The sequence below is a fragment of the Quercus lobata genome, chromosome 4 (assembly GCF_001633185.2).
Source record: "Quercus lobata isolate SW786 chromosome 4, ValleyOak3.0 Primary Assembly, whole genome shotgun sequence".
Classification (NCBI taxonomy): domain Eukaryota; kingdom Viridiplantae; phylum Streptophyta; class Magnoliopsida; order Fagales; family Fagaceae; genus Quercus; species Quercus lobata.
The window spans coordinates 45,997,558-46,141,736 of record NC_044907.1 but is presented as its reverse complement, the minus strand read 5'-3'; the positions used below and the strand labels follow the sequence as shown (position 1 = coordinate 46,141,736).

At 34.3% G+C, this 144,179-nt stretch overlaps 10 protein-coding genes, 1 long non-coding RNA gene and 3 pseudogenes across 11 annotated transcripts; 7 read left to right on the top strand and 7 right to left on the bottom strand.

The window, feature by feature from the left end:
• The first annotated feature begins 12,464 nt into the window (after nucleotides 1-12,464).
• LOC115985329 lies at nucleotides 12,465-13,310 on the top strand. Its single transcript, XM_031108283.1, has one exon. It carries the CDS (start codon nucleotides 12,465-12,467, stop codon nucleotides 13,308-13,310), a length of 846 nt encoding a protein of 281 aa, XP_030964143.1.
• Nucleotides 13,311-22,159: 8,849 nt separating this feature from the next.
• On the bottom strand, nucleotides 22,160-24,591 carry LOC115987643 (protein FAR1-RELATED SEQUENCE 11-like). Its single transcript, XM_031111237.1, has 3 exons — nucleotides 23,587-24,591; nucleotides 23,014-23,454; nucleotides 22,160-22,899 (listed from the first exon to the last, which is right to left on the bottom strand). The coding sequence occupies exons 1-3, from the start codon at nucleotides 23,590-23,592 to the stop codon at nucleotides 22,354-22,356; spliced, it is 993 nt and encodes a 330-aa protein (XP_030967097.1). The 5' UTR covers nucleotides 23,593-24,591; the 3' UTR covers nucleotides 22,160-22,353.
• Nucleotides 23,588-24,926, bottom strand: LOC115985328 (annotated as a pseudogene).
• Nucleotides 24,927-24,977: 51 nt separating this feature from the next.
• Nucleotides 24,978-27,872, top strand: LOC115987644. Its single transcript, XR_004091163.1, has 3 exons — nucleotides 24,978-25,188; nucleotides 26,314-26,375; nucleotides 27,589-27,872. It is a non-coding gene; the product is annotated as an uncharacterized LOC115987644 (long non-coding RNA).
• Nucleotides 27,873-31,137: 3,265 nt separating this feature from the next.
• LOC115985327 lies at nucleotides 31,138-37,488 on the top strand (annotated as a pseudogene).
• Nucleotides 37,489-40,454: 2,966 nt separating this feature from the next.
• On the top strand, nucleotides 40,455-41,757 carry LOC115988024 (secoisolariciresinol dehydrogenase-like). The gene is made up of 2 exons (XM_031111651.1): nucleotides 40,455-40,617; nucleotides 40,852-41,757. The coding sequence occupies exons 1-2, from the start codon at nucleotides 40,580-40,582 to the stop codon at nucleotides 41,627-41,629; spliced, it is 816 nt and encodes a 271-aa protein (XP_030967511.1). The 5' UTR covers nucleotides 40,455-40,579; the 3' UTR covers nucleotides 41,630-41,757.
• Nucleotides 41,758-50,719: 8,962 nt separating this feature from the next.
• Nucleotides 50,720-53,199, top strand: LOC115987437. Its single transcript, XM_031110974.1, has 3 exons — nucleotides 50,720-50,820; nucleotides 51,504-52,407; nucleotides 52,488-53,199. Exon 3 carries the CDS (start codon nucleotides 52,593-52,595, stop codon nucleotides 53,088-53,090), a length of 498 nt encoding a protein of 165 aa, XP_030966834.1. The 5' UTR covers nucleotides 50,720-50,820; nucleotides 51,504-52,407; nucleotides 52,488-52,592; the 3' UTR covers nucleotides 53,091-53,199.
• Nucleotides 53,200-61,385: 8,186 nt separating this feature from the next.
• On the bottom strand, nucleotides 61,386-67,251 carry LOC115987325 (diphosphomevalonate decarboxylase 2-like). Its single transcript, XM_031110857.1, has 10 exons — nucleotides 66,942-67,251; nucleotides 66,172-66,370; nucleotides 64,599-64,662; nucleotides 64,190-64,253; nucleotides 64,006-64,086; nucleotides 63,388-63,474; nucleotides 62,648-62,805; nucleotides 62,493-62,541; nucleotides 62,123-62,247; nucleotides 61,386-61,957 (listed from the first exon to the last, which is right to left on the bottom strand). Exons 1-10 carry the CDS (start codon nucleotides 67,146-67,148, stop codon nucleotides 61,735-61,737), a joined length of 1,257 nt encoding a protein of 418 aa, XP_030966717.1. The 5' UTR covers nucleotides 67,149-67,251; the 3' UTR covers nucleotides 61,386-61,734.
• A 7,866-nt stretch (nucleotides 67,252-75,117) lies between these two features.
• On the bottom strand, nucleotides 75,118-92,634 carry LOC115987139. Its single transcript, XM_031110612.1, has 13 exons — nucleotides 92,261-92,634; nucleotides 89,434-89,550; nucleotides 88,732-88,796; nucleotides 86,836-86,941; nucleotides 86,100-86,171; nucleotides 84,375-84,434; nucleotides 84,144-84,273; nucleotides 83,875-84,068; nucleotides 83,538-83,722; nucleotides 82,697-82,824; nucleotides 79,300-79,586; nucleotides 77,528-77,771; nucleotides 75,118-76,176 (listed from the first exon to the last, which is right to left on the bottom strand). Exons 1-13 carry the CDS (start codon nucleotides 92,525-92,527, stop codon nucleotides 75,479-75,481), a joined length of 2,553 nt encoding a protein of 850 aa, XP_030966472.1. The 5' UTR covers nucleotides 92,528-92,634; the 3' UTR covers nucleotides 75,118-75,478.
• Nucleotides 92,635-99,459: 6,825 nt separating this feature from the next.
• Nucleotides 99,460-102,827, top strand: LOC115983515 (protein trichome birefringence-like 36). Its single transcript, XM_031106224.1, has 5 exons — nucleotides 99,460-99,968; nucleotides 100,278-100,449; nucleotides 100,546-100,727; nucleotides 101,863-102,021; nucleotides 102,318-102,827. The coding sequence occupies exons 1-5, from the start codon at nucleotides 99,640-99,642 to the stop codon at nucleotides 102,619-102,621; spliced, it is 1,146 nt and encodes a 381-aa protein (XP_030962084.1). The 5' UTR covers nucleotides 99,460-99,639; the 3' UTR covers nucleotides 102,622-102,827.
• Nucleotides 102,828-103,574: 747 nt separating this feature from the next.
• LOC115985326 lies at nucleotides 103,575-107,684 on the bottom strand (annotated as a pseudogene).
• Nucleotides 107,685-113,463: 5,779 nt separating this feature from the next.
• Nucleotides 113,464-114,550, bottom strand: LOC115987327 (germin-like protein subfamily 3 member 2). The gene has a single exon (XM_031110860.1). The coding sequence runs from the start codon at nucleotides 114,277-114,279 to the stop codon at nucleotides 113,632-113,634; it is 648 nt and encodes a 215-aa protein (XP_030966720.1). The 5' UTR covers nucleotides 114,280-114,550; the 3' UTR covers nucleotides 113,464-113,631.
• Nucleotides 114,551-117,498: 2,948 nt separating this feature from the next.
• On the bottom strand, nucleotides 117,499-128,362 carry LOC115986472 (ACT domain-containing protein ACR12). Its single transcript, XM_031109504.1, has 10 exons — nucleotides 128,117-128,362; nucleotides 125,922-125,976; nucleotides 123,452-123,574; nucleotides 122,675-122,769; nucleotides 120,370-120,454; nucleotides 120,151-120,210; nucleotides 118,556-118,611; nucleotides 118,263-118,368; nucleotides 118,122-118,190; nucleotides 117,499-117,941 (listed from the first exon to the last, which is right to left on the bottom strand). The coding sequence occupies exons 1-10, from the start codon at nucleotides 128,269-128,271 to the stop codon at nucleotides 117,879-117,881; spliced, it is 867 nt and encodes a 288-aa protein (XP_030965364.1). The 5' UTR covers nucleotides 128,272-128,362; the 3' UTR covers nucleotides 117,499-117,878.
• Nucleotides 128,363-134,394: 6,032 nt separating this feature from the next.
• On the top strand, nucleotides 134,395-135,070 carry LOC115985325. The gene is made up of 2 exons (XM_031108281.1): nucleotides 134,395-134,739; nucleotides 134,822-135,070. The coding sequence occupies exons 1-2, from the start codon at nucleotides 134,395-134,397 to the stop codon at nucleotides 135,068-135,070; spliced, it is 594 nt and encodes a 197-aa protein (XP_030964141.1).
• Nucleotides 135,071-144,179: the final 9,109 nt, after the last annotated feature.

Here is a 144,179-nt window from a genome sequence, read left to right as displayed (position 1 = left end):
AATGAATTTAAAAGGAAAAAAAAAAAAGAATAAAAGAAATCGCCATGTTTTCTTGGCGGCAACCAAACACAAGATTAGAGAGAAAACTTTACCTTGCTCATTGATATGAACTATGAAGGAACAAAAGCAAAAGGTCTCGTCTCCTCTGTTCTCGGCATTGCAAGGGAAGGCCCTATTAGAAATTGTATTGTACAATAGTCTTCGTATTTTCTGTACATTTATTGTGGAATCTCCTTCACTCGAGTCTCTACTAGACCGTTATCATATTCTCCATCTTCAACCAATGGTTGATATTCGATCTAGGGCTTGGAGGAGTTCTTCAATCGTTGGACTGATTGTGGAAGATTTATGGTCTGTGAGATTTCTGACTATTCAAAGAACAGGTTTTGCTTCGTCTTCCTCTTATTTTACTTTAACCTTCCTTGGAGATTGGATGTTAGCCATTTTGAAGATCATTCTTTTGATAAATTGCCAAAGAGAATGCTTGGTGCTGTTTCTCCACTCAGCAAACTATGACCTGAACTTATGTGATTTTGGGCCAGCATGTTATTGATGCTTGAAGGTCTCAGTGTGGAGAAAAGCATGTGAGTTTGTTTTTCCTGAGATTTGAAGCATGCCCCTTTGGTTTTTAACTCATTTCTAATCTATAACGGGTCTTGATCACAACATTGTTCTGAGCTTCAATTCTTTTGGCTTGGCTCTTGTGGTCAGTTTTATGAGTGACATCAAGCTGCCCTCCACATTGGTATGGTGCTACAGATTTAGAACGCTCAACTGTGGATGTTGCACTTTGTTTTTGCTATGGTGCATGGTTTACTCAGTTTGCAGTTGGGTTTCATTGGTTTCTGTTGCCATTGGTATTGGCATGTCTTCTAAGAATTTGATGCCAGATTTTAGACTTATGGTTTGCTACCTCACTGCATTTGAAAGGTTCTGTCAATCCATTTCTAGTACTCTAGGCACTCTACTCTGTTTTGGAGCTATAGTGCTTGTCTATTTTAGAGCCCTGTTGCTCATCATATTTTTGGAGTGCATCATTTCTGGTCTTGGTAGAAAGTTCTGCGTTGTTTCCAGTTTCTGCAGCAAGTTCTGCGTTGCTTACGGATTTGTTTCCGGTTTTGTTGTTCTCCATTGATGTGTTGGTGTTTGCCGGCAATACTTTGTTGGGTCTATTGTTCTCCAGCCAGTGTTGGTGTCTTTGCAGCTGTCATTCCGGTTTCCATCATTGCCCTTTTTTGGCATCTTTTGCCTGCGATCAGTGGCGCCTCACTGGCACCTTCCCGTTGCACTTGATCATGGCATCTTGGAGCTCACATTGAGCCTTTTACTCTGCTATGCAGGATTTCTTCTTCTTCATCTAGGTTCATGTGTGTACACTCGATCTTGACTCTTGAGGAGGCCTATTAGAATTTGTATTGTGGATTTGTCTTTGTATTTTGTACATTCTATTTTAGTCTACACATTTTTCATATTTTCCACATGTGATTTTTTTAATTAGTTAGGAATTACCGAATTAGTTAGTTTGTTAGTGATATTTTCTTAGGCTATATAAGAGTGCTTTGATGTAATTTACACACATTGATAATATAAGCTAGGCTGCACGGACAACAACATGGATACGATATATGGCAATTTTTTAAAAACAAGGGTACGACACGTCTAGGGTACGACGATTACTTAATTAATTAATATTTATATTTAGGTATTTTTTTTAGATGTAATTTATATTTATTTTAGAATTTAAATTAACTAAGAACAGCAAAGAAGTACAATATCACTCATAAAATAGCAAATACAAAACAACAAAACAATTAGTCATTTACTAAACCCATATAGAAAAATCCATAAAATTAGAAATAGTCAATTACTAAACAACAATGTCAACAAAACAAATAGTTAAATTACTAAACCTATAATAGAAAATGTAGAAGGCTAAAGCAGTAAAACCAATAAAAGAAAATGTGTAAGGAATTGTACTTGATTTGTTGACCCCTTGTACACTTCCTTAGTACTTGAACCTTTTTGATATCAATAAAACTTATTACTTATCAACAAAAAAAAAAAAAAAAGTTTAAGGCAAAATTGCGAAAATGATAAAACCCAACCATAAAAAGAAGAGAAATAAACTGAGAAAGATGGTCAAAATGGGAAATTAACCCTGTTTGCAAAACAATATAATTAGTAGACACTGTTTTCAAACTATATTTTTTACTAGCATCTCGAGTCTAAGAGACTCGATTTAGGGCCTATAAATCGAGTCTCAAAGAATCGATTTTCATGGGTTGATCACGTTTGATGTAGCATTTTTTCCACATGGCGATCACCTGGAAATCGAGTCTCTAAAACTTGATTTATAGGCACCCTTTAAAAAACAAGTATAATGTTTTATAAGCACACACCTTCTCTTCCTCTCTTTTTCTCTATTTTCCAATTCCCAAATTCTTAGGTCCAACAAACAAACACAAAGTCAACAACCATGTCCTCCACCACATCTCACCCAATTCTCCCAATCTCAAACACTACCGCCACCACCACCAATCACCGCCCCAGCTTTTCGCAACTTCCTCAGCAAAATAACCGAATTGGTCCGCAACAACCTCGCCCAGCGCCGCCCGTGGTCCGAGCTCGTCGACCTAGGCTACGCGACCTGGGTCACGAGGCCAGGTTTTGCGGCCTGGGTCGCATTGGCTTGGTCGCGCTGGCCTGGGTCAGTTTGATTTGATTTTGTTCTTGGGTTTTTTGGGACTTTGGAAGTTTGAGAAAAGAGAGTGGGAGAAGAACTGGGTCTGGGTCTCCAAACACTTGAAAATATTTGTACTATAAATGTTATAGATGTAAATCGAGTTTTAAAGACTCAATTTATAGGTGAATGTCACGTGGAAAAAGTGCCAACTCAAACCCGATCAGAACATGAAAACTGACCCTTAAAGACTCGATTTATAGTCCAAAATCGAGCCTCTTAGTCTCGAGATGCTAGTAAAAAATATAGTTTGAAAACGTGGCTTACTAATTATAATGTTTGAAAATCAGGGTTAATTTCCTATTTTGGCTGAGAAAGAATGACTGAAAGAGAGAGAGAAATCGAAACCTGGAATTTTTTTTCCATTTGGCCTTAAATTTTTAACAATTTTGTTAGTGGTGATGTTTGCAAAACAATATGGAAAAATAGCATCTCAAGTTTTTAAAACTCGAGTTTTCCAGATCCTTCTTCTTCTTCCTTCAGATCTGGTTCTTCGGTTCTTCAAATTGTCTTCATCTTCATGCATTTTCTAGATCGGTTCTTCAGATCTTCTTTAGATCGTTCTTCTTCTTCCTTCGGATCTGGTTCTTCAATTCTTCAAATCGTCTTCATCTTCATGCTTTTTCCAGATCGATTCTTTAGATCATCTTCGAATCTTCATGTGTTTTCCAGATCAGTTCTTCAGATCGTCTTCATCTTCATCTTCGTTCTTCAGATACTTCTATAGAACTCGAGTTTGAGAAACTTGAGTTCCACGTGGATGAATTATTCCACCTTAGCACCAGAACTTGAGTCCTTGAGGCTCGATTTTGTCACCGAACTCGAGCTTCACAGATTCGAGATACTAGTTTCCTAAATAGTTTCAAAACCTTACTAACTAACGATATTCTCTCCCAAAATTATGCTAGCTTGCAAATTACCTCTTGAAACCTGAAGGCAGGAGAAACTTTGGCGAGGGTTCTTTTGTCGCCGATCTATGGTGGAGTGACTCGCTTAACATCAACAAGGCAAGAACAAAGCAAAGAGAGGCGCTGAGGGGCTTTGGTGCAAGAGAAGGAAGAACTGAGAGGCAGATGTCTTTTAGGGCTTTTAGTTGATTGTTATGCTTAGACCAGGATCAACGGTGAGTGGTTTGTCCAGTTGTCAAACTCTTGATTTTTTTTTTTTTTTAAAGATTTGCCATGTTTGGGACGTACCGGCATGTTGCAATCATGTCGCAACCATGTCCAGGTTGTACCCAGATTTTTAAAATAAAAAAAAATTATGGTTCGCGTTGGGTACGGATTTGGGAAGTGTCTTACCAGTACCGTGTCGGACAAGGGTACTTGGCCAAAATAGGCCTGTCCATGCAACATAGAATACAAGAAGTTATTTATTTTACTCTCTATATTTTGACAAGCCCTGAGCTCAAATTTTAGCTTCACTAAACCAAAGCATGTATTAATTATTATGGTTGATGATTAGGCATTCAAGGTTCTAATTACATCTAATTGCAATTTTTTTTCTTTTTCTTTTTTGAGAAAAACTAAAAAACCCTAATAAAAATTATGTCTTTTTGTTTCTCATTTTTCTTTTTCTTTTTCTTTTTTAATTTTTTGTTGTCTATTCTTTGTATGTGTGTGTTTCTCTTTTTAGAACTTAAAAATGGATGAGACTATGAAGCAATTCCAAGAGGGCTTGATTGAGCTTGAAACTGAAGTGGAGCATCTTCTTTTAGCTCACCATCAGGTATTTTTCTCAAACTCACTGCTTTGTTTTGGAACATTTTGTTATGTTGCTAAGAAAGTGTGGGAAAATACAAAGACATTTGACATTTAAAGCTTGAGGACAATTTCTATTCACTATTTTAAGACAAGTCTGTAATTTAGAACTCAAAATTGAAACATTACATTTCAATTAGTATTTACTTGGTTATTAGTGCTTTCTCAAATAATAATAATAAAGTTATTAGTGGAAAGCCTCTCCTTCTATATTTATTTGTTGACACTTGAGATTTTTTTTGGATTGAGTAGTCAAGCTGGTTAAGTATTGTGCAATGTTATATAAACTTAAATTCTTATTTTACCATTCTTCCCCTTTCTAATAAACTTATTAAGTTGTTAAGAGCTAATGGGTAGGATGAGGGAATGGTCAGATGAGTGAAGGTCTGGAATAGAGCCTTTCATGAGCTTATTATGTGCTTTGATGGTCCTATCTATAAATGAATTCTTTTTTCCTTGTAATTGTAATTTCTCATACACGGAACACTTGGTTCATGCTTCATTATTTTAGGTTTGTAGTCTTGGGAGAGTTAATTCATCAAATATTTTTCACCCCCAATTTTATAATCTACTAAATATATTACCCCCTCAAAATCTTACTGCTCCATATCTTGTAGACCTGAAAATCTTGGCTTTTTAGCACCTTAGTTTTTGAACTATTATGTTAATTGGCGTATTATTGATTTCTAATACATTATCTACACTTGTAAATGGACAGTGAAGCCAGTCATCTGCCAAAGTTGGAACGTTCAAGGAAAAGGTGGATGCCATCCATCGGCAAGATATTTGTGGACTGTTGTTAAGCATATACAACTTGTGAAAGAGCAAATTACTTTTAGTTGTTATAAAGTATTAGTTGTTGGAAAAATGTAGCAACAATGGTATAGATTCTAATGTGATAATATAGAGTTTTAGCCAAAAAAAAATTATTGGCGAAACTTAATTCATTTATGCATAGACTTCATCTGTGTGTTAAAAGTTAAAACAATGGTCTTTCCATTGAAACTATTAATTTTTTGTCTATATTATATCTTAAAATGTTGCTATAGGAGATTTACTAAGATGTTGGTTGTTTAAAGAAAAACTTAAAAAAAAAATAATAATAATAAAAAAGAAGAAGAACTTGACTCTATAAATTCCAATTTCACTAGGATAAAAATAAAAATATATAAATCAGTAGAACTTGAGCCTATAAAACTAGAGTTCAACAAGGTGTTTTTAAGGGTATTTCAGTCATTTTTTAGGTTTAGAGGGTATTTCAGACATTTTTTAGGCTTTAAGGATGATGGGTAATTAAAAAGTACAAATATTGTCCATAGGAGTCAGTCCTAAATATCCACATCTAGAAAGGAAAGAGGAAAGAAGTAACACCAAAAAGGAGGAATGTCATCTAGGATAACAGACAAGTGATCGACGGACAAAAGATCATGGATGATCAACACTTAGTAAGTTCTAAGATATTTTCTGCAAACCAAGAACGGTTGCACCATCCATTACTCCGAGATATGGGGTGAATTCCTCGAAATTCACTCCATTCTCCCCACTAAGTCCACCCATCTCCCACTATATTAGTGGCACCTAACAAGTAAACCCACTCCAAACTTTATATAAAAAGGACCAAGCTTCACCAAGCTAAGGAAGGTATTCATCCACTTTTCATACTCGAGTCATTGGAAGAAATACTGGTTTAACCGTCAAAAGGTCCTTGACTGGTTAACCTCGATCACCTTCGATAGACTTCAATGGTATTTTGGTCATTCTTAGGTTTTAGGGGCATTACAATCATTTTATAGGTTCTAAGGGTATTTTGATAATTTTAGAGGGAATTGGGGGAATTTTGGTCATTTTTTAGGTTTTGAGGGAATTTCAGTCATTTCTAAGGTTTTCGGGGTCATTTCGGTCATTTTTTAGGTACTAAGGGTATTTCAGTCTTTTTTAAGTTTCTAAGGGTATTTTTAGATATTCTCTAGGTATAGGGGGCATTACAGTCATTTTCTTTTCTAAGGGTATTTTGGTCATGTTTTAGGTTTCGTGGTTATTTTAGTCATTTTTTAGGTTTTCTGGTAATTTCGCTCATTTTTTTAAGTTTCAAGGTCATGTGGTCATTTTTTTGGTCTTAAGGGTATTTTGGTCATTTTTTAGATTTCATCGCTAATTTGGTCATTTTTTAGGTTTTATGGTAACTTTGGTCTTTTTTTAAGTTTCAAGGTCATTCAGTCAATTTTTTTTGGTTCTAAGGGTATATTGGTCATTTTTTAGGTTTCGCGGTTATTTCGGTTATTTTTTAGGTTCTTAGGGTATTATGGTCATTTCCTTTAGGTTTCAAGGGTATAATGGTAATTGGTGAGGAAAAAAAGGAACCATCAATTTTGACATATACTTGTCATCATCCCTATATGTATCTTAACCCATTCCAATGTAGGATTGCCATCTTCATCCTCATTTTTTGCTACAAACATATATATAAATAAATAAGTAAGTAAAAAAGTGACTTCAGGAGTGAGCCCAAAGGTAAAAGTACAGTTAGATATAATATTGGTACTACCCAATGTGATGATAGAACTATCAAATGTGAGAAGAAAAAAAAAGAGAACTACAAAATGTGACAAAGTACTGTCAAATGATATGTTGGTATTGTCGAATGTGATAATGGAATCATTAAATGTGAGAAAAAAAAAAAAAGGGAAGCACCAAATGTGACAAAAGAAAAGTTACATTTGATATTGGAACTACACAACGTGAGGATGGAACCATTTAATGTAAAAAAAAAATAAAGGAACCACCGAATGTGACAAAAGTACAGTCACATGTGATGTTGGTACTGCACAATGTAAGAATGGAACAATCAAATGTTAAAAAAAAGAAAAGAAAAAGGGAACCACCAAATGTGACAAAAGTACTGTCAAATGTGATGTTGAAATTGCACAATGTGAAGATAGAATTGTCAAATGTAAGAAGAAATAAGAGAACCACCAAATATGACAAAATAAATGTCACATGTGATGTTGAAACTACATAATGTGAGGATGAAACCATCAAATATGAGAAAAAATAAGAGAACTGCCAATTGTGACAAAAGAATTGTCACGTGTTGTTGGAAGTGCATAATGTGAAGATGAAACCATCAAATATGAGGAAAAAAATAAGGGAACTGCCAAATGTGACAAAAGAACTGTCACATGTGATGTTAAAACTGCACAATGTGAGTATGAAACCATCAAATGTGAGAAAAGAGTAAGGGAACCACCGAATGTGACAAAAGAATTATCACATGTGATGTTGAAACTACACAATGTGATAATGGAACCGTCAAATGTGAGGAAAAAGTAAGGGAACCGCCAAATATGACAAAAGAACTGTCACATGTGACATTGAAACTATACAATGTGAGGATGAAATCATCAAATGTAAGAAAAAAGTAAGGGAACCACCAAATGTGACAAAAGAGCTGTTAAATGTGACGTTAAAACAACGCAATGTGACAAAAATATAGTCATTTTTTTTTAGAAGAAAATAATAGTACTATTGAATATAACAAAAGTATGATCATATGTGATTTGATACTACCCAATGTAACGTTAGAACTATCAAATGTCAAAAAAGAATAATGGTACCACCAAATGTGACAAAAGTACAATCAGATGTGATGTTGGTACTATCCAATGTGACGATGAAACTGTCAAATGTGAGAAAAAAATTAGAGTACCATCGAATGTAACAAAAATATAGTCATTTTTTTACGTTCTAAGCGTATTTAAGTAATTTTTTAAGTTACAGGGTCATTTTAGTCATTTTTTAGGTTTCAGTGTCATTAAGTTATTTTTTAGGTTCAAAGGGACTTTTGGTAGTTTTAAAGGGTTTCGAAGGTATTTTGGTCATTTTCAAGTGTTATGGGGTATTTTTGGTCATTGTTTTAGGTTTTTTGGTTATTTCGATCATTTTTTTTTAATGTTTTAGGGTAATTTCAGAAATTTTTTTAGGTTTTAGGGTCATTCGGTCATTTTTTAGGTTCTAAAGGTATTTTGATAATTTTTTAGGTTCTAAGGGTATTTTGGTAATGGTTGAGGGTTTTGAGGGTATTTTGGTCATTTTATAAGTATCAATGGTATTTCAAAATTTTTTAAGGTTTCAGGGCCATTTCGGTAATTTTTAAGGTTCTATGGGTATTTTGGTAATTTTTTATATTTAAGTTGCATTACGGTTAGTTTTAGGTTATAAGGGCATTATTGTCACTTTTTAAGTTACAATGTCATTTTAGTCATTTTTTAGATTTCATTGTCATTTAGGTTTTTTTTTTTTTTTTTTTTTTTAGTATCTAAGGGTATTTCGATTATTTTTTAGGTTTAGAGGGTATTTCAATCACTTTTTAGATTTTAGGGTAATTTTGGTATTTTTTAGGTTTTAAGGATATCCCAATAATTTTTTAGAGTTTCGAGGTCATTTTGGTAATTTTCAATTGTTAGAATGCATTTTGGTAATTTTAGTATATTTAAGGGTATTTCGGAATTTTAAAGACTTTAGGAGTATTTTTGTTATATATATATTTGTTGATTATTAGGTAATTCAGTGGGGTTGGGTTGGGTTGGCTACATCTATATGTAATGTTGGTACGGCTTAATGTGACGATAAAACTGTCAAATGTGAGTAAAAAGAAAAGAACCATTGAATGTGACAAAAATACAGTCATATGTGATATTAGTACTGTCCAATGTGACGATGGAACAATCAAATATGAGAAAAAAAATTAGGGTACTACCAAATGTGACAAAAATATGGTTAGAAGTGATGTTGGTACTACACAATATGTGGATGGAACCGTTAAATATGAGAAAAAAATAAAAGAACCACCGAATGTGATGAGAGAACTGTCACATGTGATGTTGGAACTACACAATGTGAGAATGAAATAGTCAAATGTAAGAAAAAAGTAAGAGAACCACCAAATATGACAAAAGAATTGTCACATATGATATTAGAACTGCACAATGTGAGAATGAAACAGTTAAATATGATAAAAAAAAGTAAAGGAACCACCAAATGTGACAAAAGAACTGTCACATGTGATGTTAGAACTGCACAATGTAAGTATGAAACCATTAAATGTGAGAAAAAAGTAAGGGAATCACCGAATGTGACAAAAGAACTGTCACATGTGATATTGGAACTGCACAATGTGAGAATGAAACCGTCAAATGTGAGGAAAAAGTAAAGGAACCGTCAAATGTGACAAAAGAACTGTCACATGTGATATTGGAACTACACAATGTGAGGATGAAATCATAAAATGTAAGAAAAAAGTAAGGGAACTGCCAAATGTGACAAAAGAACTGTCACATGTGATGTTAAAACTGCACAATGTGAGTATGAAACCATCAAATGTGAGAAAAGAGTAAGGGAACCACCGAATGTGACAAAAGAATTATCACATGTGATGTTGAAACTACACAATGTGATAATGGAACCGTCAAATGTGAGGAAAAAGTAAGGGAACCGCCAAATATGACAAAAGAACTGTCACATGTGACATTGAAACTACACAATGTGAGGATGAAATCATCAAATGTAAGAAAAAAGTAAGGGAACCACCAAATGTGACAAAAGAGCTGTCAAATGTGACGTTAAAACTACGCAATGTGAGGATGAAACTATCAAATATAAGAAAAAAGGTAACCTAGTATAGCAGATTATTTACTAGTGGGTACCATATCCCCTTTTTTTTAGGGGGGTATGGTAGAATTACTCCTTTAATATTTTTCAATCTATAAATAAAGGGTCTGGTTAACGTGTACCTAAGGGCACACACTAACTGTACATATAAGGGAATAGTTTATTAATTTTGTTTTGCTTTTCCACAAGACATCAATGACTTTTATGGGAACAAGAGAAAGCATCTGACAAATTATATTTTTCTAAAAAGACTAAACTACCCTTCACTCATTTCTCCTCCTCCTCGAAAGTTGAAACACAAGTTACACAACTCAAACAAGTTGACAGAAAAAACCTCTCTACCATCAAACAACCTCCTACAAAAATTCTCATTAAAAAAAAATCCTCTTACAAAAATTACAACTCATACAAATTTCAAATGTTACTAGAACAAAACCAGAACATATAATCAATAAAAAAAAATTATGACTTAAATATTTTTTAAAAAGAAATCGATATGGGTTTTAAATAAATGTGAATCTCGGTGCTGGAACTGTTCAAAACTGAACAACTATTTGTTGCCGATGACAGGAGGGGCCTTGAAATGGGTGCGTCGGCCAGGCGTGGTTCGTGATCGGGTGTTCCTTGAAGCCATCCCCATTTTGTGCTTGAGTTCTCTTTGATTTTTGTGGTCTCTGTCTATTGAGGAAATGAAAGAAAGAAAGAAAAATACAGAGAAAGAGATGGAATCTGAGAGAAAATGAAGGAAAGAAAGAAAAAAAAATGTAGTGAAACTGAAAGAGAAGAAACACTACCATTGAAGACCAAGACTTTCCTCCCTTAAAGCGGTGTAGTAGTTGAAAGGAAGACAAAATTTCTAAAACAAAGTTCTACCTGTTGTCCTCATGTGGATAGGATACATGGTAAAAAAAGAGCCACACAACAAATTTTTTATTTTTATTTTTTGTAAAGGCCTACACAGTGAATAACTTTTTGACTATGGATCCTTGGCTCCTTGCTACAAACAATTATCTAAGTTTAATGATTAAATAATGCTACCAATGCAACTTTTTATAAGTATTTGTGAAATTTATTATAAGTATCTGATACGCCCGACCAAAATGGTAATCGTCCATACAATGCAAGATAGGGACGACCTTACTAAAATCGTCCAGAGAGAGACGGTCGTCGCTCAAAGACCTGAACACTCGTTCCCACTCTTCGCGGAACGGTTACGAGACATTAATCAACCTTCAAACCGTTGGGAATGGCAGCTCATCATTAACACCCAGCAAAGGCGTTACAAGGCAAGATTAAAGCCTCCATCAAGACTCCACCAACGGCTAGAAGAAATGACCTACAAGCACACATATATAAAGACTGAACCCCAAAAGGGGTGGGGTAAGAAAACACTTTAGCACACTACTCTCATTGCTCTCCTTTGTCAATCTTTCTGACTTTGGCATCGGAGACCTTTTTGCAGGCACAACGCCGGCGAACTGCTTCCTTTCGTTGGTCCACGGATTGCAGAAGATTGATTTGGTGAGGAACGGCTTCCATCTGGACGATCATAATCAACTGACGATCAGTTCATCATCAGTTTGGCGCCGTCTGTGGGAAACGACGATTCAAAACGTGATCTGTCCCCAGTCCAAATGGAATCCAGTACAAATCCAGATCCTGCTGCGCTGGCCCTACAAATCCAGTGGCTGTCAGCAACCGTGAAAGAACTCACAAGACAGAACCAAGAGATGAAACAACGACTACTGCAGGAAAGCAATCGTGCAGATAGGGGAGACGACGAAGACAGCAACAGAAGGCAAACCAGCACTCCGGAGGAAACAAGCTCGGATCTTTTGAGAGAAATAAGGAAAGAGATGGACGAACTAAGAAACGCCATAAAAGGAAAGACGGACCAAAGCTTGGAGAGAATCGTTCGGAAGACGGATTCGCCCTTTACCATAGCCGTCTAGGAGTGCCCTGTACCCTCCAAGTTTCGTCTACCCCAGCTGGAACCTTTCGACGGGCTGAAAGACCCCTTGGATCACCTGAATACCTTCAGGACGACCCTAGGCCTCCAACAGCCGCCTGACGAGATCTTATGTTGCTCATTCCCTACAACCCTCAAAGGAGCAACCAGGGAATGGTTCAACAAGTTGCCAACATCGTCCATTGACAATTTCGAGCAGTTGAGCAGCTCTTTCGTCCGTCACTTCATAAGGGGACAGTGACCAAAGAGAACTGCCGACCACTTGCTTACCATCAAACAAGGAGAGAAGGAACCACTAAGGTCTTACGTGACACGCTTCACCCGAGGAATGTTGGAAATAGACGAGACAGATGACAAGGTACATCTCACGACCTTCGAAGCAGGATTGAAGTCCAGGGATTTTGTGGCATCCTTGGCAAAGAACCCCCCTAAGACGATGACCGAGGCACTGTTAAAAGCTCAGAAGTACATGAACGCGGAAGAAGCCCTGGCAGCTATTGACGGAGCAGATAAGAGTAGGGAAAAGAAGAAAGAAAAGGAGGACGATCGAAGAGGGCTAAAACGGGATCGGGCTGACAGACGGAATGACGATGGAAATCGAAGGAGAGAGGACAAAAACCCTCGTCCATCAAAGTTCACCCCGCTGGTGATGCCAGTAGATCAAATTCTAACAGAAATAAGGGACGAACCGTCCCTAAAGTGGCCAAAACCACTCCATTCAACACCTAGATTGCGCGACAAGAGGAAATACTGCCGTTTCCATAAAGATCATGGGCATTACACGGAGGACTGTAGCGACCTAAAAGAGCAGATTGAAGAGCTCATCCGTAATAGAAAGCTACAACAGTATGTAAAAAGGGGGGATTTTGGCAGGTACGGACAGAAAAGCCAGCCAGTTAATGCACGAAGAGACGAAGATCACCCACAACCTCATCTACAGAACGCACTAGGGAAAATAAAGACCATCGCCGGGGGACCAACCACTGGAGGATCATTCAAGTCTCTCAGAAAGTCATACCAAAGACAGGTAAACAGCGTCCACAACATACCACCGTCAAAGCAAAGACGCACCAGTGAGGACTTGCATTTCTCTGAGGAAGATGCCAGAAGTGTAAAGCAGCCCCATGATGACCCGCTCGTCATTATGATCATGATCGAGGGGTTCAACACGTGAAGAGTCCTGGTCGACAGCGAAAGTTCAGCAGACATAATCTATCTTCCTGCTTTCCAACAACTAAAGCTGGACCCAAAAAGGCTCCGTCCTTTTGAGTCTCCCCTCGTCAGTTTCAGCGGAGACAAAGTATACCCCAGAGGAATCGCGACGTTAACAGTAACGGCCGGGTCATACCCCCTTCAGGTAACCAACCAGCACAATTTTCTGATAGTAAACTCACCCTCGTCCTACAATGTGATCATTGGCAGACCAATGCTTAATCGCTGGAAGGCTGCTATCTCCACCTACTGCTCAAAGGTGAAGTTCCCAACAGAACATGGAATTGGGGAGATTAAGGGAGATCAAGTACTAGCCAGGGAATGCTACCATGCTGTCCTGGCCTTAAAAGAAAACCATACGTGGACAATTGAGGAGAAGACGCTAGAGATTATGGAGAAACTTGAAACGGTAGATCTGGCTGAAGGGAATCCTCCAAGGACGACCCAAATAGGGACGAGCATGAGTCAAAAGACGAAAGGCGAAATCGTCAGCTTTCTGAAGAGCAACCTCGATATTTTCGCCTGGAGCCACAAGGATATGCCAGGAATCCCAGAAAGCCTCATCCAGCATCACTTGAATGTTGATCTAGGAAAGAAACCTGTCCAGCAGAAAAGGAGAATCTTTGCTCCCGAGCGAAATAAGGCAGTGATGGACGAGGTAAATAAGTTGCTTGCAGCAAAATTTATCCGAGAAGTCCCTACCCAGAGTGGTTGGCCAACGTAGCCATGGTCAAAAAAGCAAATGGGAAGTGGAGAATGTGTGTCGACTTCACAGATCTGAACCAAGCATGCCCAAAAGATAGCTTCCCGCTGCCCAGAATCGACCAGCTAGTAGACTCCACAGCAGGACACAAACTTCTCACATTTATGGACGCGTTTTCAGGATATAACCAGATACAAATCGCTGAAGAAGACCAAGAAAAGACCGCTTTTATCACCAGCCAGGGACTTTACTGCTATCGGGTCATGCCTTTTGGGCTAAAAAACGCAAAGGCCACTTATCAAAGATTGGTAAACCAGATGTTCGAGAAGCAAATCGGGAGAAATGTGGAGGTCTATGTTGACGATATGCTCGTCAAGATCAAGGAAGAAGAGAACCATCTGGACGACCTCAGAGAGACGTTCAATACTCTCAGATGATATAGCATGAAGCTAAATCCGTCCAAATGTGCCTTTGGGGTTTCCTCGGGAAAGTTTCTCGGGTTTGTAGTATTGCAGAGAGGGATTGAAGCCAACCCCGAAAAGGTCAGGGCCATCCTGGAAATGTCTTCACCCAGGACAGTCAAAGAAGTGCAGTCCCTAACAGGGAGAATTGCAGCCCTCAATAGGTTCGTCTCGAAGGCGACGGACAAATGCCTTTCATTCTTCAAGACTTTGAAGAAGGCGTTTTCATGGACGAAGGAATGCGAAACGGCGTTCCAAGAGCTGAAAAGTTATCTTAGCAACCCGCCCCTCCTGAGCCCGTCCAAAGAAGGTGAAGATCTATTCCTGTATTTAGCCGTCTCAATCACGGCTGTCAGCGCGGCATTGATTAGAGAAGATGGTGGTTTGCAACTTCCTGTGTATTACGTTAGCCAGGCCTTCCAGGGGGCCGAGGCATGGTACCCACGTATAGAGAAGATCACCTTCGCCCTGATTATGGTTTCGAGGAAACTTTGTCCATATTTTCAAGCCAATCCCATCGTCGTGATGACGGATCAGCCCATAAAAAAAGCAATGAACAAGCCCGAAGCAGCAGGAAGAATGGTGCAGTGGGCAATCGAGCTCAGCCAGTTCGACATAAAATACCGTCCAAGGGTGGCGATAAAAGCACAAGCACTGGCCGATTTTATAGCGGAGTTCACCGTCCCTGAAAACGTAGAGAACATTTGGACGGTTAATACTGACGGATTGTCCACTCAACGCGGAGGCGGAGCTAGCATCGTCCTCACTTCTCCCGAAAAGAATGTCATCAAGTATGGAGTCCAACTTAAATTCCCTATGACCAATAATGAAGCAGAATATGAGGCATTATTGGCAGGATTGAGAGTAGCCCGGGCACTAGGAGCTAAAAATGTTGTATTCAGGAGCGATTCGCAACTTGTTATTGGACCAGTAAGGGGGGAGTACGAAGCAAAGGAGGCAAGGATGCAGAAATACCTCAAGCTGATGAACCAATTGATCAGCTCCTTCAATTACATAGAGTTCGTCCAGATCCCCAGGGATCAGAACACAGAAGCTGATGAGGTGGCCCGAAATGCCTCAACGGACAGCGGAGGTAAGAGGTTCGATTGGAAGACGGAAGAACAAAACCACCCCAGCATACTGGAACTTCAAATTTCCTTCGTCCACACAGACCATGGATGGACGAGCCCGATAGTCACATTCCTTCAAGAAGGATGACTATCGGATGATCCAAAGGAAGCTAAAAAGGTAAGGAGACGAGCAGCCAGGTTTACGATACTTAATGACGAACTCTACGAAAGAGGCTACTCCCAACCGTATTTGAGGTGTGTTGAAAAGGAGGAAGCCAGGTACATCCTTGAAGAAGTGCATGGTGGAATCTGCGGAGATCACACGGGGGCAAAGTCCCTCGCCAGAAATATCATGAGAGCTGGCTACTTTTGGCCAACAATGCAACGAGACGCAGCTGATTTCGTGAGGACGTGTGACAGTTGCCAAAGATATGGGAATGTTCAAAGAATCCCAGGGGAGAAAATGACCACAATATCGTCTCCCTGGCCATTCGCACAATGGGGGATCGACATCATGGGTCCCTTACCTCAGGGAAAGAGACAGGTGAAGTTCTTGCTCGTCGCCATCGACTACTTCACAAAATGGGTGGAGGCAGAAGTTCTGGCAACAATCACCGAAGCGAAGGTACAAAATTTTGTTTGGAAAAATATTGTTTGCAGGTTCGGGATACCAAGGACGATCATATCAGACAACGGTCGTCAATTTGACAGCCAAAGCTTCAGGTCATTTTGCTCGAGCTTGGGCATCAAAAATAAGTACTCATCACCAGGTCATCCCCAGGCCAATGGACAGACGGAAGTAACCAACCGGACCCTACTCAAGATCATCAAGTCCCGGTTGGTGGGGGCAAAAGGAATGTGGCCTGAAGAACTGCCAAGCGCCTTGTGGGCATATAGGACGACAGCGCGGACACCAACTGGAGAAACACCGTTCAGTCTGACATATGGCACAGAAGCAGTTATACCAGTCGAAGTTGGTCTTACAAGCTTAAGGAGAGAATTTTTTGACGAACAAACCAATGAGAACCAATTGAAGGAAAACTTAGACAGCCTGGACAAGATTAGAGATCAGGCAGTTGAAAGAATGGCAAAGTACCAGCAGAAGATAGCAGAATACTATAATCAAAGAGTGAAGCTAAGAAGATTCAACATTGGTGACCTCGTCCTTAGAAAAGTCACCCTTGCGACAAAGGATTCAGCACATGGAAAATTGGGACCGTCCTGGGAAGGACCCTACAGAGTCGTCCATTATTCATGTCAAGGCAGTTACCACCTGGAGGATTCTTAAGGAAAAAGACTACCTCGTCCGTGGAACGTCGAACATCTAAAGAGGTATTACGAAAAGGAACCATAAACTTCATTGTAAAACCAATTTGATACTTCTATCTTATGTAAGCAATTATTCGAATTATAAGTATTGTCCAGCATCCCTTAAGTGTTATTGAGCAAATCATGCGCCACTATTTTCAAAGATAAGCCCAAACGATCATCCCTTAAAAGGCTTAACGGCGATAAAATTCCTTCAATGGATGTACATCGTCCCTAAAAGGCTTAGTGACGATAAAATTCCTTAAATGGATGTACATCGTCCCTAAAAAGCTTAATGACGATAAAATTCCTTAAATGGATGTACATCGTCCCTAAAAAGCTTAACGACGATAAAATTCCTTAAATAGATGTACATCGTCCCTAAAAAGTTTAACGACGATAAAATTTCTTAAATGGATGTACATCGTCCCTAAAAAGCTTAACGATGATAAAATTCCTTAAATGGAGATACCTCGTCCCTAAAAAGCTTAATGACGATAAAAATCGTTAACGGAATTACGTCGTCTCTAAAAAAGATTAATGACGACAAAATTCTTTAAACGAATTACATCATTTCTAAAAAAAAAAAAAGCATAACGACGACAAAAAGTTCCTTAAGGGGATGCACATCGTCTCAAAAGCTAAAATTCCTTGATATCCATGTGCATCACATAACATGATTTTGTCTGTACAGAAAAGCAAGAGGATCAAACCCCTCAAGTTGATCAATGTAATCTCGTCCATACAGGACAACCAAAAAGTCAGATTATGGGGAAACATTTCCAAAACCCCCAGGAAGGTACAAAAATCCTCACACAACTCATGTAATCATGAAGAGCAAAAACAAACACAGACATTTATAAAATCAAACATAGAGTTAAATTGTTCTAGAAGCAAAAATGGGGGGCCCCAAAAACAGGAGGGGCATCCAAACAACAGCAGTTCTTAACTTAGTGCATAAAAAAAAAAGAAAAAAAAAGAAAAAAAAAAGAAATTTTCCTTAAGGCAGAATTAAGCTGGAGGGGCAATATCATCGTCCTGGGTGGCCTGAGATGGTTCAACACGGGTAGACGCCCCTGCTTGAGCCGCCTCATCCTTTTCAATCTCCTTATCGACGGCCTCAAAGTCTAAATCGTCAAGGTTCACGCCAGGACCATGCTTGACCAAATACCTTCGCAGCAGCTCGAACCCTTTGAAGTACCACTGGAAAAGAATGGTGTTATATTCTTCAGTGGTTTGGAAAGCAGTGACGGCCTTGGTCACTGCAACCTTCATCTTCTGAGCGGCCGCCGCTAGGAGTTCGTCCTTCTACTTCACAGATTGTCTCTCAACGTCCAGCTGCTCCGTCAATACACGAACCTGCTCCTTGGAAATGTTGAGAGAATCCATTGTCGTGATCAAATCCTTCCGCAAACCAGCGGCCTCAGCCTCCAAAGCTTCTACCTTCGAGTTGGCCACGACGGCCTTCTCTTCATTCGCTAAATACTGAGTAGTGATGTGCATGGTCTCCCCTAACACCTATGGACGAGTACAAAGTTAATAAAAATTAGTTCAATCAAAAGCAACAAAAATGGTCAAGCAGATAAAAACGAAGAAAGGGACAAGATGTATGATGATTCACCTGCACAAGCTTATGAACGGGGCGGCTCACCATCTCGTGTGAAGGAATGCTCGTGACTTCCCTCATCTCACCAGGGGTAAAAAGCTCGTTGGCACGGTCCATGGCCGTCCCATCGTCCGACCAAACGTTGGCACCAACCTTCCCTTTCCCTTTATTAACAGCTTTCTGCTTCTTCGAAGGACGAGCCACCTTCTCAATTGAAATACCAGGAGATGCAGCCAGACCCTCCTCTAGATCAAGGGTAGGTGTGGACGACCCTCTCTCCACCACCTCTTTCTCCTTCTCCTTTTCTTTATCTGTGATTCTCAGCCTCTTCTGGCCTATGCTGGAAAGGGGCTCATTCTGTTTGCCCTTAATTTTGTCATACATCTCTTTGTTAAATTTCGATGTCATTTCTACACAAAAGAGATCAAGGACGAATAAAAGAGGCGTAAGGACGAATAAAAAGAATGCAGATAAACACGAAGAAAAGACGTGAAATGCAACTTACGTTTTCTCTCTTCACGGTCGAGGGTACTGAGTACGTAGAGGGAAGGTTCTGGTCCCAGACAGTGACGAGCTAAGGTACGCGGATCAATCAGCTCACTAAAATCTTCTATCGTCCTTGCGTACTTGATTGCAGCCTGCACTCGCTCTACAAATTTGGCCTCTAGCTCTGGACGATCTTTCACTGCAAAGGACGAAAAAAAAAAAAAAAAAAAAAAAAAAAAAAAAAAAAAAGGGGGCCAACAACATTGGGGTACACGCACCAATCAAAGGGGTCTCCCATCGTCGCAGCAACCTAGGTATGTTCCCCCACAGATCATCAGGCAACGTTTCCCAACCGTCCCCAGATACAAAGAAGTATCTTGATTTCCAGTAGCGAAAGGACGACGGAAGGTCAGCTACCAGACGAGCCTTCCTATTCCAGGGTACAAACTCATAGTACCCAAATTCTCTGGACTCTTTCAAACGATACAAGTGGACGAACTCGTTAACTGAGATCATATCCCCGTCAGCAATGGTCGTCCAAATCACCATACAACTAATCACTATTCTCCAGGAGTTAGGCATAAGTTGCCCCGGTGCAAGGTTAAAATGGTAAAGAAGCTCCATTATGAACGGATGGACGGGAAATCGGAGGCCACACAAAAAAGCAGCCTCGTAAAAGCAAACTTCTCCGTGGGCAAAGGCGCAAGCTTTTTCGCCCTTCCTAGGTAGACGAGCCTTAGTTCTCTCTGAAAATTGGAATCTGTCCTTAAATTTACTAAAAACCTCAACTTTCAAGGAGCAATTTTCCTTCAGGGCATGAAATCGACGGACCGTCGCTGGAGCAGGGGAATGGGAGGACGAGGGAGCACGGGAAAGAGTAGTGGTCGTAGCACCGATCCCAGCCTCTTCCTCGACCACGTTTGAGGACGAACCCCTCTCTAAATCACCTAACCCTTCTTCTAAACCCATATTTTCCTCTCTTGGGTGCCCTCTAATAGACCGAAACCAAGCTTGAGACTCTAACAGAAGAGGGTATAAAACACCCAACGCCGAACCTAACCCGGTACCCCTATTAACAAATTCCTCAACTACTGGGTATGAACCGGCAAGGGAAGGCGCACCCAATAGGTCACCGGGAAGCTCTACCAAGGAACCTAGACGGGCAAGGAGAAAAGCTACAGAAGGGAAGTTACGCCTAGCTTCGAAAGTGTCCACCATTAAAGAAAAAAAAGGGAAAACTAACACCACCAAGTAAGAAGAGAAAATAGTACAGAAAGAAAAAGGAACTTAAGTGACACAAATGCAAGGAAAAACCAGAAAGGAAAGAAAAGTGTAAATGGGGGTGGGCGTACCTGGAAGTTAGGGAGAAAACTGAGGAGGTGAGGAGCAAAATACGCGTAGGAGAGATCAACCGCACAGAGAATGGGGAAATGGAAAAAGGAAAAGCCAAAAGAAATCAAAGGTCTCTGCCTTGGAAAGTGCGGGAAAACTGAAAAGGCACTCACCCGAAACGAGGCACTCCCACCAATAGAAATCAACCACGTGGCACTGAGAGGAGCCACAGCTGCCACTACACAATCAATGCGGAGCAGAACTCCAAGCCCCATTACTGAAAAAAAAAAAAATAAAAAATAATGATAATAACAATCTTTTCATATTCCTATAATCGTCCAAGAAATGGACGACAATGGAATAGGGGGGTAGCTGATACGCCCGACCAAAATGGTAATCGTCCATACAATGCAAGATAGGGACGACCTTACTAAAATCGTCCAGAGAGAGAAGGTCGTCGCTCAAAGACCTGAACACTCGTTCCCACTCTTCGCGGAACGGTTACGAGACATTAATCAACCTTCAGACCGTTGGGAATGGCAGCTCATCATTAACACCCAGCAAAGGCATTACAAGGCAAGATTAAAGTCTCCATCAAGACTCCACCAACGGCTAGAAGAAATGACCTGCAAGCACACATATATAAAGACTGAACCCCAAAAGGGGTGGGGTAAGAAAACACTCTAGCACACTACTCTCATTGCTCTCCTTTGTCAATCTTTCTGACTTTGGCATCGGAGACCTTTTTGCAGGCACAACGCCGGTGAACTGCTTCCTTTCGTTGGTCCACAGATTACAGAAGATTGATTTGGTGAGGAACGGCTTCCATCTGGACGATCATAATCAACTGACGATCAGTTCATCATCAGTATCAATTGTGTCTATTATTCACGTCATTTTTATTCTGTCACGTGACATTATTTTATTGGACAAACCAAACACGTGTAACATTATTTTGTGACACTTTGTGGAAAAGTATAAATGAAGAGGCTACTAATGTAAACAATATACATCTTTAAGAGGTAAAATCAAAATTTTAAAACTCTAGGAAAAATAAAGATAACATCAATAAAATCTTTAAATTTCATATTTTTATTGAGTGTGAATTTTGACAAATACACATTCGCACTACATTTTCTTCTTATAACCTTTATGCTTGTAACATTTCAAGATGATATGAGGTCAATAAATATCATGACAATAAAATCTTGTTTCTTGCAACAATGACCAATTCCTTTTGAGTCCACAATTTCTATTTGTATATTTGATGGTGCGAGTTTGAGTCATTGCATTTTTTTTTTCCTGGTCTTGTACCACTAGTCTTATCAGAGTAAGTATGTGAGAGGCCCCACCCTCAGTCCACCAACTTTTTGTTGGGAGAAACCCATGTGAATTGGTGGGGTTGTGTTGGTGTCCCGCTATATTTCTCCATAGATTTAGGGTTTTACATGGAGTTGACATTTATTTTATTTAAATAGTAAAAATAATAAAATCCAAAATGAAAGAAATAAAAATATTTTATTGGTTAGTAGTGGGTTAGACATTTATTTTAAATAGTAATTTTTAAAATTATTTTAAGTTTAAAAATAGTACCTCGCTATTTTGTGTTTCAAATGTCGTGAAAAGACCGATTTGCTTTGGATTGAAAAAGTGTCATGATACATGATATGATATGGGACATTAGATTTCAATTTTAGTGAAACACTACTATTTTTATGGAAATTTTTTCTATTTTTTCAAAAATGCATGATATTCATTGGCATAATATTTTCAAAATGATAATATAACACCGACAAAAATAAAAAGTTGACAAACATCATATTGGTGATTTTTTAAGCAAAAGACCTAACATTTCAAATAAAATATTGGGTTCAATCCTATATCTATTGAAGTACAATTTTTCATTTTCTTTGCACCATTTGAGGAAGTCGAGTTTTCCTTCTCCTTCTTCAGACATGTAGAGATGTTATAGCCAACATGCTTACAAAACCCACAAGTTCTCTTTTGCTTTCCCAATTCTTTCCACCTTTCATCCTGTTTTACTTTGGGTGACCTTTCATATTTGAGAGTAGAGGACAACGAACAAAACAATCTCCATCAATAGCATCATTAGCATTAGCATCAACCATATTTTCATTGTCCACTAAATTTTCATCACTCAACACTATCAATTCTTTTCCACCTAATGATGTTTCACGACACCAACGTGGTGGAAGATACAAAGATAGAATTTGGTAACAATCTTTGTGAATGAATACACTAAGTGTGTGACGACAAAGTATACCCCAAAATTCAAAATTCTTACAACTACAACTAGTCATCTCACCATCCCATAAGACCAAGTGCTTTTGACTGGTTTTTTCTTCATAATATTGCAACACAAATTCAATACCGTTTTCTTGAAGCACCGAATATTGTGTGGCTCTTCCAAACTCCTCTTGAAAATTTTTGAAAGCATAGGGTGTCAAGACACTATGTGCTTGTTCTTCTATCGGTGACAATGTCCTTAAAGAAGAACCTCTATATTTTTCCAACATTGTATCATGTGATTGTGTTTGCTCAATATCTTCAATGGCAAGGTCAACCTAAAATTACAAATTGTAAATAATTTAAAGACACCTAAAGACTACAAATATTAACAAATAAAAAAATAAATCAAATTCTACAATAAAAGAAAGCAACGATAAATAATGACTTACTTGTTCAATAAATTGCATCAAGTTTATGTAGGAACTAACAAACCATTTGATAAATGCTTTTATACTTTCGGATCTTCTGGTTATTGTCATTCCTCCAAAAAAATAGCCACAAAGGTAACATGGTACCCAAAAATGCTTGATTTGATATAAACCACTTACATGCTTGTTAGTAAGCATGTCATATTTTGCCATAACTTGAGACCATTGATGCTCAAATTCTTCACATGAGTTTAACTTATATAGATTGTAGAAATCCATGCACCAATTTGAATATTGACTATGAAGAATTTCCGTAAACCAACCACTAAATTTAGCAGTAATGTGCCATATACAAAAAACATGTTTTGTGGATAGCAATTCTTTTGATACTGCTTCTGTGATCCATAGATCTTGGTCTATTAAAATTGCCTTAGGTGACTTCTTCATTAAATTTGCAAAATTCTATTAATCAAATACAAAGTTATTAGCACTTGAAAAAATATAGTAGGATATATACTATTAAACTACTAATTAATCAAATAAAATCAAAAAATAATTGCACAACCTTACAAGATAATTAAATAATTTACGTACCTTCATTAACTATTGAAATGCACTAGTTGTTTCATTTCGAAGAAGTGCACAACCAAAGAGAATATTCTTTCCATGATTATTGATACCAACAAAAATACCAAAAGGCATGCCATATGTATTTACTTTGTAAGTAGTATAAAAAACAACTACATCTCCATATTTTTGGTACCAATCAAAACAAGGAGTAGGTGCCCAAAAAATATGCTCCAACCTACTCTCTTCATCAGTTGTATATGCATATTGAAATTTAGAATTCTTTTAACTTTGCACAATTGTAAGAGACCCATAGCATCATTCATTGTATGCATCCTTCTCATTTTCACATAAAGGTTATGGATATCTCTTTTAAAAAATGGAAGATCTCCATGCTTCACACCTTTCTCAAGCTCCATAACATGTATTATTTGCCTAACTGAAAGTCCACAATTTTGCAATAAGAGAATGCGATATTTATCTTCATAGTGATAACTCGATTGGCTGGAAGAAATCTCACTTCCGAAAGGGACAACAATTCATGATTGTGATCTATAACAAACTTAGTGACATGCCATTCTCGTGGAAAAATGTCAAATGACTTTCGCAATGTGATTCTTAGATGAGCTTTGCATCCACATCTTGTAGATATCCTATTTCATTGCTTCTTAGATGAATCCACTATTTTTAATTGTTGTCTACCTTCTCGATGACAAAAGAAATCATGTCTTACATTTTCTCCATTTTTTGTGACAAAACGACATTTTCGAATTATAAAACCATATCGATTTGCATAATTTTTATAGAAAATGAAAACCTCTTCTTCACTAAGAAAATATTGACCAACAAAAAGTTTAAACTCATTTTCTATTGAGTTAATATCTTCATTTTCTTCAATAACTCATATTTCTTCTATTGGATATTTATTCCAAACCACTAATTCCTCCCCCACAAATGCCATTATTTTTGTAACACCCCGACCCAACTTTATAATTAAACTATGTGTTTAAGTGGTTAAGTATTATTAGTATTTTTAAGCCACTTACTTACAAAAAAATAATAGAAGAGTATTTAATAAGCATATTATTTTATAATGCCATTGAATGAGAATTGTAAAGATTATACATAATTGAATTGCTATCGGTATTTTAAATATATACTAAATATGTGCAAAATTATATTAAGTGGTTTAAGTTATTAGATATATAATTGTTGGTGTGTAATTAGTATATAAGGGTAAGGATATATATATACATATATATGTGTGTGTATGTTTAAAATAATATTATTATTGTAGATGAGTGTGAATGCAAGAAAGTTGTGTGAATGCAAGAGAAATGAAAAGTGGGTGGGATTTTTCTAGCCATACACGTATCCACCCCAATTTCCACTTCCCTTATCTGATTTTGCTGCCCCAAAAGTCATCACACTTTCCTTATTTTCTTGGCTGCATCAGATCAGAAGTCCAGCCCCTCTCTCTCTACTCCTTTTCCTCTTTCTTTGTTCTTCTTTCTCTCTTCTTCTGTTGCTTCTACACGGCAGCCCTCCCTTTCTCACCAACACAATATATTCCTCTCTAAAGAAGAAATTAAAGGGTTAACACTAAAATTTCAGCTTCCAAGTTTGTGGGTAAGTAATCAAACCTTCATTTGTTTATTTCTATTTCTTTATCTTCTATCCTGATTTTATAGGCTGAATTATGATTCTGTTTTAGTGATTGAAGGTTTGATGATATTTTGATCAATTGAATGCTTATTAGGGTATTTTAATATGTATACTATAGGTATAAAAATACCCAAATTAAATTAAGACCTATTGCTATTTGTTGATGATTTTATAAGAATATGTACTGAAGCTGTCACTGTGACAGATTCTGTGCTCATGCATGTTAAATTATGTATTAAACTGTATATAGGGAATTTGGATGCTAGGGATAATTCATATGAAACTTAAGACACTTTTGGTTGTTATTGAATTGGTCTCACAGCATTTGGATGAACATAAAAATAATGGTTTAATTTATAAATTGCATGAATTTCTGACAAGACAGATTTGAGTATGCTGTCTTGCGTGATTTTTAGTAAATCATGGGTTTATGCTTTGACTCCGAAATTTTTATGGTATATACTGGACATACAGAGGAGTAGTTATGTAAAATTTCATGACAATTGGATGTGTTTGAGTAGCCCGTTTGTATTTTACAAATGGAGCCTATGCTGCTGGAATAGAACAGTGAATAGTAAGGGACATGCCTAACTTTGTGGATTTAATTATCAAGTTAGGGTGAATGTTTTGAGCTATAATTTGATACGCTTATCTTTTGGTATGTTTCGATCATAGATTAATTTTGTGTAACTTGTTTTGAGGTTTAGTACCCAAAGGAAGGGGTTCTAAACCATGAGACAGTTGTATGTATGAAGCTGTTTTGTCTGACGTGTTATATGTTACCATATGAATGTATATAGTTACATGACCGTGCTTAAAAGATTTTGTATTTATGCATGCATTATTACCCTAACCTTAAAGCACCTTTTGAAATAAAGTTAGCTTTTTTAGAGATATGGGATTAATATAAGAATGTTGGTTTCTCTAGGACTTTGTACTTGTTGTCTGATGACTGTATTTCGTATTTGTGGGAACCTCGTTGAGGTGGGATTAGGATTTCCTTAATTCTAAGAAATAGGCTTTGAGTTGATTGTGTAAGTCTATGACAAGGAAATTATGGATAGTAATAAGCTTCGATTTATGGTTTAGGTGTTACCAGTATCCAAGTCAAAGCTCCTTCGACTTTAGGCTCTCGGTTCCTCTACTTCCAGGTAAGGGGTAAGTTATATGAGCATTTGGTAAGTCATGAGGTTATTTTAAAGTATATTATGCATTAAAATATTTTTGATTAGAGATATGGCATGTAATCATTATTCTGACAAAGTTATGTTCGTGAGTTTTCGAAAAACTTATGTATATGATTTAAGCATATTGATGCTATTATTGATTCCACGAACATGATGTTTAATGAAAAGAATGAAAATGCTATTATTATGAAATGTTATGCAAAATAAGAAATTGCAGTATGATGGAAAGTATAAAATGTTTTCGGGTTATGTCCTCTGGTGATCTGAACTCTGCTAGTAGGGGTTAATTACTAGCTTTCCATGGAAAATGTTATATGATTTGGCCATTAAGTGGGACTGGCTCTGCTGTACCCGCCCCTTGTTGGTTACAACCAACTTGTGGGGGAAGCCAACCTACCCCCATGGTTGGAAGATATGTATTATGATGATGTGATCCCGGGAATACCTGGCATTGTGGGGAATGCTGGATGCCTAGCACCGTGGTGCTAGAAGCCTCCCAAATAAGTACAGACTTATCAGATACGGGCTAACCAATAAGTTATTTATGAACAGCTATGTTATGTTATTAATCATGAGAGAATTATTTTGTTTAAATGCATTGTGAAAAGTGAAAACTCTCATGGCAAGAAGAAGTTTCTAATGAAAAGAAAAGCTGTTCATTGAAGATAAAAGTTTCTGAAAATTCTGATATGCTATAAAGGTAAAGTTTCTGATGAAAGTACAAGTTATGTTTAAAAGTTATCAGATAAATGTTTTTATGAAACGTTAAGTTTTATGATCATGAAAGTTATAGTATTCTATGAGAAGAAGTTTATAAAGAAAAGTTCTCTTACTAGTCAAGATGTTTCTAGCTTAATACAGAGTTGCCAATTATCTGATTTAAGTTAAAATAATTATATTGTAATGAGAATATATGTATGGCAACTTTGTAGGAAGTGAAAGAAGTTTAATCCGAAAGGTTTTAGTAATATTAAACCGATAAGAAAAGGAGAACAATTATTTTCTATGATGAGCGTATAAGCTATTATTATAAATAGTATAAAATACTATGCATGAAAAGATGTTCTCCTGTTCGAATATTCATAGAATGAAATGATTTGGTTACATGCATCCTTATTGAATTCTCATATATCTTACCTTTACTGAGCTGTGTAGCTCACCCCTTCCACTCTTTCAGTTAGCAGGTGTTATTTTGGAGCAGAGGGAGCCTTAGTCGAGTTTTGAAAGGAGCTGGTTTTAGTTTGATATGTATAGATCCTAAATTAGCATTCTGACATTTAGCTTTATAGTTATTGTGTATTTTAGGATCAAATGAAAGTTGTGTATACCTTAAAGTATCAAGCTATGTATTATGTAAAAGTGTGGAAACTAAATGATTGGTGGATTATGTTATTCTTTGGAGTACAATGTAGATGCTCTGAATGTCAAGTCAAAGGTTATATCATTTAAGTAAAGAAACAAAATTTAAAAGAATGAGGAAAGCTTTTGTAAAAGTTTTCAAAAAGTTAAGTTGGTTCTTGTTAATATCAGGTTTAAACTTGATATTAGCATGCCGGTCATGGTCACAAATCCGGGTACCGGGTTTGGGGTGTGACAATTTTCTCCATCATTTTGAAGCTCATTTAAGTCAATACAATTCCTTGAAACACTTTGATAAATCTCATTTGCAATTACAATATCATTCATTTGTTCTATATTGTAATAAGGATTAAAAAAAAATCAACATTATATTCAATTATAAATGAAATATAAATTATAAATAAAATAAAATAGTATACTTTCTTGAAGTAATTCATTTAAGTCAAATAAATATTAACATCATATTTCAATATATTTGAAAAATAAATTAAGAACAAAAGAAATATATGTACCTTATTTATAATTTCTTGAACACTATATTCTTGTAGACATTCTTTGATCATTCATTGAACTCTTCTTTCTTTCTTGTCTTTTTGTTGAATATTGAACTCTTCTTTTAGTTTTTTTATTTATTTATGATATCGGTATAGTGGAGGAGAAGAAAAGGTAAATATTAATAAAGTAAGTATTGGTGGGAGATGAAATAGAAAATTGAGAGAAATTGCAAGAAGAGCATTTTTACCTCGTAAAAAAATTAAAGGACAAAATTGTTACATCCGGCCATATCAAAATATCGTTGGCAAGGCAAGATCCAAAAAGTCCTCCTTGTTCAACTTATTTCAAGCTCTCACTAGCATTGAAAAATGATATGCTATACTATTATACCATCTCAAAAAATCACTTTATTACTTATACCATCTCATTTTACAATACTTTTCACATCCTAAAACTCTATTCTTATTAAAATATTATTCTTTAATCTTTTTTTATTATTTCTTTTTAACCAATATTTTTTTTCAGTTCTACTTTCCTAGGCTTTCCAACCGTTTTTTTTTTTTTTCCTCAGCCTCCCTCAACCTCTAGCACCGGTTCATCTCACAGAACCACACACATAGACCCATCAACAGAGCCACACACAACCACACACAAACCATCAAACCAGAGCCAACAACAGCCACCACACCCACCACCAATCAAAAACCACACCGCCGATTTGAAACCCAGCCTATTTCAAACCCACCAGAGCAAACCCATTCAAAAAATATCATCAACGCACCACCGATCAACCCACAACCCAACCACTACCCAAACACGACCCAAACCCCGGACCCAACCACGACCCACAACCCCTTTAAGCACCGGTCACAGCCAGAAAAAAAAAAAAAAAAAAAAAAAAAAAAAAAAAAAAAATCACAACCACCACAGTGACCCACACACAGAGCCACACACAGCCACACACAAACCATCAAACCAGAGCCAACAACGGCCACCACACCCACCACCGATCAGAAACCACACCGCCGATTTGAAACCCACTGGAGCAAACCCATTCAAAAAATATCATCAACCCACCACCAATCAACCACAACCCAAACACCGGACCCAACAGAGAAGGAAGAGAGAGCAGAGGTGGCGTTTGGGTCCATAGAGAGGAAAGAGCAGAGATGGAGCAACAGAGAAGAGAAGGAAGAGAGAGAAAAGATTTCTGGGTGGAGAGAAAAACACGGAGGGAATAAAATATATATATATATATATATATATGTTTTAACATTCTGCTATAGTACAATTCTAAGTTTAGAATTGTACTGTAGTACTATTGCAAAATTTTTTGCAATAGTGCGGTTTAGCATTCTTTGATGTAAGAGCATTAGCATTGGAAAATGCTAATGCTATATCTAAAGGAAATATAGCATTTATAAGCTTAAAACCATCTACATCAGAAAATGGTAAAGGCAAGTATTGTAAATTTTTTACAATACTTGCTACAGTGCAATTCTATCTTTAGAATTGCACTGTAGCAGAATTGTATAAAAAAAAATAGTATTTTATCTCTACTCTCTCTCCTCTGTCTCTCATTTCTTTCATTTTGTCTGTGCCCCTCTCTCTCTCGTCTCTGCTCTCCGTCTTCTCTCTCATTTCTGCGCTCTCATCTCTCTCATTTTTTTTTAATGGATTTGGTCCGATGGCTCAAGTGATTTTTTTTTGGAATGGGTTTGCTCCGGTGGCTCCGGTGATGATGTTTTTTGAATGGGTTTGCTCTCTCATCTCTGCTCTCCATCTTCTCTCTCATCTCTGCTCTCTCATCTCTCTCATTTTTTTGAATGGATTTTCTCCGATGGCTTTGGTGATGATTTTATTGGATGGGTTTGCTCCGGTGGCTCCGGTGATGATGTTTTTTTGAATGGGTTTGCTCCGGTAATGATTTTATTTGAATGGGTTTGCTCCGGTGATGATGTTTTTTGAATGGGTTTGAATGGGTTTGCTCCGGTGATGATTTTTTTTTTAATGGGTTTGCTTCGGTTTTTGATCGGTAGCTTGGGTTTCAAATCAGCGGTGTGGATTGGTTGATCGGCGGCGTGGATCGGTGGCCTGGCCTGGGTTTTTGATCGGTGGCCCGATTTTTGAATGGGTTTGTGTTTGTTTGTGCGTGGCTTGGCTTTGTTGCTGGTTTGTGTTTGTGCGTGGCTTTGTTGCTGGTTTGATGTTTGTGCGTGGCTTTGTTGCTGGTTTGATGTTTGTGTTTGTGTGTGTGTGGGTGTGATGATGGGTTTGGATAGGTTGATCGTTGTATAATGGGTGTGCGTTGTGTGTTGAATCGGTGCTGGGAGAGAGGAATAAAAATGGCTGTTGAAAAGCCCAGGAAAATAAGCTGAACGGTTGGGAAGAAATAATAAAAAATTGGTTAAAAAATAATATTTTAATAAAAATAGAGTTTTGGGATGCAGAGGAATTGTAAAATGGTATGGTATATTGATAAAGTGGTGTTTTAGAATGGTAAAATAGAATAGCATTGGAATTTTCCAATGCTAATGCTCTAAGTGTTTTTGTCCTCTAAAATGTCAAAAATGCCTTAAATATGGCTTTAGCATCTTTCAATGCTAGTGCTTAAGCAAAGGGCCCCCACTATTAGGGCAAATAGGAAAAGGAAAATGCCAGCTACTAGAGATTTAGGGCAAATAGGAAAAGGAAAATGCCAGCTACTAGAGATTTCCATGATTGCAATTATTTGTGGCTGGAGTTATTCTCAATTACCTTCACCACAACCCACCCACACCCCCCCCCCCCCCCCCCCCCCCAAACACACACACACAGAGATATATATATATATCCTTACTTATTTTCAGGGTAAGTCTTCCCTTCCCAACTTCAAAGACCAGAGATATCCATGTTTGCTGTGGTCTTATTGATGCGATTGCCAGCAATAGGATGGGCTTATCGAGCCATCCGCCCACCACCTCCCAAAATTTGTGGCTCACCTGGCGGACCACCCATCACAGCACCTAGAATAAAGCTTAGGGATGGAAGGAATTTGGCTTACAAGGAGCATGGTGTGCCAGCACAAGTGGCCAAATATAAGATTATCTTTGTTCACGGCTTAAGTGCTTGTAGACATAGTCCTGTACTGTACTGTGTTCATTCAGCCAAAAAAAAGTACTGTAATGTGTTCTTTTATTTACATTGAATTTCTAAATTATTCTGTACTAAAGGAAATACTTTTCAGGAATTTATTGAAGAACTTGGACTACACATTTTGTCTTTTGACAAACCCGGTTATGGAGCAAGTGATCCACATCCAAAACGAACATTGAAAAGTTTGGCTTTAGATATCGAAGCTTGTGGATGAGTTGGAACTCGGTTCCAAATTTTATGTAATTGGTTATTCTATTGGGAGCCATCTGGTTTGGGGCTGCCTCAAGTACATTCCTCATAGGTATGAACCAGCTTTTATATATATATATCAAAGATCTTTTTTTTCCTTTAACAATAAATCTGTTCTTTTATGAGCGCATTTTGGCAGTGTACTATTGCTAACCTTGATCCTTATGAAGAAAAGAAAAAAACTACAAAAGAAAAAGAGGCCTGAAAAAAAAAAAAAAAAAAACTATTATGTCAAATTTTCTATTCTAAAATATATTTCATTTAAATATCATTTTTTTTCATTCATTTTTTTTATTATTATTTTCTAAACTTTTCAAAACATTTATAACTAATCACTCAAATCAAATATCATCACTCCTCATTTATCACCTCATCACTCGTTACTCATTTCGCATAGCTCAGAATATCTCAAAAATCACATATTCTTGTTTGGAGAAAGTATATCATGTTTAGATAATACCAACTCAGCATCTGTTTTGGTATTTTCTACTTAATAAATAAGTGTTACTTATTTCAAAAATCATATCAGATTATTCTAATAAATGATTAATTTATCTTTCCGATAAAAGATTGTAATTAATTTATTGAAATAGTCTGACTCGATTTTTTAAAATAAATGTTACTAATTTATTAAGTAAAAAATACCAAAATAAATACTAAAATGATATTAATAAAACATATTATACTTTATTCCTCGTTTGGCACCTTAACCCGGTCATGGTTTTCAATTACAAAAGCCCCAAAACGCGGCCCCACTGTTTGACTGTGAAAGTGATCTGTGTGATAACTGTGGTAGGTCAGTACTCGGTGTTTTGTTTAACTGGGTCACTAGAGCCATTGGTAGCAGTGTTGGCACATGGAGTCTGAAAACTGAGGTGACATTTTTCGACCGTGGGCCCCAATACTTACTAAAAATTACACAAAATGCTTACTCATGTGTCTATTTTCAGAAACTCCAAAAACTTGTTTCCGAATTCGCTCTCTCATCAATCAAAATCTAGAGAATTGTGTGATGGGTATATTGGGGTCCACTGATTTTCTAAAGACTCACACAGTCACACTTAAGGAGACCATTGTGAATACTCTAAATAGCCACATTTCAAATACTAGTACTAGAGTAGTATCTTGCTATGCCTACGTAACTATTGTGAATATATTTCGAATGTGCATATAATCTTATAATGGTGAAATCTATGGTACTCTCTTCTTCTTTTTTTTTTTTTTTTCTTCTTATAACATACCTACTTAATCTTAAACATTAACATATGGTATTATCTTGTTTAATATATATTTTATGATAATAGATAAATGACTAAGACCACATAGGTATAATGCATACAAAAAAAGTGTGTACTACTAAAAGCCTTATAATTTTAACTGACACTTCATAATATTTCCAACTAAGATATTCATATTTAAAACTGTTCTGCTCCGTTATCTCTCTCTCTCTCTCTCTCTCTCACACATATATATATATATATATAAAGTGTGTACTATTTTTAATAAAATATTGGAGAGAGAGAGAGAGAGAGAAATAATGATAACTTTTATTCAATTGTGTGTATAAAGTAAGTGAATAATAATAAAATTTATTCAATTGTGTGTATGAAGTAAAAATTGGTATTAAAACACTAATTGGAATGACCCTTGGTTTTGGCAAACTTGATATGAAAATTAATGATAATATTCATTCAATTGTGTGTATATAGTAAAATTGTTATTAAAACACAATAATTAAAATGACCCTTTGGTTTTGGGAAACTTGATATGAAATTGATTAATACAATGAATAAGATTGGTGAAAATACTATTCCATTTTTCTCTAGAAAATTAAAACATAGTAAAATTGTCATGTGAAGAAAAAAATGGTCATTTAAAAAAAATTAATTAAATAAAGGTTTCTAAAGAACCATATTTCATATTAAATTACATCTCAATTAGAAGTAGTTATGATGTACTATTGTTTCAATTTGAGAAAGTTGTCCTGTTATTCTGAACTCTACAGAAAACAAATTTAAATACAAATTTGTGTAATCTGATTTTGTCATACGTCTACAGGTTAGCAGGAGTAGCACTACTTGCACCAATTATCAACTACTGGTGGCATGGTCTGCCTCCCAAATTGTCTACAGAGGCTTATTACAAACAACTACCTCTGGACCAGTGGACAGTTCGAGTTGTTCATTACATACCATGGCTAACCTATTTATGGAACACACAAAAGTGGTTTCCTGCATTAAGTGCTGTACCCGGAAACCCTGATATTTTCTCTCCACACGATTTAGAAATAATGTCTGAAAAGATTGGGACACAAATCAACAAGGTACGTACGTAGTTGAACGTTCTCTTTTATTCGTTAAGAGTAAATATTTTCAGCCCAAAAAATTGCTTTAGGAAACTTCTATGAGTAACAACGTTGTTAACTACCTAGTTTTCTACAAATATTTCTATTGTGATCTTGCAGTTGGCACTCTCAACTTGAAGAGGAAACCGTTGTGATTTCGTAGATAACATAAAAAAATTAAGTACTACTATAGTACTATAGTTTTAAATTTCGTCTGCTCACTGATCTAAATGTTGGTTGTAAAATCATTTAACAGTACTTCCATAGTTGTACAACTTTTAACCATAAAAGAGTAATGAATAAAAAGTATTCATATTTCATAAACAACATGAGGCTATCAATAATATTAATGTTGGTTGTAACTTGTAGTGTAGTGGTAATGTGGCATGCATTTAGTGGGCCATGTGTCTTTATTAGATAGCAATGAGATTACAAATGGGAGTTGTTGGACATTGGTGACCCTAACAAAAGAAACTATAGTTAATAGTAGGCCATTTGGGGATGGTCAACCGTGATGAAATTAATTAGAAAATATTTTTATTCAGCTATTAATTTATATATGAGTTGTCATGTACATGTGGAAAGGCAGAAAATGGAAGGATATCTTCATATTTAATGCAGTAGATTTATATCTATCGTTTGGTTTCAAAAAAAAATGCAGTAGATTTATAGCTTTTCAAAAAGAAACCGTACATTCAATGCAGTAGATTTATAGCTTTTCAAAAAGAAACCGTACATTCAATGCAGTAGATTTATAGCTTTTCAAAAAGAAACCGTACATTCAGCACTACCACCACCCAACCAACACCAACAAAAACTATTTGAATAGTTGATAATCCACCGCAAAGTTGACCCAAAATCCATAGAAAATTAAGCTAAAATCAGTGCAAGCAATTAAAAAATTCAACTCAAAATCAAGCCAAACTCACTTAGAAACCCAACTCAAAAACAATCAAAACCCACCGGAAAACCCAACTCAAAATCAATTCAAACCCAACGAAAAATCATCCCAAACCAAAATCAAAACCAAAGCCAACAGAAAACCCATATGAAAAACCCAACGGAGCCAATCTGTTGCCGCTAGATCTATCGTCGTGTGTGAGTGTTTGAGAGAGGAAGATAGTTGAGGAAGGATTGAGAGAGAGACTTTTGGAATTGATATTTGAGAGATACGGTTCAAATGAAAGAGAGAAAAATATATAAATGAAATAGAGATATTAATAATTACTAATAAAAAAGAATAAATAATATTATTTAAATAGAGTAGATGGTAAAATAGATAAACTGATGTGTGTGTTTTAAAAAATGGTAGTGTAAAATAGAAAAAGTAGGTTCTTAGTATAAAATAAACAGAAAAATTTAACCGGATTGATGCAAATGCTCTAAAAGTTTATAGGTAAAAAAGTTTAAAAGGTTAAAAAGAATTTACGTAAGGGAAATGTTAACCAATACCCTAAAAATATTAGTTTATGAGCTATTTTTAGAAATATTTTATTGAGAGAATGATTAAAAAAAAAAAAAATGTTGTTGACAGTTTTTTATATTTTTCATGAAAATCATGTCAAAACTTTTTTATTATAGTTTATTGACAATTGCCTTAAGGACATCCGTTAACATAATCCTTTATGCAATCAATCTTTACATCTCACATGATGTGGTAATTGTATGGTACATATCTAAATCTACAATTTTTAGAGCATTCTTATTTGGGAGCCAAAATGTAAAATACAACCTTTTATAGTAAGAACTATATTTAGATATTACTATATAGTATGTTTAATTTCTTTTTAATTTTTTTTTTTAATAATGTGTCTGGTATTGTGCTTTTTGTTTTGGGTGAGTTGAGCGTGGCCTTATTATAAAATTAGAATATTTTAAAATTATTTTAATATGATGTGTCGTAAAATAGAGTTGTATTATTAAAATGAGAATGCAAACTAGATAGATAACTTTGAGTATGCACAATGCTTTTTTTTTTTTTTTTTTTTTTTTTTTTTGCATTACCGGATGGGAATGCTCGTATGTTACACTTTGAGATTTGGAATAGCTTTTTGGTTCTGCTAGCTCGATCACATTTGGAGAGAGAGAGAGAGAGAGAGAGAGAGAGAGAGAGAGAGAGAGAGAGAGAGAGTATTCCAATGGGTTATTGTGTATCTTAAGACCAAAAACAATTTCTTACCCTGCGACATTGAGTTTGTCAAAATGAGAACAATTTTTCATGTTAGAATTATGGTTAGATTAATGATTAAATTTAGAATTTTCTAACAACTAAGTTTTTGAGATGATCGGTAATTTAACATAGGGAAATGTAAAGAATTCGCTTAGAGCATTTATTAGTGAACCATTTTAGAAAAATTTTTATGGAAAAAAAAATTAATGTTTTAACAGCTTTTTCTATTTTCTATAAAAATGAAGTCAAAACTTTCTTGAAAATAGTTTATTAATAATTGCCCTAAGGATACTCATTAACATAACCCTTTTTTTTTTTTTTTTTGATACAAGATAGAATTCTACTCTAGCATAATCTAAGTGTATATGTGTGAGAAGCTTCCTTCTGGAGACTTGAACTCTGGCCCTTACCCCCCACATCCCATAAGCATTTATACTTGTGGAGTGACCACCGCACCAAGGGTGTGCGGGGGTAACATAACCCATTTAACAATTCTAATTATTTTTTGGACAAAATATAGTTACAAAATTGGTTATAGTAGCTTAAGACAACAACCTTGCTCAATTTTTTTTTTTATTGGAAGTGAATTTTGATAAATCCACCATTGAATTGTATTTTCTTCTTATATCCTCCATGTTTGTAAAATTTCTAGAAAATTAAAGATCAATGGCTATGTCAACAATAAATTGTTTAAATTACTAGTTTTTGTAGTTTAAAATTATGTATAAAATATAAGCTTGTAGATTATATAGTAAATAATGTCCGATTGGTACAAAATTTGACATGTGGATTAAGAGAGTAAGAACATGCAATCCAACTGTTAGATTTTCAAAATATGTTGTAATATTAATTTTTAAAAAAAGAAAATTGTAACCTTAAACTATATCCAATTTTATAACTAAATTTTATCCATATTTTTTTTACCCTAGGTATGCGTCAAAATAAACATTTATAGAACAAGCATTTATTATGCACTCTTAAATGGGTCTTTGCAGGCACATGTATTTCAGCAAGAAGAATTTGAATCAGTACATCGTACCTTGCTGGTTGGATTTGGGAATTGGGAATTCAGTCCTATCGATCTTGAGAATCCCTTCCCTAACAATGAAGTCTCAGTTCATTTGTGGCAAGGTGATGAAGATAAGCTTGTAGATGTTGAATTGCAGCGCTTTATTGCCAAAAAACTTCCATGGATTCAATACCATGAGTTACCAGGTGCTGGACACTTTTTTCCTTATGCTGTTGGAATGACCCAAGTTATCATAAAGACAATTTTATTTGGCACGAAGCAACAGAATTTTGATGCAGAATTAACAGAATGTTGATCTTATATGTTGTCCAAAAATTCTTTTGCCATTTTTATTTTTAAAGAGAACCTTTTGCTTTATTAAGAATTTAAGAGTGTCCTAATTTATTCTCCGAATTTAAGGTGAGTGGATCTGAGTTGGCCCTTTGGTTCTAATTTGGCCATGAGATGTCAAATCTTGGCCATTGAGTGGCTGATCTAGGCTAAGGGTGGCCTATCTTACTTTCGGGGCCTTGGATCATGCAATAGAAAAGGTTTAAAACTAAATAAATAAATTCTAGTCCGATTTGCTTAGTTAGTGGGTTTTTTTTTTGTTTTTTTTTAATTAATTTAATTTTTTTTTATGACTATTGGTGTATGCTGTTTTGTTTATTTCAGTAAACTCATGGCTTAACTACCTTTTTTTTTTTAATCCCTACATTTTGGGATACTTACTACCAATTAAATCCTCAAGTTTTATAAGTTCATTTTTTGTCCTTAAAATTTTAATTTGCCATCAATTTGGTCCCAAATGAGGATATGATATAAACCAAAAAATGACAGTAAATTTATAAATACTAATCACAAACTCACGCGAAGTATGAAAATATATAATTATTTTGAGATATAGTACTTCTAGATTAGGGCTCTATTTTTCTGAACCTTCCTTGGGCCACATTCTTAGGATATGACAATGTCTTATCTTTTCTTTTCATGTACCTTGCTAGGGCCATACCCCTTTGGCTGTTGGTTGATTTATTTTTCTGCACCTTGCTTAGGTGAGATTTAACAATGCAAAATTGCGTTGAAATTCAGCATGTTATACGTGAGATAAAATATCATTTTCAACCAATGTATTGACGAAGAAAAATAAGTGAAAGTGTAGATAAAATATCATTTTCAACCAATGTATTGACAAAATATCATTTTCAACCAATGTATTGACGAAGAAAAATAAGTGAAAGTGTCCAATTTTACTAGTATTGGACACTTTCACTTATTGGTTAGAATTGGAGTTTTGTATAATTTATATTGATGTACTAGTATCTAAATTAAAAGAGAATTTTTCATGTGTTTGTTGAAATTGATGAAGATACAAATTTTGATAGAACTAGTTGAGATACGTGTCCAGTTTTGAATATGTATGCATATCTTAGCGTGTCCAATGAAATTGGCCACTAGATACAAGTTTAACTCTTCTTTTTATACAGACAAAACCAAAGCCTTTTTCTAAACTCCTTTTATACGGATAAAAACAAATCTTTTACCCAGTTCATATGGACAAAATACATAGTAATGAAATGAAATTTATAGTATCTTTAGCATTTTTTTTTTTATAGTTTTTAGTTTTTTTTTTTCCTATTAGCTAAAAAAAAAAAATGTGGGGTATTCTTCCATTCAGGGCCTCCTAGACAATTGCCTAACTCGGATAATAGTAAATGAAAAAAATGTGGGGCATTTTTTTTATTTACTATTCACGAAATTGCTGTCCCCCGACTATCAAATTCAAGCCACAATTTGAACACCTTGCCCACCAATAATTGATAATAGGTGCGAGTAATGCTGCAACTGCTAGCCTATATAATATATATAGACATATGTATGAAAAAATCATATAAGTTTAAAACAAAAAACCTGTTTAATACAAACTAGAAATGATAATGTTGCAAGCAAGCAAACAAATTGCGCATTGCGTAGTCCCAAATTATTCCCAAAATTTAAATATGTACACTAGCTGCCTCGCAGGATATAATCATATTTAAACTTTAAAGTTCTTTCTTCCAATCACATATTCATTCTTGAAATCTTTTATTATAAGCAGTATGCGGCTATATGCGCAACATATATTCTGACTTCATGATTTATTGTAATGGCAAAAAACCCATAGATGATGAAATTAATATAACAAATTAATATAGATGATATTATTAAGAGAAGTCTCATCGAACCAGAGAGTGTGGCATATGCTTCTCGCAGTTTGTGCAAACATGCAGTTGAAGCTAATGATCGCTATCTAGATAAATAAAATAAAATAAAATTAAAAAAAAAAAAACAAAAAAATAAATAAAAAAAAACTAGAGAGAGAGAGAACAAAAACAAAAATAATTTAAATAAATTTTCCTAGCTTCCTCAGTTAGGAAAACATTGGTGAGTCTTGTGTTCTTTTTACTCCATATCAAACATGTAGAGATATGGAGAGATGAGATCTCCTTGCCTCAGTTCCTTCCTTGAGATTAGACCACCATTACTTTCAAAAAATGGTAGAAATTACATGCACAAATAAACTCATATGATAAAAATAAAAAATGTAACAGAGTGAAAATAGACGAATAAAAAAAAAAATGTAAGAACTGTGTTCCCTAATCTATATATATTAACGGTCAAGTTTAGTAAAAAATCAATTAAATTTTATAATTGAATTCCAATTTTGCGCCAAGTATCCTAAATTATTTATTTTTAAAGAGATTGTTATTTCTTAATTTTATAATCAAATGTGGGATCACATCATAAATATCCATCTAAATAAATTATTGCGTATAAAAACTAAAAAGTTTAGAATTAATAAACATAAAAAAATTAATTTTTTTTTAAAATGTACAATTTGCATTTTCTACTTAATAATATTCTTACAAGACTTTTTAAAGGGTTAAAATATATATATATATATATATAAATAACTACTACTATTATTTAAATTATATAAAAAAGAATTATATAATATATCTTAGTACATATTTTTTAAATATACCTATGCATAACATTAAGATAGTACAAGCGTACCACATGTTTTTGTTGAAATTGACTATGATAGAACGGCAAACTATTCTACCTAAATGATAGAACGGCAAACTATTCTACCTAAATGATAGAACAGCAAACTATTCTACCTAACATGATGTGGGTCCAGTTCTTGTGGGTCTTATATACTGTTCACGTGGGTCTTATATACTGTTCACGGGTCCCCTCCAGCTAGAACACGTTTCTTCAAAAAAAAAAACACATGTTGTGGGAATGCAGGGGTGGGACATTGCCTCTAGCTATATAAGTTGGTTACATTCAAGGAGAGATCACAAAGCAGTCTTCGGGTTTCATTTTTCGTTTTTGCAACACATATTCTAACTTCGTCGACCATGGGAAGTTTCTCTTTAGTTTCGGCTGCAGCAAGAAGGTATGAAAATTTTTAGCAATCTAGCTTGCCTCTATGCGTTTAATTTATTAAAGAACAAAAATATTTTATGAAAATAAATCCTAAATTTCCCTCTCTCCGAGTAAATAATTTTTCTATTTTTTTGTTAGACACTGCATGCATAACCTTGTGGCTGTAACAAATATCTTATGCAGATGTGCCATCTAATTAATATTGACTAAATTTGAAAGATAATATCATGCAAATATGTCACAGGCTAGAAGGAAAAGTGGCACTAATCACTGGTGGGGCTAGCGGCATTGGTGAGTCCACTGCAAGAATCTTCTCCAAACATGGAGCTAAAGTTGTAATCGCAGACATCCAAGACGAGTTGGGTCACTCTATATGCAAAGAACTAAGTCCTCAATCCTCATCCTTTGTCCATTGTGATGTTACTAAGGAAACGGAAGTAGAAAATGCTGTTAACCATGCTGTTTCCAAGTACGGTAAGCTAGACATTATGTTCAATAATGCTGGTATAGCTGGAGCAGCCAAACTCAACATCCTTGACACCACCAAGGCTGAATTTGAGCAAGTGGTTAGTGTCAACCTAGTTGGTGCTTTCCTTGGCACAAAACATGCAGCCCGTGTGATGATCCCGGCTCGAAAAGGCAGTATAATCACAACTGCTAGCACATCCTCAATCATAGGAGGAGGTGCAACGAATGGCTACACAAGCTCAAAACATGGTGTGGTTGGATTAATGAGAAATACAGCAGTGGAGCTTGGACAGTTTGGCATTCGTGTGAATTGTGTGTCACCGTATGCGATTGCTACGCCGTTATTAAAGGATTTCTTAACGCAGCTGGATACTAATAAAATTTCCAATATTTTTTCAAGCTTAAAGGGTGAGGTTCTCAAGCCAGAGGATGTGGCAGAGGCTGCTCTCTATTTGGGAAGTGATGAGTCAAAATATGTGAGTGGACATAATCTTGTGATAGACGGAGGTTTCACCATTCTAAATACGGGCTTTTGTTTAGTTCCACAATCTTAAGATATGAGTGAACATTCCAATCCAAGGAACAGCCTTTTGTTTGTTTGAACAATTCTTGACATGAATAATGGATGAGGAGCAAGTTTGTGGTCCATGAAAAATGAGTTTTATATGAATTTTTGAAATGATTTAATTTTCCCAATTTGACAATGAATCTAAAATTTTGCTTATGGCCTTCCGGCCAAGTGACACCTTAACTATGGTCCATAGTTGTCAATATCGTCCATACATGATACATATCGTATTGTATTCAAAAAGTTGTGTATCGTATAGACATATTGTAAATGTAGTGGCGGTGCCGGTGCCACTTACAACTGGAACACCCTGACCTGAAAAAAATTCTGAATTTATTATTATTATTTTTTCCTTTATACTAGGAACACCCTCGATCACAGAATTAGGAACACCCTCAAATTTAAAAAAAAAAAAAAAAAAAAAATGTAACAGGGCCCACGGCAAGCCCAACGTACCAAACCCACGGATTCTCCCCCCAAAAAAAAAAAAAACACAGAGCAATGCCTCAGTCCTAAAGGTCTAAATCAAAAAACACTAAAGTATTTCATTTCAACGCCGTATTTCAGAAATCACTAAAGTATCAATAATAAAAAAAAAAAAATCACTAAAATCCAATCCAAACCTAAAGACAGAGCAACGGGTTCTTTTCAATGCCATCGCCGCTTGAGATCGGATCGCTCGCTCGCTCGCTCCGAGCAACAGACGGAGATCTCAAGGTTCATCGGATTGCTCGCTCGCCCCTCCGCCAGTCATCGCTCGCCCCTCTACGTCATTGTCGTCAACGCCGCTTGAGATCGGGTCGCTCGCTCCCTGCTCGGCTGCTCCGGTGCTCCCTCCCTCCAGGTATTTCATTTTTCTCTCTGACTCTCTCTCAGTCTCTCACTCTCTCTCTCTCTGAACTGAAATGAATGCAAATTATGAAACTCTCTCTCTTAGGAAATAAATGAACTTTAGCTTTATTAATTTTTTTTTATTTTTTTTTTGTCTGTGAATGGCCGAACCGAACTTTAGCTTTATTAATTTTTTTTTTTTTTTTTGTCTGTTTTTTACTTTTTGAATTTGGCTTTTCAGTTTGTCTTTATCTGTTGGTGTTGGTGTGTGTGTGTTTTAGTGTAACATGTGATTGTGAAATTTTCTAATTGATAGGGGCATTAGGATGAGGCATAATTAATTGTCTTTATACATTATAAAAAAATTAAATTATGGGGGTGTGTGCTAGCTAGACTGCTAGTAGTTAGTAAAAAAATATTAATGAAGCAATTAAACACTAATAATTAATAATTTAATTAACTAATATATTATAAAAGATAAACAAATTAAATTATATTAGGTTAAAAAATAATTAATAATTTAATAATTAATGAAACAACAATATAACAAATTATAGTTTATAAAAGACAAACAAATTTATAAAATAACTAAATAATAATAACTAATAATTTTATTAATATTTCAAATGAACTTATAGTTTATTGTACAAGTTCCTTTGTTTATTTATTTTCTTTTCATTTTTTTTTCCTTTTGAGGTTTTTGGGTGTACAGAATGCAAATTTGTTTTGGTTTTAAGAAATTTTTTTTTTTTTTTAAGGCCAAATCTTGAATTTTGGCCGGTATTTACCGAAACGTCTCGAAACATCCGAAATTTTTTCAAAGTGGAATAGAAACACCCTAAACAAAATTCCTGGAGTCGCCACTGTATAAATGGTCATAAATTGTACGATATAATAGTGTCATACGAATTGTATCATATCCAATTAATATAGATTTTTGGGCCAATCTAGATTTATCTTCCATTTCAGTGTTATGGCTACTAATACTGTAAACACACATGGCCAAGGGTTGCCACGTGGTTCAATGTATGTGTAATGCAAACTCCCCATATATAAGAAGGATAATGCCAAAATTGTGGTGAACTACGTACAGAGCACTTGCATTAGTAAGTGCAAAATAGTGCAAAATAGAAAAAGTGTTGAGATATGCATATTTTGACCAACAAAAATACCCATATCAGTGGGTGTAAAATTGTGTATAAATATACAAGTGCTATAATAACCGTACATATATACATGGTTATTATCGCTCATGCATTTAATATTTTAGTATTTTTTTTTGGTAGTGTTGGGTCTGTGAGATAGAGGAGTAGTGAGTGAGGAAATAATAAAAAATTGTAAAAAAATAAATATTTTATTGAATAAATGTATAGAATAGATAGACCGATGTGGATATTTTGTAAAAATAGGTGTGTAAAATATAAAAAGTAAGTTTTTAGTGTAACATAAAAGGAAAATTTTATACTAACTGATGCGGTTTAAATGCAGTTGGCCATTTCTCATCTTCCTCTAAGTGGGCTACAAAAGTATTTTCCAACGCAAAATGCAATTTATGAGAGTTTGGGATTAAAAAAAAAGTAATTTTGTGAAAGTTTGAGGGCCAAAATGTAAATTTGAAAAAGTTTGGTGGCATTCTTGCAATTTTGAAAAGTTTTGGGGTCAAAATTGAAATTTGTGAAAAGTTTGTGTGAATGTGCTGGCTGTTTGCTTTTGTTTTGATTTTGGATTGGGCTGTGATTGGGTTTTTTTTTTTTTTTTTTGGGCTGTGAATGGTTTAATTTGGATTAAGTTTAGGTTTAATTTTAGTTAAAAATCGGATCAAACCGGCCGATTCAACAGGAATCAGCATCAACCCGATTCGGTTATGCTTAAAAATCGAAAAATAATCTAAAAAGTAGAAATAATAAAAAACCAGCTATTTAATCAAAAAAACCAAAAACTAGTACGGTTGGACCAGTTCTGGAACGGTTTAGTTAAATGTAAAGAAAACAAAGTGTTTTCTCAAAAAAAAAAAAAAATCAAATATATTTTCAAAAAAACACACGCACATATGTTTGCAGAGAGGTAGAAGTAAAGATTAAAGGGTTATCTTGATAATTTTTTTACGGTGGATTACCTTTACCTGGTCGTTTTCAACTTCACTAATTCTTGAAATTTTTAGGACAGAGAGTGTCTAAGAGATGGAGAAGAAGAAGCATAATCGGAATTTAAGGGAAAATAAATAGAAAGCTTAAAGAAGTGGGGCTAGTATTCAGCAAAAATAAATAAATAAAAGAAGTGGGGCTAGACTCGCTGGATCATTAGGGAAAAGAAAAAGAAAGAAGTAGTGTAGGCGGGGTGGGTGAAGGATTTAATGAGTGGTGACTTTCAACGTGAGGGCTTCGATTAATACTTTTTTTTTTTTTTTTTTTTTGAGAAGAGGCTTAGACTAATACTTTTCTTTCTTTTTCTTTTTCTTTTTTTCCATTTCTTTTTCGTCCGTCTCTTTCTATTCCTATAAGGCTATATAGTAATATAAAACAGACATTTGGCTTAAATATAATAGTTGCTTAATTTTTTTAATATATAATATTACCTATATAATTATAAATAACCAAACAATTATGGATTATATATTATTTTTAAATAATAATATATTGTTATATATGTGATAAATATACTATAATTGCTAATATATAAATAAATAATAAATGAACTTTAGTATAACTTTGATCTTATGTGTTGTGAATTATTTTAAAATTTTTAAAACTAAATATTACTAGTTATAAAATTATTATTATTATTATTATTATTATTATTATTATATGCACGTGTGTGTGGTAGGAGGGGCGGTCAAAAACATTGAAAATGAAGAATAAATTCAATGTATTCGATCGACACAACTAATTTGTAAGGAACAAAAGAGTAATCCACAATGGGAAGACTAAACAGAAAAACTAAAAAACAAGATGAATTGATTGGCTATATTTCACTAAAAATGGCTTTTGCTGAGCTGTACAATAGTTGTTAGACTAATACAAAGCTCTCTATTTTTCTCTCGATCTCTCTCTTTTCTCTAAAATACCAAGTCCATTTCCCTCATGGAAAGGTCCACCTTTTTATCTCCTTGGCTCATTCCTTTCCAACTGTGCATTATCTTGCTAGATGTCAAGGGATGTTTGTCCCATCAGACACCTTTCCCCTTACTTTTTAATCAAGAATGAAGACTTTTGAGGTGTTTTTACTGTTCAAACCAATCATTTATCTTTTAATGCGACTAACATTAGGTAGGAACATCTAATTAATGCAGAGGTGACTATTACTTTCGACTCTGTGCTGTCTCTTCTGAGTCCTTAACGAGAATTTCGGAAGGAGCTCTAATCCTCCACTCTATTGATAACACTTTCCTCAGTAAAGGATTCTTTGCTAACCTTGATAGGCAGCCTGAGTCACTCTGCAACCCTCCTTGATCCTCAGGTCTATGATGTTAGGATCTAGGCCAGGCCAGGCCTAGACCTTCTTTGTTGCTGCTTTGATAGGCCTTCTTCATAATTTAAAATTATTAATGGGATAAAACTCTTTTTCGTCCCTACATTTTCACACGATTCTCACTTTGATCCCTAAATTTTTTTTTCACCGATTTTAGTCCCTATCCTGAAAAACGCATCTCGTTTTAGTCCCTGACGTTACATCAGAGATGGAAATTGCACAGTTGGCAAACGAAAAAAATTAAAAATATTAAAATAATGCATCCTGTCCACGTGGCTTTCCACATCAGCCTCTAAATTAAAAATAATAATTTATTAATTTTAACTAAATAAAAAAATTAAAAACAGAAATAAAAACCAAACCTAGTAAGAACAACAAATTTAAACCCACCAGGAACAAGATCAACAAAACACAAACCCAGGAAATTTAAAACCCAACAAGAACAAGATCAACAAAACACAAATCCAGCAAATTTAAAACCCAAAAAATTAAATTCAAACCCATATTCCAAAAATCTGGATTTGATTTTTGTGTTTGATGTTTTGTGAAATTTTAACTAAATGAAAAAAAAAAAGAAAAAAAGAAGAAGGAAAAACTGAAATAAAAATAAAAACCCAGAAAAGCCAGAAAATTCAAAACCCAGAAGGAGAAGGAGAACAAGAACAAACCCAGAAAATTCATACCACTATCACTACCAAACCTCCATACCCAAACCACTGACTTGATTCATTACTTTAGACCCAGTACTCAATTAAGCTTAAACCTACCCAAAAAGACTCAAAAATCTTTCCTTTTTTCTCATATCATTGCTTTCACTTTCCTCCATTTTCTCAGCAACCAAACAAAGATAGCATGACTCAACATAACAAAACAAAAAAGCAAGAAAAACGAATGCGAGAGACAAACCAACAACCACTAAACAACCAACATCCTCGGAGCTCATTTCTTTTCTCTTCTTCCTACCACCTCCACCACCGCCACTCTACTCCATCACCGTCAATTCCTCGGCCAACCCATCATGGTTCCCGAAGCTCTCAGCAAACCCATTTGGTTTTTAGAGACCCACGCAAGTCGCAAGATCCATACCCTTTAGTTCTACCAAGCCACAAACCCACCAGCTAAACCAACCCAACCTAGCCACCATCAAATCCAACCTAGCCAACCCATCAAATCCAACAGACCCACATCGAGCCAAGACCACCCATGGCAAATCACAACCACCCCACCCACAGCGACCCACGACGAGCCACGACCACCTCACCCATGGCGACCCACGACTACCCATGAGCAGATACCGGACCATGGCGATTTGAATCCCACCGGACCAAAGCCTCCATGACGATTTGTGCCATGTTGATCTGAGGCCCAAAAGCCAATATTGAAAGAGAGGAGAAGCTTTCAAGGTGAGAGGAAGAGAGGAGAGAGCGTGGGAGAAAGAAAGAAACTCTGAAAGTGAGAGAAAGAGAGAGAGTGAGATTAAAAAGTAATTTTCTGGGTTTGTTCTTGTTCTCTTTCTGGGTTTTGAATTTTCTGGGTTTTCGAATTTTCTTACTTTTCTAGGTTTCTATTTTTATTTTAGTTTATTTTTTTTTCATTTAGTTAAAATTTACAAATTAATTTTTTGTTTTTAAAAAATGATGTGGCATTTGTGGGTATTATTTTAATATTCTTAATTTTTTCTGTTTTCCAACTGTGCAATTTCCATCTCTGATGTAATGTCAAGAACTAAAACGAGACGTGTTTTTCAGGATAGGGACTAAAAGCGGTGGAAAAAAAAAATTATGAACCAAAGTGAGAATCGTGTGAAAATGTAGGGACGAAAAAGGGTTTTATCTCATCATTAATTAATTAGTTATAATGTCATCAGTTCGACCATCGGTCCAACCCTAATTGAACTAGAAAACCAATAACAAATCCCTTTTTTGCTCTTTGATTGGTCTGATTTTTAAAACCATGAAGAAAAGTAACTACTTTGGAGATGTAACTAACCTTGTGAGAGATAAATAATGAACAAGTGTTGTTTTTAGAGTTGTTTGTAGAATTTATTACACGTATGAATATATATATATATATATATGTATATATATTCATAATTTAAAATTATTAATTAATTAGTTATAACGTCATCAGTTCAACCATCGGTCCGACCCTAATTGAACTAGAAAACCAATAACAAATACCTTTTTTGTTCTTTAATTGGTCTAATTTTTAAAACCATGAAGAAAAGTAACCACTTTAGAGATGTAACTAACCTTGTGAGAGATAAATAACAAACAAGTGTTGTTTTTAAAGTTATTTGTAGAATGCATAACATGTATGAATTGAAAATGGTTGATAAAATTTTGAGGGGAATAAAAGTGAAGAATAAGAAGTAAGGAGACTTTGGTCAACATTAATATTGTTTAAATAGAATGCAAGTTCTTCCACATATAAGTTAAATTCTAATAGTTTGAACCGTACAACTAGATATGCCAATTGACTAAATACAACACAACAAATATTGAGATGGGACAATACTCTGAAACAAACAAGTTAGTAAAATATACACGGAGATTCACTTCTACTTTCCTTTTTCTTTTTTTTTAGTGCAAGCAAATCCACATGCAAAGAACCTATGTTTTTTCACATTGTGCGGACAAATCATACACATGCAGAATCTTTTTTTTTTTTTTTTTACAATGTGCAAGCAAATCAATCACCTTTTTCATCCTGGTGTTGGCCAGAATCACCATTTTCTCTCTCTTCTATCCACCTCCTATTTCGGCAACTCAATTGACACACTTATAATATTTTTTTCCCTCTCCTATTTCGGAAATTCAATTGCCACACAATACCCTTATTTCTCTCTCCTATTTTGGTAACTTTACACGATTACCTCTCTCTCTTATTTTGGCTACCAAATTGCCACAATTACTAATTTTTTTTATCATTTTTTCTCATACCTTTTTTTTTTTTTTAATCTCTCCTCTCTCCTATTTTCAACACCTTTGCCCTTTTAATTTTTTCTCTCTCTTTCACTCTCTCCTATTTCAGCAACACAATTTCCACAAATACTTTTTTTGTCTTCCCACCTCCTATTTTGGCAACTCAATTGACACTATAGAAAATTATTAGGTACTCCCAAAGTACCATAAATGCGTACTCCCTCATCTCACATAAATGGTGGGTCCCACCATGAATGTAATTAGTGGGACCCACCATTCATGTGAGAGAAGGGAGTATGCATTTATGGTACTCCAGGAGTACATAATAATTTCCCATAATAATATTTTTTCTCTCTCCTATTTCGGCAACTCAATGCCCACAATACCACTTTTCTCTCTTCTATTTTGGCAACTTTACAATTACGTTTTTTTTTTTTCTCTCTCTCTCCTATTTTGGCAACTAAATTGCCATAATTACTAATTTTTTTTCTCTTACTTTTTTTTCCTACGTGGCTATATTTTAAGGGTCATGTGTATGTGTATTATAAGGGACATCCCAATGAAACGTATTCAAGTTTTTTTTAAAATAAATTTTTATTATATTATACCTTTTAATATGTTCAATGTTTATATTGACAGTAGGAAACACTTATTTAATAATAGAACATTTCTAATATACACAATTTTATTGTTGCCTAGAAATCCTCCAAAAACTCCTATTTCCTTCTCAGCTTATTCTTTGCCTTTAAATCCCATACTACCCATGCACTAATCACTAATGTTGAATTTTTTTTTTTCCTTTTAAATTGACAGCACCAATGCCGATATTTTCATCTTTCTTCCAACACTAAATTTGATTTCACAATTATTTTCCTCTCTACTCATTTTTATTTTATTTTTAACTTTTCTTAGTAAAATAATGTATATGTGAGAAGCCAACTTTACTCTTTCTCTAGTCTTCACACTAATCTTGTATTTCAACTCTATAACTTAATAACCAAAATAATCAAATTTATATTTGGTACTCAAAATAATTACAACATTATGTTGTGCTAAAAGCCAACTAACCGATTCTCAAAAAAAAAAAAAAAAAAAAAAAAAAGCCAACTAACCAATTTTAGATTTAAGAGGATTTATAAATGCATTGTATTCATTAATTATAAAATAAAATTATTAACTTAGACACACCACTTTATAAATAAATAAATAAAAAGTTTTACATTCATAGGTGTGGGGACACTAAAGTGCGCCTTTGGGAAGATCTCCACAGATCACTACTACTATTTACATAGCTTTAGTAAAAATAAACAATAAGGGTTAAACACTCTACAATTGGAAACTAGTGTCATTTGGAGGTCATACATTGATTATCTGTGATGCATGCCTCGGATAAGCTAGTGCTTTCTCTTTCTTTACGGGGATGAGTTTATCGTGGTATTCAACTTTGTCCTCAATACTTAGGATGATCCAGCTTTTAGCTCTTTCGTGGTTTATCACTCTTTGAACCTTCCCCTCAGCACACAGGTCAGGCCCAACGAATTTCCCATGGCCCAGTTACTTCTTGGGCTTAAAGCCCAAGTGAAGACTGTTCCACTCCCCACAATAGCACCCCAAGATCTCGAAGTCATCATTACTGACGTGGGCATCGTGGTTTAATAAAATTGTGGCAATCATTAACTGCCCAAGCCTCCCCACAATGTGTCTTTAATGAACGGGTATAGATGGGCCTTTTGGAAAACAGAAAAAGGGATGGGAAAAGGGTCTCTTTTGTCCCTTCCTCTCCCCCATTTTTCCTTATATAAAGGAGGCTTCAGCCCCTTTTTTCTAGTTCCTCCTTTGTTTTCTCTCTAAAACTCTAAAAATTTTCTCTCTCTTTTCTCTTTGCTACTTCCTTTTCTGACAACCTTCAGGTGACTTCCAGCGACCTTCCCTTTCTCTGCCTTTCTCCCACATCGTAAGTCTGTCTTCTCTTTCACTCTTTAGATTTAGTATTTGTCATTTCCTTCTTCTCAATTCTTACTTTGCCTATAATGGCGAAGTTTAAACCTATGGTAGATACTCCTGAAAGATTAGCTAAGTTTAGGAGGAAGTATAAATTCCTTGAGGATGTAGACGTGAGCTATTGTTCAGAATCTAAGGCAATACTCTCTAGAGGGGAAGGCAAAGTGGTGACCCACTCTTTGCCGTGGTAGAGGGGGGGAGTTAGGATTCCCATAAGTGATCTTCTCACCAATTTTAAGGTCTGTCTTAACCAATGTACTCCCAACATTTTTAAGATAGTTAGTAGTGTAGACACTCTTAACAAAAAGCTCGGATTAAAACTTATCGAGCACGATATCAACTACATCTATAGTTTTCAAGATAGTAAAATCTTTGGGTTTTACTTTAAAATTCTTCACGGAGAGGTGAGGCTCATTTCTAGTCTTCTAGATTTCGACAAGGAAACAAAAGGAGACTATTTGATTGTCTTGGGGAACTGGTACCCCCACGGGATCCATTGCGCCACAAGTGCGGGTAAAGCAAGTGGGCATATTTTGTAGGATTTTTCTTTCTATTATCTCATTGCCTTTAATTTGTTTTATTTCCGAGCTACTTTTAACATTCTATGTGACTAACGTTTGCCTATTTCTTTCTTAGAGGATCACGCATTTAAGAAGAAGAGGCAGCTAATCAACTCCATAAATTTGAATAGACTGCTGAGATTCATACCGATGGTCAGCTTCGTGTAGCTTACCTAATTCTCGGATATTCCCCTGTGTATCAGAGCTTCTAAACTACAGGAAAGGCTATCACTATAAGGCACCCTTTACTCCCTTACATAGACGTTTGCTACAAGGGATACATCCTCTCCCCTTCTGAACGTGCACCTCAAGAAGAAGGGTGATACTGGAGCAATTCTCCTCCTCCTTTCACTCCTGAGGACTTAGGAGTCATTGTTGTTGTTTCCACCTCGGTTGATCGTCCCCAGCGTAAAAGAAAGAAGAAAACGGGCAACATTGAAACCCACAGCCCTTCACCATCCCGAAAGGTGCCAAACATCCCAGTAGCTATCCCTTTAAAAGACTCTCTTGTCAAGATGCCGCTTCAAAGAGGTAGGGTCACCCTTGCTCAAATTTTGGGTACACTCATTAGGCCTCAAGGTCAAACACCTCCCCAGGTTGCAACTACTTCTACACCTCCTCCGGCTCCTCCAGTTGTCACGGCAACTACTACCCCAACCCATGAAATTAGAGCTGGGCATAAGCGTCCAAGGGGGTTAAGCTCCGAGCAACCCTTAACCATCCCTGATTCTGAGAATTCTCCTCTGGACTTGGGTGACTCCCAGGTTGATGCCATAGGTGCACCAGCCTATATAAAGACATTTATGGTGGACGGGGAAGCTCTTCCTGTCACAGACAAAGTAAGGCCCTAAAGGGATGGTCGTGAAGGGAAAGTGTCCGAGTGCGTAGGGAAAGCTCTCCTTCTTCCTGAGGACATGAAACATTGGGCGAAGTGTGATGATGAATCCTTGCTACTCAATATGAAGAGGGAAGCTATCATGGTAATAAGCAATCCTTATCTCATTTCCTCCCTTCTCTTTTTGTTTTTAGTCTAATCTTGTTTTTGCACAACTCTTGGCAGGGATATCAATGCTTCGTGGTAATGGAGGAAAGATAATTAGTAGCCAAGGCCAAGATTGAAGAGCCGATCACTGACAATGAAGATCTCCTAAAGAAGATCTCAAATATGATGAACAAAGTTTCAAAAACCGAGAAGCTTCGAGCCAAGGCCAAGGAGAACACCAAGGCCATTACTGAGAGGAAAGAAGGTCTAGAAAAGGAGGTGATGGAATTGAAGAAGGCCCTTGCAGAAAAAGATGTCACTCTACAAGGCTACGAGGCAGCTGATGATACTAAGATTCAAGAAGCCTACTATCAAGGCCAACATGATTACATCGCCTTCGTGAAGCCTAAAGTGCAACAAAATTTGCAGGTCTATTTCTATAGGGGATGGTTTGCTACTTTAGACAAGCTACAAGTGGAGGTTTCATCCTCACTTAGCCAAGAGAGCAACATTCCAATTCTCGAGGAACTTATCATCATCCCGTACCCAGAGATTCAAGCTATTATCAACGACGAGTCTCCCATCTGCAAAGTAGAAAGAGATGGTCCTATTGCGGGGTCAGGAGGAGAGTTGAATAACTCAGTAGCCATGTCCACCATTGAAGAGTTGCCTTGTGCTTAAGTCCTTTATCATCTTTTTTTTTTTTTTAGACTGTTTTTTGAACACTTTTCTAGTTTGCCCGGTTTTCAAAAGGCTAAAAATAACTTTGTATCTATTTTTGCTAAGTATCTTAGACTTCTATGCAAAAGAATATTTCTAAGTTTTTGCATTTATTTGTGCGTCCCATTCATGTTTCCTAAACTACATTAGATATTCACCAATTTTACTACCATAGCTTATCCCGTATGAGTTACATCATTTGCTATTCGAGATTCAATTTAAAAACCAACTACTATTTCTTAGAAATATTTAAAAATAAGCAAAAGTTAAACTCGTTTCTTACCTGAGATGTTGATATAAGTTTTTCACCATAGAATTTATTTTCCTTATTTCATCAAGCTTTAATCTGGTTTGTTGATAGTGCTTCTATGAAATTTTAATTTTTTTCTCTACCTAGCAACCCCGAAGTCGGACTAAAGTAAGAAAATCAGTTTAAAATTTACCTTAAGTAAAGACAGGGTCTAGTACCATAGGGTTTTGCCTTTTTGAGAAGTTTTAGTTTCATTCCCTGTTAGTGACTCTGGAATCAAACTAAGATAGAAAGCTCAGCTTAAAACCCACCCATGACAAAGACAAGGTTTAGTACGACGGGGTTTGGTTTTCCTTTATTATTTCAATATCCCGGGTCAAGCTCTTGCAGGCTTTACTACTGCTTATTAGACTGAAATAAAACAAAAGTATAAGCAATACATATTTCCCATATAATATTCAAAAGTAATACTTCTTCAAGTTAAATACATTCCATGGTCTAGCTATAGGTTTTTCATCCAAATCCTCTAGCCAATAAGCGCCAACTTCAGCAATGGATGTGACCCTATAAGGCCCTTCCCAAGTCAGACCAAGCCTCCCCAAAGCAGGATCTCGGGTGCTCCCTAAAACCTTCCTCAACACCAAATCACTAAGAATGAACTCCTTGCTCTTGATCCCTCTATTGTATCCGCAACTGATTCTTTGTTGATAATTCACTAGCTTAACTTAAGCAACGTCTCGGCTTTCTTCTATCAAGTCCAAACATGTGCAGAGTAATTGATCATTCTCCCCGACTTCAAACACGTCAGTCCAAGTAGTTGGTAGTCTTGTTTCCACGGGTATCACAGCTGCTACACCATAGGTCATTGAGAAATGAGTTTCTTCAGTTGAACGCTATGGAATGGCCCTATATGCCCACAACACACTTGGAAGTTCTTCGGTCCATCGTCCTTTCGAATCATTTGGCCTCTTCTTCAAGCCATTCACAATGGACTTATTGGTTGCTTCGGCCTACCTATTGCTCTGAGTATAAGATGGCGTAGAGTACCTATTAGTAATCTCCAATTCCGAGTAATACCTTAAAAAAACCTTACTATCAAATTACAAACCATTATCTGATATGAGAACTTTCGGTACACCAAACCATTTACGAACCACTTGACATCCATATCTCAAATATTTGCAAGGGGCTTGGCTTCTACCCATTTAGTGAAGTAATTTGTTCCTATTAGCAATCACCTCCTATTACCCGTGGCCCTTGGAAAGGGTCCTACTATATCTAGCCCCCATTGGGTAAAAGGCCATGGGCTGAATATAGGGTTGAGAGGTCCCCCGGGTTGGTGGATACTAGGAGCAAACCTTTGGCACTGATCATAAATTTTGGAGAACTCCAATGCTTGCTTCTGCATGCTCAGCCACCAATATCCCTGCATGAGGGTTCGATACGCTAACGACCTTCCTCTCGCATGTCTTCCATATATCCCTTCATGCAACTCTTCTAGAAATGCTTATATTGCTTTGGGATGAACACACAACAAATAAAGTCCTAAATATGACCTCTTATATAATTTCCCTTTTTTGAAGACCCAGTATCCTGGAGAACTTCATCTGATTTGCTCAGACGCTTTCTGATCCTCGGGTAAAATTTCATCTCGAAGATAGGCTATAATGGAATCCATCCAACTTACGGATGGATGTATGCTCAAGACTAAGCCCCCATCAAAAGGAGTTAGACTGTAAAAGTTCAACCGAGATAATCCTTGGAAAGGGATCTGCCATCGAAGAAGCCAGAGTAGCTAGAGAGTCGGCATGACCGTTGCTCCCTCTAGAGATATGGGAGAACTCTACATTTTTAAAATGATTCTTTAGTACCCCGGCCTCCTTCAAGTAGTTTATCATTCTATGATCCTTAGGTTCAACACAGCTGCCTCCTTTAAGTGTATATAGTCTACCCCTATTCATCTAGACATCCTCAACCCTGCAAGGAGTGCCTCATACTCCACTTCATTGTTTGATGTGGGAAAACAAAGTCTGAATGATCTTTCTATTCTAATCCCTTCGGGAGATATGAGTATAATTCCTACCCCTACTCCTCGGTAGTTTGATGCTCCATTGATGTACACTTGCCATACTTGTTCTCAGGGGTCCCCTGCTTTGCCCTCTCCTACTTTCAAAACTTCAGAATACCTAGGAGTGAATTCCGCAATGAAATCTGCTAAGACCTGCCCTTTGATAGAGGTTCGGGGCCTATATTGAATATTAATAGCTCCCAAAGAAGCCCCCCATTTGGCTATTCTTCCCGTAAAATCTAACCTTCTGAGCAACGCTTTCATAGGATGCTCGGTTAGCACAACTACCGTATGGGCCTAAAAATAGTGGGGTAACCTCCGTACTGCATGACTTATAGCTAGCGTAGCTTTTTCTAAAGGGAGATATCTAGTTTCTGCTTCCAAAAGAGTCTTGCTGACATAAAAGATTGGCTTTTAAACTCCCTAATTAAACCTTAGCAGAACAGCACTCACCGCATGATCAGTCACAACTAAATACATATACAATGTTTCTTTGAGTACGGGCCTTAACAAGATTGGGAGCTTGAGAAAGGTACAACTTCAGCTCATCAAATGCTTGCTGGCACTCATCTATCCACTGAAAATCTTTCCATTTCTTCAGTACTTGGATAAAAGGCGACACCTATCTACAGACCATGATATGAACCAATTAAGAGCTGCAATCATCCCGATAAGTTGTTGTACCTCTTTTGGGTTCCAAGGAGACTAGGCCATAATTTGATCCGGATTTACCTCGATACCATGATGGGTTACCAAATAGCCCAGAAACTTCCTCGAGTTGACCCCAAAAGCACATTTTGGGCATTCAATTTCAAACGGTGTTTCCTTAATGTTTCAAAGGTGTCCGCAATATCAGTGAGATGATCTTCCATGGCCTTACTCTTCACTACCATATCATCAATGTATGCCTCTATATTTCTGCCCAACTGCACTTTGAACATCTTAGTAACCATTCATTGATAGGTGGATCCTGCGTTTTTCAACCCAAATGGCATGACTCTATAGTGGAAATTACCTGTAGGGGTAATGAAAGAAGTTTTCTCTTGGTTTTCAAGAGCCAAAGCTATTTGATAGTATCCTTGGAAAGGATCGAGAAAACTCATCTTGGGGTGCCCATAAGTTGCATCAACAAGTTGGTCTATTTTAAGCACTGGAAAATGGGTCTTTTGGACATGCTTTGTTCAAATCTGTGAAGTCCACACATACTCTCCACTTTCCACTCTTCTTTTTTACCACCACTATGTTACCTAGCCACTCAAGATAATAAACTTCCTTAATTGCCCCAGCTTCTTTCAGTTTTTCTACCTCCTCTTTCACTACCTTAGTATGGATATCTGAGGACCTACGAGGCTTCTACTTCTTTGGTGGAGACCAAGGGTCAACATTAAGCCGGTGACAAATAAACTCCGGATCCACCCCAGTTGCTTCATATGGACTCCACGCAAACACATCTAAGTTGTTTACTAAAAACAAGATTAACTCTACTTTCTTTAAAATAGGAAGGTTAGCTCCTACCTGGAAATATCTATCCCCGAGGTCAATACATATTTTCTCTAACTGTTCACAAGTGCCCTCGGGTGTGGACTGTAGTTTGCTATAAGGGATTTGTTGTTCCATGCTCTCCCTCCTACTTATGCCCTACAGTAGCTATCTAGCATTTTCGTCCCATACATTGGTCTTTGCATACTTCCGCAATACCCTACTCGGTTGGAAATTTCACCTTCTGATGAAAGGAAGAAGGTATTGTGCTCATAGAATGGATCCAGGGGCGTCTAAGGATGGCTGTGTAGGGATAGTACAAATGTACTAATATAAAGTGAATCATTTCTTTTCCTCCTTCTACTTCCATGCGTAGGGTCACCTGCCCGGCTGGCACAATAATGCTTCTGTCAAAGGCCACTAGAGAGCTGTCATGCTTCATCAAATCCTAAAGAGTAAGTCCTAACCCTTCGTATAGATCTAGGTACATAATTTCTGCCCCGCTCCCCTGATCTATCATAACTCTTTCAACATCGAAACCCCTAATCCACAATGTAACTATCAAAGCATCCTTATGGGATTGAACAGTACCCTTCAGTTCTTTTTTTCATAAAGTCAATGCTTTCAGCCTCCTAGCGTCTCCTCTTGGGCACATGTCCCTCTAATGCTAAGTCAGAGGCTAAGTTCACGGTTAACACCCTAGGTGGTGCTTTAACAGTCTCCACTTGCTTTCTAGTTGCATGTATTACCCCAATGAGCCCCTGAGCTAGTGTCGATGTTCCTAAGGTGGTCCCACCTTTTTTGGTCTTATGGGTGTGAATCATCTCGTAATAAGAATTCTCCCAAGTATCCTGCCTTCTCAAGCTGGAGCAAGTGTTCCTTTAGGGTTCAGCAATCCTCAATCATATGCCCACAATCCCGATGATATGAACAATAAAGGCTCTGATTCCGTCTGGTTACATCCCCACTCATCTTGTTTGGCCAACGAAAATATTGCTCATTCTTAACTTTTTCCACAATTCGATATACAGGCTCTTTATATAATGAGCTAACCATTTCAAACCTTGGTTTCTGAGCCTGGGGAAAGAAATCCCTCCAAGGTCGAGGAGCTTGCTCCACCTTAACCTCTCTCTTCTCCATTGTGAGTGCCTTTGCCTTTGCCTTATCATGCAGCTGATCATCTTTCAATCTCTTATATTCCTCTACCTGCTCCATTAGCTTATTCATATCTGTGACTGGTTTTAATGCCAACAAAGCCCTCAAGTCAGAATCAATGAGAAGCCCATTTTGAAGGTACTTGCAGCAATTCCCCCATTATCTCATCTGATCTCATTGTACAATTCCCAATTGCGATCCGAATAAGCTCTAAGTGTTTCGCCCTCCTTCATGGATAATGAAAGGAGTGAAGCAAATGGCTTCAGGGTCCTACTGCACGTCACAAATCTAGCCCCAAATGCTTTGATAAGCTCGTTATACCCTCAGATAGACCCTTTCTCCAACTCATCAAACCATCACATAGCTATCGGCCCCAAACTAGAAGGAAAAACTTTACATATCAGGGCCTTGTTCTTAGAATATATGGTCATACTTTTATTGTTATGACTGACATGCTCCATGGGATTTGTCTTACCATCGTAAATTGTAAAAGTTGGCCTAATAAACCTCTTTGGCAGGTCTGTTTTTTATCTCTTTTGAGAATGGGGGGATTGAGATATTTGATTCAGAGCCTTACTCATAGCATCCTCACTGGAAACGTACGGTGTTGCAAGGACCCTAGAGTGAGGGAGCGGTCCTCTAAATCCCCCTTCCCCACCTTGCTCTTCTCTTTTGACCTTGTGAGGAGGTGGAGAAATTGTTCTCTCCTTGAAAAGATTATTTTCTCACTCTTCATAATGATGGGGTGATTTCCTATCCGTCCTCTTGTTTCTATCACTCCCCACCCCCCCTCTCATCCATCCCTACCAAAATGATTAGGTGGTGGACTTGGTCTTCTCCGATTATGTAACTCTTCATCCTTACAACGAAGCAACTCTTGGTCCTTTTCAGCATTCCTCTGCAGCAAAGCCACTTGGTCCCTTAACCTTTACATCTCCGCATCCCTATTAGCGTAAGGTGGCCCCTCTGTGTTGGTAGCTGATCTTTCTCCTCGTGGAGTTGGGCTTGGCTGATGCCGAGTCTCCTTGTGAACTTCAGAACGCACACATCGATCCACATAGATAGAGTCTTCTGAAATGCTAGGTCGCTCCAGATGTGCTGGACCACTCTGTGATTAGTTTGCCATCATGTCCCACAATCCAACACTTGAGTCTTCTACTTAGTAGAGCTTTCCCACAAACAACCCCAATTGTGAGGACACTAAAGTCTATCCCCGGGGAGATCTCCATGGATCACTACTACTATTTACGTAGCTTTAGTAAAAATAAACAATAAGGGTTAGACACTGCACAATAGGAAACTCAAGCAGTTGATTTCTTTAATTACAAGCATTACAATTTATATTGAGGTGTTACAATAGGGAACTCTCACACTCCCGTGGTGCATCCCATACATTCTCCTTCCCTTTTTATTTTTTTAGATTTCTTTTTCTCTCTCCTTTTTGGATCCCCCCACCTTTTGCCTTTGCCTCCCCCTTTATAGCTTTAGTCCTTGTTCTTATCATTACCTGTTCCCCTCCAAAATCTCAAAGATCTTTTTTCTACTTTATCAGTCTCCTCTCCTTCTTATCTTGAAATTTTGACTGCCCAGGGGTTATGTATATTGTTCAAGTTGTCTTATGCGCAATTAATGCGGTAGAGGTTAGGTGAGAACCCCTTCATTAATGCGAAGGTAAAAATTTTCTTCTTTCTTGCACATTTCTAAAGTTTCCCGTAGTTGTAGTGTCATCTGGATGTCATACATTGATTATATGTGATACATGCCTCAAATAAGCTAGTGTTTTCTCTTTCTCCGCGGGAATGAGTTTACCGTGGTATTCAACTTTGTCCTCAATATATAGGATGATCCAGCTTTTAGCTCTTTCGTGGTTTATCACCCTTTGAGCCTTTCTCTCAGCACACAGGTCAAACCCAACGAATTTTCTGTGGCCTAATTACTTCTTGGGCTTAAGGCCCGAGTGGAGACTGTTCCACTCCCCATAATAGGCATGACTTAAATATTCGATCTAATTTACGACGACTAATCATCAGTTTGATGGATAGTGCTCATAGTTTAATACATTGTTGCGCTTGCGAGTTCAGAGTTTCTCGCTTATATATGTCAGAATTTCTCCCGCTTTCATAGTAATCAAGAAAAGGAGGTAAAAGCAAATTGCCTCTCGCTCTTGCCATGGTAAGATGTGAATGAGAGCGGTGATAGATGGCATATATATATATATATATATATATATTGTGGGCACTCTTTTGTATTGCATTTAATTCTTTAGATTCACCCGTAACTATCCAGTTGTATGTTGTATTGATTTTCGAGGTGAGAATCTTTGCATACCATCATGTTTTCACATAAAGAATAAGAATCTCTGCTACTTCGCATCTTAATATATATTTTTTTTCATGCAAAATCTATGCATAAGTTGTCTGAGATCTTTTTTGCAGAGAACCGATTCACAGATTGCTTTATAGGCCATCTGCAATGAAATGAGGTCATATATGACGTATAATTTTTAGTTTTTGCAATGAAATGAAGTTATAATGCTAGAGATCTCCGGCATATTTTTTTTTTTTTTTTCTCAAATAAGGAATTGTTTCGGTCAAACAAAACTACCTGACAACAATTTTCTCCCTCCCACTCTCTCTCTCTCACCAATTTTGGCAATGGTGTATTGCCACATTTTACAAACAATTTTTTTCTCTTCCCTCCTATATTTCGCCAAAATACATTTTTTTTTTCTCCTCTCTAATAATTGGCACTTTAATTGCCACAATCCAAAAAAATTTCCCTCTCCTCTCTTCTATTTCGGCAATGGTATTGCCACAAACAATCCAAATTTTTTCTCCTTTCTTCTATTTAGACAGTGGTATTGCCACAATTCAAATTTTTCTCTCCCCTTTTTTGGTCAGTTGGGCAGTCCAACACAGGCACAAAAATTGGGCAGCAGCAATTTTGACAAGGGTATTGTCAAAATTGCTTTCTCTCCCTCTCTTCTCTCTTCTACTTTTTCTCATAATTTCGGCAACACCATTGCCAAAATTCACCTCTTCTCACGCAGCTAAATAATTTGAACAGTACACCTATCATAGATAAACTTGTGTTTAAGCAATATTTAACCAATAGAAAGAAGATGAAGCATACCCCCTCCTCTTCTTTCCTCCCTCTCTCTCTCTCTCTCTCTCTCTCTCTCTCTCCTTTTTATAACTATTGCCTGTTGGCGTGGGCTAATTTTATCAATTTCTTTTGGTAAAATTGTACCGATATATTTGAATTTCAATATGATAAAGAAAAAGAAATTTGAAAAAAAAAAAAAAAAAAAAAAAAAAAAACCTCTTATTCAAACAATTATTAGGGATTTACCCAAAAAGTTACAAGCCTTGCGAGTTACATTTGAAATTCTCGAAAAGCAATAGACAACTTATTCTTAACCAAGTCAAAAAGATAATGAGTACGTAACCCTCATAAATTAAACAGCAAAAAATAAATTACAACTACACAACAGAAGAACCATAAACAGAAATTCATGAAGAACAATTTAGACAATCATTTCAGTGACCACAGGCGCAATATAAAAGATATTTAATTGAAAAACTCCCAAGGCTCAGAGCGTCGATTTAGCCTGATACAGAATACATAAAGCACTTGAAACGATTCGTCCAAATTTACCTAGGTAGCCCAGTTTCAGGGTTGAGAAGAGCCTGGCTCTTATCAGAAAGCAAAACTGGACCTCTCCCAGGTCTTGTGCAGATGAAATAACTAACATCCCCCCTCAATTTATGGGATGGAATGTTATCTTTTGTCTCGAATGGTGGTGGCAAAGCGTCCAAATCCTCTTTCCCTTGAATCCCAGCATCTTGTAGGATTGACTTATCACCAATAATATAACTGAAAGAAAAAAAAAATGAGTGAAAAAAATGGTCCCTCATGAAACTCAACCTGGGCAGTGCGAAAGAAAAAAAATATCTCTAGACATTTGCAAAGAAATTGTTCATAGATTTTTCACCAATTTATCTCCTAGCTGTAAAACACTAAAACCTTGCTGCAAATTACCTGTTTAAATCTGTATCTGCATTTGGAGGGAAATGGAAAAGCAGCCTCCGAAGCAAAAGGCTGGCAGCTTTTCTATCACGTGCAATCATCACTGCATTCGGCCCCGCATCAAAAGTATATGCCACCTGTCAGTTCTCTCAATCTTAATTATACATTCAACATAATCAACCTATATTGTTTGGTAACAAAAGGATTAGCCAAGGTACTTGATCATTTACATATTTTACATTCTTATATCACTGATATCAAAATAATCAACATGTGACAGTAACAGGATGAGAAGGGGAAGGTTCGACCTATTTTGAAAGACAAATCATAAAATTAAACAGAAAAGAAATTTGGGTGGGGGTGGGGGTGGGGGGGATCAAACCTGAGGTACTCCTTCAGAACGATTCCACTTTTCAACAACACTGATTATCCTGAAAAATAGTGATTTCATTTCATCAATATTAAATTCAGGGGATTAATGAAAAAAATATAGAAATAATTGATGGTGTATACCCAAAAATTTAAAGCAGAACTTGCCTATGGGATGTATCATTCATGTAGAATATTGGGGGAGATGTGTCTAGGCAAACGGCATGAAACTGGTTACTATCGGTGCAAGTCAGTTGTGCAAAAGATGCAAAATCACGATTTTTTATGGCTTCTTCCATTTGTACTATGCGTTTGGGTACTATTTCCTGTTACAATGCCAAAAGTGGAACTCAGAAAGCTGAATAGACAATGGAAATTAAAAAAAAAAAAAAAAAAAAGGCCTTGAGAGAAAGAGGGGAGGGGGAGGAAGGCAGAAAATGTGATTAAATTCAAAATCAAAGAGAAACTTTTCTGAAAATAACCATGCAAGTTTTAATATATTACTACATCCAATATTCTATACTAATTTATACAGCAAAACTTGAGTTAACTCTTAAATTTCTCTCTTGGTTTCTTCTATACAACAAACCAAATCTAATTTTCACCTTCAAGTATTTCGGGGTATAAAAGTAATTTTAGCCATGATTTTTTGCTGTCTTCCTATCTCAAAATTTTCCCTCTCTTTTCTCTCTCCTAGCTTTTTCCTATCTTTTCTCCTTTCAAGTAATCCAATTTATCTCAACCATCAAATCTATAATCAATAGAAAATATTTTAAAAAGAGAGAACCATGTACCATGTGTGAAGCCCTTGCTAGTTTCATGAAATGACTCTAATTAAACCCACAAATTTTCTATTTCTGAAAACAGTGACCTTTTAAAAGAGAGGAGGAAAGATATACAAAAACTACCTTTGCTCTATGCTTTAATAGCAAACTTGTTTCGACAGTTTCACGCATTCCACTGGTGCTACTTGTTTCCTTCTGCCTTGAACTTACCTAAAATCAAGACCGAAACATGATTGTCTCTTGTAGAAAAAATACAAGCTAGTAGGCAATAAAACAAGACTGCAGATATGGATTTGAAATATACTGCCCAATAAAAAGTCACCAAATATTTGACATTGATTGGAGACACATTTGAGACAGTAGTGTTCCTATTTGAAAATCAATAGAATGATCATGGAGATTGACTGATCAGAAAGGTCGACCTACATCATATCTAAATTCAACAATTTAAAACACACCTAAAGTATCTCATCACAAAACAGGAGAGACATCCAACAGATAATCAACTCAGAGATGAATTTGGCAAGCCAAACTACTGAGAGAACTTTAGAAACAAAAAAGTACAGCATAAACTGGAGGAAAAGAGGGTCTACTGCCCACGTTTCCAATTTTCTTTCTATTTCTTTTCTTTAGGGTTGCCCCTCTGTATACTTCCCGAATGCTTGGGTTGCACCCCATCCATTTTCTTAAAAAACTTTGATGTATTCACAGAATAGAAGGAAAGAAAAAAGAAAGACATACCACTGCAATAATAATAACAAGATCATCCCAGTGTTTCTCATCTGCCAGTTGAACTGCAAGACTGTCCCTTCCATCCTCATCCTTAACATATCAAGGTACATAGAATCAGAACTAAACACTCAAAACAATATAATGATTTCTTGACAAGAGGCACATAAGATGAATATGGGAAAACAAAACTTACTTTTCCCATGATCCACTTGACAAAGCCACCATATAAACTGCGACAAGCACTGCCTGAACCTTGTCTGTATTAATTTAAATAAAGAAATTTTAAAAATGTGATTGCCAATTACAGAAATATAAACGTACAAGACATTTAGTCAAAGCAACTTGCACCCTTTTTTTTCATAAGTAGTAAATTTTATTAGAAATTAATGAACACCAAGTACAAAGGAGGTATACTCAATATAAAGATAAAGCAAATAGCACCTTAAAATTGATTTGGTAAGTCACACATTCACATTCAACAGGTTGTGAGCCCATGACAATCCATGACCTCACCTTACTCTCCACCCATTATCATGGGAGGTATTTGAGCACAAATCTCAGTTGGCTTAAAATTGAATATATAACAACAGAGAATGAGATACCTTGCAATAGCAGAAAGCTGGCTTTGATCTTCTTTAGCATTCATTAGCTTTGCAAGTGCAAAAACTGCAAATAGAAAAAAATAATTAACTATAAACATGCTATAATATGTAGTCTTTTGAAGTCACTTAGAATAAAGGGGTTACTATGAGGTGATTTGCAATAATATGTCAACTTTTTAAATTCGATTATAATTACGCTAAAAATCAAAAAAGTTGAAATTAGTTGTAAATTATAGAATAGCAAAAGATATTCTTATCTCTAATAACACACGCAAAACTAAGAACAAAAGATATTCTAGCATGTACAAACAAGTTGTTTTGGGGCATATGATAGGGTTTTACCAACAAAGTTCTAACTTGAATATTATCGGAAAATGTACAGACTTATGCACAGTTTCAGAATTGGATTTATTTATTCCATTCAAGACTTACGTTGGCCCATTTGAAAAGTAACTGAGAATTACCATAACTTGATGATGCAGGATGTCTAATTTGGCAGTCTCCAAATTTTGAAAAACATCAATCAAGCCTTAGTCCGAATTTTTTTGGGTTTGTTATGAATCCTCAAGATACTATTCAAGATAATAGTCAACGAATTTGTCTAGCTTTTTTGTTCCCTCAACTTAAATCACTCTTTTCTGAATACAACCAAACAATCTCAAGTGACTTTTCCTCATTTTTTTTTTTCCTCAATAAGGGACACCCCTATCTTTAAGCTAATTTCTTCATTTCGAATCTCATATTTCCCTGTATTTCCACTTATCAATTGTAATATTCTCATGTCAACTACAATCATTTTATGAATATAACAAACCAACATAAAGTACCATTGAGCATAATTGGTCTTATAGCAGTCTTATAAATTTTTTCCTTTAACTTGGTAGTCTCCAAAAATAAGTTGCAGGAACAAATATGTGAATTCAACTATAGGATAATTAATTAATTGATAGTTCTTCAGTTTCTACAAGATACTGTGATTCACTGTTTAATGATGTAATACTAAGTTTTTTTCTTCAGATGCATGTTTTTTCTTATATCCCTTTGTAATTTTTCTTTGGACATAGCTTCCAAGAAGTCCATGCAAAACAACAAGAAACACAGGTAAAATTTGGAGGCGGGTGAAAAATCTTCCCACTGCCAAAAAAATAAGAAGAAAAAAAATGATGAATCTTTATATTGAACAGTCATGATTGGATAGTTTGGCTTTTTAAAAGATAAGAAGAATGGTCATGCATTTTTCAGAATACACTTAAGCTGGAGGTGCGATTAATAGAACGGATCCATTAAAATGTGTATAATCAATAATTTTTAATGAGGCTCGACTTAAGGAATAAACCCATATTGTCCTTCTGATTCTTTTTTTATTTTTGATCAATATAACAATAAAGCAGCTCAACACCAAAACCCTCTGATGTTACTAATTTTTTAAAAAGTGAACCAACTCAATCATTATTCATACTGCAGGAATAACCAAGCTGACTGCTCAAATTAATGGAACCTGACCTACTAACATGCTGCAAGAAAATAATAACTGACAAGAAAAAAACTAAATAGGGGTAAATAGATCATCTACCAAGACAAGCAAACCCAGCAGCCGAAGACGCCAACCCAGCAGCAGTAGGGAAATTGTTGTAGGAAGCAATATGCAAATGCAAATTTTCCCAATCTTTCTTTGCAATTTTGATACCCTTTTCCTCATCCTCAACATCACAAGCACGACTGCGAATTTCCTTCAGACAGCTTTGGAACCTGCCTCCAGCAAGGGAAATCTCCTACACTAACCAAGAAGAGCAAAAATCGCCACAAAATAATTAGAAAAGTAAAAGTATCACAAGAATATTTGATAGCTGAAAAGAAAAAAAAAGTCAACTTTTTTGTTTTACATTTGAAATAAAAAATTACATTCAATTTTTCAAAGGAATTTTGCTTTCTAGCCTCAAAAATTATTAAACTACGATTAACATCAAATCTAAATAGTAAATACCACTAGTATTAATCCAACATGATTAATCAGTTAACATTCAAATCTTCAACTTCTCTTTCATTTTGTTTGACAATTCGATAGTTAGGGGAGAGTGCCACTCTTGACTTCAATTTTTCTTTCATTTTCCAACACTTTCTCATCAGCCAAACTGATAATAAGTATAAAAACCCATTTTTTTGGGGGGTTAAATGATAACAAATCTACCCATCATTAAAGCCAAAGTGAAGTCTGTATCCTCAGAAAGCTAATTAATTAATCAATCAATAATAAGCATGAAGTCAATTCAAATCTCTTTTAACATTTTTCCAAGGAAACAAACACAGAATTCAGAGAGAGAGAGAGAGAGAGAGGAATAGAACCTTGCCATTGAGCCACATGCGGTCCTGGTCAAAGGAAGGGCTGACGGCGACGGTGGTGGTGGTGCAGAGGTGAGCGGGATCAAGAGTAACACTGATGCTATCATTGACAGGAAGGATGAGGGTTTCGTCCCTCTTGCCCCAGTACTTGATCACCGCTATGTTCGTCGGAGTCTGCGCCGTCACCATCCGCACCCATTTTCCTGCCATCACTACTCAGACTCTTAGGAATTAGGATTTTTTTAGTTAAGAAAAATGTGAATATGGAGAGAGCAATGAGAGAGTGAGAGGGAAATTGTATTTATAATAATAATAATAATAGTCTATATGAAACAAATGGCTGGTTGGTTGTTTTGTTTGTTTGTTAGTTCCTGTTCTTCTCAATGGTTGAATTATTTTTTAGGCCCTACCGCCATTTTTGAAAATTATTTATTATTTAGCGTTTTGGATCGGCCGGAGGAGCCTATTTTGGATTTTTTTTTTTTTTTTTTCAGAATAAAAAAATGAGTTTTTCGGTGACCTCATCAATCTCATTTTACAAGATGGTAATGGGTAAGGAGCTATTATTCGGACCGCTTCTTCTTCTTTCTAAGTGCAGAGATAAAAACTCTTGCCATCGAATATAGCGTGGTGGAGAAATGATAAGATTTTCGTAGTGGACAAATGAAGTAATCTATTATTTCATTAAAAGATTCACACTTACTTAAAATTACTGAATTAAAAAAAAAATTTAAACGAAAATTGATTACTAATTCAATAATTTCAAACAATTACTGTAAAAATTTTTTAATGAAAAAATAAACAAATAACATAATCTACTACCAGAAGTATATCATTTCTCACGGTAGAGCTTATTTTAGAATTGAAAGTTAGGAGGGAAGACCATTTATTTTACTTTGGGAATTGGGGAGTTCGTTTTGATTAATTGTTAACAGTGCACGCGAGATTTTACGGGAAATTGGTACAATGTGAATAAAATCTAGACCTACCTACTACAACAAACTCTCACGTGCCAGCAGAAGGGAAAAAAAAAATTTAAAATTAAAAGCTCACGTGATGCACATTCATGTGTGGACTCTGGATGGATCAGTACAGTTGGACCCGACTTTTAGTTATATCAGTCGGATTCAAGTTTGATGTTACAAGATTGACCCCCAAAAAAAGAATTTGAGAGAGAGGGGAAAAGATAGGTTGATAGTGAAGGATAGGAAATCACATTCAAACTAACACACAATCTCAGCTTGAACTAACTTGCTAGGATTCAAATTGTTTCAACAGAAGGAGACAATTGGCGACGGATTGAACTATCCAAAAACTAATCTTACTCAATTCAAGTGTCGGGTTTGAAATCAAACGTAACCAAACCGATTGATAGAGATTTAAAAGGGCTTCCAAATCAAGCAAAGATCTAATGAACTCCACCCCATTGTCCTTTGTCATTTATCATTTTAAATTCGACCAGCACGTATGGGAAACCGAACAATCAAGATCGTGGTTCTTTATAGTCAATGACAATTTTTATGTGTCATTGTGTTAGAACTCATTTCTCTCTCCCTTGTGTGTGTGTGTGTTTGTTTCTCAAAAAAAAAAAAAATGGCAATTTCTATTATTTTTCACTCATTGTTGTTTGGTTTAGTTGTTGTTCGAACCTCAAACCAACTAAACTTAACCCGTAGTTGTGCCTAGTGAGGGAGAGGGAGATAGAATATTGATGAATGTTTTTTTTTTTTTTTTTTTTTTTTTTTTTTTTTTTTTTTTTTTTAAATTCTAAACATGATGGTGAACTTCCCATTCGCATTAACTCACTCAAGTTTTTCTTTTCTTTTCCAATTAATTGGCCAAAGGAGGAGAAGGTGGGATGTGAACAACACATAGGATAATTTGTTGGGTTCATCGGGTTCCATTGACTTTATGACTTATTTAATGACATTTAAGGGCTTCTTTGGTATTAGAATTAAATTACAGGTTTTTGTTTTAAGTTTCCTAAAACCTATTTTCAAAAAAACTATTCTTCAAGATCATTATTAAAACATTGTTTTTTGAAAACACCTCTAGGGGTGTTTCCTGTTTGAGGAATAATGGTTAAAATTACTGTTTATTAAAATAATAATGTTTTTCTTACACATCTCTCTCTCTCTCTCTCTCCCAACGATGACAAAGGGGGTTGTGGTTGCTCCACAACAGCTTTTGTGACAAGGGTGTGATTAGATCTCTAGGTTTTAGCTTTGAGATTGGATCTAGGTGGTTGCAATAAGAACTTTAGGCTTTGGGTTTGTGTCGAATTTGGGGGTAGTACCTCCGCAAACAAACTAGAGCCACTAGCAATAACATTAAAACAAAGGCTTGCAATACATGTCTTTCACTCTTTTGTGATAGGCTTCAATTTTGGGTTTGTTATGGGTTGTATAATTTTTTATTGGATGAAATTGAGACTAATTTTTGAATGAAAAATACATGCCAAACAAACCAAGTTGTTTTTTGGGTTGAGAAAGCACATTCTGAAAACAATTTTGCATAATACCTACAAAAATTGAAAACTAAAAATACAAAACAGTTTTTAAGTTACCAAACAGGCCCTAACCTTCTTCCTTTTCCTTCTTTTCTTTTTTTTTTTTTTTGGTTTGAGAATCACCTTCTTCCATTCATTCAAATTTTCTTCTAAGCCGCCTTTCTTCTAAATAAAATACAAAATATTCTATGAAGGAAACCTTTCTCAAGTATTAGGCTTAGATATTAGATAATTTTTTTGCAATATTTTTTTTGCATACTGACAGTTAGAAGGAGAGATTGGAATTGAGGTTTATCTACTTGTCATTTTGGGCAAGGTTATAAATTATAGCAATAGATACTTTTTTTTCTTTTTTCTTTTGTGTGATGGGAAGCAATACATACTCTTTTTTTTTTGTTTTTTTGTTTTGTTTTTAGCAATAGATACTCTTATTTGGCCACAAAGGGGGAAAAAATGCAGATGCTTATCTTTGGAAGCCATAGTTAATTACAATAGTTGTTACAAGAGAGCAAAAAAAGGAAAAAAGTTACGTATTAATATTGTGTTATCCCTAACACACACACAAAGCTTTGATGAGTTGATTTCTAGGATTTTCGGTAAGAATTAACCAAAAAGACACTTGAAGCAGATTTTTTTTTTTTTTTTTATTCCTTGAATACCAAGTAGACTAATTCAATGAAATTCAACTTGCTAGGGTTGCAATTGCACCACGACCAACCCTAGCAAGTTGAATTTCATATGGCCTTTTAGCTGTTTATTTTCTAGTTTACTACCAAAATAAAAAAATAAAAAACTTTCAAGGGTTGGTAAGTTCACATCATTGTTGACTTTTTATGAGTTTTTCTAGGGTTTAATAATTTTACTCACAAGCGAAACATAGGCAATTGATGACCTTCAATGGTTTGACTATGAAGTATGAACAAAATATATAAATATATATATATATATATATATATATATATTCGGTTCATGAAGATAATTTAATGGTTTGACTATGAACTGTAAATGGTCTAACATATAAGTCATCTCACAAACTGATTTATTTCTCCACTTTCTAATTTTCAATAAAAGAATGAAAACGAGAAGTGTCATATTCTATACATATGTTGTTTTTAATGACCATGTGAAAGGAATAATGGATGGTTGGTGGAGGTGATTTGAACATATTGACCTATTTAGTTATATAACAATTTGATTCTCAAAAAAAATTATATAACAATGTGTAGCACACGCCATTCACCAAAAATAAAAATTTGCTTAAAAAAATAACAATTATTACATGTTAATAAGTGTTTTTTTTTTTTTTTCTTTCTTTTTAACAAATATATAAATAAATAAATTTTGGGATGTCCAAAATTCTTGGTGAATTCCAATAATCCCAAGCTCATTACTCTAAAATTTGATGTATAATTGAAGATGAATGAGTTATGACCTTATAGGTGTATTGAAGAGATAGCAATTATACAATCATCATTGCATTCATATTTATTGTATGCATTTGCAAAACCAAAAGTATTGGGATGATCCCTCTATCTTAAGCCATGTTGAAGCAAAAAGAAAAAAAAAAAGTCATGAGAATATGTCATATTGCCATCATCCTTTCCTTTCTAAGAAAAACAAAAAACACACAAACAAATTCTTTGCTCCAGAAAAATCCACATTTTCTAACCAAAAAAAAAATCCGTCAGTTTAAAATTTTAAACTATCTTATGTAGCATGAATCTAACATAAGGTTAACTATTTGTTTTTCCCATTTGTTAGGTAGGCATGTAACTCAGTCTAACTTAATGTGAACAAAGTTGTATGAATATATAGTCTGGACTCTGGACTATAAAATATTGAACAATTTATTCAAGACCATAAAAAATAAATAAATAAATAGATAATCCAAATTTAAACGAAAATTTAACATGAATTACTTAGTGCTTGGATATCTGTATATGTGTATTCATAATATGAGCTATTAATTTTTTTTTTTTTTTACACAAATAACATATTTGATACCAATAAACATAACAAATATTCAATTTCTAGCTTTTTCTCAAAAAAAAAAAAAAAAGATTTCTAGCTCAAAAATATATAGCGTGGATATCCAAGCCCACATCCTAGACAATATGAAATTAAATAATTTTTTTTATATATATCATATTTTGTTTAATGACTAAAAAATTAATTCACAGATTTTTTAGGTTAATCTTTCTTCAGGATTTTAAATTTGTACACTTCCTTGTCTTGGTGTCAATGGAACTATAGATTCTAGTTAGCTCAATTAAAAAAAAAAAAAAAAAATTGTCATCAAACACAAGATTTGGATTCAAATCATCAAAACAGAATATAATTAGTATCTTAGTTTGATAATAAAAAACAATTATGATAGAACGATCATCATACATTCAAATCCCCCCCCCCCCTTCACCACACACACACACACACACACACACACACATATATATATATATATATATATATTTAACTCAATAAAACTTCACGTGTGAGGTTTAGCTCCTTGAGAATATTATAGAAACTTGTTCAAGAATAAACAGCCCTGAACTCGCTACCTAACATAGCAATAATAATAAGCCACTATATAGTGCACAAGTATCTTAGATTATAACTTATAAGCATACTCATAATTTTCGCTATCTCACAAGGTCCATACTCATTACTCACCAAGTCCTCTCCTTGGTCAGATTTTGCACAAAGTCAATCCTACCAACTTTTTAATTTCTAGTCAAGTTACAGCAGCCAAGCCACCAATATTGGTTATGAGCTTTGTTTAATGCGTATTGACTATGGCTCCCCAATAATACTACATCATTTAATTTTAGTTAATAATGCATTTAATCTTACTTGAAGGGGAAAAATAATAATTTACTTAAAATATGTTTGTAAGGTGTGAAGCAAGTAGCAACACAAAACAAGTAATTTATCTCCACACATAATACCTCTTTAAAAAAATCCAGCAAATAATATTGGGGCCAAATTTAGATTTCAAATCCCCTGAAATGCAAAAATAAGTTTTCCAAGGAAAAAGAAAAGTAAATTAACATCTGGAATATTTGTTTAAACCATTCAATATAAAATAAGAAATCATAATTAGGAGACATAATTGATTCCAAGAGGTTTGGCCAATGGAAAGGAAATACAGAATTTTCTCTCGACAGTGGAGTTTGCTGACTTTGCTCATTCAAAATTGTGTGCTACCTAATGAAGCAACCTCAAGGCTCAAGCTAAATAAATGAAACAAGTTTTAAATACTTCCAAAGCAACGAGTACAGCATCCTTCATAAATCAACCAAGAAGCTAAATTATTGAAACCCAACTAAATGAAAAGACAATGCTGAAAGCTTATTGTTATAAATAAATAAAAGACACCCCTTCCCCCCCCCCCAAAAGCTAAAAGTTGCTCAAAATTCCAATAACTCAGAGAGGCAACAAAAGTCCCAACAGATATAGCAAGTCATTCGTTACATTTCACAATCAATTAGCGTTGTTTTTTACTCCAATCTGGGTATGAAATGGGATTTCCTTCAAATATAACAATACAACAATTAAATATTATAAACAATTTAAATCTTAAACATAAAAATAGAAATTCAATGACACAATACCAAAAGACATAATAAATTTAAAGTTTGAAAGACTAAAGAACATATACGTGTCATATAAAAAAAATTAAAAAAATATATGTATTTTTCTAATTTTTATATATAAACAAGACAAGATCATCTAATACTCACCCTATCCCAAACCCCTTACATACATGGGTAGGATTTAATCCTGTCTTCGCCCCATTTGCAATGCGGGGCATGTAAAATCCGCCTCATTCTAGGTGGGGTAGGGCGGATTCAAATTGCAATCCATACCAACCCACATGACTTGAATTAGGCTGACTTGAAAGGTGTTTGTTAATCTGAGGTTGGTTTTAAGGTTTTTTTTTTTTTTTAATTATTAGTGGGTTGAATGTCGAGTATGAATGTTTAATTATTTAACAATATAATTCTAATATTCCTCTTCAAGTGTGGACCCAGACTTTCGCTTAAAAAGTATGACCCAACATGTGAGATTTTTAACTTTTTTAAAAGGGAGGTTAAGTGGAGGCAAAGATCAAATTCTGGACATTCTATTTTGATACCATGATAAATTATCGATTATCTTAGAAGTTTAAACTATTAGGAAATGTCGAATTTAATTATTAAGCCATATATTTCTAACGCATACATTTCCTCACTCAAAAACACCTTTCATCAACAAAAACAATTCACCAAAATCATCTCATTCAACTAACAAAGCTAAAGACCTGGTAATCTAACAACATTTCTGTCATCTACTTAACATTTAGAGACAAAACACCACAACCACGACACAATGCTCCACAGAAGTCATAAGGAGAGTTGATGATGAGTTAACCATATGAGTGGAGAATATAGTTGTCCCTTACAGCATCAAATTATGGTGCTGATCAACACTTATTCAAGGAGCCGTGCATGCAAGTAATCGTTTTAGTGAGTTTAATTCCTTCCTCTCCTTTTTACTTTGCATTATATTGGTTAATTTAGAGTTTGTCATCATTGGTTATGTTTGTCAAAAAATAAAAATGCATTGCCTTTGTTTTAATTGTATTATAGATTGAAGATTTTTTTTCTAATTGATAAAACATGTGATAGTTGTAGTACAATTTTAGTGGTATATATGCATTTGTCAACTCATTCTTTGCATGGTGATTTGCACCTTTGCATCACGTATCATAATATTTTCAATCAATATGCAGCACATGGAAATGATAGTCTAGGCTATGGAAAACTACAATAGTATAATGCTTTTTTTTTTCTTTTTTTTTTTTTTAACTCAAAGGTAGAAAACATAACCACTGCAATGCAATTATATAGAGCATAATTCTATGAATTTTTTTATGCGAATAATTTTATGATGTGTTATTTTATGTGAATAATTTCATTTTCCCATACATATTTATTATATATAAAAAAAATGTTTCACATACATAATGTTTAAAATTCTAGCATGTAGTAATTTTATTTTCAAAATATAACATAATGAGAAAAACAAAATTTTAAATTTGATTTTCATTTTTAAGCATTATTCACACGACATGTAGATTAGATTAATGCATCTTTCTCACATGAAATTCACCAATTATTCATATAAAATAATAGTCTTTGTTAAAAAATTGGCATATAAAATAAATTGAATAACCTACTCATTTTTTTAAGAAAAAATAATGTAGCATAATGGATTTTAGTAGATTTCTCTTGATGTTTATGTCAATTTTAATTGTTGTAATGGATGATAACGTGAACTACATTAATTTTCCTTCATTTTTTTAATTTATTTGTGCGTTTTAATTAGTTGTAGTTTATACATAATCTTTGAATGTATTATGTTAGGACCAGGAAAAATAGGTGTTTGACACCTTCACCCTCGGTAACTTAATCTTTGAATGTAATGTAGGGACGTAGATTTAATAATTATCCATTTATGGCAGATATTATTAAGTATGAATTGAATAGCAAAAATAATAGAAAACGAGCTTTCTTGCTAATACAAATGATTCAGGACATACAATGTGCCAGGTGCTACCTTTGAGTGAGGAATTTATTAGATAGACGGCCACAAACAAGAAATAAATAAATAATTCATAAAAATCTAGAATAAATTACATAGAACTTGCTTTTGGTTGTAAAGTAATTAAATTATATAAATGTTAAAAATGTGTTTTTTTCTAACCTGAATTATATAGACTAATGAATTACATAAAATGACAATTTAGGAATTTTTTTTTTTTTTGGGTATAAACTATTGGCATACTCAGTGAGTCTTTAAACCCACAAAGTCACCTTCCACTTAGTCTTACAAGAGAAGGGAATTACAAAAGAAGGGAATGACATTTGAGCTGAGGCTAATTAGCTACAATCTAGTATCTAGGTTCTTGAAACTTCTGCTGAATACAAATACACTAATCTTTTACTCATCCCTTTTAATATTCCTAAAATAAATCAACAAAGGCCCCAGCTTATTCATCGTCAGACTCTGAATTTCCCCAAAGAATTTCAGGACCATCAAAATCTAACCCATCTCCTGTAATTTTCTCAGAAATTGCTATTGCAGCATCAGTATTCACAAATCCATCGCCTTTAGCTACCAAGACATCCTGGCCTGATGTAAATACATTACCTGCATGATCTGATGCAACCTCTGTGCCCAAAGCACCAACTGTGGTGCCTCTGGCTGAAACGGGTTCCTGAACTTGTGCTGCGGATTCATGAGATTGGTCAGTCTCAACCATAATCTCATCCTCATTGCCTTCCATCCTCACATTTACATTAGTAGCATCTGGCTCCAGCCCCTTTTCCTCTGGAACTTTTGTACCAGATAAACCCTCCACATTAAGGTTTTCCTCACCTCCAAACATAGGCTCTTCAGTATACATTATATCCGCAGTTTCTTTGCCATTCTCCAGCCAGCTTTCATACAGGTCATCATGATCCAAGTCTGAAATATTGTCCCTTATACCCTGTATGCCACTTGTAAATGGTCCACCATGGTTCAGACCACCAGAATACATACTTCCAGAAAATTTAACTTGTTCAGAGTAGCAACTAGTTGGGGAGAAATCGGTAAGTGGAAGGGCTCTGGGATGTATAAGCACCTCCAAGGCTAAAAGAGCATGAGCACAGAATTCAGCAAGTTTTGTTCCAGTTTCTTGCTTGCCTGCAATCCATTTTCATGTGGTTAAAAGAAATTGGTGAAAAGAACTAGATGAAACATATTACATAGCACATTGAAGGGACCAAAGCAGCCCACATTACTTCAAATGCACACATCATCACTATGCTAAAGCTATTTTACTCATAATAAAAGTGCCTCGTCAAATTATGCTTTCTCCCTAGCCATTAAGAGGAATTAAAGTTTGATAAGGATTAAGTTTTTCTATTTTTTTGGTGTGTGTATGAGAGAGAGTTCAGGCTCGGTTCTGCATCTCCTTTTACCACTCTGCTCCATATAGATCCAGTAGTAAATTTATATACTTCCAAAATCTTTCACTGCATTATTTTATAAATACCACAGACAATTTCATAGGAGGCTGTGTCCGGCTTATGATTGACATACCATTTCTGAGATAGGTAAGCTCTGAATCCTGTCACATCTCTAAAATTAAACAGATTTTTTAGCAGAAAATTTTACTTTGATCAGGACAATTGTAAATTTACAGTAGACTCACCATGAGACAATTCCTGTTACAGCCTATAGGATATACATTTTACTTAGGAGGGTGAAGAATTTAAGGTTTGATAAACTTGGTCACTTTTTATGCCTAGAAGAAGATAAAGGAAGGGAACCTGGAAGACATAATTAGCTCAATGAATTACGAAATTTTGGACGAAGACTTTATTGTTGTTATTTTTAAAAACATGAGTGCCCATATGAAAAAATACATTAAGTACTTTTCCTTGACTTTTATCTCTCACACTCTTTAATTGTTGTGGCAAGTTTTCTGCATTTTGCTGGAAGGCAGGCATAATGCCCCTCTATGAGAAATTAAGAATCCATTTTGCTCCCCCTGCAAATGTCTCCATAGCACAAGACTAAGCATTTATATAAATCCTCATTTTTTAAATTATCTATGTGGTCATCTAGGCTCTTTACTTTAATGCACTAATTTATAAAATGTCTTTCCCACTACTTCAATTTAGTCATCTTTATTTTCTCCTTTTTTTTTTCTTCTTTTTTTGATTGGTATATATGTATGCACCTGGCAAGTTTTGAACACACAACCTCCTCCACGTTGTTTTTAAAATGGAAAGAGATGCCGTTTAAGCTAGAATTCATTCGCCCAGTCGTCTTTAATATTATTCACAATTATCAAATATCCTTGTTAAGGAAAGCATGGTTGAGCTAATTGTCACATAAACATGTTCTCTGATTGTCGATTCAAAGCATTGCAAGTATTATCAACTCACACATTTGTCTGCAAATGTCAGTACATACCGCTGCTATTATTATTAATGTGATGATATCAATGATGAGGAAAAGGACAATGCCCATTGCTGAAGAGACTTACCTCTACGAAAAAGTTCAAGACCCTGGCTTAAATACGGGGGGCGGACACGAACTGAGGAAAGAAGAGATGACAAAAGTGCACGCAATGCTGCAAGCTGAAAATCTACCCATATTCCAGTAGGTTCATTCTGCTGGAAAATGTTCTTCTCCTCACTGGCCCATCCCCATTTCAAAGAATTTGTTGCTGTTTTTATCAAAAGCAGATCAACATCTGATCGCCAAGATTCAGATCTCAAAGAACCACCCTGGGAAAATTACAAAACATTTAGCACAAAATATTATTCATTCCAGGTGAAAATCAAGAATTACTAACAGCAAGTTGCTCATGTAAGGATTTAAATATTTTCTTCATATGTAGATTAAGAACACAAATGACCTTGCTAGAATGCAAATTTCTTATATTAGAGTATAGAGGGAAATAATTTAGACCAGTTGCACTACGCAATCCGGCTAAAAAGACTGAAGGCATACTAGCAATGCAACAATGGCAATGACTGCTAACATTAGTACTTTTTTCTTTCATAAGCAATACTCCTATCCCAATTTAAATGTCTTGTTTTCCTTTTAGACGTCCCTAAACTATTGAAAACATTACACTTTCTGTTCTTAAAACATTAAAATGATCTTTTTTCATCCCTAAACTATTGAAAAAAGCTACTTTAGTGTACATTTTCAATAGTTTAGGGACGCAAAACAAGCTTCATGTGAACTTTAGGGAGGAAAAAAAATATTTTTGATAAGAAATATAAGTTTAAATTTCTAGCTGCCAGAGATTATTAGCAGGATTACAATTAGCTTCAATGTAATTGCTAAAAGGTGTAATTTCAAAGTGCAGACTGATGTACTGATTGAAGCTTTCCCAGTTACTAGAACCTCCATCAAATTTAAAATATGAAATAGAACAACCTATTTGGGCAAGAGGAATGTCTTGGACTGGCACATTATAGAAGAGACCCATGTGAGTCAATATGGTTAATAGTACAACATATGGCAAATGTACAAGCAGGACTCAACAGAATTCATGTGCTCAAAGAACCATGAAACATCAGTTTTGAAGACTTATTTGACATTTTCCAAATGCATTTTCACCTGCTAAAGCATTAAAGCAAACTACAAGAACCAAGACACCATAATAACTTTAGTATTTGACAAGATATCTAGGGAGTCATCAGTTGTTGGGTCATTCTCTCTGTCCCTTGTAAATAAGTTAATAGGACAGCATTTTCAATGATCAGCCTCAGGCACTGGATAAAATGAACTTCTTGAGGTGTAAGTAAAGATTCTACCTCTAAATATTATTAAATAATAATAATCATTCTTTCTACAATGTCAGTCAGCCCTATATCCAGGAATTGACATGAATTAGTATAGGTACTTATGTTTACATCTACCAGAATATGCATAAATACATGTTTGAAAGCCAATGAGGGAATGCCTACATAATATGGTGGTTGAGATCTCCATATAGTTTTCTAAGTCCTAAAAGATTACATACCACCAGCTTCAGAAAAATAAATAGTGACATTAGCAGGGAAATTATGGAAATCTTAAAAAAAAAACAAATCCAAATAGGACAATTGAAACTTTTACACTAGCAGCCTACTTGATACGGCTTCAGTAGGGTGACAACAAATGCAAGAACAATAACACAAAATGATTAATGGAAAAACCTGCCAGTTGTAACTATTGATTGTTAGGATGTCTGAGGATAACTTAATTCTAATTTATTTAGTTACCCTGATACGACATTCTTCATACACACAAAACACATACCACAGTGAGAAGTGCTTCTAATGCCTCAAGTGCAGCTATCTTCACAGAAATTGGAGATATTGCATGGACCTTAGGGGCTGCAACTGGCAAACCACTATGGTCATGCTGTTCCTCAGGATATCCAGTTGAAGTACCATGTTTCCTTTTTCTATGGCATGGCTGCAGCAATGCTTCAGAAGAGGCCTTCAGGTTAGTACTAGCAGATGCTCCAACACTCTCATTAGTAATGAGATTCAAATCAACAAATGCATTGTTGATAACTTCCTGTGCAAGACATACAGCCATCCCTGATCATGATATGATGATGAATTAGTAAAACTGCAAAATGTGAAACCATGAAAACTACAACAACATAAGAAAATACTAGAAAATCCATGCTGCACATATGCAATGCACACAAAAGCGTGCAAGAAATTAATTTTAAGATAAAAAGTAAATGAGGATAGAAGCAGGGTGATGCCAATCACTCGATAGTTAAAAGCTAATACACACCCCCAGATGAACTATATGACAAAAGGGATACATGTACTTTTGAGGGACCTCTCCTATTGAACAAATTATGTCCGATGTAATGCTAGGAAAATGCTTTGGCACACAGCCAGTGTACTTAAGTTATTCTTCTATGTTTATTAACTCAATAAAAATTATATTTACTTATTCAAAAGAGAAAATAGAAAAATGCAAACCTGTAACATACTCTAGCTATGATACCCAAGATTGTGTGGATTTTATTACATTGCATTGTATGGGCGTGTGTTGAATCCCACATTGGGTTTTTAATTGGTTTATCTGGATATATAAACAATTATGAGAAGCACTAATTGTGAATAGTCCTTTTATGGTATAAAGGATATGCAAGTAGCGCTTTTCTATGATAATGGCAAACGGTATTAAAGTGAAACTAGTAATGGCTTTAGGGCACTGCAACACAACCCAAGTCCAAATAGAGACATCAAGGATTTAAGTGGGGAAGATTATGATACCGCAAATTGTGTGAATTGTATAATAACTCTTCATGTTTAACTATAAAGTTTATCCTCAAAATATTGATTGTGACTATATTTCCATGTTTTGACATATTTGTCATATTAATCAGATGTAGGAAATATATTCTCAACATCTTTATTTATATCTTTTATAGTAAAAGAGATAACAAACAATTTAATGCACTAGTAAGAAAGAGCAAGTTGATTCAAGTTGAGGGAGTAGAAAAAGGTAAAGGAAGACCAAAAATAACGTTAGTAGAAGTAGTTAAAAAGAATGCATTGGTTTGGCAAACATGGCTCGGATATTTGGAACATGGTGTTGGCTTGTTTGATGTGTCTTGGCTTGTTTGATGTGGCTTGGTTTGTTTGGAATTAGCGGAATAGACTTACTTTTGAAGATATGGAGAGCTCCACGGATCAATTAAATTTGTTTGATTGGTCCCGGATTTTGGGTTTTACACAATGTTTTTCTATTTTAGAGTTTCTAGTTTCTCTTGGATTTTCCTTTTGAGACTTTTGTACTTTTTTGACACTTAGTGTTCATCATCGTGAACATAAAGTATATTTGATTTTAATAAAATTGCATTCTTACTTATCAAAAAATAAAAATAAAAAAAGGACGTAATAGAGACTATGATTAATATGATTTTAGATATAATAAAATGGAGAAAAAGAGTACATGTGACTAACCCTAACTAATCTATTGAAGATTCATAGCTAACTCAAAAAAATTTGGAACTAAGACTTTGTTGTTGTTGTATGATAAAAGAGATCATCTACAGTAAACAAAAACAACAATAAAGCCATGATGTAGAAAGACTGAACCTAAAAGACACAACCATACTAAGTTAACAATTGTCCAAAGCAACAGTAAACAATACGCACAATAGCACATAAAGACCCAAACAAAAATTTCACCCTTAACACCATGACAAAATAACTGCTGACAGACAGAAAAATAGGCTAGTTACCTCATCAAAGACCCCCTCCAAATTTAATAACCAACACAACCATGTCATAAAAGTGGCCAGGTCATTGAGGAAAACAAAAAAAAAATATTCCTTGCATCTTTGAGCTACTAATTCCACCCTTTCAAACATATTGACAAATTCAACAGTGAAATGTCAAAGTAAAGCTAAATCCTTACACTTATTTAACTTCCTCAAATCTACAACAAAACAAGTCAATAGTGCTGGATAAGAAGAATAATTAGTGCTTTAAAAGTAGAATAATTTCAGGCTTGCTGGTGTTGCTTAGCTGCTATCTACCAAATACTTACTATGAAAATAAAAATGCTAAAATGCAAAACTGACCCTCTAAGTTTCTTTGATTTCATTTTAGTTCTCTAACTTTGCTTTTGTTCATTTCAATCCTCTAAGTTTCAAATTTATTCAATTAAGGTTTTTCCATCAACTTTTGTTAAAAAATTAAAAAAAAAAAATGGAAAAAAATTTTCAATCATTAATTGAATTTTTTTAATTTAAAAATTAACCACAACATATAGAAAAAGTTGATAGAAAAGCCCTAATTAAATAAACTTGAAAGTTAGAGGACTGAAATGAATGAAATCAAAGTTAGAGGACTAAAATGAAATATGAAGAAACTTAAGAGGGTCAATTTTGCATTTTAGCCAAATAAAAAAGTTTCTGGTTTTTAATAGTTTGAAGGTTTCATTACAAGCTTTAGGGAAGTATGGTATTCAGCTTGATGGTCCCATGGCCTCTAAAATTTTGCAGACAAAGGGAGGTACGCCATTTGTTGAGTCTACTTTGCTTCTCGTTTCCCTGAGGACTGGCTGTGTATTGTTTCATGGCTGTGTATATTAGTTTTTTTGGGAGACTTAAGGTTCACTCGTAGGGCCATCATGGGCTAATTTATTTTTCTCCAAGAATTATATAGGGATATTTTGCAAGGGTGTATAAATTATAAAATACATTTGTAAAAGCAAAAAATAAAATAAAATGTTCAGAGGCCACCCGGTATGTCAAATCATCTATATCCCATAACACTCAAGAATAATATTATAATATTAACTATCTGACCAATTTTAAAGTTTGGAACAACTTTGACAATTGAATTTAAGAATTTACATATGTATTTATAAGCTTTTCAGAAAATATACTGTATTGTCATAATGCAGTTTTACAACAACAACGCACTCCTTGAAAATGAAGTTAATGGATTTGTTAGGATTTTCCATTTACTAGGACAAATAAAAGTCAAAGGATTTAATTTTAGCTGCACAGAATTTCTAATCTATAGAACTAGTTGAATATTAAGTTTCAAGTACTAGCACTTCTTTGGCAACAACAAAGCACTGATGCTCTGTACATGAATATTAGCACTTGGCAACTTTGCAGTATTACAAACAAAAATGTGATTCAAAGATTCTTTAAGGAATTACTACATACCAATACCCATGGATATCAGCAATATCCTTGTGATTGAGTAGAGCTTTATCCTCAATTCTGGCAATGCACATCGCTTGAAATATGCTGTTATCAGACGCACAATAGAAGCAGCATATGGTAATAGTTGACTGCAAATGAACATAATGACATGGGCAGAAAGTGAGTTTCAACATTAAAAAGACATTGAGAAACAGTAAAGGTAAGAAAAACAACTGGGAACATATATTGAAGGTGACAGAACAAGAATTCAAAAGCCCCTAAAACCTTCCCTGGTTTATATAGGTTAGGATTGTTTTAAAGCTGGCAGAAACTTTCCAATGTATCATTAGAAACTTTTCAAGCAACAATCATATTAAGAAGTGAAGCAGAACAGGGTTCAAAAATAAGTAATAGAAAGAAAAAACAGACCAAAAACCCAAGGCTTCACCAACCAAGGGTGCTTGGAAAGTTTTTGACGAGTCCCTAAGGGTATTTGGAATTACCAACAAGCTGTAAGGAAACATCTCTAATCAGAAATTTTATTCAAATGCACTTCTCAAACTATTGTTGGAGCCTTATTTAAATACAATGATGGAACTGTGTAGAGACCCAGGGGAGGAGGGGGATTAAATCATGTTTGATCTTCCCTAAAAGAATTCTAATTGAATTAGTTAAGTTTTTTCTACACATTCTCTAATTTGACTTTTTATCATTAGCACTTATTAATTAAATATGTTTCATATATATATATATATATATATAAATTCGAACGTTCCCATGCATTACATGTGTTAGCAACTAGTTTACAAATTAATAATCAATACATATATACATACTATATAGGAAAAGAATTGTGACTTACCTGCGCGTACCCTTTATGATTGCAATGAGGAGTTCCAAACTATGTAAGTGCAGAACTGGAAGTTCTGAACATATGAGCTCTTGCTGCATAGAAGTCATGAAGGCTGATAAAGCGTGTGGCACCGATCCATCCACCATCAATACTCTCTCAACAAGGACTAATAATGATCGTACAGGAACATTTACCTACTAACCAGAACATTCGACATATCTTAAAATTTTCACATCCATAAACATTTTAAGTATGGTAGGTAGATTTACATTCCTTTTTTGCTAAGTAAACAAAGTAGATCTACATTCCTGTTTTTCAGTAAAGTTTCTTAAGGAGTTAACTCTACCTGCACAGGGTATGAACTTGTAAGCATTGTACAACAGCAGAGCATCAGCATAGAGACACTGGACATCAGTGATTGCTCAGACTTCCTTGTTGAATTGTCTGAGGCTTCTCCTGACAATATCTGAGCTCCCAAGGGTGGGGGGAGATCTTTTCCTGGTGGAACCAATAATCTAACAGCTTCCTTACATTTACCTTCTGCAAGATGTGTAAGATGTCACTTTCAAGTCCCAAAACTAGTTCCAGAATAACCAAGATTGAATTCAAATGTACCTTCTTCTAGACCTTGGAAGGCATCATTCAGGTGCGCATTTAATAATAATAAAATCTTCTGTATCATTAAGGACCAGCTATCCTCATCTCCTCTTGATTTTGGCAGTAATGCTAGGCAATGAGCAAGCTTCTGAATTTTGAAGACCAAACAGAAATACCTCAGAACAAGTTCACATACATCTTAGTCATATGCCAGAAACAGCTCATACTAAGCAAAAAGAAAAATGTTACCTTCAGCATATCAACACCGCATTTTCCTGACAAAAGTTTTGAAGCAATAGCAACTTCAGCCTGCAAAGAGTAATGAGTACCCATCATTATTGAGTTTACAACCATCTAATATTTTGTAGTAAATGCTTCTAATATGAGGTGCTCCTGCTATAACTATTGTTTTTAAGATTCTGTAACACTAAGTGTAACAGAGAAGAAATAAGACATCAGTAACAGCCACTACAAAGAGTGAAACTATGACGGAGCACTTGACTCATGGTGGATATTTATAATGAAGTGGGACTTACGTGAAATCACTAAGGCATAGGGTCAAATTTTGTATCGTGCTTGATCTTGATTAAGTTGTGTTCATGGTGTGTATCAAATCATATCTTAATAGTTGATTTTTTGGACCGTATGGATGTCCGTTTGTAAATTCTTCAAGGAAGTTCACCATTACAAGCTCTCCTTTCTTCCAATAAAATATCTTACTTATAAAAAGGAGAAAAACAATGTTTTAAATCATATCTTACAAAAATATACTGAATATCTTTATAAAAAGTGTAATTATACAAATAACTTACTGATAAAGTTACCAATTGTCCCAAAAGCTAAAGCTGCTAAGAAATGGTGAATTTATTATTAGAATTTAGTTCCGTTGTGCTTGATGTGATGTATTTGGAGGGAACGCAATCAGCGGACTTTTGACGACTTAGATAGATCCGATGACCAGCTGCTTGCTCTTTTCACTGGTTCAATTTTTTATTGATCTAAGGCTTGGCAACTCTTATCTAGTGATTCTCTCTCTCTATTCCTTAGCTCTCTTTTTCTTTGTAATTAGATTTTCCTTTCTGTTTCTGCTTTTCTTTATTCTTTGTAATTTCTATTTTGCTTTGTGCTACTTTGCATAAAGCAGCTTTTTGAATATACATCTTTCTTACTTATCAAAAAAATAAATTCATTTAATCATAATTCTAACGCTTCCCCTCACTTGTGGGTCTAAACTCCCCCTTAGTAAGTGGGGCTTAACATGTGGGATTTTTAACATTTTAAATGAGAGGTAGAATAGAGACAAGAATTAAACTTAGGATCTCTTGTTCTGATACGATGATAAAATACCGATTCTCTCAAAAATTTAAACTATTAGGATATGGTAACTTTAATCATTTAATCATAATTCTAATAATTACATATAGCATTAACCCGGAAGTAGAAAATTTATGACTACTAATGTAATCACTTGAATGGAACTTAAGCATCAAATGGAAATTCCTCCATAAAAACATTGAAAATTAGATTATCTTTTGTGAAAAGTTGAGGTTTACTATTTAAATAGCATATATTTCCAATTTGACATTTGATTTCATTATAAAGTGCACATAAAGCTTTATTATGGCTTGGCCCTTCTATGGAATATATCGGTGCACAGACCCCTTTCTTCTATATTTTCAAACAAAAGGAATTAGTATATAATCTATTCAAAGCTTCTACAGTAAGAGATTTATGCATAATTACTTTCGCATCCGAGGAGTAGCAAATGATCTACCACCACATGCAGATATGAACCCTGCTCTTATTTCATTCAAAAGATGATGTAGTACAATAGAATGTGGTGCCAATAGTTCAATTTATGCATCTCATTTTATGTATATATGGAAAATATATATCGACATTCACAAAATATTTGGCCTGTACAACACTGACATTGATAGTTGAAGGTCTTGCAACAAAGGATAAGAAACTTACACTGTCATAATGACGATGCACAGAGGATGGAAAATAAGTTATAATAGTGCATAACATTTGAATTGCTCCTTCCTGCATGCACCAAGATGGAGATGATACATAAAACTTGAAGACTGAAAATATGCCACTTGATGTGTGAATCAATTAGAGCAATAATGATAAACAAAGATGATATCTTTATGCAATATGATAAAATAAGATTGTGGAAAATAATTTAGTCACACGCACAGATAAACATTAATGGGCCATAAAGTAGAAAATACATCTCTGACCCCAACAGTTTTCAAGAAAGAGGGTTATGCTGTTAAGTTTCCTTTACCTGTGTGCGTGTGTGTGCAAGAGAGAGAGAGAGAGAGAGAGAGAGAGAGAATGGATTATGATAACTGAGAAAACACAAACTTGATAAAATACTTCAAGACTAAAATAGCCTCTTCAAGACTAAAATATCCTCTTTATCTAATAATTCAACAATTCTATCATCTCGATTTTAGATTCCAGCCCCAAATGTAACCCAAAAAAAAGGGAGGAAAAAAAAAAAAAAAAAACCCCTTTAAAGGTAGTGTTCAATGGAGATTGAAAGAGTGTGATTCAGTTTTTAAGTGAAAACTTTTACATTGATTAATTTAAAAAATGTGAAATAATAAATATTAATGGATTTCCTCCAGCAAACCTTGAGGACTGAAGCAGTATTGTAAAACAAATTAATTAATTTAGAAGTTCTAACTATACTACTTACCCATACAGCCTCTGAACTATCATCATTTAATAACTTCAAAACTGGTTGTATAAGTTTCCCAGCATGGGAAGTCCCATCCTTCTTTATATTTGGAAAACCGCCCAACCTAATCCAGGAAAGCAAAAAGCTTCACAAGTTATGAACTCATAATAACACTAACACATATAGGCTACGAGTATTATAGACAGACATTAAGAATTATATGTTGCTAATCAGAATATATGATTTCATAGCATAAAAGTAGATAAAGCAAGGTTCAATATAGAAGTCATGCATCAGTGATATAAAAGCAGTCTTCGAAAATCATAGGTAGCTACCAGCTGTTTTAATAAAGAAATATCTACCCCAATTAGAATTGAGACAACTAATAACCAGAGTGAGGAATCCCATAAGCCATCACCTTCCATTTGAAATTTAGACAAAACAGGGTATCACACACAATCCAAATGCATCTGGTCAATGAAATTAACTCGATCCACATTATGAGAAATTTTGCTACTATCTAATTGGCTCCTTAGAAGACAACAATAAAAATTATGTACTTTAAGAAAGCTTATTGTACCGTGAACATGCACACAAATGCACCTAAAAAAATTATTATCAGCCTTTATTATTTGAAAGTGCCTTTTATCACAATCCAGGCACACTGTTGAAGCTTCATTTCTGGCCAAAAGTACGCCCATGCTATATCAAATGAAAATTTTTTTTTGGAGATGTCACGTCCTCTTCATGAGCTCCCAAAGTTACCAAGTCCCGAATCAAAGAATGGTAGCTCTGAATTGTATCTAGAAAGAGCAGAAATTAAACCATACACCCGGTCACGAGCTATTCATGAGCCCCCAAGGTACCAACTCTATCATCAAACAATGGTAGCTCTAGATAGCACCAAGAGAGAGTGTTGGTAACTTGGGTTCCACCACAGAGCACACATGCACTCTTGCACACACAACCCATCATGCGGTACGGCTCATGGTGTGTGTGGTGCCACCAATGAGTAGGACATTGCTCAAATACCATTTGAAACACCCCGGGTCCTTCAAGCCCAAAACGGTAGCCCAATATTCTTGACAACCCTGAACCACTTACAAGGTTCCAAACTCCTTCCCAAGCCTTTATTTCATACTCCCATTTCTATTTTTCTCAAAGCAATGCAATTTAAGCTTAATTATAATATTTTCCAAGGAGTACACATCTCACCTCAAGGAAACACCCCAGGTCCTTCAAGCCCAAAATGCTAACCCAATATTCTTGACAACCCCAAACCACTTAGAAGGTTCCAAACTCCTTCCCAAGCCTTTATTTCACACTCCCATTTATATTTTCTCAAAGCAATGCAACCTAAGCTGAATTCTAATATTTTAACCCCAAGAAGTACGCAACTCACCTCAAGGCAGCTGAACAGAAATCTGCATCCACCTTTTCTGTCCCATTCTTTTCACAAGTCACCCAAAAAATCAACCGCAACCTATTACCTTCTAAACTTACATTACACTCATTAGCCTTCCCTAGTTCATGCATAATTTGGGAACTAGGCATTAGTTACAAAGAATTACAAAACAATATCTAATATTAACTTTAGGCCCCAATTAGAATGTGTGTGTTTGTGTGTGTACACATATACACCCGTCAAGGTGCAGCCTAGTCGTTGGAGGCTTGGGACAAGCTATAAACTCAGACATCCTAGGTTCAATCCCCACTAGGAGTACACCTGGATTACCTGATACACAGTTCTAGTGGGTGGGGCCATGTATCCGTGGTTTACTCCCCAAGGGTGGGTCCAAAGGGCCTTGCCTTGGTGAGGTTCCACATCATCCAAAAGAAATAGTGTGTATATAATGCTAAGAAAGGATACCTAACCTTGTACTTATAAAAAAAAAAAAAAAAAGGATATCTAACCTTGTAAACAGATCTGATACTGAAGCACAAGAAGCCACCTTTACAAAATGAGAATCTCCTGGTGACTGAGTAGAACAAAAGATATGGCAGCCATTTCAATAGAGATTTATAAGGAATTTAAAATTTAACTTTTGGCACTGAAATAAAGACAATATTTTGGCACATTAAGAGGCAAGTCACAATCTTTAACTGCAAGAAGTTTCTCAGCGTATTAGTGATCTATAAAAGAATAGTGATTTAAGACACTTGTCCTAGAAATTTATTAAAGAAGTGTAGACTGATTAAGATGGCTTAATTAGATATGATGTGCAAAATTCAGTAACCAGAATGGTTCCTATAATAACCCACAAAGGAGAATGGACATTCATTTTCATAATTACTATCTAATATAGCATGGTGTACAATCGATTGTATCAAAAATCCAAGTCTAAGATGCAAGCACATTATCAGAGTCTAGCCTTAAAATCATCAGCCTTAGAGAAGCTGACTGGCAAGTAAGGTAGAAATATGTCATAATAAGTTCTGGCTTAAGCTGAATGTAAGTGCCCCATACATTGCTTCATATTTAATAAATATACCATAATATTATAATAATGAAGAGTTCTATAGACTTTTTAATAGTTAATAAGCATAAATTCTTAGATGGACATAAATGATTTTAATATGACTATTACAATGCATGATAGAACTAGACTTATATACCTGAATATAAGGTAGAAGCTTGTGGAACCAAAGAGTGTATGATGCCAAGAAACGATGAGAGCTACATTCTTGACAAGTCATTCCCAGCAAGCAGATTCCTGCCCAACATTTATCTGGCTAGAACATCATACAAAAAAATAAGCAAACATTTGAGGAAGATCTACAATCTAGTAAAATGAAAAATATGTAATTTCTCTTTAGCAATTCTCGCACATTTTAGAATGTCAAAAGATCCCTTGAACAGTTAAAATCATTATTAATTCGCAAGCTGTTTGAGTGATCTCGGGTTTGGGGCTTTACTCATTGTACCTCTGTTCTAGAGTTTCATGACTCTCTTAGCTTTGCTGTGTATTTTTCTTGACCCATTGTGTTCATCATTGTGAACATAAAGTTTTTGTTTTTTCTTCAATAAAGCAACTATACTTATCAAAATAATAATCTCTCTTTATTTTCCCCCTCACAAGGTAAATATTAAGTATTAACTAATAGTTAAGTTAGACAATATTTTCTGCATTGCTCCCTCCAATGACATCAATCCTATGTCCTCCATTCACCAAAAAAAACCTAGCCATATTAACATTGAAAAAAGATTCCACCATAGGTGAATCCTAATACATCCATCACGTTTACTGCAGAACAATTTCATCAAAATAAGCCATGCAATTCACATCTTTCATACATTTCTTCTACCCCGGAAATTCTCAAAATGTGTCATAGCCCAAATAGTCATCAAATACAATTGATTTTTCATAAATTTGATCTCTTACGTGATACCCATCAGATAAGTACTCCCAATTCAATACTTCAAGCACAAATGGCTGACATGTGATAGGATTGACTCCTACAGGACCTAACCCATCTACCCTGTTCAAAATATATTGGGTTTATATTATTTTAGTGTAAATCCCATCTAAATCTAACCCTAGACCTGTAGCATCAATATTTACCCCACTAGGGTTCACTATATCATGTACTTCATCACATAATAAAGATGTAACTGTCAAGGGATTTACACTCTGGACGTAGGCTATCAAGGCCATCCCACATAACCCTCATGTCTCTTGTCATGCTTCCACGTCTCTTTCTCTATTTCCTTCAATTAATTTCAACATGTTATCAAAGCAAAATCCGATCTTGGCTCAATGACAAGTTTTGTCTTTTTCTTCCATCAATACTCCATTAGATCAGCCTTTCGATCACGCTCACTACAGTATTTCTCCATTTCATTTCAAATTTCAACATGGTATCCGAGCTACCCAAATCATTCAAGATCTTCACAAGCTTATTTCAAACTCAAGGCAGTAATCATCAAGCCTTTACCTTGAGTTTGAGGGGGAGTGTTAAAGATATATTGGGTTTATCTTATTTTAGTGTAAAGCCCATCTACACCTAACCTGAGACCTGTAGCATATATATATATATATATATATATAAATACATATTAATAGAATTTTATTGAAAATGAGAAGTGTTCACGATGATGAACATACAGCATCTTATAAAAATACAATAAACTCAAACAGAAAATCTAAGGAAAAGTTGGAAATCAGAAATTGAAGTACAATTAGTAAAACCCCATGTCCAAGACAAATCAAGCAAGGTACGAAGCAGCAACTTCAATTGAACAATAGATCTTTCAATCTCCTCAAATGTGCGACTGTTTCACTCCTTCCACCCTAACCAAATCAATCAATATATACCCTACTAGGGCTCTCTCTATCATGTACCTCATCACATAATAAAGATGCGGCCATCAAGGCTTTACACCATGGACGTAGGCTGTCAAGGCTAAACCACGTAACCCTTGTGTCTTCTCTCTCTTTGTCTCGTCTCACTTCCACATCTCTTTCTATATTTCCTTTAATTAGTTTCAACCCACCCAAATGCACTTGGATGTGCCACAGAAATTATGTCCCTCTGATGTGTTTCCTGCGCCATCCAAAGGCTCACCAGAACAAAGCCATGAAATTAAATCAAAGCCCTAACCACCATCAATGCTAAAGTTCAGACCTATCAGCTCCAAAAATCAACGAAATGCTCTTTCAGAGCCTCCATTACTTTTATGCCCCATTCACCAAGACAATTCACAAGCAAAATTACTGCATATACTTCAAATAATTGCACCTAACTTGGTTCAAGTAAAAAACAAACATAATATAACCAATTCAACTGAGCCCAGTACAAGTACAAAGCTTGCACTAGTGAAGTCATTTGTTATGATCCTAGGGTCCCACCATCTATATATAAGCTCTTAGGCACTCTCCCCTTGCAAGCCGATTTTCAAGGGTGAGTTTTACCTATGGGTTTGTATCACCATTATCTCTAAGATCACATAAAGAAAATTTTCACTCTTGTGACTTGTCCAAACTTTTGCCACAACTTTGATGTAATTGACTATGAGCGGTGGAGAAAAAGGGGTGGATTCATGTGAAAGTGTTTGTCTATCAACCACTTCAGCAAGTTGTGGGCCTTGTGGCAAATGTTGTGGACCTAAAACAACTTATATATATGGGGCAAAACTTATGTATAGTTCCCTAGGTGTTATAGTTTATGTTTCCCAGCTAAATTCAAACACATGATTGCATTAACAAATGAAGTGTAGAATTGTAGATATGTATAAGAATTTAATTGGGAACCGAATGTATTGCCCCTAAGAAAGTGTACTATATTGTACCCATATATACATGTAACCTCTAAAACCTCAGCCACTGAGCCCACCCGCCATAACCAGTTGCGCTAAGCAATATATACATATATCACATTTTAATTTTTTATCAAAAAAAAAAATCCACATATAAATAGAATAATTTATTATATTGATGAGTACCATATTGCTAGAGACGAGCAAGAGCACGCGCTCGACCCAGGAATCGACGGCGGATTTCCAGTTATCGACAAGCTTTTGGTCCGTGGATTTGCTGAAGGACTCTGATAAGAGGCCGTGGGTTTTGATCAACGAAACGACGGTGGAGAGCTCCGCCGGGTTCTCGAATGGGTGCTTATCGTCGGGGACGCGCTCTTTGATGAGCGTGCGAAGGAGGCGGGGCTTCATATCCACGTCGTACATGTTCTTGAAGTAGTTGAAGGCCGCCATTGGTATCGAATCGAAGCTCTGAGATTTCACAGACAGAGAGAGAAGGGTTTAAAGGGTTTTGTCGTTAAACCCTAAATTTGGTAGCCGTTATTGAATTACAAGTGCTGTAGGATGGGCAAAAGGGCATACGGTGTCGTTTTATTCTATGAGTATAGGGTTTCAATTTCTTTTTCTTTTTTTTTCCCTCAAGGATAACTTATATATCAAAAAATCAAAAAAATTTCTTGTATTTTTATATAATATTAAATAATAACTTAAAATTTTCTTGTATTTATCACTTCAAAAATGTTAATACATAACAACTAAAATCAAACTAAAAACGAGCAGAATTTGAAGAAAAATATTAAAAATTATGCTAATAAGAGTGTAAATTCTATTAAAAAAAATAAACTAAGAGTATAAGTGTTAAAAAAAAATTACTAAGAAAAATTAATAAAAAGTATCAATAAACTCACTTAAATTATAATATAAAAAATTGTTATTAAAAAAATGAGGCCTAAGTAAATAGTTAATGTCCATTACCCACCTAACATGTTTAGTATTTATTATGGGCAAGGCCCAACTAATGAATTTACATAATTATGCATTCATATTGATAATTACAAGCACTTGAAATCTCTAAAAACTTGAAATTATTTTTGTACAAGTTTTTTTTAGATTGGGAGTGATTCTTGAAGTTTTGATGTATTTTGTAGTCATTTTTGAGGTTTCAAGAGATTTTGTCTCTATTCCAATTGTTCTAGGAGGATTTTTGTTATTTTGGTAGTATTATAGGCATTTCCGATCCAATGAAAAATTGCAATGACATCTTCTAAGGTTTTATGTTATTACACTTACCTCCCAATCTTGTTTGGAATAAGACCCCAACTTTCCTAAAATGCAAACTATTTACATTGACTTTTCTCGGATAATTGAAAAAAGGGCTTCTAAAAATAAAAACATTAATAAATCTAGAATTCCTATTCAAGAGGGTGTAGAGGACAATTTAAGTGGAGGGCAGATAGGAAATTCAAGATTTTTTTTAAAACCTTTTTTTATTCATCAAGTGAAGGGCAATGTAAATAGTTTGCATTTTAAGGGAGGTGAATATCTCATTTCAAACTAGAGGGGAGGTAAGTGTAATAACGAAGAATCTCAGGGAAGGTCAATTCAATCAACCCATATTTCAACCATATAGGAGGTTCTAAAGGTATTTGATCTCTTTTTTTTTTCTTTTTCTTTTTTTCATTTTGTAGGTTTAGAAGTATTTTATTCATTTGGTGGTTTTAAGGGTTTTTAGTTATTTTGTAGATTTTATAGATTTTTTTTAATGAATTTTCAAGATATTTTGAGAATTTTAGAGGTTTTAGGGGTATTTTTATCATTTTAGAGTTTTTGAAGTTATTTTATTTTGATAATTTTGAAGGCTTTAGTAGAATTCTGGAAATTTTGGCGGTATTTATATTATTTTTTAAGTGTTATGGGATATATTTTTCATTTGATAGGTTTTATGGGTATTTTGGTATTCTTGGATGTTACGATTTACGAGAGTATTTTTTTAATTTGGATGCTTTAGGGGTATTACGATCAACCCCAATAAAAATGTTTTTCTTTATGGAAAATTATATTTATTTGATAAAACTAATTATGTTACAGACCTTTTTAAATATGCACTACTGTCAGTTTCTTTAAGACCTTCTCCCCTCTCTCCATGTGTGTGTATTAAAAATACTTAGTATTCTAAAAATAAAAATAAAAACTAATTATATTACATTAAAGGTATCATCAGATCAATTAGTAAAGAAATTAGAATTGGAAGTGGCAAAATTGAATATGACCCGCAAACCTGACATGACATGAAATTAGCAGGTTATGAGTTGAAACTTTATGGGTCATGTCATATTCAGGTTGACACAGCTAACCCATTTAATAAACGAGTTGGGATAGTGTTCAACACATAGAACCCGTTTGACCTGTATGACCCGTTTAATTAAATAACATTTTACTAATATACCCTTCAAACTCTAGGTATTTAAACTTTTTTTTTTTTTTTGAGAGGAAACGATAATAGGCTTTATTACTGTAAATCACTTTGTACAATGGGGAAAAGAAAATATGGGCATTCGTCTAACCAAACAATGGCCTCCTCTTCCTCTTTTACATCACTAATTGGAGCCAATGCAGCATGATTACATTGTAAAGGAATACTAAAAAAAGAAATAATAACAAAACTTTCTCTAATACAAGAAATATCTTCAGGGGTCCATGCAACCTCCAATGAGCAAATCCTGTCAGAATTTAACAATTCCACTAGTTCAGCAAAATTGCATTCCACCTCTACTTTAGAAAAACTGATGCTTTGACAGAAAAGCAACGCTTTCCTCATTACAAAAGCTGCTGTACAAAGTTGAGTCATCTTCTTGTCCACACGGTCACATAAAGCAGCTAGCACTTCACCCCTTTTGTTTCGGATAATCAAGCCAAAACCCACTGATGCAGACTTCTTGGATTGGGAAATAGCCACATTTACCTTGTGAATTGAGTCTGACCGAGGAAGCTTCCAAGTAGCTGCTGACTTACCTCCTACTTGCATATTTCTCTCTTGCACTTCCATAAACTCCACTCTGTACAAGTCTGCCCGAGACCAAAGATCTTTATGGGAAGGTGCATAGTTGTTAAAGACCAGTTTATTTCTGTATTTCCATATCATCCAGCAAGCTGAAATCCCTCAAGTGTGAAGATTGCAGCCAAACGGCTTGGGCAAAAGAGCACTCCAGGAACTTCTATACCATGCTGAACATTTAACTTCCTCTTCAATCTTTGAAAGCCATCCCTGTCTAGCTTAGTCTCAGAAAAAAAAAAAAAAAAAAAAAGAGAAATTTGGGATCTTTTTCGCTTAAATTTGGTATTTAAACTTATTAGTTGTTGTGCTTTATTATTATTTTTTTTGACATATTGTGATTGATTATTTGTGATATTAGGATATACTTTAGTTTTGAATGATAATTTATGATGCAATTACTCGTTAGTTCTGAATTTTATATTTAAAATATTTATTTTTTTGTTTTTTCATAATTCTTTTTTCATTTTGATAAAATATAATAAACAGGTTGACATGACTAACCTGTTTAATAAATGAGCCGTGTTAGGATTGAGAAATCTTAACCCGTTTAATAAACATGTCAGGTTAATGTTGACTTATATAGTCAGATACTCATGAGTTGACACGATACGAACCCGACACGTGAATAAGAATTGCCACCCCTTGGAACTACAAGAGGACTATACACACTCAAGGGAATAGGAAGTGTTCAAAGGGCCCTTAATAGCAACCAAAAACAAAAATCCTATTTACTAAGATTAACAGAGAAAAAAAAATTACATTACCTTAAAGGTCTCACGAGTAAAAATATTACATTGCATTAAAGGTGTCATTGGTCCAGTTAATAAAGTTTCTTAATTGATTAAGATTAAGGTTCAAGTGATAATGTGGGTTCCAATTAGCTCAATTGATAAAGTTTCTGATAGTTGAATAAAAGATTTGATGTTCAATCTCTGCCTACACCAAAAACCGATTAGTGTCTTGGTTTGATGATAAAAAACTATTATCAGGAATGATGTCATAGGTTAAAACTCTCTTTCTCCAAAAAAAAAAAAAAAAAAGTTCAAGTGATAATGTCATAGTTTGAACCTTACCTAGCTCCCCCTTCCCCATTATCTATCTTTAAAAAATAAATAAATAAATAAAAGAACGAATTGGAATCAAATTTCCCTTTTACTTAGATTGAGAAGGAAGAAGATTGCCACCCACGTTATGCACTCCAATCATAATAGATCAAACACAACAACAGAAGATTGCATTACATTGTTACAGTGGGATCCACTTTAGAAAAGTTGATTAGGAACCTTGTTATGGACGGCAAACCTTGATAGGACTTAAACTTATGATACATGTTTTATGATTATTGTTATTTATTATTAGGTTAAGAGATCAATTGGCTTTTAGTATAAACATGATTTAAATTTAAATTTTTATTCAACAATAAAAAAAATAAATAAAAAATAAAAAAAACCTTACCAATTGAGCTAAGTAGAACTTACTGCTTCTTAAGAATAGAGATGCACTCAATTGAAGAAAAAAATTTGGGGCCCATTTCAGAGACATTCAAATTAAATTACATGGAAGTGTAGTAAAATTTTAATGAGTAGCGGGTGGAACACTTATACTTTAATCAATAGAAATGAAACACCAAATTTATCCTTATTTTGTGAAAAAAAAAAAAAAAAAAAAAAAAAAAAAGAAAAGAAAAGAAAAGAAAAGAAGAAGAAGAAGAAAAGAGGTGAATGGTAAAAACTAAACTATTTTTTTTTTAATAAACTCCCAAACTTATTAAGAAAATAGACAATTTTCATTCCATTATTTTATGAATTATCCATTCCATTCCATTCTTTGGTAGGCTCACATTCGGTAATCCTCCTATGCACACCTCCAAGCAAGAGTTCATTTAGTAAAATTAATTTCCATCATTAATTTCAAAACTATTCCGTAAAGTAAATGTATATTTGGGATCTGCTTATTTTGCTAAAACTGAAAACTTTTTACTGAAAGTACTATAGATAAAAGTAAAAGTTAGCAAAAATAATACAGTAGGACCCATGAATAATACCAAAAAGTGCAATAAGGTATATGAATAGTAATAAAAATAAGCTGGTTTTTTAATTTGAAGCCAAACGCACACCAAAGGGTGTGTTTGGGATCCATTTATTTTGCTGAAATTAAAAACTTTTTATTGAAAGTACTGTAGATAAATGTATAAGTTAGCTGAAATAATACAGTAAGATTCATGAACAGTACCAAAAAGTGCAGTGAGATCCATGAATAATAGCAAAAATAAACTGAATAGTAAAATAAACTAACTTTTTAATTTTTGCCAAACTAACCCCAATAGTTCTTTTTTTTACCATATTTGAGCATTTTTACCATTTAGTATAGGTAGCACCATTGTCGATGAATGGGGGAATAAATTTCCATGGTCATAATGCCTAGGTATGGTTAGGTAAAACTTTTTTTTTTTTTTTTAATGAGGATTAGGTAAAACTTTTGACTTAAAAGAGAGAAAGATATATAATAACAATGTGCAGTGGTTCTTCAGTTGGAGCATGCTCACTTTGGTTGTGTGGTCATCCCTTTAATCTTTTTTGACATCGAAAGAAGCAATACAAGTCATTATTCCATGGCCTACATTCCCGTAACTCTCGGGTCTAAAGCTTCTCTTTTTTTTTTCTTTTTCTTTTTTATCATTAATTGTTTCTATTTTAACCACCAAAAACCAACCTAACTCTTTTGCTTTATCTTTCTCTCTTTTAAATCCATAAAACACAATAAAGAGAAAGTCCTAACCATCACCATACATGGCGGGACTTATGATATAAAAAGGGAAAAGAAAAAGAAAGACACCTGCAAGTTCGGTTTCCTCATAAAAATGACACAGGATTGTGATATAATTAAGTCCTATTGGCACTTCATTTATCGTAACTTCATGTAACATTAATGATAGGACGTGAGTTTTTTTTTGGATTTGAAAAGTTTTCTAAGAAAGAAAAAGAATAAAGAGGCTCGATTCTTGTTATTTCTTTTAAGTACTCTCATATAATCATCAATATTCGTTTTACTAGAAAAGCTCAATTAAACGAAATTTTCACTTTACAATACCTAAACTAATTGAGGGTCTTGTAATTTAATGACATTAACTGATGTTTTCAACAGAAATGTTTAGAAGCTATTTGGTTAGCTGAAAAAAAATGCACTGTATTTATTTTTAGTTTTTTGTGAGATCCACTACTAAAAAATTGGTTTGGTTTTAACATTTGTACTCAGTTTTCATTTTCAGTATCCTAAAAGTTGGATTTGAATACAAAAAATGAAAATAACTTTTCAACATTTTCATTTTCTATGAATACAAATATAGTGGCATATTTGTAAATATTGTGAAAACACAAAAATATTTTTTTGAGTGATGCGATTGTGTGTAAGCAAGAAAAGTTACATTTAAAACAAAAAATAGAAAACAATAACTAGACTCAGATATAATGTATTCTATACCCAAATTATGTATCCAAAACAACTTACCAAATGTGAAAATTAGTGCTTTTTTCTATATTCAAATTAGGACTATCCACGGGTCGGGCTGGTTCAGTTTTGGACCCAACTCGCTAGCATTGGGTGGAGGGCAAAGGGACCTGAAACCGACCACCAACATCAATCGATTAAGTCGGTTTTGGGTTTGGGTGGTGCTCAGGTTAGTTCTATCAGTGGTGGAAGTCGCCAGAGTCTGCAAATGTCACCAGAATCAGCAAAAAAATCGCCGAATTTTGCTGTGATTTCGCCGGATCTGGCTAAATCTCACCAAATCTAGCTGGATCTCCTTAGATTCGAGCTTTGATCTTGTCGAAGTTGGTTGGATTTCGTATATAGCATCAGTCGGCTCAGGTTTTGGAGAAGAAAACTCGCCACTCTACTCGCTTGCATCAATTCTTGGAGGCGGAAACCTACTACTGACTAATGGGACATCAGTTTGGGTTGAAATCGGGTAAGGGACAAGCGGTTTGGTTGATTCGGTGGGTGTAGGTCAGATCTGGACACCCCTAATTCAAATTCAGGATTTAAATATAGAATACAGAAAATAAAAAGTAGATACACCACTTTTTGAAACCAAACAGACTTTTAGGATTTGAATCCTCCTCCTCTCATTTTAAAATTATCCAAAAAGAATTAATACTTCAACCATATCAAACATTTATTTTGTCAAAATATCGAGCTAGAACATTTTCATTTCATTAAAGGGTAATAACAAAGTTTACACAATTATCAAACATTGATCAGTTACTGAGAAGACGTTACTACCATTACCATGTATATCCTATGTGGTGGTCGCTCCAATGATGACAAGAAATCATAGACATCAATTAGAGGAAACAACGGCAATGAGTAAAAAGAAGTAAAGAACACTGCATGTGGTCCACTCAGCGCAAGTCATGCCTTAATGGAACACTAGAGTCAACATAACGTCCTTCCAACTTAAAAGGTGCTTCTTCACTTGGGAACCTTCACTCCAAGCTTCCCTTTGGCATCAATGGCTAAACCAAAGTTTCAACTCCTCTGCTTTATCCTCTTCCTCAGTATCTTTCTATGCTTGTTTCATGGTGAATCATGGGAACTTGAGCTAGACGACGAGTCATGGCTCAACGAGGAAGACAACGAAGTAATCATGGTGCAGAGCCGCCATGATTCAAGAAACAAATGTGACTTTTCTACTGGCAAATGGGTTTATGATCTATCCTATCCTCTCTATGACTCAAGTTGCCCATATCTTAGTACAGCAGTGACTTGTCAGAAAAATGGACGGCCGGATTCTGACTATGAGAAGTGGAAGTGGAAGCCTCAAGGTTGTTCTATTCCAAGGTACATGGAGAAAAAAATGTGTAAATTAGTTCACATAGTATATATACTTTAAGACATATCAGTGATTAATCACTAAGGGTGCTATTCATTTTCTATGCTAATTGTGACAATGTTGATAAGCAAAACATGCCTGACATGTTGCATATTAGCTATTGCATTTTCTCTATACTGTTGCCATCACAATTCTGCTTAGTGTTTGTTATATTTGTTATATGTTGTCAATTATATCCTGGTTGTGGCAACAAATGAACAAGTACTACTCATTCACATTTATATTTGCTAAAAATAGAGTAATACATCATGGTACAGATTTGATGCATTGAATTTTCTTGGAAGAATGAGAAGGAAAAGAATAATGCTGGTGGGTGACTCTATAATGAGGAATCAATGGGAATCTCTTGTCTGCTTAGTACAAGGAGTTATTCCAACTGGTAGAAAGAGAGTGACATACAGTGGTCCTTCCATGGCCTTCCATGCTATGGTAATTTTATACATAAAGATGATAACCTTTTTGAACTTGTTTATAATAATTTCCCTTCAATTATATGTAACACTGGTATATAATATTCAAATACAGGATTTTGAGACATCAATTGAGTTTAGCTGGGCACCACTACTAGTGGAATTGAAGAAAGGGCCTCAAAACAAGAGAATCTTACATTTGGATCTGATAGAAGATAATGCAAAGTATTGGAGAGGGGTTGACATCCTTGTGTTTGATTCAGCTCACTGGTGGACTCATTCTGATCAATGGAGTTCGTAAGACAAATTTCTCAACACCCACTCCTTTTTCACTCTTCATTAAATTATTGAGAAAATTGCACTCATTTTCTTGAGGTTTGAGGAAATGACACTCTCCCCAAAGACCTGAAGAGAAAAAACATTTTCCCCATTAACATTCATTTAACCAAACAAAATTAAATTAAAGTTAAAAATATTGTATACTAACCTGCCCTTTGGTTAAGGACAGATTTCTAAAATTACACTCCATTTACCCTTAAAAGTTTTACTAAATCCAGAATTACCCTCCACGTTTATCTCATAAATTTTGAAGCAGAGCATTGGTGAGAGCCTGAGATGGGCAATTAAAAAATCCAAGAATCATCAAACTTAAATAATATCAATTGGTAAGGTGTGACTCAAAGCAACTAGTTTACCAAAAAAAAGAAAAAAAAAAAAGAAGACTAAAATCAACTAAAAAATATGTTTTAACGTGTTTTATAATATGCTCTTTCCATGTTTTTATATGAATGCCTTTTTACTAACAATGGTTAAACTGTGGAAAAAGAATCTGTTAACAATTTGGAATATTTTATTGATAATGTTAACGGAATGGGTGAAATGTTATTTTCTTCAAACGTGAAGGAAGAGGAGCGTTTTTTTCCTTTCAGGTTTAGGGATAAATGTCATTCCCCCAAACCTCAAGGGAGAGGAGTCTAATTTGCCCTAAATTCTTTGTCCGTATGTGTGGGAAGTTTATTAGTTAGTGAGGCTAAAGAAAATTTTGCATTTTGGCATTTCAATCTATTCTGTATATAAAATGGAAAAGGGAAATATTAAAATTACTGCCAATTTTTGGATACAGGTGTTGTTGTTGTTGTTTATTTATTTTTTTCTTTTTGGGTAAGAAGGGGATACAGGTGTTTTTAAATGGTCAGGCATGCGAGTTTAACTCATCCAGTTCCTAAGTAATCAAATAAATTCACTAACAATATAGTTTAAATCCTTTCATTAAAAGGCTTTCTGTGTAATGATTGAATTCAATTTTATTTATCATGCAATAGTATGCTCAAGGGTTTCATACTTTCATGATTCTAATTTTTTTGTTATTTATTTATTCATCTTTTGGTCATAAGAATTCATGATTCTAAGTGAGGATTACAAACAATTTTAGGTGGGACTATTTCATGGAGGGAAATGGCCTATTTAAAAGTATGAATCCAATGGTTGCATACGAGAAAGGACTCACAACATGGGCTAGATGGGTAGACTTGAATCTAGACCCTCGCAAAACCAAAGTCATTTTCCGAAGCATGTCACCTAGACATAACAGGTACCTAATGAAATTTCTAATGCAAATCATATACTTCACTTTTTTTTTCTTTTTTAATATTGGGCAAAATAGTGCATTGGACAGGATACGACACGTAACTAATTTTGGACACATGTCATGTCTGTATCGCGTCTGATGCACTAAATGAGATATAAGGTTGACACATGACCAATTTTGGACATATGTCATATTTGTGTCACATCTAGTATAATGGATACAAGCCAAGCCCTTATTTATTTCTTTTATTTTCTGTGGAAGTCATTTTAATTTGATATATCTTTTCATTTTTTTGGCAGAGAAAATGGATGGAAATGCTATAACCAAAAGCAGCCTCTAGCTTTCTTGAGCCACCAGCATGTTCCTGGACAAATGCTAGTACTACAAGGGGTGTTGAGAAGGATGAGATTTCCAGTATATCTTCAAGATATTACGACAATGTCAGCCCTTCGAAGAGATGGGCACCCTTCTGTGTATGGAAGGGTAATGGACCAAGCAGAGAAGCAGCATCCAAGGGACTTTTCCTCTGACTGCAGCCATTGGTGCCTTCCTGGGGTGCCTGATATCTGGAATGAGTTGTTGAATGATTTGCTCAAAGAATGAGCTCTGTAAGATAAATTAGGTGAGGTTTGTTAGAATGACTTTTTAATTCGTGTTTGTTTTGTAATCTTAGTGCCTGTCATGGTTAATTATGGTGCTGTGTCTTGTGATGTTTAGTGTTATGAAATGGATAATGCTTTATATGTCTTGAATGTGACTCTAATTTCCAAAAGATATTGAATCATCAGGTGTCCTTTGTAAATTAAAAATACTAGATGTTAATTTATAGCTCTCTATACATACATGTGACTTCAAGTAAAAGGTTGAAAGTTTGTGGTGAACTTTTATCCTATTTGAAAGTTTTATGTGTACTTATATTTAAAAGTGCTAAAAGAAAGGGAACAGAGAAAATAAAGAAAGAAGTACTAGAAAAATAAAACCCATAAGGTTATTCTGTCTAAAATGGAGTTTTCTCCTCAAATTGGTGAAGGGTTAGGTTGCGGGTCAAAAGTTATGCCTGCATAATGCATGAATTAAAAAAAAAAAAAAATCTTTCAAATATAAGATTAATTGAGCATTAAATACCATGTACTTAACAATAAGTCTATCCATATAACATTTTTCATAATTGTTGGTATTATTTGACTTGTTGTAATTAGTATATTATAAAAATGGTATGAGTAATAGATTCATGTGAAAGTGATATTAATTTAATATAATCATAACTTATCATCTTTACAAGTTGTTAAAATAATGATGAGAATATCGATGGTAGCCACCTAGTTCTCTGACAGTTGGGAAAAAATGAGGTTGTTCTAAGGCATGTAAATCTTACCGCACACTCTCTAGCTATTTAGGCTTCTTCCTTGTAATTTATATTCATATAAACAAGAACTTAAATCAGTTATACAATCTGAAATTTCAACTCCAGCTCCAGGGGATTCTTCCATACAGTTATAGACATTTATTTCAATTGTAAAACATATGCAATATATAGTGTTTTAACTCAAAAATGTCTAAACTAAAAGAGACCCTTCCATGACAGTGACAGCTTTTCCTTGCAGTAGCACTCTCTGGTTTTGTTCGTCGAGATGAATGTTTAGCACTCCACTTCTAGATGATGCCTGAACGGAGTAAACATTGTTATTTATTACGACCAAGACAAAATCACAGTTATGAGTTTGCGACAGAGATGGTGAAAATACCTGATAAGCAACAAAATCACACTTCCCCAGTTTCTTGCTCCAGTATGGTGCCAAGGCACAATGTGCATTTCCACAAACAGAAGCCTGAAAGAGTAAAGATAAAATGAGGTTAAATAACATTTCTTTTTTGTTTATGGCATTAGCATCATTAATTCCATTCTTCAACTTCAAGCAATAATTATTACATTAAACATTATTGACCTTACAAAAGTCCCTTCCATAACTTGTTGAATTATATATCTCAAGAGATCATGCAAACAAAATTATAAAATATATTATTAGCACAGTAAAGAGATGCAATAGATATTTAGCTTTAACATCATGCACTTCACAAACATAGCAATCGGTTGAGACCAAAGGCTGACATAGTTTACCTCATTGATCCCAAGTTTCAGGCAAAAGAACGACTGTAAAAATCAAACCCAGACCCTGAGGGAGCAGCCCCTGAAACAATTATCTCCATTCCAGGACATTTACGTATAGTATCAAACACTGGCTGTATTTTAACCACACTTTCTCCTGATGGGAGTACAACCTGCAAAATTGATAAGCTTGACTCTTGAGTACTTACAAAGCAGTCAAAAATCAGTAAAAAATATAAAGTTTCTCCATTAAATACACAAGGATTGGTGCAAATATTCCAACTAACCACACATCCAAGTCCAAAGATTTGAGCAAGAAAATCATGGTTTTCACTTGGATCAACCAATGAGACACCAAATTGTTCATGTCATTCATTTTAAGTAAACATTAATCTTTTAAAAGTTTTGCAATGCATATATCATTGAAGATAAATAAGATACTAACTAATGTACAGAAGAAAAGGAAAACAAATATAAAGTTGATTTCAAGAACATTAGAAGAGGATATCATTAATAGTAGTTTTCTTTATATCAATCACAGAAGCACCATTCAAGCAGTGGCGGTTCTAGGAATTTTTCCCAAAGAGTTCCTTAAGAAGCACTATTTTGTTATATCCTTACTAGAAAATTCTTACTAGAATTTTTCCCAGGAATTTTTCTAGTAAATCTTTTTTAATTATTGTTGTTTAGTTGTTTCATTAATTTGTTTGTCTTTATAAACTATAATTCATTATATTGTTGTTTCATTAATTATAAAATTATTAATTGTTGTTTAGCCTAACATAGTAACATAATTTAATTTGTTTGTCTTTTATAATGTATTGATTAATTAAATTATTAATTATTGTTTATTAGTTGCTTCCCCAATTAATTATTGGTGGATTAAATGATTGTTTATTAGTTGCATTGCTGCACTAGCACACAGCCACACACCCCATGTGCATTTACCCTAGCCCCATGCCCCCATCCACCCCCCAATTCAACAGACAAGCCCTAATGCCCCGTGGCCCCCAATCACAAGACTAGAGCCAATTAGATAAAGCCAATTAATTGTATCTCACCAAAAGACACCAACACCAACACTAAAAGACAATTAATTTATCTCACCAACACTAACAGATAACTCCAAAAACAGGGGCAAATATTAATAAAAATTTATAAAGTAAAGCTAAGCAAAAGGCAAAAGCATTAGACAATCATAGTTCAAAGTCTCAGAGAGAGAGAGAGAGAGAGAGAGAGAGAGAGAGAGAGAGAGAGAGAGAGAGAGAGAGAGAGAGAGAGAGAGAGAGAGAGAGAGAGAGAGAGAGAGAGAGTTTGAGTCTCATTTCATAATTTCAATTTTTTCACTTTCATTCTTCACTCTTCAGATAAAGAGCAGAAAGACTGAAATAGAGATGAAATACCTTGAGGTTGAGGGAGCAGGGAGGCTTGAGGCTGAGGGGCGACGCTATCGGGCAGCACATCAAGGCAAGGAAGACCGATCTCCGATCCGAGTTTGAGGCTCAATCTGCAAAAGGGCATTCAAAATATTTATTGTATTAATTACTTCTGATCAATAATTACTTAGCCGTTAGTATATTATAAAAACCTCAATTAGATAAATGATTAAGACACGCATACACCAATTAGAACCCAAAATGCAGCACTAATCATTTCATATCAATATAAAACGTAGGAAAACACTAGCATGCAATTAGATCATGATATACTGTTCAATTTTATGAGTAAACAAACAATCGTAAATACAACAAGGTATATCTAATCCTATGATTGAATCTAACTATGATAATGCACTTAAATCACATACAAGTAAAATAATGCTCCGTAATCCCTATCACAAATTTTTTTTTAGAAGTATAGTAATAAACTTTTTTATCATCATTTAACCCTTCTTGGCTTCTTCTATCATTCTATCTCATGTGTGATCTAGACACCCTCAAATAAGGGAGAAAATAGGTAACTAGCACTAAAAAACTAACTATTTAGTTAGTAGTTAAGGTTTCAAAACTAATTTTTTTTCTAACATCTCGAGCCTTTTAAACTCGATTTTGGCCAATAAATCGACCATCAAACGCTCGATTTCTATGCTCTGATTACTGCCAACGTGGCAAACTTTACCACGTGGGAACACAGAAATCGAGTCTTTAAGACTCGATTTCTAAGTGTTATATATACAACCAACTCAGTGAGGAACCACAACGACAGGAAAAAAAAAAAAAAAAAAAAAACCAGAAATAGAAAGAGAGATCAGCGAGACCCAGGCGCCGCGTCTCGCGAGCCCAGGCGAGACCCAGGCGCCGCGCGCGGCCTGGGTCTCGCGAGCCCAGGCAGCGCGCGGCCTAGGTCTCGCGAGACCCAAGCCGCGCGCTGCCTGGGTCTCACCTGGGCTCGCGAGACCCAGCTTTTTCTCTCCCTCTGATCTGCCTCTAAGCTCTGATCTGAGCCTTTGGGATGGCGCTGCCTGGGCTCGCGCGACCCAGCTCTTTCTCTCCCTCTGATCTGCCTCTAAGCTCTGATCTGAGCTTTGGGATTGATTCTTAAAATTTTTTTTTTTTGGTATTTTGGGTTATCTATGAGTGTTCAAGTTTTTAAAAATATTTTTGAGTTAGAAATCGAGTCTCTAAGACTCGATTTCCAGCTAGGCTCTACGTGGAAAAAAATCCACATCGGACGTGATCAATCGACAAAAATCGAGTCTCAAAAGCTCGATTTATAGGCCCTAAATCGAGTCTTTGAGACTCGAGATGTTAGAAAACCAATTACTTTCAAAACTGAACCTATTAACTAGATAGTTAGGAAATTAATGTTAGTTACCTATTTTCTCCTCAAATAAGTGAGACCAAACACAGAATTGTCCAATACACTATTATTTTAACAATTTCTCTCATCTCACATGTAACTTGGACTTCACCGAAATAAGTTGAGCCACCACATGAAATTATAAAACAAGATAAATCGTTACTTGTTTTAAAAAGAAGTAGCAAATTTAATCATTTGACTATAATTCTTAATCCAAAAGTCTAAAATTTAAATAAAATAGGATGAACTAAGAACACCCCTAAGGCAACAACAACAACAACAACAACAAAGCCTTAGTAATTAGTTAAGTTCGGTCTCTAGTATTTTTTTTTTCTTCCATATTATTCTATGTGACTAAGAACATCTTCCAAAGATAGAACTAGGAAACAAACTCTGTTTTTAAAAGTAGAAGTGAAAATAAGAAGTGACCTCAGCGAATGGAGTGAAATATCTGATACGGAACCTAGGATTGGGTGAGCCAAGAGAGTCGGACCCAGTTGGCCGAGTCAAGTAACAAGTCATTGGGGTGTTGAACTCAGCCGCCACAGCTTGCAACCATTGCTCATCTCTCTGTTCTTCTAAAAAACACACTGCTGCTTGAAAGCTGAGTCAGTGAACGCGTCCACCTTGTACGTACCCAACACTCAATTCAGAATTACATTCTTAAATATATTATATTATATACATACGTACATAAAACACAGAGAGTGACTGAGACAGAGTACCTGTACCACTAGTACTTGACAGGTTTCTTTGCCATGTTCCTGTGATATGAGAGAGTTTCAAAAGCAGTGGAAATGAAGTTTGTTGGCTTTGTCTGTCGTTTACTTTCTAAAGTCTAAAACATAAATTGGTCAACGCATATCAGCTGGGATGCATGGGGTGGACCCCATTCTTTTGAAATCCACAAATCAATACTTAGATTTTTTTTTTTTTTTTGGAAAAATACTTAAATATTATTCTTTAAATTTTACTCATTCAGCTATATAACTTTTTCCTCATTGTATTTTAAGTTAAATATAGTCACATGACTGAATTTTAAGAGGAAAAATCTATGTAAAGTAATAGCCCCTTATAAGCACTGTACCATAATTTTGTCCCCTCGTCTTATGTAATTGCTTCTAGAACCTATCTTAAAAGTTTGATTAAATTCATATACATGATTGCATCAAATTTAATTATCCTTAAAATAGAAAACATGATTTATACCTTAGGTACGATGCTATGAACATGATTTATTGGAAAAGTTGTATAAAAATCTCAAAAGTTTATACTTTATATCCTATTTCAAATTAAGTGTTCGGTGTTTAATTTTGTCAATTAGAATCTTAGAATTATGAAACTGATTCAATTTGAAGCTCATCTTCATTTGTGTTATTCATTTTTATTATTTTAGATAGTTACCGAGCAGAGATAAATAAGAAATCATTGACAAAATTTGTATTTCACATAATTAATTTTGATTTTCTAGCAATCTCTTTCTCAATATATGTGAAGCTTTCTCTCTCTAATTGGATCTATATTTCTCTACCCTCTGTCCAATAATGACCAAATTGATTTGTGTGAACAAGATCTAGGTGAAACTTCATAATTTGAATAATTTTCCGCTTTTCTCTATTCTATTTCTACCTAAAATAACAAAATTAAAAAAATAAAAAGTTTCAAATAAAAATTATTTCACAAAATTGACCTTATTTGACAAAATTAAGAACTTGATACATAATTTGAAACCATGTATAAACCTGGGGCCTATTATGATATTTTCCTTGTTAATTTTCCATAATTTGTTATTAATATAATAGCATATTTTTATAGCTAACACTAGCACCATTATGATTATCCACTGATTATAAGTTCATAAAATGTTATTCATTTTTGTGGCCAAAGAGTTTTGTAGATTAATAAGCATCACTTCATAACTGCACTTCTTAACATCATAGACCATATATATATTCATTTTGGGATGTACAAAGATATGGTGCTGTTTTTTACTAGAATCACATATTGCAACTCTTGAACAAATAAAACAGACTCTACAAATCCTTAATCCCAAAACTGCTTTTGATAGCAAATTATTGGCTCAATTACAACCATCCTTGCCATTCCACAATTATGTTATCCTACTTGTTAAGAATATAAAGAGAGAGAAATTGAAAAGTCTGTATATTAACATATATTCTGTGTAACACTGGGTCCAAGTCCAGTAAGCTAGATTAACGTATATACTAACACTCTACCCTCGAACTCTCAATCCAGCCAATTTACCACAACTCAACCATATCTCCATAACTATCCATCCCATACACTAGTTGATGAGACACCCTTTATCCTCTCTATTTGCTACTTCAAAACCATAATCCAGGATCTTCAAAATCTTTCCCTCCCATCACCTTAACATTCTGAGCACCTGACTTCTTTTCACCAAAACAACTCAACCACATTGTAACTGTTACTAACTTACTAGAGTTTATCTCAATCTTTCCTGAGGGCATAACCTGTCAAGAACAGAGGATTTGAAAAAGATTTTTAGTCTGAACATTGAAAGGAAAAAAAATTAGGATAAGACCCTTCCACAACAAAAATTATCTTATGTAGAAACCACTAAGGCATGACTCTTATTCTTTCTTGCTTTGATTTGAATTGATATGATTTAGTGATTTGATTCCCATCATAGGTCCTCTTTCTTTTGAATGTGGTATCATTTTTAGATAGGTCATACTTTTAAGATACAAGATGAGAAATTTTGGATTTTAATAAAGTTTGTTTATGTAATAATTGTCAATTTCAAATATACTTTAATAATATTTGTAATTTTCTTCTTCTTTTCTCTTTTTTTTTTTTTTTTTTTTTTTTTTGGGGGGGGGGGGGTGTCAAATAAAAGTTTAGGTAAGGGGAGTTTCTCAAACGGTCAAACTTAGGCTTTTTGGGCAAAGCATTTGAACCTTACCAACTGAACAAACCTCGTTGGCGTAATTGTCACTTTCGAATATACATTAATGCTATTTAAGAATGAATGTTTTCTTTACCTCACCTTTTGAGTTCTTGAAAAAAGAGAGATTATTTTTCATCTTGATAACAAAGAAATTGTTTTGATTATAATGTGTATTTATGTATAAAATTTAAGAAATGGTCTAAATGCTTTTAGGGCATTTATTAACAAATTATTTATATATATATATATAAATAAAAAAACTTTGATACCACTTTTATGAAAAAATATATAAAATATTGTCAAAAAAATCAAAATTGTTTTCTTTTCTTTTTTTCTTTTTTTGGGTGAAAATCAATCAAAAATGTTTTCTGTATAAATAAAAATTTCCTAGAAGCATTTCTTAAATGAATGCTCATTAACAAAATCCATACAAAAATCATATTGTTTATTTATCATTCACCTTTTGTAGTGGTAGCTAACTTGCTATACACTTCACTTGGAGAACCTTTTGCTTCTCCAATCAAAACAGCATGCGAGAATAATAATGTGGGTTGGAAGTTGGAACGTGCACTAAAAGTGGGGATTTTTAGCGTAGCCTTTTATGATCCTCTCTAAAATCATACTGTCCGGTGGTAATTAGTTGTGCTTTTCCTATATATATTGTTCCACGGGAGAGAGACAGTGGTGCTAGGGAGAAAATTGTACCTTGTGTACTTTAAGTTGCGTGTAATTATTACCGCTCTAAATTATAATGTTTTCAAATAGTGATATAGTCATTCTTTAGCATGGGGCTAGGGCCCCTCTCAATTTTGTTTGTGCAATAAAATTGCACTCGGTCCTACTCTTTAAGCACACATCCCATGTGCATTTACTTCCCCCAATTCAAATATCCCACCCGGCCCCATGTGCCCATCCACCCCCCATCCCGCTTAACAGACAAGCTTCATGCCTGATGCCCCCAATCACAAAAGCTAGCTACCAATCAGAAAATTTCACAATCACAAAGCACAATACACATTACACTAAAAGACAATTAATATCTCACCAACACCAACGGATAAGATGAAGCCAAAAAGTCAAAAACAAGGTAAAATATTAATAGAGTTAAAGATTTAGCCAATCACAGTTCAAAAGAATCAGATAAAGTTAGTCTTAAAGAATAAAGAGAGAGAGACTCTCATTCATTTCATTTTAGTGATTTCAAATAAAGAGAGAGAGATAGAGTGAGAGACAGAGAAAGAGTCAGAGAGAAAAAGAGAGAGAAGTTAGTAAAATGAAATACCTTGAGGGAGCACCAGAGCAGGAAGGCCTAAGGTTGAGGAGCGAGCGACGAGCGATCTTCGATTGGCGAGCAAGTGATGTGACCAATTGGCGATCTTTGATGCCCGAATCCCGATGCGATGTGCTCTAGACTAGAGCTTGGCTGACCGATCTCCAATGTGGCGATGCCTAATTCGTCTGTTGGCTTGTGTTGCAACGTTGATCTGTTGACATTTTTGTCTTTTGGTTTGCTTTAGCGATTTGAGGTTTCTAATTTAGTGATTTGCAACGTATATTGGGGTTTGGTTTTTTTTTTTTTTTTTTTTTTTGAGAATCCGTGGATTTGCTACCTCTGTTCTGTTGGGCTTGCTGTCCATTGTTTTTTTTGAGAATCCATGGGCTTGCCACTTGCTCTGTTACAATTTTTTTTTTTTTTTTTTTGGGCTCTTTTTTTTGGGGGCATCAGGCATGAGGGTGTTCCTAATTTTGATTGAGGGTATTCCTAATTTTTTTTTTAAGGGTAAACAAATAAAAAAAATTAATTATTATATATAAATTATTATTTTTTTCAGGTCAGGGTTTTCCTGGAAACACCCTGAGCTTAACGTGGCGCTGCCACTGGGGGTTGCTTATAAATTGTATGTAATTACTCCAACACCTCTTTTACATTTTATGTATTGATTAGAAATCTTTTTTAGTTGAAAAGAATATTATATAAGTGTGATTGTGTGTCTATATATTTAATTCTCAATTCTCATGATCATGAACTTTACCTTTTAACAATTTGGTTACAGTATATTGCATCAAGATTGTGAGTAAATCAATTAAAAATTGTACACACATGATCAAAATAATTGAAAATTAAATGGTATATTAAGAAAGGAATCATAGTTGGAGAGATATTTTTACATTTTATACACACAAAAATATACTACCCATATATATACACACACTTGACATATATTTTGGGAGGATTATAACTTACACTAAAGTTTAAACATTAAAAATAATAAATAAATAAAAAATTTGAGAGGTCAAGTAGTATTTTTTGTTAGGCTATTTTTGTAAGTATATTATATAATATGGGGAACTAAAAAATATTTAAAAGTTTTGGGGTTCACCGGGTCTACATGTGGTTCCACACTTCCACCACTGCTAAAATCCAAAAAATTAGCATGCCCAAAAAATTAACTCAACAGCAAAATCGTCAATAGCAATTTCACCAGAGAATGGCTATGATTTGGGAGGAAAATTCTATGCCTCTGTTTACGTAGTGTTGAAGAGAGTACTCTAAATTCTGATATGATTTTTGCGTTAGTGAGAGGGAGAGAGAGAGAGTGAAAAAGAGATTTGAGAGGAAGAGTCTGGAGAAAGAAAACTATAAGCAATGGGAATGATAAAGATGAAAGTTAAATCTGTGGATGATTATGTGGTGCTAACGGATGTCAGGTGAGCAAAGTGACATTTTTCAAACAATAGATAGGCAACATGAATTTGAGCCAAACCACGAGTGAATTTATTAAAATTACCCCTTTATTTTAAATGTCAATGAAAATTATTAATTACTATTATTATAATTATTATTGTTATTATTATTACGGTACATCAATATGAACTAGAAAATCAAAATACTACCCACTTGATAGTGAGAACTAGAAAATTAGAATATTGCCCACTTGTACTTTTCTAGATTCTACTGGCCAGCATTTTTAGTTATGAATGTCATCAAAACTAACTTCGCAACAAAATGAAAGATGAGTTTTTGACGGACGCTTTGATGTTATTTATTGAAAGGAACATCATTGAGACATTTAGTTTGGATTAAATTATCAAATGATTTTGAAGATTTAAAAAAACATGTTGAATTCACTTTTCATAAATGATTGCATTATAATGTTATAATGTATTAGGAAATAACGATTTTGTGTCTTTATCTTTGTTAATGGTTTGTTAATTCTAAATTGATGTTTATTTGAAGTTTCATAATGATTTTTTTTTTGGGCCCCCTAACTTGAGGTTTAGGCTCTGTCCCTACTTTCAAAGTCATAAGAGAATGAATAAAAACAGAGTAACCAATGTAATGAGTAAAATATGAAAATCTTAGTGAATACAATCCCCAAAAAAGTAAATTAAAAAGCTATGAAAATCTTGATAGGTATGGTACAGTTTAACTTCAAAGAAAATCATTTGAATTTCTTGCCTCGTAAAACACTCCTAACCAATGTATCATCTTGCTACTTGAATTTATGGCATTGTTTTGTACCCCACATCAAGAAGAACAATCAATCTAGAAACTAATTGAAACAACCTGCGGATGTCTCAAAAAACAGGATAATAACAATCACTAAGCAGGACTAAATATGATAACTTTTCACTAATAATCACCAAAATTATAAGTCATAAATATTATATAGATGCTGTTATTACATTATTTTTTGCAGACATAACTTAGCTCGTAACATATGCTGCACTTTTGAAGTATTTTAAACAAGTTTGACTTGAGTGCACAGCGCAATCAGTGGGGAGCAAACCTCTTCCTCAACTTGGCAATATCCTTAGTACTCAATCCGAAAACCTTCTCCAAAAGCTCTTCCTTAATTCCAGAACCAAAAATTGCAGTTGGGAGCCTCTGCAATCCTGGGTTTTGGCTGTCGAAACTCCCTAAAATGGTCGCTGGTTTATCTCCAACATTCATTTGAAAGTGTACTACACCTCTAGGAAACACCATGACCTCGCCTTTCTCGATCACTTTGGCAAAAATCCGGTTGCTAGTATCGATGAATCCTGAATAAATCCTTCCCTCCAGCACAAAAGCAGTCTCAGTTGCTCTAGGATGGAAATGTGGCACATTGATTCCATCAACATCAAAGTCTGCCCTTACAAATGACATACCAAGCGTGTTTAATCCCGGAAAGACATTTGAATTTACTGCCACAGATGCGAAGCCAGTTTGCCGATAGTTTCCAGGAGTCTTTATGCCTGAGAATATGAAATCTTCTACTGTGACAGCTGATGAGTTCTTGCATGAGGGGTTACTAGTTGCAGATTCCTTGATGGCTACGCAGTAGTCTAGGACTGGATCAGGGTCAGAAGCAAAGACTACATGGTTGTGGAGGAGAACAAAAGCTAAAAAAAGTGTAATTTTCTGAATCATTGTTTGCATTCTTTGGTTATGGATCAAGAATGGTCTTTGAGAGGAAATTGTTGCCCCAATTGGAGAGAAGTATAAGCCTATTAATTACTGGATGAATAATAAGTATGAATTTCTTGCTATATATATATATATATAGAGAGAGAGAGAGAGAGAGAGAGAGAGAGAGAGAGAGAGTATAGATAGACAGTGGTTTTCTAATTCATGGTGGACTTAGCTTGGGGACAAAGACTAGCACGTCCAGAGAGGATAGCATTGCTTTTTTTTTGCCTAGGCCTGTTGGCATTTTCTAGTGGGAGGATTGATTGACTGATTAATTAAAGTGATGTTGAGTTGTGTTCATGGATTACATAATTGCACAACGCGTATATCAAAAGATTTTGGTATGCTAAACAAATCCCTCGCCTAAACACTTCTTTTTTTTTTAATGTAATATTGTAAAATTGACTTAAATCCATGAACTTTCCAACTGCTACAAATGGGGGAAATAAATAAAAAAGAAGAATGACATTGCTTTTTTTTTTTTTTTGGGCTACAGTAGTTCACAAGAATAATACCATTCCTACAGCCTGTCAAACATGGACACTTTGAGAACACCTCTCACATGCATGTCTTTGTCCGTCAAACAAAAAAATATAGATTTTTTAAATTTATTTTAAAGTCCATTTAATTCAATATATTTTTAAAAAAAAATTGATAGTAATCATTTATTTTAAAATAAAAATAATATATTTAAAGATAGGGGAAAAAATACCAAGACACCCCTGAACTTTTATTTTAGCCCAATTTAATCCTTGAACTTTATACAGCTACCAAATTGAACCATTTGTTAATTTTGCTGTTTAAATCACTAAGAGCATCTCTAAGAGTATCGGTATCCAGCTTTATTAGCTAAAATTTGGAGATTTTGTGTACTGTATATGCTCCAACAGCTTCGGTATAGTTAGATTTTTTTTTTTGGTATAGCTGATGGGCTACTGTTCATTCTTCAAATACATTTTTTCTATTATAATAATTATGTGTTGAATAAAAAAATGTTGGAAGATGTGTAATTGTTAAAAATAAATAAATAATGAATGAAAAAATAATATTTAAGTAAGATAGAGAATCTGTTGGAACGTGTATTTGAAAAAGTGGATAGATAAAGGTAAAAGTCACTGTTCATTCTCCAAATAGTACAAAAATTTGATGAATTTGCTGAAGATGCTCTAACATCCAACAAATTGAAGAAGAGAGAGAAACCACCACCAACCTTATCCTCCCTTCTCACTATCAAAGACCCACTCATAGCCTCCACAACCAGAAAACCACCCTCCATTAATACCCAAAACAAAAACCCAAAGAAACAATTCTAGAGGTTCTCAACAAATATAGAGAAGAAATCTCAAGAAGGAAACTCACTATCAACCTCCTACAAGCAAAAACCAAAACACAGAAAATTCCCTTCCTCCTCACCAAAGAAATACCCGAACAACAAATATAACCAGAAACATCGGTTTCAGCAAAGAGTTTAGTGACGACTTCGGCTTGAATTTGTGGGAGGCAGAGGGTAGTTCCAGCAATGCAGCCACTCTCTTGTCTCAATTTCTCCAACAATGTTATTGCTTATGAATGGCAAAAAATTGTGTGGCGTGCAAGCTTTAAGGAAATTAAATAAAACAATAAAACAATAAAAAATAAAAAACCCAAAAAAGTTCACAACCACATGTTCACCTCACAGGTACCCACGGGAATGAGCTTTCAAATCTCACATTTATCAAGTTTTATCTCCACTCTCATCACTCATCAGACATCAAAAACAAACTATTCTCCAGTTCTCCTCTAATCTCTATTCTTATCGTCATCTCCTCTTCTTCTTTGTCTTCTTCTTTATTTTTTATTTTTTTTCTTCACCGAGCTCAGCATCCATATCAGCCGAATCTTGAATTTCGGTCGGAATGGAATCATATGAGTGACATTAGTGATTTAAAAAAAAAAACTTAATAGATGGTTCAATTAGGCATATGTACAAAGTTCAAGGAGAAAATTAGTTAAAATAAAAGTTTAGGGGTGTATTGGCCACTAGTCCAAAGTTCATGGGGGTGTCTTGGTATTTTTTTTCCAAAGATATGTGCTAAAGTTTAAAATTTAGTTGTATATAAAAAAAAAATTTAATTAAACAAATTTTTTTAATAAAGTGAAGCTTGTTACATACGTTTCAAATATAGAATTCATCCCACTCATTTGTCACGCATTCTACTAAAATATTCATTATCATCTTATTCGTTTTTTCTTTCTCCTCTCAAAAGTCAAAACACCCACAGCCAGATCGCCCACTCCCCTCAAGCTTGCAACACAACATACTACTTATTTGGTTTTGCAAGCTCAAGACATAAATAATGGGTACTTCGGCTTCCATGGGAAAAGTATGGATATTGAGTATAATATTTCTTGCCAAACAACTAAAATGACTCCCTTTGAGATACTTTATGGTCATCCACACTAGCAATATGAAAAAAAGGATTTTATGTTTCCACTGCATGCAACAAAAACATGAGATAAAAGCTTTATGCAAAACTTAAGTTTGAGACTGGAGATTGAGGTTTCTCATTTTTCAACTGAGAAAACACTTTATTCAAACTATACATGAATAGAGCCTACTCAAGGTCGATGAAGATGGAGATGTCATGTTAGAACCGAATAGGTCCTACAACTTTGCTAGTTTACCTATTATTGGAGTTTCCATTTGGGATAAACTTTCTATATAGCAGGTATGCATTTAATACTTTTCTTCCGAACAAATTATATAAATACCTCCTAGATGCAAAAGAATATGCTGCAGATAGAGACAATGTACTAACAAACTAACAAACAAACTCGACTGTGTCTTCTCTTTTTCTTTTTCTTTTTTCCCTTTTGGAAAAGAAAACTAAATAAAAATAATAATAAAAGAAGAGCAAATCTGTATGCACGCATGTGTGCTATTATCACAAAAACTGTATAGTTTTCCTTGTGCCTGTTTACTACGTCTAAATTGGGAAAAATGAAAAACAAAAGCAAATATTAACGCACCAATGCTTGAAAGCCAGATTTAGAGTCCTAATTACACCACACTAACGCACCAACTAGTTTTTCATCCTTTTGTTCCTGCAAGTTAGCATGCGTATTGGGGCTTGGGCAAATCAATGTCTAAGACATCACACATCATTTTTCACAAACTTTTTGCATAACTATTAATATGGTTCATTATGATTGGTGCATAATTTAAGTTATGTCATTGATAGATAAAGTGAGCAATATTGCTCTAATCAGTAATCACAATTTGCCAAAACAGCAAGTTGTGGAAAAAGTTGTCCTTGGAGGGTAAAACTGCACAAATGGCTAGTGCCAATATTTTACATACTATTTACAACTTCTCATTTTCAAAGTAACTAGACCAGAGTTAATGGCAAAGTATCCCAAAATGCAATTAGATTACCATAGCTGAAGTTCTTGAAACACAACTTAAACAGGGGACTTTTATAGCTCAAAGATGATCTGGTAGCACACCTTAAACAGGGGACTTTTATAGCTCAAGGATGATTTAGTACAAGAACAGTTATTTTGGGCTTACAGCCAAGAAATGGTTCGTATTAGTAACTGTCTATGTCAGTTTCTGGCCTTCGGAGATAATAGCGTAGACAATTTACCAATACCTGCACATTCAAATATATTGTATCATAAGTGTCTTAAAAATGGCTTAATTTTTTAAAAGATAAAATCTAACTTTTTCTAAACCTAGAAAATACAAGTTGAAGAAAAAAAAAATTTAGTAATTGCTCAACAACAGGAAGGAAACTTCCAAGTGTCCAGCATGTTGATACCTAACTAATTACCTGAGACAAGGAACTGTTTAATGCTGCCCCTCTGTAGCTGACATGAAACTTATCTTTGGCTACCAGTCCCTGCAAGATGAGAGATGAGAACTTGATCTAGCAAAATATGTGAGAGAGAGAGAGAGAGAGAGGAAAGCATACTTCTGTATCAATCTCTGCTGATTCCACATCAATGTTAATATCAGCAATGATTTTGATAATTTCTACCAGTAATCCAGGTCTATCTGCGGTCTCTATGTAAAGTAAGCTGTAAATTGCAGAGCAAGATGCATTATGAGATGATACATCAATGCACCCATTCTTTCAAATAAGTGTCAAAACTTCATTCAGATCATGACCTCCCAACTGGGTGAGTCATGCAAAGATAGAACCAGAAGAGAAAAAAAAAATTTAGAAAAAGACCAATTAATCAAAATGCTAAAAGATAGTAAAACCTCCTCTTAGGTCCATCTTCCTTGACTTGTATGTGAGTTGCAATATCAATATCAAGCTGCAGAACAAATCAATAACTTCAATTGAAATTTCTACAGTTACAAAAGGCACATTAAATAGAAGTTAGTTTTGCTCGCTAGATTCTAGCCATGAAACCTCTGATTGATCAATATCGTATGACTAAATATATTTTGTTAAATTTGCCTCATCCATGGCACATGGGAAATAAAAAAGACCATTCAATATCAAACCAGTAATAAGCTAAAATGTCGCATTTGGTTCAAATAATCTAATATTGCTCCCCAACATCTATATTCCTAAGAATGTGATGCCTAATAATCTAGATGCTTTGGGATGTAAACATACTCAAGTTTGGTTTGATTAGGAATCCAATAAGATTCTCAATTTTAAAAAAATTAAAAATCTAATAAGATTCCTGGATGTATGAGATCCCCACGTTTGGTTTATTCCTAGGAATCTTATAGGAATTATTTATTCTTTTTGTAATATTTTTGGGTTTATAAATACAATATCAAGTGTATACATCAATTTTATATGGCTCCCTACAAATAATTAATGAGAAAGATAATATCGGCTATGAATAAAGTCAATTTCACAAAATAATAGTCAAATATTTCTGAATGACACGTACAAGACCAAAATAATTATTTCAAACTCTTGTTTCATTATTTATCAAAACATCATGCCTTATTAATCAAAATGATGCCCTCCCTATGTGCATTGATATCATGCAAATGTGTGGAGATTCATATTTTTGATAGTTAAAGGGTATTAAAGAGGGGATAAAACTATCACTTTAAAGAAAATATAACTTTTTCATGCCATGGGAATATTGATACCCACCTTTATAAGAGTGAATCCACATTCCCACAAAAGTGAGGTTTGGTAGGAATCCAAATATCTGCTCCTATGAGTTAATTGCAACCAAACATGGGAATACAAGAGGATTCCAAACCAGTTTGGAGGTAAACTTCTTCCTTATGAGAATGGAAAGTAGCAGAACTTGAAAACAAGAGAGAGGGGCTGGGGGAGTAAATGGACATATAGGTGTCCCTTCTAGCATTTACAGTCAAGCATGCAATATATTTCTTCTTTATTTCACATCTGTGGATATAGAATGCTTTCAAAGTGACAATCATGAAAGGAATTGTACACGTGCTCATGTACATGTATGTATGTAAATACACATACAAGTTTTCAACCATTTTTGCCATCAATTGATTCACACTATCACCCATGAGGCTAGGTAAACGTCTCTATCACAATTATACAGAAGACACAAGCCAAGGCTTATTCCACTCCAAGCCTCAATTTTTTTTTCTAATAACAATTTCATTGGCTAACCAAAAATACTTTGCACACCACAATGAAAGAAATCTATTATTTGCACGTTAGAATCAAAACCCAAGTAATCTAAATGTTATTCAGTTACATAGTTTCACCAGGGACCTGAATGAAATGCATTTCCGTACTGGAAGCTCAATCTCTGAAAAGGATGTCCAATGTAGAGAAGCATAAAAAAGAAATTTTACTAAGAAGATAAGGTTCTAATATTAAAGGATATTCAACAAATCACCTTTTTCTCTGGAGCTTTTATTCCAAAAGCCTCACCCAGAGCTAGTTGTACGCTACATTCCTACAAGAAATTAAGAGTAAAAATTGACACTTGCTGATGAAAAACCAATTGTCAGAAATGTAAGATAACTGGGGGAAAAAGACTCTCTCCAACTTGCATCCCTCAAAACTCCGAAGGATAAAACAAAAATAGAACTTAAATATTGTAGAGTATACTCACGGGATGATACTCCAAAAGATTGTTAATGATGGTAAGTCGAATCCTCTCTAACATATCAGGATCTTCAACTTTGCGCCCAGTGTCTCTAGCATAACCAAATTCAATCTGTAAATGCTAAAAACTTGCAGTAAACAAGTACCAGTACAATAATTAGACCATTGGGCTGATGTCAATTTTTCAGTATTCTGATATCTAGTGTTGGTACTATTGTCAATATAGAAAATTATGTAAAGCGTCTTATTAATCTCCACTCACAAATTCTTGATGCAAACAAAAAAAAGGGTTTAAGAAGAGAAACAATAAGAACAATGTGAAAGTGCAACTAGTTTCTCTACACTATTAGCTTCAAAATATTCTGTTTGGCTCAGAAGTTTATATATCAACATCCAATAGATGAACTGACTAGACTTATGGATATATTGCAGTATGACAGGACTTTTAAGAATGTGAACTGACTAGCTTCAATTACCCATTGGATTTTGGTTAAAATACATGTTTTTGTCCAACCGTTGTTGCTGACCTGCTTGACTTTTTATTTTATTTCTTAAAAGTAATAATATTTTATTGAAAAAAGACTACTTCATGTACATAATAATTAACACAAAGAAGCCTAAAGATATACAAAGAAAAGGATTGACATCAATTTTAGAGCAAAGCTTCTGATGCTTAAAAAAAATCCACACAAAATAGGTTTTAGGATCCCCCTTAAGAAAAAAAATTATGTTACAGTCTCCGACAAGCTAAAGCAGGGCCCTTGACTAATTACGTTTTAGCCTCATCCAATCTAGAAGTGACAACAAATTTTTTGTCTTGCAATAGGTTGGACTAATTGCACGTACTACTTTTAGAAGAGAGATATTTGTCTCTAATGGTAGAAAATTAGAGGAAAAGAATAAAGAATTTTGGTTGCAGATGAAGAAAAATTAACCACTTGACTAATTAACAAATTCTCTTTACCACCATGTAAGGGATAACTTTTTTTTTTTATAGGTAATAGATATTTCATTAATAAAAAGTACATCATGTTCACAATGAAGAACAGACTGTACTTGAAACAAATACAAAAAAATAAAAAAATAAATCACAAAGAACATTAACAGATTGCAAAAAATTAAATACAGAAATACATTGCGTAAAACCCCAAATACGAGACCACCCAAACAATGTCCCAACTAGAAGAGACTTCAAAAAATCAACAGATTTCTCAACATCCTCAAAAGTGCAGGTATTTCGTTCCCTCCAAATTAGCCACATCAAACAAGCTGGCACCATATTCCAAATCGAAGAAGAGTGTATCCCCAAATAATTCTCCCATGCACAAAGAAGAGAAACAACCGTCCTTGGTATCACCCACTGTATACCAAATGTCAAAAAATTTCACTCCACAAGGCATTTGCTAACTTAAAATAAAGTAAAAGATGATCCACTGTTTCTCTATCACAGTGGCACAAACAACATGAATTAACCAAAGGCAGGTTCCTTTTTAAGAATACTATCCTGAGCTGCTGTACATAAAAAGAAAGAAACTCTTTTAGGTACCTTAGAACTCCAAATACACTTCCAAGAGAAAGAAATGGTAGGAGCAAATAAGGAATTATAAAATGAGCGCACATCAAAAACACCATTCGGGGTTAACTTCCAAAACAAACTATCAACCCCCACACCCCTTCGCATTTTGGAATAAATATGCTCATAAAAAGCATCCACTCTCTCCACCTCCCAATCATCAGGAGCCCGATGGAATTGAATATTCCAACTCCTACTACCACCGTCTGATGTAATAGTAATCAACTCAGAAATCTAGACATCTTTACCCAAGGCACAAGAGAAAAGATCAGGGTAAAGATCTTTTAAGGGAATGTGTCCACACCAAAGGTCATACCAGAATCGAATACGAAGACCCTCTCCCACCACATACAACACATGACCAAAGAAACTCTCAGCACCTTTTCTAATATTCTTCCACATTCCACACCCCTGCGAACCTCTACCAACTCTAGTGCACCAGACTCCACTAGTCTCTCCATACTTGGTAGCTATAACCTGACACCATAAACGATTGGTTTCACATCCAAACCACCATAACCATTTTCCAAGCATGGCTTGATTAAACAAGCCAATCCTCCGTATCCCCAAACCTCCTACCTCAACTAGCCAACACACCTTACTCCAAGCAATGAGTGGAAATTTGAAAGCTTCCTCAAAACTTCCCACAAGAAATTTCTTTGGATCCGTTCTATTCTATATGCCACAGCTTGAGAGATAGTAAACAAGGATAAAAAATAGGTGGGAAGGGATAACTTACAATCGCTTAATGAAAAATTTTGTTTGTTTGACAGATCCCTCAGTGGCAACAGTTCCTTTTGACACATCCAATCCCAAATCTTTCAATGATTTCATCTGCCCAAGCATAATAAACCAAGGAAACTCATTAGCTTTAACAGTTTTCAAGAATCTTTTAGTATTAAATTCATCAGAAAGGGAGAGCAATGCTCAGTTATGACCCTACTATGAGGCCTCCTTTACTTATCATTAGTGATTCTGAATTACTTCTTTTTATATTTATAAGAAATAAAAATAAAAAAATAAAAAATAAAAATAAAAAAAGAAGGAAAAGGACAAGAAAGTACACAGGCAGTGTACTAAAGGTCTTCATTAGTGATTCTAAATTACTAAGCAAGAACAGCACAGTTGGTGCTCAGTTAATGTGTTTTCTACCAATAACCCCCACCAAATTTGCTTAATTTCTAGTAATCCTTTAAGTTCCCGCTTTTCAGTTAAAAAAAAAAATATATATATATATATATATATATATAGATATTAATCTGTGGAATTCCAGCATATCAAACATGGCCCTATTTGAGAATCTAACTGGCTAGCAATTTTTAAGAAACCCAACTAAGAAAATTTTCTTCATAAAAAAAAAAAATTGCAGTTTCAGCCTGTCCCACATTCCTTCACAATGTGATAGCAACCCCAAGTATGTTTCGTGTACAGTAATTTAGAAATTCATGATGTATGTTATCTTATACTAGTTTCTTCACAAAGAGTGAATAGCATAAGTTGCCAGTAGCCACTTTACCGTGTCAAGGAGAGCTCCAAGGCGATCTCCAAAGCTGAGCTGTACAATCGTTGCATCAGAATCTGAATCTTGATCTATATGGACTTTTGGCATAGGGACATAATCAGCATCTTGTTCGGACTTCTGCATTACAATTATCCCACCAACTTACAGTAATTTATCCTTTAAGAAAAACCAAACCAAAAGGATTACATCCTAATACTTCCAAAGTTGACCATACTTACAGATTCCAAAAAAAGGAAAAAAAGAAGAAGAAGAAGAAGAAGAAAAAGACAACCAAACAACGCATCTAGTGATGCAATTAGGTGGGCAATGTTAAAATACTATAGCTGAATTAAATTATTTTGTAAATGTACAAAATAAATTAAAGTTATCTAGGGTTTCATCATATACGCTTTAGTTTGGTCCTTTACTCTCCACACGTGAAGGTCTTGTTATTACCTTATTAATCTAAGCCAATGAACTATACTCAACTGGCACTTCCTTCTCCCATAATAATGGATTGGAAGGTGAGGTTATAAATTCAAGACCCACTAGGTGGGTGTAACTTACCAATCAAAAATAAATAAAATCTAAGCATTCCGAGTTTTAATTCGAAAGGGAAACATTTTCATCAGTAAAGTGTTACAAATCATGGGTAGGTAAAGTGAAATCACCCTAAACCACTAGTGGGTTATATTTCCTTTTCTTTTCAGTAAGTAACAAATTCTAGTAAGATAAAGAATGTAGCCCGAGTAAACAGGAAGTATACAATATGTACACCCACATATAAATTATGAAATTATAATGACCAATCAAATCTAATAAGTTTGAAATATAAAATAATCCAAACATTGCCATCTTCAAGCAACGATATGAAAAAACAGCTAGTTCAATGAGGAATTGCCTTTCAAAAATTTCTATGTTCTGATGTCAACCAAAATGGCCTTGCCAACATTATAGCAAATATATTACACCTTTACACCACCCATTGTACCCCAAATAAGCTTAAAACCAAAATCCACAACTCTCTGACCATAGAACAATGAAATGAGTAACTATCAACTGTCTACCAATTTCTTTTGCAAATACAATACCAATTTACTAAAATAATATTCCTTTTTCTCAAATTTTCTATTGTTAAGATTATCCTGCTGTCCCAAAAAAAAAAACGCAACTCTGGTTGGTACCTTAGCCTTCCAGATACTTTTCCATGGGAAATTCTCTATTAGGAACTAAAGCTCTATAGTAATATTTGACCTCAAACCCCTTTTATACAGCTGATGTCCAACAAATAGTATCATCTCCATCTCCCAGTCATGTATAATACAAAACTAAAAGAACAAAGCCATTGCAATACTGCATGTGATATCTATTGAATCTTCCCTACATGCACAAGATGAAATAGCTCCAGGAAAGCCTCCTTCGAAAGATCACCACATCAAATTTCATACAAAATCTAACTTTGGTATCATCACCCACCTCAAACTTGATGAATCGCAAAAACTTTTCCCAATCTCTTTGAATATGTTTCCACAAAGTACCATACTCCTCTACAATCTCTCCATTAACAACATTAGTTCACCATCCACCCCACATAGTATTATACTTCTTCTCTACTACCCTCCTCCACAATCTTAACCACTTCCCCAAAAGAGCTTTAAAAACTTCACAAATTTTATTTAACAAAATGGCATTTACTAAATCTTGCCATAACTTTTCAATGCGGTGACCCACATCTACTAGCAGGCATGTTTGAAATAGTGCTTTTGATCAAGGCAATTAAATCTCCCTTTGAGAGATAAAGTTGTTTCCATACTGCCAGTCTTTTGTCCATCTTCTCCAAAATGGTGTTCTAGATAGTCTTTGCTTTGAATTTGGTACCCAAAGGAAGACCTAAATATTTCATTGGTAGGATCGACATTTTACACCCCAAAATAGTTGCCAAATTCCTCCAGATTATTCACATCACCAACTACTAGCTCTGACTTTCCCAGCTTAACCTTTAGATCAGAGAGCTTCAAACCTAGTAAAAATATGCCTTAAATGCAAAATCTGATTTGGGTCAGCTTCAGATAACCCACTGGTGGGTTATTTGTCATTATCCCAAGAAAATGTGAAAAGTAAATAACTGCGAGGAAATAAAATTCTCAACTAAATCTTTTAATATCAATACATCCCACAACACCAAAAGCATGATGACCGTGCAAGACTCAAATTACAAGTTGTTCCATTGGTGGGTACTCTTCCCTTGAACAAACAATGTATTCAGTTGTTTTAAGCAGAAATATGGAAAAAAAAATTGTAGGTTTAAAGGATTCTATACATTATTAATCAATTGTACAAGCAACTACAATCATTGCATCAATGTTCATGAAAACAAAACTCTACCTCCATAATCATGATAATATGCTTCTTTTTCATACTCAAAGTTTTCCTAACAACAAGTCAAATACATAACATATGAAGTGGAAAGAATCATGTTACCGACCAATGAGGTTGAACCAACTGCATTCAAACCATCAGTAGATGCATACAAAATGTTCCTGCATAACAGATGAAGCAATATTAGATAACAAATCATTCAGGGTCAAAATCAGACCCAGACCCAGACCACCTAAAGATCATATAATATACATCAATACAAGAATTATTACAACAAGTATACTGATTAACAGGGTCAAAAACCATGAAATGCAATTACAACTACATCATCACTGAATAAACCACAAACATCCAAAAATATAAACAAAGTTTCATATTATTCCATCCAGAATATTTTATGAGATTGTGACAGGAAGAGTTAGGAGGATCCATAACCAAATGTTCTGTCGGTAAAATAAAAGAATAAAAAATATATTTCAGCTTCTACTTTAGCCTCAGCAAAGTAACTTGCACTTGATAAATCAGTTGCAAGCGTCCTTCGTTAGTTCTCTTTATGAGTGGTCCTTTGTGCCAGGTCTCACAGATAGTAACTCTATCCATTCTTTCATAGATTCAATCCATATGTAGATAGTTTTCCATTTGTAATTTTTTAGGCTACTTCGTGACTATTGTTACAAGGTAGCCTCGTTTCAATTATAAAAAATAAAATAAAATAAAAAAATAAAAAAATAAAAAATTGACCTATCAAAAGAAAAATCAATTGGAGTTTGAACAAGACAAATTCTGATATCACTATTTTTATTTTTATTTTTATTCATATAAACTCAGATGGACCTAGTGATTGTACCAAGCTAAATTCAGCTGTTATTAAAATCCTAGGACCCAGATATCCACGTTTTAAATCTCAATGTGGGCATCGAAAACTAATTGAAAAGCTTCGATTTTAAGGTTCTGCAAACAAGTAGAGGACAATAGAAGACCAAATTCTTCAGTCAACTAAGAATAGAACAAATATTTAACACCATTTACTTGAATATATTCACTTTATTAAAAACGTTAAAAAAACACACACACAAAAGTATAGATCCTTCTTTTCTTTTCTTTCCTTAATATTTTCCTCAGTAACTACTAATTAAAAAATTATTTTACTCAGTAACCAAACAGACAATCAATTATTTAACTTTGAAGACTTTTCAAAGCATATTCTCAGGAATCAAACACAGCAGCAGGTTGTTGTATATTATTTTTAATTGGATCAACATGTTGCTTCATAATTGAAGATATACACAAAAAAAAATTGATCAATTTTCAGAATCCAAGAATAGGAACCAAAATAATCCAATCGAAAAAAGTAAAATTCACAAATCTAGTACACATATCCCCCGTTTGGTTGCTCAGAAAACAGACAAATTCTGATATCACTCTTTTTTTTTATAAATTCATATAAACTCAGCTGGACCAAGTGATTGTACTGAGCTAAATTCAGCTGTCATTAAAATCCTAAGACCCAGATATCCAAGTTTTAAATTTCAGCACAGGCATCGAAAATTAATTGAAAACCTTTAATTTTAAGGTTCTGCAAACTAGTAGGACAATAGAAGACCAAATACTTCAGTCAACTAAGAATAGAACAAATATTTAACACTATTTACTTGAACATATTCTCTTTATTAAAAACACAAAAGTATAGATCCTTCTTTTATTTTCTTTTCCTTAATATTTTCCTCAGTAACTACTAATTAAAGATTTATTTTCCTCAGTAACCAAACAGACGATCAATTATTTAACTTTGAAAACTTTTCAAAGCATATTCTCAGGAATCAAACACAGCACCAGGTCGTTGTATATTATTTTTTAATTTGATCAACATGCTGCTTCATGATTGAAGATATAAACAAAACAAAATTGATCAATTTTCAGAATCCAGGAATAGGAACCGAAACAATCCAAACGAACAGAGTAAAATTCACAAATCTAGTACACATATCCCCCGTTTGGTTGCTGAGAAAACAGATAAAGCCCCAAAAAAAAAAAAAAATCTAATCTATCTGAAGTTGACGGAAATGAATATCACCTACTTTGAACAGAAACAATCCAATCAGATCGCCTACTTTGAACAGAGTAAGATTTACAAATAGACTACAATTACATCACCGTTTGGCTGCTGAGAAAACAGAGAAAGTAAAAAATAAATGAAATCTTACGAAAATCAAAGCGGAGCTTCGTCATGCACATGCACATACGAAGTTTTTTTTTTTTCTTGGCATCCAAACAGCGAAAGAACAGGAGTGAGTGACTTACTTTTTAGTGGAGAAAGTGAATCCAAGTTCGGAGCACTTGTTCGGAACTCCGAAAACCTTGAGTATCGGAGCGAAATCGAGAGCGAAAACCCTAGATCGGTGGCGGAAGGCAAAGGAAGAAGAGGCAAAGAAGACGGTGGAGTTTGCGTGAGCCATTTGGAAGTTTTTTGAGGAAATGGTTAGTGGAAGAGAGTGGTGATGGTTGTTAGTTTTGGAGTTAGTTTTACTCTGAGTAGTGTACAAGTACGTGCTAGTCTTATATGATACTTTTTTTGATTGAAAATGTCAAAGCATTGCAAATAATTCTAGAACTACAAATTATTACGTGACTTTTCGATATAATATTGATACAGTAGGGGTCCGTTTGGATACAACTGAAAACTGAAAACTGAAACTGAAAACTGAAAAACACTGTAGCGAAATAATTTTTAAATGTGTGAATAGTATCGTGGGACCCATTTTTAATGAAAAAGTTGCTGAAAAGTGAAATTTGTGGGTCCGTAAACAGTACACAATGTGCTGTGATTGGTCCAAAAAAATTTGAAAAGTCAAAGTTTGCGGCTACTGTTCATTGAACAGTACATGAACAGTAGCCACAACACCCAAAACGCGTGAAAAAAAAAAAAAAAAAAAAAAACTTTTGGAAAAACGCAAATGCAGGATTGGGCAGAAAACGCCCAATCCAAACGCAACCTAGATTGTGTGTGATTTGAATGGTTTCTTACCACTGTCTTTACTATTCATATTCTGTCAAATCATAGTAGTGATAATAAAATTATGTAATAGTCTGTAGTACTACATTTTTTCTTACAAAGAGTAATGATACTGCTAACAATATGTCACAATAGTTGGGAGCAAAATTTTTTATCAAATTTTTTGTGCCCGTAGACTTCTCTAAATTTTATTTTATAAGTTTGAATTTTTTTTTTTTTTTTTTGTAAAATATTTTTATAAACTTTTATGAAAAAAAAAAAGTAATTGACTTCTTTGACACATTTCTATTTTTGGTAAATTGCAAATTACACCCCTAAAATTTGGGGGTATTTAGATTTTACACCCTAAAGTTTTGAAATTTGGATTTTACCTCCTAAAATTTGGAGTGTTTGGATTTTATACCCTGACGTTTCAAAATTTAAATTTTACCTTCTAATTTTAGGGATGTTTGGACTTTATTCTCTACAGTTTGGGAATATTTGGATTTTACATTCAGAAATTTCAGAATTTTGAGATGTAAAATCTAAATACTCCAAAATTTTAGGGAGTAAAATTTAAATTTTGAAATGTCAGAGTATAAAATCTAAATAGTCCAAAACTTCAGGGGATAAAATCTAAATTTTGAAACTTTAGGGTGTGAAATTCAAATACCTCCAAATTTTAGAGGTGTAATTTGTAATTAACTCTTTTATTTTTATATTTCTCATAAAATTGGTGTCAAAATTTTCCTAAATACTCTATTACCAAATACCCTAAACACATTCGTTAACCCAACCTTTCTTTTTTTAACAATGTTATCTCTAACATCACTTGGGTTGGCCTTGAGTCAGTTGAGTGTGAGGTCATTTGGGTGGGGTCCAGAGTGGTTGCATGCCATGTTGGATTGCATGTATCATGAGGTTCAAGGGGAAAGATTATTATTTATGTTCTTTCTGTAACAGAAGTGGGGTTCAAGAGCCAACTTTTTTATCTTCTTTTGTTTGATCTTGATTGATGATGGATAGGAAGCATTAGGCATATCCCTAATCCCCCTTTGTCCTTTTCTTTCTAAGTCTCTCTCGCATAGAAAAGTGAAATTAGAGTATTTTGATTATAATAAATAGAAAGGTGACTATCTTTATATTTATTTTAACACTTTGTTTTCCTTGTTTTGTGTAAACATTGCAATGGTACACACAAAATTCATAAAAAAGATAAATCACATGGTTACGAAATAGTGTAACAAATTATCAATTTATATTAATTTGTATATATGTGAGTACGGTCTTCTGTATAACTTTTTACAGTAAAAGAATACAATAAAACTCCTCTTATTCGATCTCCAAAGAACTTTACGACCTAAAAGGCTATGAAGCTTGATCTTGAATCGTACTTGGATGTCTCCAAGTTGGATGTGTGATTGGATGTATTTGAGCTTTGATTTGAAGTTGAGGGCCATTGACTTGATCTCGAACTAAATTAAAGGAAAATCCCTACTTTGATTTGAAGAAGTGGAAATGAGCCTTGATTTTGAAGGAGCAAGAGTGCTCTTTTGGACTTAAAGATAACTCTCTATTTTGGTAGAGTATCATGATGGTTTTTCTCTCTAAGTTTCTCCTCCTTTTTACATTTGAGAGGCCTTTATTTAAAAGCAACTCCATAACATTTGATTTGGAATATTCTCTCAGCATTTATTGAGAGTTAATTACAAATTTAAATTTGAATTTAATTTGTTCTTTCATTTAATAAGAATTTTTCATGTGAGTCTTTTCTTTTGACATTGCTACATGGCTTTCTTCATTTAATGCTGCCACGTGGCTTGGACACATGTCATTTATATGTGAGTCATGGTAACTCAAAAACTTGACGTGTGGCTTGATTTCATTTGCTGATTGTCCACTATTAACACATCATCAAATGCAAACTAATTTGACCACAAGTATTTGATCATGATCAATCAAACAGCTGTAAATACATCATAAAATTTTGATGTCTACAACAATATTTTATATTTGTTAATAATTTTAAGTCCCTTGATAATAAAGTAATAAAGCCCTATTCTTGGTATGTATTGAGGTTATTAGTAGTATTAGATTATATAAGGCAATCACAACTAAAAAATTCTTCAAACCATACCTTATTCATTCTTATGCCCATATCTGAAAAAACATAATTTATATAATTAGAAAATAAATAAAAATTTCTAACGTCAAGAGGCACTTCTTACTTCTAAGGGTCTGTTTGGGAGGAGGGAATGGAATGGAATGGAATAAAATGAATATTTTTAGAATATTCTTCCCCTCTCTTGTTTGGGAATTTTAACGGAGGTAATGGAAGGTCCATTCTCTTGTTTGAGAGTTTAAGGCTCCACTTGGGAGTTTATAAAAGAATGGAATGGAATGAAATAATCATAAGGGAATGGAAATGAATGAAATGTAATGTAATGTATTTAAGTAAGGGAAATGAATAGAAAAGAATGGAATGGAATGGGATTAAGTAACCTTGATTGGATATTTTAAAATAAATGAATGGAATCTTAAGTAATCTTATTTTGGAGCAACATGGAGGGAATGGAATGGAATCATTATATGACAATATTACTATTAGACCCCTATTTTAAAATAAATGGTTGAATATATAGGGGTATTTTGGAAATTTTAGTAAAAAAATTATTAAATCTAATTCCATTCCCTCCCATTCCTCCCAATTTCAGGGGAAATGAAAATTTGAAGTTTTCAAAGAATAGAGAAGAATGAGTGTTCCCTCCTACCCATTCTATTTCCTCCCACTTAAACTCCCAAGCAAGGGAATGAACTTTCCATTCCCTCCGTTAAAACTCTCAAACAAAAGGGAGGAAAGAATATTCTAAAAATATTCTTTTCATTCCCTCCTCCTAAGCAGAGCCTAAGTGGGAGGGAATGGAATGGTTAGGAGGGAATGCTCATTCCTCCGTTTTCCCTCAAAACCTCAAATTTTTGTTCCCCTCAAAATTGGGAGGAATGAGAAGGAATGGATTTAGGTTTAATGAAATTTTTGTTAAAACCCCTAAAATACCCCTTTAATATCAGCCATTCTTTTCTCAATCAGCTGTAAGAAAAAAAAAACATAGCCACGCATTATTGCCTATTTGCTACAAAGTGAAGCTATTGCTGTTTCGTGAGACACCATTGAAGCTACTATTGTTCATCAACATAGTTACACGTTATTCTTTAACTACTACAAGTTTTGGTTACTGCTCACAAGTAAGTCTTTCTTTTTCTTATGTTTCTACAGGTTCTGTTATGTTTGCCTCCTAGTTCATGTCTTATCATATATTTTCTATCTTTGTTTCGTGAACAATCTTCTCCAAATTTATGAACAAATTTGAGGAATGTATCATTGCTTCTAAGGCTTATATTGCTTTGGCTCAAAGCAGTATTCTTACAAGGAGAGTTCTACATTAGGAGAAGGTTATTTAAAGAATGTGGTGTGGGTTTGTGTGAGGAACAAGTTTTCTATATTTTGGGCTGAAAAATGCACGTGTACAGAAGATGTGTGTTGAGAGTCTATTTATATCTTAAGTTTGAGAGAGCCAATGTATACATTGATGTATTGGGATTGTGATTAAGATTGATTCATTAAAAAAAAATCAAAACCAAAAAAGAAAAGAGAGAAAGAGAGTGTTGGGATTTAGTATGAGTTGAATGTGTAAGGTTTGTTTATAAGCATTGGTAGTGTTTATAAATCATGTCATTAATATTGCATTTTTTTTTGGCATTGTTAGTGGATGTAGGATTATAGTTGGCCGAACCACATTAAATCTTGTTTTAATTTTTATATTCATTTCAATGTATTCAAGTCTTATACTGTTTCTTGTTCATATATTTAATTATATGTTAAAATATAAAAAATATTCAATTTACAGTTTAAAAGCTATCAAAAGCATATTGTGAAGTGTCCAAATTTTATAATGAATAGAATATGTGCCTATAATTTCTTTGACCAGGACTCCGGCTAATAACATAACTATTTTTTTTTACCTAGATGGATTTGAATAATGGAGTATTTAAGACTATAATTTTTTCGGAATATATGTGGCAACTAGCCTTGGTTCATGCTTTATGCCATTATTTGTGCTACATTATTCATCTAAGGCAACGTTTGAAAAGACGTGTTCCCCACATTCCTACACAATCAACCATAGAAAGACAATTAGTTCATGATGAAATAATGCATCGGCTTAGATCTAGTGAAAAATGCTATGATGTAATACGCATGGGTCCACAAGCTTTTCAAGGTTTGTGTGACATTTTGCAAAGAAACGGTGATCTTTAAGACACACAACGTGCCACGGTTGAAGAGCAAGTTGCCAAGTTTTTTTACACTCTATCACATAATATGAAGATTCGTACAATGTCCTTTTTTTGTTGTTCCGGTAAGACCATTAGTTGTTATTTTCATAATGTGTTAAGATCAATAATTATGTTAGAGGATCAGTTCCTTCGACAACCTGATGGAACCCAAGTGCCAGTTGAAATATTACAAAGTAGTAGATTTAATCCATATTTTAAGGTAAATATATCATGTATATATTATATATTTGATAGTAGTTTAGTATAAGTATATTTTAAGGTAAATGTCTTTGAGAAATATTTTTAATTTCAGGATTGTATTGGGGCACTTGATGGAACACATATTCGTGTCAAAGTGTCTAATGAGGATGCACCAAGATTTCGGGGTAGGAAGGGTTACCAAACACTTGTGTTGGTGGCATGCTCATTTGATTTGAAATTCACGTACGTATTACTGGGTTGGGGAGGAACTACTTCAGATTTGAGAATAATAAAGAGCGTTTTTAACTAGAAATGATAATTTGAAAATCCCACAAAGTAAATTGAATTCAAATACGTATTAGAATGTATTCTTTATAATTAAAAAATTTATAGTATATAATTAACAATTGTTATTGTTTATTAGGTAAATATTATCTTGTTGATGTGAGATACATGAATAGAAGTTATCTGATTGCACCTTATAGGGGAGTGCGTTATCATTTAAAAGAGTACTCTATTTGTCCCCTTGAAAATGTTAAAAAATTATTAATTTGCGACATGCTTCATTGTGCAATGCTATTGAAAGAGCATTTGGTGTACTTTAAAAGAGATTTTCTATCATAACAAGTACTACAGAGCCTAGTTATTGTGTTGACACACAAAATGAAATCATTTTAGCATGTTGCTTACTTCATAATTATTTAATGGGTGTTGATTCTAATGAAAGTCTTATTGCTAAAGTTGATGAAGAGATTTTACATTCTCATCGTGAACGTGTGACCCTTACTCCAAGAGAAGATGATGAGAATGCTAGGTAAGGAGATATTATAAGAGATTCTATAGCATTAGCCATGTTGCAAAACTATGTCCAAATGCGATAGCTTTTGTGTTTATTGTTGTCATGTCGTTTAAGACTATGTTATGTTTCAATTACTTAGACCTAAATGTTATACAAATTTCTCTTTTCATTTTAATATTACTCTCTATCTTTTGATAATTAATATTAATATTTACACAATATTTTATATATGTTTTTTGTCCTATTAATTATAACATGGATAAGATATCAAAGAAGAATGGTGGAGATCCAAGCAAAGATGTACAATGGAGTAGTGTTATGGATGATACTTTAGTGGATACTTTTTTACATCAGGTGATCATAGGTGGTAGAGTTAATGGAACTTTTACCTCTAAGGCATATGATGACATAGTGAAAGAGTTGGTTGAAAAATTTTACATGGAGATTAATAAGGATAAGGTGAAAAATCGACAAATGACATTGAAGAAGAATTTTCATGAATGCTATTACATATTTAAAGATGGATTGAGTGGTTTTGGATGGAATGATTCTTTAAATATATGGACAGCTAAACCAGAAGTTTGGGAGCCACTCATAGCGGTAAATTACCATTTTTTGTGAGTTTAATTTTGTATTTCATAATTATATCTGTTGTTTAACCATTTGTCTTGATTTGTGACAGTCTAAACCTACAGCCAAGAAGTGGATGACAACACCTATGCCCAACTACTTTAAGATGGCACAACTTTGGGCTAAAAATAAAGCAAACGATGATCATGCTGAAATTGCAAAGGAGAAACGTGCAAGGTATGCTGCATCAACCACTATTGATGAGATTGATAATTTGATATCTCAAAATGAAGTTTCTTTGGAGAACTTTGAAGTGGAAGATGATCAGAGTTCACCAGAAATTAATGTTGCACATTCTTAAATGTCATCACAAGATGCAATGTCTTCTAAAAGCAAGAAAAGACGACTGACAGAAAATGATGAATTCGGGAATGTAATTTCCCAGTCATTTGATAATGTATCAATAGCAATTGATAGGGCGACTGAGGTTATGGCAACGTGCTTTTCAAAGTCATATGGAGCAGAAGTTCACACTGCTTTGGGCGTATTAGACTTAGATCCAATATCAAAGATTGAGGTCTACATATTTTTTATGGAAAATCCAACATATAAGAAGATGTTCTTTGATTGCCTAGATCATGAGCGCAAATGTGTCTTATTGACACTGATGTCTAGGTCTAAAAATTAAAAAAAGTGTGGGATTTTTTGGCCAACCTTAGTTTTGGAATGGATTATGTTATTTTGTTTTGTTTTGACAAGACTCATTACCGGAGTTGAAAAAAATATATATATATATATATATTTGTTTGCATTTTTAGACAATATTTATTTTGTTGAGAATAAATGTGTAATGCGTGAATTACTTTACAACATAGAAATATACATAACTTGTTTTTTAGCTACAATAAAATTTTATTTTTCCTTAAACTAGAATTATTTTAGTTTTATATCAAGAAATTGATATGTTAATAGTTTTATCACCTCTGGTCTTAGAGGGATGTTGCTCAGTATAAGAAATTGGGAGATAGAGATGTATTAAATTATCAAATCCATTGTAAAGCCCACCAGCCAAAAAAGATCTAATTTAAAACTAGCAGCCCCTAAAAAAAATTTGCAAATTGAAATAAAGAAATTGTGTTATTGTCAATTTTTCATACCATCATCTTCATCTGTTAAATTATTGATTAGAGTGATGCAATCTATTCACCTTGACAAAATTATATTGTAATTCAATAATCTAACATAGATCCAATTGTGGCTAACTAATTTCACATCATCCACTAAATACTTAACATTTCAAAGCAATTATAAGTTCTCATTGATTACTTTTTATGTTCTTTACAATGAGGGGTATAATAGTAATGTTATTATAAAATGATTCCATTCCATTTCTTCCAATGTCACTTCCAAATGGTGTTACTTACATTCCATTCCATTACATTCCTTTCTATTCCTTTATTTTATAACATTCAAACAAGATTTTTAAATTCCATTCCATTCCATTCATTTCCCCACTAAATCCATTCAATTTCATTCCATTCATTTAATGATCATTCCATTCCATTATTTTATAAACTCCCAAATGGACCCTTAGGAGAAAGGGAAAACTTTAGCAAAATTTTATCGATTTTTTTTTTTTTTTAACAAACCCCTTTTTGGAAAGTCTTGTTCTTGTTTTTCCTCAAACATTTTTCAATGTTCTACTAACCTTTCTTGTTAAATTGTGATTCTTAGGGTTCTTGAGAAGAACTCTCTTTTTTCTTCAATTTGATTTTCAATTCTTGTCACTAGAAGGCCAATCAAATTGACTCACCCTTTAGCTAGAAATATGGTGAGATCTTCTCATCTATAAGAAGCATTACTTCATTTATGACTTAGAAATTTTTTAATGTCAAATAAGTGTTTGTGTGTGTGTTTTATGTTTTCGTGAACAATTCAATTGGTCTTACTTCCATAGATGTTGTTTTATGTAATTTTTGTTGCATTGCTAGATTTTCGAATCAATAGTAGATTGATATGATCACGACCTACTATGAATATCCCATGATACTTTACGAGTTATAGAGCTTTTAATGTCTCAATGGCTTTGCATGTATGATTTCTTTGATTTCATCTCCTCTGTTCTATATTCAGCCGTGAAGTATACTTTTATTTTGTTGCAGTTGATGCCTCATATAACACACATGGTTCTATAATATGTGATTATGTCCATAATTGATTGGATTCAATTGAAGGATGAGAATGCATAGGACAAGCATGCTAACATGGCAAACAGTTGGGTCAGATCGAGTTTGGGTCAGGTCATTCATGTTGTGAGCCAAAAACGAGCCATTTTAAATGGGTTGAAAATGGGTCAATGTGATGAGAATCAACAAGCATTCAAGGATCTATTGCATGTTCCAGTTGGGCCTATTACTAAAGCAAGATCCAAGAAGATCAAAGAAGCACTTAATGGACTAATTCAAGAGATTTGGGCTAATTCAAACGCAGAACATTCTAAGTTGGGCCCAAAGGAAGATGAAGGCATAATAAATTTAATTCAAGCTATTGAGGGCTGATTTGGCTTAATTGGGCTTGATTTATGGCGTGGATTAATGACTGATTGATTTTCCAGCTCCATATCAGTTAATAGATATTTTTCCTATTCTGGAGCTTCTAATTTCGGACCAAATCTACCTTAATTTTAGACTTTCATTATTTAGAACGTTTTTTTAGCTATTTTCCTATTTTGGATTTGCTAATTTCAGACCAAATCAACTTTTATTTAGGGTTTTATTATTTAGTACATTTTTAGATTTTCTATTTTCAGTCATGTCTTATAAATAGCATGCACTCATTGTAATAGAGGAGAATTATTGAATAAAAATCAGAGAAAAAAAAGAAAAAAAAAAGGGTAAGGCTTTGCTCTTCTTTTGATTCTTCAAGAACTGTGAACTTATCAGGGATTCTTCCTTGTGGCGTTCAAACTTTATACCTTTGGTTCGTGATTCAATTATAATCATTGGGTCAAGGTGTTACACTTATACCTTTGGTTCGTGTTTCGATTATAAACATTGGGTCAGGGTTTCTATAAAAAATATGAATTTTAACTTTCTTGGGCAAGTATTCCAATATTTTTGTTGGGTCTCAAAGCGTGTCGATTGAGATTCGCATCAAATTATGTCCATAATTGATTGGATTCAATTGAAGGATGAGAATGCATAGACAAGCATGCTAACATGGCAAACGGTTGGGTTAGATTGAGTTTGGGTTTGGTCATTCATGTTGCGAGCCAAAAACAAGCCATTTTAAATGGGTTGAAAACAGGTCGAGTCAATAGGGTTGGCCCATATTTTTCACATTAAAAAAATAAAAATAACTAAATAAATGTTAACTTTTTAGAAAGAATGAATCAAATCAAATAGTTAAACTATTTGTTACTAATTTACTGTTATACATGTGAAGGGAAAAAAAAAAAAAACAAACCAAAAAACATAAAAATTTCTATATCCTTGCAATTCAGACAGTTTTAACTTTTTAGCATGACTAAAATTCTTTACATACTTCAAATTTAAAGTTCACTAATGATATCATTCCCATAATAGAACAAAAAAACAAATTACAAAACTAAATGTCATAGACCATGTCAAGTTAACGGCCTTCTTAAGTACACAAATTCCTAATGCATTTAAAATAATAATAAAGTTAAATTAGATAGAAAGATAAACTAAATTAAAAAAAAAAAAAAAAAACTTTAAAAATAAACATAACAATTCAAGTAAAGAAGAATAAGTAAATATTTTATAAAAATTATATTTCAATCTACTTAACATTGGCAGTAGATTCAGCACTACAAATATTCATACTTGCGAATTGCAGCTCAAGTTAGCCAATTTCACCAGTATCTTCATCTACAATACAATATTTTAATATAACTTAATTGTACCATGAAAGCAAATCAAAACTTATCAATAAAGAGTTAAAAATGTATAATTTCTATGATTCTATTAATAAATTAAAATACTTTCAAATCAATATAACCAACTTTTAGTGCACAAGGTAGCTTCCACATTCTCAGGCAAAAGATGTGATCCATACGGAGTAATAATTTGTTTTCTTGTGCTAAAACTTGATTCAGATACAACAATAGTTATAGGAATGCTAATGAGATCATGTGCCATTAAAGAGAGCTCTAGAAACCGACTGTAATGTTTTTTCCATCAGGAGATAACTTCCAACTTTGGATTTTGCTTTTTGCTAAGTCTAGGCTCTTTTAAATACAAGTCCAATTGAGAATTTTTTGTTTTGGCACTATGATAACTTTCATAATGCTCAAATTCCTAATCATTACATAAAATTGCAATTAAAAAAATACCTAACAACATTATAATTTCATTATTAAAAAAATACCATAACATATATCAAACAAAATTCAATATACTTCCATATCTTCATCATGATCATCCATATCACCACGGCTAAAACTCCCAAGACAATATGAAACATTTGTAGTAGCCATAGACTTGAGACATTCATATTCTAAAAAAAGTTTATACAATTGTGTTTGAACTTACTCCACATTCATTTCAACAATGTGTTCAATTGGCTTTATCTTCTTGAAACTAAAGTCCACAAAATTTAACTTAAATCTTAGATCAAGAACAATAACACAAGCTAGTACCACACTATAACAATCCTATTATTTGTCAAATTTACATTTCATCTATTATGTCATATTACTGATAAATGAATCTTGACTCTCCATTTCCTCAAGTAAGAGATATTCAATTTGAGACACTCCATGAAAATATAAATTTGTTGTGGGGTAATTGATTCTAGAAAATAGAGTTGTAATTCATTAAAAGATTTCAAAAACCGAATCATCCTTTCAATTATATTCCATTCATCCCTTGATGGACAATGCTTAAAATTAGCATCATCCTGTGCTAAACGGTTCAACACAAAACAATATCTCATAGAACTATCAAGAATGTCATATGTTGCATTCCATCTCGTAAACACATCTAGACGTAAGCCTTTTGTTCTCTTCACACCAAGTATCTTGGCACATTTATCAAATCTGCACATTCTACTATTTGATTCTTTAAGATATTTCATAGTTTCTTGGATCTTAATCACTAAGGCATCTATTATTTTCAATCGTTCTTGAAAAATAAAATTAAATATATGGCTAACGCATGAAAAAAGATACCACCACATAACCATAAACCTCACTCATTAAGCTTTTCTTTTATGAAAGTTTGGCAATTATCATCATTAGATGCATTATCTAAGGTAATGGAAAATAAATTCTCCTCAATATCCTAATCTTCCTAAAAAATTAAAAATCTTCTCTGATAAAAGAGTTCCTGTGTGTGGAGGTGACATATGACAAAAATTCAAGATGATATTTTTCAGTTCCCATTTCTCATCTACATAATGAGCTATAAGACAAATATATCCCTCACTTGTAATAGAGGTCCAAAAATCTGAAGTCAAACATATTCTACCATGAATTGATTTCAACTTCTAATGTCATTTTTCTCTTGTAAACTTTAATAACCTCATTTTTTGTAGTATTTCTAGAAATATGTTTAACAATTGAATTTAGATATGTGAAAATCCTTCTAATGCCTTCATACTCAACAATGTCAATGGTAAATTATGTTTAACAATAGCCTCAGCTAACATCTCATGAAACTCTACTTGACTTATCTTTCTTTGTGACACATTCACTTCTTTTTCAATATATTGTTTTACTTCATTTTATTTAGGACATTTGAGAAAATGGCAACATAAGCTTGTTATTCCATTATGACTATCTGCCACATAATCTTTCTTACACCATTGACAAATAGTTGTACATATCTCATCATCATCAATAAGCAATTCCACAAAATCATCTCATACATCAGAAGTGGTTTTTTTTTTTTTTTTTTTTTTATCTTTTCAGAACATAATTTGGTGTCTTAAACTTAGTTGAATTTGAAGTAATTCTTAAAGATGGTGAAGGATGATTAGTACAAGTATCCATAATAACAACATCATCATTACTTTCCAAATTTACAAACGGAGATACAACTAAACTCTATTTATCAAATCAAAAGGCATATTTAAAATTACAATTCTAATGACTAGTCTATTTAAAAGATCTAAACAACTGAATAGCAAAATATTAGAATTCAAATTACAATGAGTGGATGACATTTCAATTTTTTCAACAATCGAACACATTAACATAATGCTAGTAGCAGTAATTACTAAATCATAATATCAAAGAATCAATTAAACACTGAAAACATTTGGGGTTTTGAGAGAGGGATGAAAAAATTTACCTTCACCACGGTTGATTGTTTGTGGTTGTGGTCCTTTTGGATGTATGGGTCAATACAACAAGTGTTGAAATGGAGGTTTTGGCTGTGAGCGATGAGAGACAGAGAGGTACGTGAGAAAGAAGAGGAAGTTGGCTTGCGAATGTTGTGAGAAGAGCTTTTTCATTTATGGAGAGATAAGAGGAGCTACTGGTTGATAGAAGGAGATGAAGAGAACAAAAAATTAAGAGAAAGAGAAGGAAGGTAGAGAAGAGAAAGGTAGAAGCTACTAAGAGTAAGAGTGAGAGACAATAGAGTTAGGTTTTTCATTTTGCTTTTTGGCCTCTTGAGTCACTATTGAATTCTTTTAATTTTGTTTTATTTACTATTTTTCCAGTTTGTGGCAAGGTTTGTGCAGTTAGACAGGTTTGGACATATTAGTAATAATCAGTAGTCTTTGAAGTAGAACTTAGTAGTTAGTAGTTTTAGTTAATAAATGTTACAACTAGAAGTAGAGCTTAGTAGTTAGTAGTTAGTGGTGCTTACTTTTTTTTATTTTGAGGAAAAAAAAAGTATGCACCACTAACTACTAACTACTAAGCTCTAGACTTTAGGCACTAGATAGTAGATGATTTAGGCTTTGACTTTCCTTTTGTATTTTTTTTCTTTTTTATTTAACTCTTTATTTTTTTTTTTAAATAAATAAAGAGCACAACACACAAGTTAGTTGTGCCTTTTATGATAATGTTATGTACCTAGAAGCAGTCCAACACAACTTGCTATCTAGTTTTTAAATAATTTTTAGGGAAAAAAAAAAGTTAAAAAAATAGGTAGGCCTTGAGTTGGCCCATATTTAATTTGGGCCAAAAATCGAGTTTGAGTCGGGCCAAAATTGGCAAGTTTGAGTCTAGTCAGTGAAATTTAGCTTGTTTTGCCATGTCTTGATGCATACACACCCTTATTACCCACACATACACTTTAGTTTTGATCTTTCAAGTTGATTGCAGTTTAATATGCTTATTTTAATGTTTGTGCTTTTCTTAAACCGTGATGCACATTTCTTCATTCTACGTATTTTAATTAAGATTTCATGATTAAAATAGAGTTCCACTTTAATAAAAATCCTTAATTAAAAATGGCATAAGAATCATGAATGATTTTGGCACCCAACACCTTCTCAATCTCGTACACTAACTCTAAGTTTATATCTATTTAAAATTACACATGCATATAGGCTTAAATTGATTCTTACCTCTAAACCAAAATGGTCAATCCTTTCTTCATACTAACCCTACAAAACTAAAGTTAATTGTGTATTCCTTAATCCATGGCTATAAGGAGTCCACATGGGTGTTAAGCTTCTTAACTATTCTAAGGAAGGAATGAAAGAATTTATGGAATTAAGTAATTGGCTAAGTTGGTTATGATTTCTCTGTAAGAACCAAGGCCCCTATAAAAGATAGAGATAGAAATAAGAGATTAAGAACAAAACAATTGTCATTTTTGTTATGATTCTCTTCCTCTATGCTTTGCTAGTATTTACCATCAGTAATGTATTCTAACAAACTAAACTACACATTACAATACTATTACAATAGGTTTTGTCTTATAACAACTACCACTTACATATTATACAGATTCCTTTTGAAACAATAGCTCCTTGCTAAGTGCACCTTTATTAGGGTTTTAACAATGGGCTACTCCTAGAAGTATTTAATGTGACGTGTTAAAATTTGAAAACCTCGTTTTGGGGTGCTCACATCTTGGCATAGTAGCATTTTTCAACTCCTCTAACTTTATGTCATCACATTCATTCCAACTACCTATATCTCTTACCTAATGAAATGCATAGTTTACCTTGTTTAATATCATGCAGTTGGATCAGGACATACATAGTACATAACAAATTTCTAATCTCTAACCTCAAACGCTTTTAACCTTCCAAATTTATTTATATATTTCTAGTGTGAGAATAATTTGGTTGTTTTCAAGATTAGAAATAAAAAAAGTACACTTGACTTATTGTTTTTTATTTATTGTTCCTTCCATAAACATCACAATTGACATCACAAAACCCATAACCTAGCAAAAAAAGAAAACATGTAAGACAACCCAAATAACAAATCACCAACAATCCTATAATTACATATCAATATCTTATATCATATTACAAAGCACAATCACATATTGATGCATACAAACAACATGTTATTAAACCAACACCATTAATCAATATGAAATTAACTTTACACCATCACAAATTGATGCCTACAACGTCAAACGAAGGCCACTTAGGTGTCCTTGATGGCTTGATCAATTGCCGCAAGATCATCCCTAAGCACTTTCACGAGTGCCATGATGCTCAAGATTTAGCATATGTGCTTTGTGTTGTCACTAAGTGTAATACTAGGCTTTTTTTTTTTTTTTTTTTAGAAAGTTTCAACTTATAACGTCCGCTCCTGATAATAGCTCTTTACCAGTTGAGCTAACTGGAACCCACATTTACAAAGTATAGCATTTCATTGTTTTTATACATAGATATTTGATGTTAAATCAAATTAAAGTAATAGTTGAAAGACAACTATTTGGTTAGTGTAGTTGGTATATATAACTACTTGGCTCATTATATTTAAGGAGTACTACTTTTTTTTTTTTTTTTTTTTTTTTTTTTTGTTGAACAAGGAGTACTACTTGGTATATGTAGTTGGTTTATTTATTATATTTTAGTAAGAGGATTTTAATTAAGAGTTGAATATGGAGCACTTTTAAGTTATCCATTTTAGTTCTAAAAAAAGAAAAGAAAAAGTTATCCATTTCTGTTTAGGTTCTAGTAAAATTACTCTCGATAGTTGAGGCTAAACATGTTTTGTTGATTTGAGGAAGTAGATTTCATAATATGATTCATCTCGAAATATTGTATTTTATATATGTATATTTTTAAAAATAACCTTTGCAAAATAGTGAACCTTTTATGTAAAAGTTCTTTATATAAGTAAGAATATATTTTATGATTTATATTTTGAACAATTTATAAATATTGTTAACAATAAAGAAATTGTTTTTAAGTAGTTAGCTAGACTGTTTGTAACCTTTGTCAACACATGGTTAAGTGTTGGTCTTTGGCCAAAGCATTGTTTATTGTGGTTTGGTGCATTGTCATTGTTTGCTCTTCAGAGCCAT

Bases quoted from the DNA above. Each gene is read 5' to 3' on its own strand.
- LOC115985329 (XM_031108283.1), top strand. From the start codon at position 12,465: ATGTTGGAAATAGACGAGACAGATGACAAGGTACATCTCACGACCTTC.
- LOC115987643 (XM_031111237.1), bottom strand. The intron at 22,900-23,013 runs GTAAGTCATTAT...TTGTAATTTTAG, and splicing joins TGATGCAATTTATTGAACAA to GTTGACCTTGCCATTGAAGA.
- LOC115988024 (XM_031111651.1), top strand. From the start codon at position 40,580: ATGGGAAGTTTCTCTTTAGTTTCGGCTGCAGCAAGAAG. The intron at 40,618-40,851 runs GTATGAAAATTT...AATATGTCACAG, and splicing joins GTTTCGGCTGCAGCAAGAAG to GCTAGAAGGAAAAGTGGCAC.
- LOC115987437 (XM_031110974.1), top strand. From the start codon at position 52,593: ATGATGAACAAAGTTTCAAAAACCGAGAAGCTTCGAGCCAAGGCCAAG.
- LOC115987325 (XM_031110857.1), bottom strand. From the start codon at position 67,148: ATGGCAGGAAAATGGGTGCGGATGGTGACGGCGCAGACTCCGACGAAC. The intron at 64,087-64,189 runs GTAAGTTTTGTT...TGATATGTTAAG, and splicing joins TCAAGTGGATCATGGGAAAA to GATGAGGATGGAAGGGACAG. The intron at 62,248-62,492 runs GTTTGATCCCCC...GAGAACTGACAG, and splicing joins GTTCTGAAGGAGTACCTCAG to GTGGCATATACTTTTGATGC.
- LOC115987139 (XM_031110612.1), bottom strand. From the start codon at position 92,527: ATGGCGGCCTTCAACTACTTCAAGAACATGTACGACGTGGATATGAAG. The intron at 84,274-84,374 runs GTAACATTTTTC...TTCAAAATTCAG, and splicing joins GCGGTGTTGATATGCTGAAG to AAGCTTGCTCATTGCCTAGC. The intron at 82,825-83,537 runs GTAAGTCACAAT...GTTCATTTGCAG, and splicing joins ATCATAAAGGGTACGCGCAG to TCAACTATTACCATATGCTG.
- LOC115983515 (XM_031106224.1), top strand. From the start codon at position 99,640: ATGGCTAAACCAAAGTTTCAACTCCTCTGCTTTATCCTCTTCCTCAGT. The intron at 100,728-101,862 runs GTAAGACAAATT...AAACAATTTTAG, and splicing joins CATTCTGATCAATGGAGTTC to GTGGGACTATTTCATGGAGG. The intron at 102,022-102,317 runs GTACCTAATGAA...TTTTTTTGGCAG, and splicing joins ATGTCACCTAGACATAACAG to AGAAAATGGATGGAAATGCT.
- LOC115987327 (XM_031110860.1), bottom strand. From the start codon at position 114,279: ATGCAAACAATGATTCAGAAAATTACACTTTTTTTAGCTTTTGTTCTC.
- LOC115986472 (XM_031109504.1), bottom strand. From the start codon at position 128,271: ATGGCTCACGCAAACTCCACCGTCTTCTTTGCCTCTTCTTCCTTTGCC. The intron at 118,369-118,555 runs GTTTTACTATCT...TGCAATTTACAG, and splicing joins GAAGATGGACCTAAGAGGAG to CTTACTTTACATAGAGACCG. The intron at 117,942-118,121 runs GTAATTAGTTAG...TTGAATGTGCAG, and splicing joins TAAACAGTTCCTTGTCTCAG to GTATTGGTAAATTGTCTACG.
- LOC115985325 (XM_031108281.1), top strand. From the start codon at position 134,395: ATGGATAAGATATCAAAGAAGAATGGTGGAGATCCAAGCAAAGATGTA. The intron at 134,740-134,821 runs GTAAATTACCAT...GATTTGTGACAG, and splicing joins TTTGGGAGCCACTCATAGCG to TCTAAACCTACAGCCAAGAA.